This window comes from Pogona vitticeps, chromosome 2, assembly GCF_051106095.1.
Source record: "Pogona vitticeps strain Pit_001003342236 chromosome 2, PviZW2.1, whole genome shotgun sequence".
NCBI lineage: Eukaryota > Metazoa > Chordata > Lepidosauria > Squamata > Agamidae > Pogona > Pogona vitticeps.
Window position 1 is genome coordinate 7,200,878 of NC_135784.1, and position 144,179 is coordinate 7,345,056.

General features: G+C 45.2%; 2 protein-coding genes across 6 annotated transcripts; one reads left to right on the top strand and one right to left on the bottom strand.

Annotated features, from left to right (window-relative positions):
• The first annotated feature begins 536 nt into the window (after positions 1–536).
• Positions 537–18,259, top strand: LOC144587272 (uncharacterized). Of its 5 annotated transcripts, XM_078387332.1 has the most exons (5): positions 624–645; positions 4,849–5,167; positions 11,641–11,744; positions 11,900–11,972; positions 12,577–18,259. In XM_078387332.1, the coding sequence occupies exon 5, from the start codon at positions 12,948–12,950 to the stop codon at positions 13,836–13,838; it is 891 nt and encodes a 296-aa protein (XP_078243458.1). In that variant the 5' UTR covers positions 624–645; positions 4,849–5,167; positions 11,641–11,744; positions 11,900–11,972; positions 12,577–12,947; the 3' UTR covers positions 13,839–18,259. The 5 variants fall into 5 exon arrangements, with proteins under 5 accessions (XP_078243460.1, XP_078243457.1, XP_078243456.1 ...); XM_078387331.1 differs by lacking the exon at positions 11,900–11,972 and having other exon boundaries at positions 539–629; XM_078387330.1 differs by lacking the exon at positions 11,900–11,972 and having other exon boundaries at positions 585–645.
• Positions 18,260–19,636: 1,377 nt separating this feature from the next.
• Positions 19,637–97,700, bottom strand: LOC110070751 (uncharacterized). The gene is made up of 11 exons (XM_078386440.1): positions 94,467–97,700; positions 93,762–93,877; positions 91,718–91,807; positions 71,501–71,664; positions 55,908–57,722; positions 45,347–45,364; positions 44,760–44,886; positions 41,896–41,978; positions 38,505–38,631; positions 36,541–36,636; positions 19,637–33,509 (listed from the first exon to the last, which is right to left on the bottom strand). Exons 5-11 carry the CDS (start codon positions 57,324–57,326, stop codon positions 30,790–30,792), a joined length of 4,590 nt encoding a protein of 1,529 aa, XP_078242566.1. The 5' UTR covers positions 57,327–57,722; positions 71,501–71,664; positions 91,718–91,807; positions 93,762–93,877; positions 94,467–97,700; the 3' UTR covers positions 19,637–30,789.
• Positions 97,701–144,179: the final 46,479 nt, after the last annotated feature.

Genomic DNA, 144,179 nt, shown 5'->3' on the forward strand with positions numbered 1-144,179 from the left:
TTCTGGATTCACAAACAGCCCTGCCTGTCCTGATGAACATGTTATGGTGGGAAGGGAAAAGAGGGTGCACTTTGGAATCAGCGGGGGAGGAGGAGGAGGAGGAAGAAGGAGAGAGACGCTCTAGGAATCAAGATATCACTTCCCTTCTTTCTTTGGTACTCTAGGAACGGAGACTCTATCATTTTATTTCCAAAGAGGCCCCAGAGAATATTAGGCTTTTATTTTCTTGGTTTCAACATCTTTCTCTCTGAAATAGGTTTTTTTTTAAGGCAGAGAGGCTTTTGGAAAAAAAAATAAAAAAATCCTCTTCCTATTCATTCCAAATAGCTGTTCCTCCCTACTCTATTCCTTAATTCATTCCTAGAACGCCCCCATAGGAAGGCTAGAAGAGAGGCAATGACCAGCCCCTCCCTTCATTCCTAGAGAGTCCTCCCCGTAGAAGGATGTCAGGGAGAAAGGCAGCGTCCTTCCTAGAGAGGCATCCCAGGAAAGAGAGGTGGGGCGCTTCCCTCCTAGAGCGTCCCCCTCAGGGAGAAAATGAGCCGTGGAGAGGAAGTGGATCCTAGAGCGTCCTCCCACACACAGGCGGAAATACATTTCTTCTTCCGCTGATGGAGGCTCTTTAGAAGGTGGGAAGCCTCCAAGGTGGGGAGGAAGTAAAAGGGGCTCCTGGTTAGGATTTGGGGGGGGGGTCGGTGTGGGGGAAGTGGGGGGGGGGCGCTAGGAGGGACTTGGGGGCGGGTTGGCGGGTGGGGAGCCCTTGAAAGAGCCTGGGATGGGCAAGAAGAGGGAGGGAAGGGGTCTGGCTAAGGGACGTCTGTCCTCCCCCTCCCCCCCATTATCATCATCATCCTCTCTTCTTGGCAGGGGGGAAAGAGAGGCCCTTGGGGGGGGGGGTCCTTGGGACCTATGTATATTTCATTGTTTTTATTTTACTCCCCCCAACCTCTGGAGCACCCCCAAGTGTGTGTGTGAAGGGGCTTTCCTCCTCTCCCTGCCATTCAAAGATGGTCTTTAAAGCCACCCCTTTCTTCCTCCTCTTGAGGAGACCCTGCCAGGCTCAAAGGGGTGGGGAATCAGGGCTGACGCAGGTCAGACGGAGGACCTGCCCCCCCCACTCCCCATCTTTTAATGCTCTCTGCTCTGAAACCAGGCTTGAGGGAAGAGGCTTTGGCAGGTGGGTCTCCTTGGACAGCCAAGGGGGGGACCTCCTCCCCGCAGGGAGGGTGATGTTCCCGGGGAGCCTTTCAAACTGGCCTGTTCTCTGGAGCAGGAAACCAGTTAGAAAGTCGAGTCTTAACACAATACGCAATATTGACAGTTGGTCAAGATGGCGGCGCAAGCACTTGCAGCGGCTAGGCATTCCAGAGATCGGCCCTTATTACGGACTCTACATGCTCAGGCACAAGTAATTTACAGTCGACAAGAATTATTATCTATTGGCAGAGAAGGTTACAACTTTGAATCGACGGTCTCAACTTACAACATCCCAGCTGAGCTTTTAAGACGGCCTGCATATCCGGGGGTTACTCCCCCTGCTCTCCCTGTCAGGAAGAAAAGAGCACGGAGAAAACGCAAGCAGAAAAGAGGTTGCAGGGCCGGTCTACGAGTGAGGTTAGGCAAAAATCCTCACAAGCCTGCATTGCCAAGTCTTTTTGTCTCAAATGTTAGATCTCTACCCAACAAGATTGAGGAGCTGGAACTTACTATCTCCCTACAGAAAAATATTCGAGACTGTTGCGTTATGATCTTTACAGAGACATGGCTTGACTCTTCCATCCCAGGGGAGGTAATTGAACTACAAGGACGCAGAGTACATCGAGCAGACAGATCTGTTGAATCTGGGAAGAGCAGAGGTGGAGGGGTTTGTGTTTACACAAACGATAATTGGAGCACAGATGTTAAAATACTGGACATTCACTGTTCTCCTGATTTGGAGTATTTGGCAGTGAAATGCCGCCCCTTTTACCTGCCTCGTGAGTTTAATGTTATTATAATAACAGCAGTATATATACCTCCTGATGCTAACACAACCACAGCTTTGAGTTGTTTGTTAACTGCTATCAGCAAACAGCAGCAGGCCTACCCAGATGGAGTGCTGGTGGTAGCAGGTGATTTCAATCAAGCCAATTTAAAGACCGTCCTCCCTAACTTTTATCAGTATGTGGACTGTCCCACTAGAGGGGAAAATACCTTGGATCAGGTATATAGTAACATCATACATGGATATAAGACGAAGCCATTGCCTAGCTTGGGACAGTCAGATCATATATCTCTTTTTTTGATTCCATCATACAGACCTCTTGTTAAAAGAATCAGACCATCAATTAGAGAAATACAAGTGTGGCCAGTGGATGCATCTGAGCAACTTCAAGATTGCTTTAGGAGCACTGATTGGGCACTGTTTGAGGAGGACAATGTTGATACTTATGCCTCGACAGTACTGTTTTATATCAAAAGCTGCATCAATGTTGTTACTACTACCAGACAAGTACGAGTGTTTTCTAATAACAAGCCTTGGCTAAATAGAGAAGTGCGCCTTTTATTAAAAGCCAGAAATGCTGCTTTTCATTCTGGTGATGAACTACAGTACAGAGAGGCTAGAGCTAAACTGAAAAGGGGCATTAAGGATGCCAAAGCTATGTACAGCCAGAGAATTGAACAACACCTTGAAAGTTCTGACACTCGCCGAGTGTGGCACGGCCTAAGACAAATCACTGGTCAGAGTAACAAAAACAGTCTGTGTAGCAGCAGTGATTTTTTGGCTGAGCAGTTAAATCAATTTTTCAGCCGTTTTGAGGTGGAAACAGGAACAACCATTATTCCAGCACCTACTGTCTATAATACATCACTAGAATCTACCATCAACAGACAACCACTAGTACTGCAGATTTCAGATGTGAGACGCGCTTTCCAGAATATTAATGTTCGAAAGGCAGCTGGACCAGATGGAATCATGGGACGAGTTATTAGGGGCTGTGCTGCAGAATTAGCTGGAGTTTTTACGGATATTTTCAATCTATCCTTGTTGCAGTGTTCAGTCCCCACTTGCCTGAAGACATCTATTATAGTGCCAGTCCCCAAGCAGTCAGCTGTGGTATCTCTCAATGATTACAGACCAGTAGCTTTAACATCTGTTGTTATGAAATGTTTTGAGAGATTGGTGCTGGATTACATTAAGGCTAGTCTTCCACCTTCTTTGGACCCATGGCAATTTGCATACAGGAAAAATAGATCTACTGATGATGCTGTGTCCATTGTACTCCATACTGTATTGAGCCACTTAGAACATCAGGGAACTTATGCGAGGCTGTTGTTTGTGGATTATAGCTCTGCTTTTAATACCATTCTACCAAATAGGTTGTTTTTTAAAATGATCAACCTGGGATTACCTCAGGAGATATGCATGTGGATAAAGGATTTTCTGACAGATAGGCCACAGTCAGTAAGGATGGGATCTCACCATTCTTCTACCCTGATACTAAGTACAGGAGCTCCCCAGGGCTGCGTGCTAAGTCCCTTCCTCTATTCCCTGTACACACATGATTGCACCCCACTGTATAACACCAATGCAATTATTAAATTTGCGGATGATACGACAGTGGTGGGGCTCATAAATAAGAACAATGAGTCTGCTTATAGAAAGGAAGTACAAAGGTTGATACTTTGGTGTAAAGAAAATCATCTCACACTTAACATCAAAAAAACTAAAGAACTCATAATTGATTTTAGGAGGAAGAGATATGTACATTTACCACTGTACATAAACGGTGAGGAAGTGGAGAGAGTTGGTAGTTTTAAATTTCTGGGTACTTACATCTCAGAGGACCTCTCATGGACTATAAATGCCAACATGCTAATGAAGAAGGCACAGAAGAGGCTGTATTTCCTGAGAATGCTCGGCAAGTTAAATTTATCTCAGCATTTGCTTCTGTCATACTATCGTAGCACCATTGAGAGTGTCCTAACCTATGGCATTCTGGCATGGTTTGGGAGTAGCTCTGTAGCGGACAAAAAAGCTCTACAGAGAACCATTAAAATTGCCCAGAATATCATCGGGCTCCAGCTACCAACCCTGGATGACATCTTCACATCCCGCTGTCTAAGGAAATCACATAGCATCCTGAGAGACTCTTCCCATCCTGCTTATAACTTTTTTGAACTGTTACCATCTGGCAGAAGATATAGAACAATTAAGACTCGGACCACACGTTTTCTCAATAGTTTTTATCCCAGAGCTATAATTGCAATTAATAATCAGCTTAAAGACCACCAGTAGTGAATAATTAGTTGGACTGTGTAACTTGGCCTGCGGTGTAGATGTTTGTATTTTTAGTGGGGGACTTTTAGTGGGTGGGGAGTGTTTGGGAATTTTATGTGTGTGCATGTGTCTGGTCTCTGGGTGTCTGTGAATTTCGTTGTATGTGTATATACTTACAATGACAATAAATTATTATTATTATTATTATTATTATAAGATGGTTTAGGAAATAGATTTCGAGAGGAAGCCGAGGCATCTCAGCACTGGGGAAACTGCACTGGACGGATTCCCGCCTGTGGTTCCCCATTTGCTGTGCTGCTTTCTGTCATGGGACCGTGGTTAAATGGCCATTCAGCTTTGGCATCTTCAGCCTTTATTTTCAGAAGTTTGGGTGGTTTGATGGCAGGTCACTCATCTTTGCCGTCAGGGCAGCCATCTTCTTCCTGTTGTGATCTAAGGCAACTCCCGTCAAGCACAATTTTTGTAATTCCTGAAGAGATTCGCATCAAAGGTAAGCCTGTAGGATATTCTCACATGTAATCCTTTTGTTTGTTTTTTTTTTTTTTTTTTTTGGTTTGTTTTTACAGAGAGAGTCTCCGGAGTCTCAACTTGTGTCCCCCTCAGATCACCACTGGCAAGAGAGTCCTCAGAACGTCCTCCAGGCATCGCCTCTTCCACTCTGCTGTGGGTCTCGTCGGCTGGGTTGGCTGGTGCCTCCCAAGCTGGAGGGAGGTGAAGGCTGGTGGCCCACCAGATTTTCGATGTGTTGAGGATCCCAACTTCTGAGAGGCGGAAAGAGACGCATGGCCTGCTTTGGATGCCAACGAAGAACACTCCCCTGTCAAGCAGCAGGCTTCTAATGACCTTAACGCATTGGCACCTACTGTTTGGCAGGCCCAGTGGCAGGTAAAAGGTTTCCATCTGAAAGCGTGCTCCTTTTTTTGTCCTAGAATTGGCTTTTCCCCAAACAGCCCACAAAGATTCAAGATAGTATGTGTGTGTGTGTGTGTGTGTGTGTGTGTGTGTGTGTGTGTGAGAGAGAGAGAGAGAGAGAGAGAGAGAGAGAGAGAGAGAGAGAGAGAGATACAAGACAGCTACAGATATTGGTATATATTAGAAGGTTCAGAGGTGTTCTTCTTAAGCAGAGTGGTTGAATCACAGAATTGTTGAGCTGGAGGAGACCCCAAGCTTCATCGAGCCCAGCTCCCTTGGTTGTTCTGGGTTTTTTGGGCTCTTTGGCCGTGTTCTGAAGGTTGTTCTTTCTGACGTTTCGCCAGTCTCTGTAGCCGGCATCTTCAGAGGACAGCCACCTGTACTCTGGTGTAGTTGGCTTGGGAGTTCAGTATTTATGGCTGTGAGATAGGCTTTTGTCTTTTCCTGTAGATGGGTGATTAGTGTGTATTGTTGTGGGTGTATTATGCTAAGGGGAAGAGATTAGCTGTTCCTGTGGTTGATGGGTGTCATTAGCTGGTCTTTTGTGTGTAGTGATCCCCTGTCCTTGTGGGTGGGTAGAGTTTGTTGACCTTTTGCACGTAGTATGTGTGATAGCTGGGAGCCAAGTTTTGTTGAGCAGAAATACTTTATTTGTGGGTGGCTGTTTTTCTTCTTCAGTTCGGTGTTGTTTTCTAGGTTTGATGGCTCTTGTGATTTCATTTTTGGAGTAGCCATTTGCCTGTAGGGCCCAGTTCAGATGATTGAGTTCAGTGCTGAGAAATTGAGCTTCACAGTTCCGATTTGCCTGGTCTACCAGTGTTTTGATTATGCCTCTTTTTTGCTGTGGGTGGTGGTTGGAGTTTTTGTATAGGTGCCGGTCTGTTTGAGTGGGTTTTCTGTAGACCTTGTGTCCCAGTCGGAGGTCAGTTTTGCGTAGGACCATGACATCTAAGAACGGGAGCTGTCCCTCTGTTTCTTTTTCCATGGTGAATTGTATATTTGGATGGATGTTGAGATGGTTGAGAAATTCTTCCAATTTTTCCTCATCGTGATTCCAAATTGCAAAGGTGTCATCCACATATCGGAACCAGACTGTGGGTGCGAGGGGTGCCAAAACCAGGGCAAGTTTTTCAAAATGCAGCTCCCTTGTTGGCCTGGCGTCCTCCAAGCATCGCCTCTTGGCCCCTCTCCTGCCGAAAGAAGAACCGAAAGGCCAGTTGGGGAAATATCAGGAATGGCTTGTCTGCCCCCTTTGAACTCTATGGCTCCTCTTTCTTTCCTGCCCTGATGGTGAGGCTGTTCTCCCTCAGGTTCTCTCCACACCATGAGTATCCCAAAAGCCTGTTTGGTAAAAGGGAAAGGCAGCGTGGTGTAGCGGATGGAGTGTCAGGCTAGGAATCGGGAGACATGGGTTCAAATTCCGGCTTCACCACAGAAGCTCACTGGGGAGGTTTGCAAGGACAAATAACTCTTCACATATTTCCCATAAAGATTCCTGTAAGGTGGATGAGATAGGTTTGCACGTAGCAATAAAGGCCACTCTGGGTAGTTTAGAACAAAAAGCAAGAAAACAATCGAGTAACAAAATAGCAAATAGCGACATTAATACATAGGGGTGAAAATGAAAAAAATAAAGTGAAGTGAGGATAAAATTATAATACAATAAATACAATTAAAAGCATAGAAGAAAATAAAAACATGGAGGTGGTTGTCTTATTGGGCACTATTGTATCAGAGTGTTGTTTGTTCAGGGAAGACCTGTCTAAATAGCCAGGTTTTAAGCAGGTTTGTGAAGGGGCCGGATGGACTTTGGGTAGAAGAGAGTTCCATAACTGTGGCGCTCCCGCCGAGAAGGCCCGGTTTCTAGTGGTTGTTTTCCGGGCCTCTCTCGGGGTCAGAACTCTCAGCCGCCCTGCCTGCGACGGTTTTATAGGATGGGCAGACCTAACTGGGAGGAGGCGCTTGGCCAGATATCAAGGTCCATGTGAAAATGGGGAGACATGGAGAGCCCTATGTTATATGTTATGTTTTATATATATATATACTTGTTTATTCTGTGTGTTGTAAGCCGCCTAGAGTGGTCGTAATTGACCAGATAGGCGGGGTATAAATTGAATAAATAAATAAAATAAAGGAGTTAGCCTACTTGAGACAGCTTTACGTACGTGGTTGGTTCTAGTTTTGTTTTGTTTTTTAAAAAGAAGCCAAAGTGGTTTGTATTTCCAATCTTGCATCACCAGATGTTTTTGAATGACAGCTCTGAAAACTCCTGGATAGCACTGCTTGTGGCGAAGGCTTCCAAGCATTTTTGTCGAAGAGCATCTGGGGACACAAAGTTGGAAACCACTGGGATGATCAGAGGGATTCGTCCTGGAAAGCGGCTGAATCCAGGGATTTCCTGCAGGCCTCTCTCTGTCTCTGTCTCTGTCTCTCTCTCTCTCTCTCTCACACACACACACACACACACACACACACACAGAGAGAGAGAGAGATGGAGCAGCCTGTGGTTCACACAGGCATCCTGTTTTATACTGGAGTGGAAAGAGCGACTGCCTGGCCCTCCAGATGTTTTGAATTTTGGTTCCTGGAAGCCTTAGCCATATGGGAGAGGGTTGGGAAGAATGGGAGTTGTAGTAAAATAAAAAGGACCTGAAGACTCAAGGGCTTCCTAACCCACCTTGGCAGATGTCTGCCGTGACCCTTTGGGGACCTGCATTTATGATTTTTCTATCCTAGGCCTGAGGAAGAGATTTTTATCCATGTCTTGGGAGCATGAAGGCACAAGGACACCCCCCTCACCCCGCCCTTATGATTCTGGTTCCCATTCAAAGAGATCCCTTGGTTCATGCAAGGGGTGAGGGTGGGGGGTGGAAAGAGGCGTTCTGCCTCTTTGTCCCCCTTCCTCTTCCAAGGCTGTGGAAAGACCTTCTTCTTGTTGTTTAGTCGTTAAGTCATGTCCGACTCTTCGTGACCCCATGGACCAGAGCACGCCAGGCCTTCCTGTCTTCCACTGCCTCCCGGAGTTGGGTCAAATTCATATTGGTTGTTTTGATGACAGTGTCCAATACAGTGTTTGTAATACAAACAATCTTCTTTCATTTTTCACTCAAAGGCTATATTTTGACCTTTGCTACTGAAATACTGAATTTGACCCAACTCCGAGAGGCAGTGGAAGACAGGAGGGCCTGACGTGCTCTGGTCCATGGGGTCACGAAGAGTCAGACACGACTAAACAACAACAACTGAAATACTAAAGTCTGTATTTAATAAACCTAAAGTTATTACAAATTCACTCCAAGTTTTTTGACTTAATTTAGCTCATTGAAGATAATTGGTCAGAACACATGTGGAATTCCTTAAATATCATTGAAAGCCCTGTAAGTCAGTTCTGACTTATACACACACACACACATATATACAGTGGTGCCTCCGGAAACATCGCTAAACGGAACAAAAAACCCCATAGGAATGCGTTCCTATGGGGCAAAAACTCACCGTTGAGCGAAGATCCTCCATAGGGGCAGCCATTTTTGGTGCCTCTTAAGCGAGGAATCCGTCCAGAAAACAGCGGGTGGCCATTTTGAAACCGCCGATCAGCTGTTAAAAAAGCATTGCTTTGCCATGATCAGTTCCCCAAGCAGGGAACCGATCATGGCAAAGCACCGCCGGCCAGCTAGCCAGCCCGGGAGACACCAGGTGTCCTTAGGCAGCGGGCGAGTGAGGGCTCGGAGGCAGCCGCCCGGGGCGGGAAGGGGCGGGCCATCCACCCGGCGTGCGCTCGCTCGCCAGCCAGCCAGCCAGCGAGACACCAGGCGTCCTTAGGCAGCGGCCGCGCGACCGCTCGGAGGCAGCCACCTGGGGCGGGCCATCCACCCAGCGTGTGCTTGCTCGCCAGCCAGCCTGGGAGACACTGGAAGTCCTTGGGCGGTGGGCGAGCGAGGGCTCGGGAGGAGAGCACCCCCACCCCCGTCGCCGCTGCAGATGCCGGGAGGAGAGCAGCCGGGGTTTGCTCTTCCTCCTGGCTCTCCCCCACCCCACTCGCCACCGCCACCGGGCCGCAAAGGCAGACCTCCCACCCACCCCTGTGGAGACACACCCCTCACCCCCGTCCCTGCCACCGCTGCTGGGAAGAGGGCTGCCGGAAAACCCGGGCCTTGCCTTGCCTCCTGGCTCTCCCCAGCCACCCCCTCACCCCCGTTGCCTCTGCTGCTGCCAGGAGGAGGGCCGGGAACACCTGCCCCCACTGGTCAGCTGGGGGAAGGTGTGGGGAAAAATCGCAAAGTGTTTTTTCCCCATAGAGAACATCGCAATGCAATCGCAAAAGCGATCGCAAAATCTTCATCGGTATGCGGATTCATCATTAAACGGGGTGCCCGTTAAGCGAGGCACCACTGTATATATAAAAAAGCCGTATATATATAGTCGTCATCGTTTAGTCATGTCCGACTCTTCGTGATCCCGTGGACCAGAGCATGCCAGGCCCTCCTTTCTTCCACTGCCTCCCGTAGTTGTGTCAAATTCATATTGGTTGTTTTGATGACACTATCCAACCATCTCATCCTTTGTCGTCCTCTTCTCCTTTTGCCTTCACACCTTCCCAACATCAAGGTCTTTTCCAGGGAGTCTTCTCTTCTCATGAGATGGCCAAAGTACTGGAGTCTCAGCTTCAGGATCTGTCCTACCAGTGAGCACTCAGGGTTGATTTCTTTTAGAATTGATATGTTAGTTCTTGCCACAGTTTGCTGTGGTCCACACAGTCAAAGGCTTTTGCATAGTCAATGAAGCAGAAGTAGATATTTTTCTGGAACTCTCTAGCTTTCTCCATAATCCATCGCATGTTAGCAATTTGGTCTCTAGTTCCTCTGCCCCTTCGGAATCCAGCTTGTACTTCTGGGAGTTCTCGGTCCACATACTGCTGAAGCCTACCTTGTAGGATTTTGAGCATAACCTTACTAGTGTGTGAAATGAGTGCAATTGTACGGTAGTTGGAGTATTCTTTGGCACTGCCCTTCTTTGGGATTGGAATGTAGACTAATCTTTTCCAGTCCTCTGGCCACTGTTGAGTTTTCCAAACTTGCGGGCATATTGAATGTAGCACCTTAACAGCGTCATCTTTTAAGATTATAAATAGTTCGACTGGAATGCCACCACCTCCACAGGCCTTGTTGTTAGACAAGCTTTATAAGGCCCACTTGACTTCACTCTCCAGGATGTCTGGCTCAAGGCCACCAACCACACTATCTGGGTTGTCCGGGATATCTAAATCTTTCTGATATAATTCCTCTGTGTATTCCTGCCACCCCTTCTTGATGTCTTCTGCTTCTGTTAGGTCCCTCCCATTTTTGTCTTTTATCATGTTCATCTTTGCGCAAAATGTTCCTCTAATATGTCCAATTTTCCTGAACAGATCTCTGGTCTTTCCTTTTCTGTTATCTTCCTCTATTTCTTTGCATTGTTCATTTAAGAAGGCCCTCTTGTCTCTCCTTGCTATTCTTTGGAAGTCTGCATTCAAGTTTCTGTAACTTTCCCTATCTCCCCTGCATTTTGTTTCCCTTCTCCTCTCTGCTATTTGTAAGGCCTCGTTGGACAGCCACTTTGCTTTCTTGCATTTCCTTTTCTTTAGGATGGTTTTTGTTGCTGCCTCCTGTACAATGTTACGAGCCTCTATCCAAAGTTCTTCCAGCACTCTGTCCACCAAATCTAGTTCCTTAAATCTGTTCTTCACTTCCACTGTGTATTCGTAAGGAATTTGGTTTAGATTATACCTGAGTAGCCCAGTGATTTTTCCTACTCTCTAATCTTGAATTTTGCTACGAGAAGCTGATGATCAGAGCCACAATCAGCTCCAGGTCTTGTTTTTGCTGACTGTATAGAGCTTCTCCATTTTTGGCTGCAGAGAATATAATCAATCTGATTTTGATATTGCCTATCTGGTGATTTCCAATATAAATATTCTCGCACTTTGTCATACAAAAGTACTTCACATTACTTATTCCCTTCTTCCACTTCACTCTCTTTACCCAGAAACAGAAGTCTATAATATCATCAGAATATACGCTGAGCATATTAAGAATAATACGATCCGAATATATGATTAAAATTTCCACATGGCTCATGTTGCCCAAAATCATGTTTAAGAGTTCCCAGCAATGGATATTAACATTTCTATTTCTAAAACCTATGCAAGGTTGCCCCATCTCAATAATTAAATATGGGGGAAATTTTCTTTCTTTGACTGCCTGGAATTTCTTCTTTAATTTGTTTTTTTCTCTAGTACCATCTGTCCTGTTTCACTGTATCAAACTGTAGCTGAAACCCCTTGAGGATGCTTCCAAAATTTAGCCATGACTAGTCTGGCTATGTAACAAGTAGCTTTATAAAAGATTTAAAAAGTAAATTTGCATTATTATTATTTACATAAGCTGATCAAAATTCTATCTCTGCAGATTGGATTATGGATGGCCGGTAATCCTTCTTTATTTATTGAATACTGTACCCTCTTAAAACTGGAACATGAGCCTCTTGCTTCAGAAGTTCCTTCAATGAAAAGGTGAGTAAAGGGAATAAAGTCCTCATTTATAAACGCTTTTATTGGTGATATCAAATGACCCTTCTAGAGGTTATTTCAGGCAGATTCTTTAAACCTGGTTGACTTCACTGAATTTTTTTAAACCGTGTTGACCTACTCTCTCTTCCCGATTTTAGGGCCCCAGTTGTGTTCCTACACCACACAGAATCCCAGCAGAGGGGCCTGTTTCTAAATCCAGAAGACAAGAATGTAATTTCGATCATTACTTCCTTGATGCCATGTAACGGATCAGATGCCGGATTCCCCTAGTGCAGCGATGGCAAACCTATGGCACACAGGCCACAGCTGGCGTGCAGAGCCCTCTCTGCAGGCACAAGATCCATAAGTCAATGGATCGCTACTTCCCCCCTAACCAAACCTCAGGAGGATGTTGCAGCCATGGTGCTGGCACCCTGACAGGCGGCGGGCTAGGATCCGGAGCAGCTGGCACTGGCAGCGGATCTGGAATGGTGTCTCGAGGCACCTACATGCCCGGGATTCCTACTTCCACCACCACCACTTCCGCTGGGTTTTTTTTCCAGTTTGGGCACTCGGGCCCAAAAAGGTTCACCATCACTGCCCTAGTGGATTCTTCCAATCATCTTTTGGAGGGGGTCGTGGATTGAGATAGAAATCTGATCACGCCTCCAACCAAACAAAAATGAATGATGTCCCGGATTCTTTCCCTCCTGCTGGTCTTGGTGCAGCCGTGGGGTTCCTCCATTTCTCATGACAGTTGTAAAGAAAACAAATGCCTAACAGTGATTCCCAATGATGTTCTCTTCATTCCTCCTTTTTTTCTCCCCTCAAATAGGTTGAAACAGGACAACAGAATATTACAGAAGTCACTTGTTCTTTCACTGAAGAGAACCGAAAAGGGAGGGAAAGGCAGAGTGGAAGCCAACCAACAACAGGAAAAAAGGCATCTGCAACTTTACAGAGTCCTCCTGTGAAATCCTGAGAGGCAGAAGAAAAGAAAAAGGACAGAAAAACCGTCCCTTTGGTAGAAATACATTGAACAAACAACGTGTAGGCATCCTTCAAGTCTCAAGAGACGATGGTAATGTGAAGAGAGGTCTTGGAACAGCGTCTAGTGTGGCTGAGAAGGCCAATTTGAGTGGGACCATCCCTTCCACACTGAAGACAAACAACAAAGTCCAGCCAAAAGAAAAATCAAACCAATGTATGGAACATGGAAGGAGCATCATTATGAACAGTAATCGTCTTTCACGTGAAAAGTTCCTGAGAGGGGAGAAACAATCACATCAAAGAACTCACACTGGGGAGAAACCATACAAGTGCTTGGAATGTGGATGGAGTTTTAGACACAACTCTAACTTGACTTTGCATCAAAGAACTCATACGGGAGAGAAACCGTATGAATGCATGGAATGTGGGAAGCGATTTGGTCGCAGCAACCACCTAAGTTCACATCAAAGGACTCACACAGGAGAGAAACCCTATAAATGCCTGGAATGTGAAAGGAGCTTCAGTCACAGCAGTCACCTCAGTACGCATCAAAGAACTCATACAGGGGAAAAACCATATGAATGCCTGGCATGTGGGAAGAGCTTCAGTCACAGCAGTAGCCTTAGTTCGCATTATAGAACTCACACTGGAGAGAAACCCTATGAATGCATGGAATGTGGAAAGAGCTTCACCCACAGTAGTAGTTTTAGTTCCCATCAAAGAACTCACACAGGGGAGAAACCGTATGCATGCATGGAATGTGGAAAGACCTTCAGTGAGAACAGTAGCCTTACCAGACATCACAGAACCCACAGAGCTGATAAAGAAGAAAAAGCATTCAATTGCTTGGAATGTGGGAAGAGCTTCCATCATAGCGGTAACCTTATCTTACACCAAAGAACTCACACTGGGGAGAAACCCTATAAATGTATGGAATGTGGAAAGAGCTTTAGTGACAGCAGTACTCTCAGTAGACATCAAAGAACTCACACAGGGGAGAAACCCTATAAATGCATTGAATGTGGAAGGAGTTTCAATCAATGCAGTAACCTCAATAGGCATCAAAGAACACACACAAGGGAGAAACCATACAAATGTGTGAAATGAGAGAAGAGGTTTCCTTTAACATCAGATGCCTTAAGTCATATCAAGAACTCACACTGGGGAGAAATGGATGAATATTTGATATATTGGAAAGCCTTCAATCATAGTACATATTTATGTTCACACCAAACAATTCTCACAAGAGAAGCCATAAAAATGTGGGAACAGTTGTGCTCTTTGTAGTCATCCAGGAACTTATACACAGAGAGAGAGAGAGAGAGAGAGACCGTATTAATATAGATGTACAGAGTAGTGAGGAAGCCAACTCACAGTAGGGAGAAACTATGAAGTGCGTGGATGAAAAGCAGACCCCGGGGTGAAACCACACAAGCTAAATGGAATGCAGAAAAAGCTACAATACTAACAGAAACCTTATTAAATTATTAAATTTCAAAGGAGTAACATATAGAGAGAAGCAAAAGCCAAGTGTGCTACTTAGCACTTAAAGCACTCTTTGGGTGGTTTCCAATTTAATTATGCAAGCTTACACATTGCACCCCCAGTGAGCTGGGTATTCAGTTTAATGATCTTGGAAGGCTGGAAGGCTGAATGAACCTCAAGCCAGCTACCTGGGATTGAGCCCAGGTTGTGAACAGAGTTTTGGCTGCAGTACTGCAGTTTAAGCACTGCATCACAAGGGAAGTGCTAAGATTTTAGGATGTGGAATGAATGAAGGCATTCATTTAAGGGAGAAAATGTATTAGACATCATAGGAAAGGCATTAGAGAAAATATGAATAGATGTATGGGGCATGGGTAGATGTTCAGTAGAAGAAAATTCCATTCCCTTTCCTCTTTCAAGGGAAGAGAAAAATGCTGTTCTAGATAGCAGAACTAGATATTTCGTTGATGAGCTGCCTTTTTCTGATACAGGATTTTATTGACAGAATGAATTTTGAAGGGAAAGGAAGAAATAGAAAACCTGTGTGAAGATCTATTTTTCCAGAGAATGAGCTCCTGTGGCTGGAGTCGTTGTCTTTAAGTGGCTGATAAATCAGTTGAAATTGTTCTAGTGTAAAATTCAACCAGGTTATGCCCAAACAGTTCCATATTCACATTCACTGGACAACCACTTTTGCAAACAACTGTGCAATTTGATTATGGGACGAACCCCACAACCAAATACTCGACTATGTCCACGGATGTGACTTTCCCTTCTTGTGCCAATTTGACAGCAACTTTCACAACTCCCCAAGTTGTTGTTGTTGTTTTTTTGCAGGCAGAGAATGATTTTGTCCCATTGTTCTTGTCACTGTCTCTTCCATTCCTCCAAGCTGCACAAGCCTAGCTGCACAGTGAGGTTTTGAGAAGTAAATGCATGAATCGCATACCGCCACTATAAGGAGAAACCAGAAATTAGGATTTGGTAGCGAGGATACGGAGAATGGCTGATGTAAAATTGATGAACCACCCAGAGGTCTGTCTGGACATGAGCCCAAGACTGAGCTAGATGGAGGAGGTGTGGGGATGTGAGTCCTTATTTAGAACGTAAGGAAGGTTCAAGAGTGACATCCGGGAGTTTCCAAACACATTCTCCTTCTTGACTTTGCTGGGACTGCAATTTATCCATCTCAGCAGACCCCCTATTCTTTACCTATAGCCCCAAACCATGGGTGACATGTCTTATGTGAACCATAGGAAGCTAGCATGCACATCTGCCCCTCACAGGATGGCATCTGGAGAACAAAATGGAGGTACAGTTGAGAAACAGAAGTCCAGTTGGCCTGGGGTCCTCCCAGCATCTCCTCTTAGCACCTGTTGAGTTGAAACGATCAGAACAGGATGGGGGGGGGAGAAGAGCCAGGAGTGGCTTGTTCTGTCCTTTTGATTTTCTGACCTCTTATTTCCGCCTGCGCTGGTTGTTAGGTACTCTGAAAGGGCTGTCTACCAGCAGCAACTTTCTCTAAGAAGGAGCATGGAACACACTACCTAACTCTGTCATACAAAGAGAAATTCTTTTCTCTTTCAGTGTTTTTCTTCTCTTGATCTTATGAATTTTCACCACAGTTTTCCCATTGACCCTGAGACCAGCGAGCTTTTTAAGCGAGATTAGTGGCACAAGGTTTAGTAAATAGCTCTGTTAAGCACATCTGAACTCAAAAGTTAAGAGATTAGGTAAGGTGAAGGTTCCCCTTGACATTTAGTCCAGTCGTGTCCGACTCTAGGGAGCAGTGCTCATCCCTATCTCCCAAGTTGTAGAGCCAGTGTTTGTCCAAAGACAGTTTCCATGGTAATGTGGCCAGCGCAACTAGACACGGAATGCCATTACCTTCCCACTGTGGTGGTACCTATTTATCTACTCGTATTTACATGCTTTCGACTGCTAGGTTGGCAGGAGCTGGGACAAGCGACGGGCGCTCCCTCAGTTGCGTGGATTCGATCTTATGACTGCTGGTCTCTTCCGACCTTGCAGCACAGAGGCTTCTGCGGTTTAACCTGCACCACCACCACGTCCCTTAAGAGATTAGAGTACTAGGCAAATACTGGTAAATGATATATTAACAGATTAAGAGATTTAACATTAGTCTGTTGGGGGGGGGGGATAGCACAAACACTGCTGTTTAAGAGAATATAGTTCATGACTTCAGTTCATCACTTCCATCCAAAACACAGTGAACTTTGAGACATGTAACTTTGGCAGAACTTTCTCTTTATTCTCTCCTTATTTTGCTCTACTTTGCTAATGTTTTCCCTTGACCCCCAAAATCCACTTCCCCTTCTCTTTTTAGACTTCCTCCCTTCTGTCATCCTTTCGGAAGAGAAGATTCTGCCACCCAGAAGGGAAAGCTCTTGGCAGGGAGAGAATAGTGGAAAGGGGAAGGCTGTAGGATAAGAGGAGGACAGAACATGAGTGAGAGTGACTCAAGAAAAGAACCTTGAGCAGGACTATTAAAGAATAGGAGCTGCAGAGGTCCTTCACTCACCGGATCTTGCTGCATCAGAAGCCACTTGTTGAAACAGAAGAACACTCATAATTGATGTTCCCTTCTAAATGTAGGACACTCAAAATAGCATTCAAGTTTTTTTTTCTTTCCCTTCCCCTATATTCAGCCTCATGAGGATCTTCGTACCTTTTCTCCTTTCTGTGTCAGGAACCAAAGCTCACTCATTCAATGCAACCCCACCCCTGCTCCTCCAGATATGTCCAGGTTAAGAGGGTGCATGGATTTGTGGGGCAGACACAGGCAGAGAAAGACACGGATCAGCCACATGGTTAACTCCACCGACAGGTGAAGAGAATGGCATTGATTATATCATTGCAATGGCACCTGTTCAGTTCACGAAACCTGGGGTCCCACTGTTCATGTGGATGTTACCTTGACACATAGCACCTGCCTAGAGAGTGTTGGAGGCCACACACACACCTTCATGGCTATGGTGTTCCTGGAAAGCTGTGACCCCTTCCAACAGGTTTGTGCACCATGCCACACTGCAAAAAAATGCTTCAGGTGTGGTTTTGAGGAACGTGACAATGAGTTCAAGGCGTTGCCTTGGCCTCTAAGCTCTCCAGATCTCAGTCTGATTGAGCATCCATGGGATGTGCTGGGGCACCCAATCGGACCCCCCTCACGACTTGCAGGATTCAAAGGAATGTGCAAATGTCTCAGTGCCACAGGACACGTTCAGAGGTCTTTGTGGAGTCCCATGCCCCACGCGTCAGGGCTGTTTTGGCAGCATGACGGGCACCCACATATTAGGCAGGTGGTTTTAATGTGGCCAATCAGTGTAGACTTCTATCAAAGGCAGTGGCTATTCGGAAGGGATACTGCTATAGTGTTCCTCCAGTGGCCGTCCCGATCAATCCCACAATAGTCCTCCTCTCCCCTCTTGAGATCAGAGAGGAGCTATCTGGGAGTGATGGGTGATGAGAGTGTTTAATGTTTGTTTTCTGCATGTGTTCATAGAATCATCATCATAGGGTTGGAAGGGACCTTAGAGGTCATCTTGGCCAACCTCCTGCCCAAGGCAGAAGACCTCATCCCCTCCTGTACCAGTTGAGAGAGAACTGCCCTTGACTATTCTTGGACTGAGAAAGTTCCCTGCTTTTTCCCCTTCTGTTTTTGTGGGATGGGGGTGTCGAAGCAAATCTGCCTCCCCTTTTTTTGCCTTGCAGAGCTCCAGCCTCACAGCAACAACAAGAGGGACGTCAGATAGGAATGGCCCCCATCTAGACTCACTGTTCAGCGGGCACTCCGGGCATCCCCTTAGATGTTTGTTTCAACATTTTAGTTGGGTGTTTTTTAAAAATAACTTAATGTTATTGTCATTTAATTCTTTCTAATTTGCCATTTTTTTTGGTGCTTTGACTATTACTGGTGTTAACATTGTGAGCTACCTGGGGTCCCCTTAATGTGAGAAAAGAGGCCTGCTAGGATTACTAATTTTCCAACTACCTAACTAAATAAAGCTTTACGTAAACTGGCATGTTAAAGCCCAGTCCTTGCCTTGTGTATGACGAACAACTCAAGAGAACTCAGCTGGAGAAAGGCTTCTAACAATACTGTAGGTGGAACCGGTGGAAAGGGTGAAAAGACACCAGGAGTCTGGGAGAATGATGGTTTCCTTCCCATTGTGGTGTGCTCCAAAGTCACTTCAGACCTACGACAACCCTAACAAGATTTTTTGGGGAAGAGGTTCAAGGAGTGGTTTTCCATGACCATTTCCAAATGGGTTTCCTAGGCTTAGGATTTGAACCCAAGTCTGTCGTGTCCTGCTCCAACATAGCCTCTTGGGTGGGTTAGGGCATTGGTCCAAGGCTACAGGGCCATACACACTTATCGTTTCCTCCTTTTAGGGTGAGTTTCCCCCTCTAGGCTCCTCCCCAGCTGGAAATGTTTATCCCTGTTTGTGACTAGGGACTGGCTTTGCTACACTTTAGTCACCACAACGGTACCTGTGACAACTTGAGAAGGTGTCACCCACACTTTGCACACTCAGTCCCGGCTGCTTACAGGAGATGCTGATTCTTGGGGCTCATGAGACGAATCAGATGCATTTTCTTCATTTCTTTCCTCCTTTCCTGGTCCTTTCTCCACGGTGCCAGTTTCCGTCCATTCCCCCCCCCCCCCGGCTGCACCCCAGGAAAGCAAGAAGCCAAGCCCCCTTATCCCTGCTTAGCATCCTCCTTCATCTAGGCCACGGTGGGTGGCAATGACAAGCTGTTTCTTTTCTCCCAGCAACCTGGAAACTCAATTTACTAACCTCAGGATGGAAGGCTGAGTGAACCTTGAGCCGGAGATCTGAGCCTGTTGGGATTAAACAGGTGGAGATGACAATTGCAGGAATAGCTGGATAGCTCAGTTGTTTAGGTCTCTGGCTGCAGAGCCAGAGGCTGGGAGTTCAATTCTCCCACTAAGCCTCCTTAACAGGGGCTGGACTTGTTGATCCATAGAGTCCTCTGCAGTTCTAAGATGTTGATGATAAAAGACAATATAAAGGCTATTAACAGTGAGTATATAAATAAGCAATACCAAAACACTTTCAAAGCATACTATAGTCTGGACTGCCGTGAAGCATTTTAACCCCACACCACTTGCTACCTGGTCTTTCTTTTTTTTAAAATGGAAATACTATTGAGGAGGGACGTTGCAATTTCTATTACGCACAAGGCCCATGCTCTACCGGTGAATGCTTCTCCCTTAGGATCTCCAGGACCCTGATCTCACCATCGCAAAAACTAATCGTCTTGCGGATTAATCGGCCCACGAGGTAATCGTCTTGCGAGGCACCACTGTACACTATATTTTATTTTATCAATAATTTCTGGCATTATATTCAATAATAACATTTCAGGTTTAAAACTTAATTTTTGCTGAACAATTTATTGTGACATTTCCCAGACATGTAACCAAGGTTTTTTTTTGCTGTCTCACATGACCACCATACATAAGTCCCTGTATTTTTTTTTTACATTTCCAACAAACATTACCGATCCCTTCTGACATTTTTGCCAATCCTACAGGAGTAAAATTTATTTATTTATTTATTTATTTATTTATTTATTTGACTTATATACCGCCCCATAGCGCTACAAGCACTCTCCGGGCGGTTTACAATTTTTAATTATACAGGCTACACATTGCCCCCCCAGCAAGCTGGGTACTCATTTTACCGACCTCGGAAGGATGGAAGGCTGAGTCAACCTTGAGCCGGCTACCTGGGATTTGAACCCCAGGTCGTGAGCACAGTTTTAGCTGCAGTACAGCGTTTTAACCACTGCGCCACAAGGCTCCTTATCTTCCATAGTTTGATCATTAGTTAACGAATCTTTATACCTGAGTAAAACTCCCTCCTGGCTTAACACTTTAAATGTGGAAGCCTCTATTGAGGCTAGCCATATTGGAATTTTCTTATAAGTTTGCATTTGAAATTTTTGCCATACTAGACATAACACTTTCCTCACAATACGTACAGTGGACCCTCGAATTATGCAGAGCTCCACTTATGAAATTTTCGAGCTACGGGCTTCTCTGGCTGCAAAATTTCTCTTCGGCTTGCGGCCGGAGAATTGACCTACGGACCAGAAGGGGGAGGTGGGGAAAGCATCAAATTGAAATGCACGTTGAAATTCAAAGTGCTGATCATGCCTGCGGATGCCTTCCAGGGCTTCTCTGCCGCCATGGGAGGCATCTCAGAGGTCCCCGCCACTGCCGATCGTGCTTTGGAGGCACTATCGGCAACAGAGTGGACACCTCCGAGATGCCTCCCATGGCAGTGGAAAAGCCCTGGAAGGCATCTGGAGGTCCCCCTCCCTCTTTTCTTCCCTGCCGGAGCCTTGCCTTGGCTTGCCTGGATGCCTCTTTGGAACTTTGTGCTCACCTCACACCGCCCGCTGCCAACTTTTCCCTGGCGCAGCGCAGCAACAGCTGCGCCTCCTCCTCCCTCGGCTCCTCAAGGTTTCAGCCACCGCTGTAGTGGTGGAGAGGTGAGACACCACTGGAAGGGCAACAGGGCGCCATGTGGGGAGCAGCGTCATGATCCGAACGCAGCACCCCATCAGCGGTGGGGGGGTTGCTTCTCCGCCATCAGCGGCTGCCACCAGAACAAGGCAAGGCGGCTCTCACTACAGTGAAGCCGATGGATGGGAAGTCCCTGCTTCTCTTCCTCCTCCTTTAGCTGTGCCCGGGGATCCTGCATGGCACTCCTCCTCCCTGCTTTGCCTTTGTCTGTAGTGCTATGAGGAGGTGAGTGGATCTCCCTGCCTCATCAGGAGCTCGTCTTTGCTCGCCGCCTCCTGATTTGGCAGCCTCCCTCCTAATTTGGGCCCCCGAAGGCATCGCCTTTCTCCCTTTACACCTCGGGTGGGGGGGAAAATGCCTGGACTGTGGGGCTGAAGTCTACTCCTGGGGAAGCTCTGGAGGGGGACCTCCAGATGCCTTCCAGGGCTACTCTGCCACCATGGGAGGCCTCTCGGAGGTCCCCCCCACCGATCATGCCGGTTATAGATTACAGGGTTTTCAATGCATTCCTATGGGAAACGGACCCTTGACCTATGGAATTTTCGACCTGCGGCTACCGCTCCAATATGGATTAATTCCATAAGTCGAGGTTCACTCTTAGTTCTGTATGCAACAAATAATGAAAAGAGATTGTTCAAGGCATCAAACATATGTTTTATTTAGGAACTATAAGAAGGGAAAAGTAGGATTTGGAGTGTAGCTGATATGGGTGGAAACAACAGAAAGATCTATTTCTTCAGAAATTAGAGATCAATCGTCCCTACACACAGAGAGAGACACAGACTCCCCTACCTATACAGGCTTTTCTTCATAAACCTTACTCCAAAACACTAGTCTCAAACAAACGTCTAATTTCCTCCAGCTGGATAAATGAGTGGTTTAGACATCGGGCTGCAGAACTAGAGGTTGGGAGTTCGATTCCCCACTGTGACCTTGTTGACAAGGACTGGACTCGATGACCCACAGGGCCTCCTCCAGATCTGCAGTTCTACGATGACGACAACAACATCTCAACTCCTTTCTCAAGAAACTATGCTATTCCCAAAAATCATGCAAAACTGCTACAGTATATACAAACTTGATATAGATACAGTGGTGCCTCGCATAACGACGAATCTGCATAGCGATCTATTTTTTGAGATCGCTAATGAGATTGCATTGCGATGTTTTAATGGGCAAAACATCGCATTGCTATGATCGGTAAGTGTTTCACTTACCGATCTTCGCATTGCGATGTTTCTAAAACAGCTGATTGGCGGTTCCAAAATAGCGCCGGATGCCCAAAATGGCCACTGCAGCCATTTTCGAGCGCTTTCCTCGCTTACTGAGGGCACGAAAATGGTGATGCTATGGAGGACCTTCACTGAACTGTGAGTATGGGCCCCACAGGAATGCATTAAACGAAGTTTAATGCGTTCCTATGGGTTTTTTAGTTCCGTTTAGCGATGTTTCTGCATAGCAACGATTAATCCGGAACGGATTAACATCACTATGCGGGGCACCACTGTAGCTGCAAACATACAGTCTTCAAAATGGTATGGAGTTCCAAAGCCTGGGAGCATTTATTCTCTTCCATATCTGCATGACACTGTTGATGTGACCAAAAAGAAGGTCTTCCCCTGAAGATGCCGTAGAGGACCCAAGTCTATACAAACACTTAATGAACAACATAAAAAATCCAGCATTCTGTTCATATAATGGATAACAAGAGTGCAACACCAAGATACTGCCTCCAATAGAGATAAAACAGCACCTTCACTGTGTTGTGTGCTGTTGTGATGTTCAGTCAATTATGATTTATAGCAACCCTAGCAGGGTTTCAAGGTATGTGAGATATTTGAGGAGCAGTTTTATACATGCCATTCCCCAGTGAACTTCCAAAACCCATCCACGATATATAGCATGGATTGGAACCCAAGTCTTTTGACTTCTAGCCTAATCGGCTATATTATCCTGACCCTCCATCTTCACCACGGCTGGCAGTTCATGACAGCCTTCCATAAATTGGTCCAGTCTCCATCCATCTTGCCTTTGTCTCTCTATCTTGTGGAAACAGAGGAACGGTTTTCTACACAACTCTCAAGCTCTAAATATTAAACCAGAAGAGGGCTTCCGGTTCCGGCTCAGCCAGGCAAGACGCTCATGGCTACACAGCGGTGATTTTATCTTTATTTTATGTAATTTTATATGGTTTTTATAGCTTTTGTTTAGTTGAAGTTCCTATTCTTGGCTGAAGGCATGATTTTAACCTTGGTAAAAGTAAACACAGAGATAATGACCACTGGAGCTGCCGAGAGATATTAGAAATACCTCTGTACGACAGAATTACACAACTGCAGCCTTGGGAAGAAAACAGAAGAAAATAACACCGCTACTGCGGACAGTAAGCACCTGCTTGAATCAAGTCTGCAAGAAAAACATTTACTTTGTTTAAGAAAAGCCATCTGCCTTCGGGGGTTGTTTGGCATACAGCAGGGGCGGATCCGCTGACTCCGTCAATCTACAATTGACTCACAGTGAGTAAAAGTCCTCCAAGGAACGGGTGGAACAACCTGCCCCTTTAATGGTTTATGTTTGAGTGTTTACCGGAGCTAAGAAGTGTTTTTATACAGCTACTACTGACCGTAACTGTGAAACCCACATTCTTCTCCCTTTGAGTGGTAGTTTGCACCTGCAGAAGTAGAAGGGGACACTAAATAAGCTTAATTTGTGGAGTATAACTATGGTCACCACTAGGACCAAAAAAACCTATGGCAAGTTAAAAAAGGCTCCCAAAAAGCGAAATCAGAAATCTATAGCAGACTTCTGTGTGGTCTCAGATCAACGTGAACATGTACCCTCCTATAATCAAAGGCCGCTGAGGGAATTTACATCAAGTACCCCACTTACTACGGACAATGTAGGCATAAGTAATGGAGAGACATACCAGGGGGCTGCAATCGGAACTCCGCACTCCGGAGGAGAAATTGGCAATTGGTCTCTGGACCCAGAACTCCTAGAGAAGGCTCTCTCTGCCTCTATGGAATCATTCTATAAATACTTAAATCTATCAACACCTGGGCCTAAGGAGAACCATATGGAAGGAACAGTAGGCCCCCAAGATGCTCAAGGGCCCGAGAGTGAACAAACTAGGATTATTTACACCCAACTACGTGATCAGTGTCTCCTCTCAGCTAAATCCAACCAGACAATTTTCAATAATCTGCATGATCTAAAGAAAGAAATCGCTGATACTAAAGCAATACTACAATGCATTGCTGACATGATAAAGTTGGGGATTTTAAAAGCAGCACCCCCCTCAAACCCTCAGAATACTGAACAGAGAGGACTTCAGGCAAAAAAGGAGCTGGGTACAAAAGATCAAACACACAAAGATAACTCCCTAGCCTTTAAAGGTCAGAGTTACCCACAGTTATCAGAAAAAGCAACTCAGGACCGAATGCCCATCTCTGGGAAGACCCCAAAGGCCTGGGCTGATCCATATGAGCGAAATGAGGACACAGAGGACACAGAGGGACCTGACCTAACATCCTCTAATCTAGAGCTAATAACCACAGATGAATGGTGGGGAAACACCCCAGAAGAACCCTATCCCCAGCATCCACTTGCTGTGACAACATGCAAGGAAAATATACAGATTAAAAAACCCCAATGGTCAGCAACCTCAGACAGTGAAGGGTCCACCCCTGCTGAAAGCCCATCACTCAAGCCTGTGAACCACATCACCATCTACAACTGGCCACTAAGAAAACCAAATGGCACCTGGGCCTCCAACTCAGAAGTATTGCGGACAATAACAGAAATTCTGGGCAAGGATTGGGATGCTCAAATGAACACAAAATGTTACTGCATCTATCCCAGCAAGCCCGGGCAACTAAGAGGCAGGGTGCACTTGATCTTCGCCAATAGTGAACAGGCCCATCATTTTTGGAGCCTGTTGTACAAGTTTGAAAAAATAGCAGTATCTTTCAAATGGGGAATACATACAACTTACTCAAATATCAACCCAAGACCGATCACAAAATTGGACACCTACAAACTAACAAATACATCCAGAGAAATTCAGGTTCCAGAACAAAGAGATGGCCCCACAGCCGCTTCCATAAGGAAGATAACAGCCGAAAAACCTAGCTATGACCTGTACAGAGATAGGGCTGAAGCCTCCACCATTTACAACAGATCACCTTCCAAAACCAAATCAGATGACAGAGGAAAGGAAACGCAGATCAATGTTGCAACCTTCCCAAACAATATCCCAATTAACAAGCCTCGTGATCTTACAAGCAAAATCAAAAACCAGAGTAATCAGGTGAAAATGCTCTCAAGGCCAAGGCATCTTTCAAAAGGTATTGCATCCTCCAGAAAAAATAGAATATACCATCCATACAAAGAGTTACATCCAGCCTGCTCAATGGGAACTATTTCCGACTCCACCTCTGAGTGGCATATGGGCAATAGATATGCCCCTTTAGTAGCTTATCCCCAGAACTGACTATTGGAAGGCAAAAAATATAAACATCTTAAGAAGCCTTTGTCCAGGAATATTGCATGGGGGGAAAACAAACAAAAAGTCCAACTCCACAAAGATACCACAGTTCCAAACACAACAACGACTACCTACCTGGGTAGAGCTGAAAGATATCCCTTTAGCAGAGAGACACAAAGAAATCAAAACAACAAAGACTGGGCCCGTAAAGATTATCCTTTTCCCACACCAGTGGCTCCCCTCACCTACAGAGGATGTCAGTCATCAGATGTATCCCTGCCTGCTCTGGAGAAGCTAACGTTATACAAGGAAGGGAACCCCATTAAAATGCTCTCTGCCACAAGAGGGGAAATGACCCCAAAGGCAGAACAACTGAACATTCAGGAGCGAAATGAGGCACCAGACACTCAAGAATCACGGTGTGCCCCAGAAAGCAACCAAACATCTGCATCTAAAATTGAACTTTTATCATGGAATGTGGCAGGTTGGACCAGATGTATCTCCCAAACCCACGATACTCCTTTCTTTCGTAGCAAATATGACATCATTCTTTTGCAAGAAACTTGGTCTGACAAAGATATAATTCTAGATGGTTTCAACTCTTTCATGGTAAAGGCAATCCCAGGGCGCGGACCGGGGAGACTGAAGGGAGGACTGAGCATCCTGGTATCAACGGCTCTGAAAGTGAAATCTACGATGAAACCCCCCCTGAGACAGCTGGCCATGGCAGTAGTACTTACAGGAAGTATGAAAACCCTATTGATTATTAACATATACTTACCTCCCACATCCAGAAAAGCTGAAACAGAAGGAAACTGGACAGACCTTGAAAACTATGTAAGAGAGCTTATCATGGAACATCCGGATGCTCTGGTCCTGACTGGTGGGGATCTAAACGCCCGTATGGGACCAGATGATGACTATCTGGGAACCAAATTTAAGATGATAGCCAACATAAGAAATGATAATGTGGGGACCCTGAATCAGGAGAGGGCATCTAAGGACCAACATGCAAATTATGCCGGGGCCTGTCTGTACAAATTTGCCTACAGACTGGGCCTCTCAGTTTTAAATGGCACAATCACAGGTGATACTCCAGGAAAATATACATTTATGGCAGCAACTAAAGCTAGTACAATTGACTACATCCTGGTGTGCAGGGGGCTCCTTTCCATGGTCAAAACTCTCCAAGTACTTCCTTACATGGAGGGGGATCATTTCCCCCTACATCTAAGTTTCCACCTAAACGTCACAGATTTAGACACAGAACCAAGATATCATACTGAAATTACAGCACTAGAAAGAGTGGGTTGCCGAGTAAGATGGTCACCTAAACTGGCACAAAATTTAAAACAACTTTTAACTTCGAAAAATTTGATTGATGCCCTTAATCCAGTAGGAAGCCAGACAGTCCACTGGAATCCCATAGATAAATATGAAACTCTCCTACAACAATTACAGCCACATCTCGTCCACTCATATAGCAGAAACCTTCAGAATTCATATAACCGATCCAAACCTTGGTTCAACCAAAGCTGTAAGGCAGCAAAACAATTAGTTAATCAGACATACCAGGAATACCTGAGAGCAGAAGACCATGTCAAAAAAGAGGTCCTCCTAAAACTACTGGTACATAAGAAAGAATACAAACAGCAGATACATCACAGTAAAAGAGAACACACGAGAGAACTATGGAGGAAGGTGATTGAAGCAGCAAAAGCCAAAAATCCATCCCTTTTCTGGAAACTAATCTCAGGCAGACTATCAGAGCCCAAACACCCATTATCCTCTTGTATTCCACCAGATAAATGGGTATCCCACTTTACAAGTATGTATGAGGATGTTATTGTACCCCCTTCTCCAGTAATGCTTGGAAGCACTCCCAAATGGCCCCCGGTGACCCCAGGCGAAATAATAGCTCATATAGATCAGTTAAAAAATGGAAAAGCCCCAGGCCTTGATGGCATCCCACCAGAACTCCTAAAAGAAAACAAGACATGGTGGGGCTCTTTTCTAGCACCTCTCTTCACCCATATTAATGACACAGGCCAAATCCCGATATCATGGAAAACGGCCACAGTGGTCCCATTTTATAAGAAAGGGAAAAGGGAGGATCCAGCCAACTACAGGCCAATAAGTTTGCTGAATATTATAAGCAAACTATATGCAAGGCACCTCCTAGACAAACTCCTGGAGTGGCTCGAAGTAGAAAATATCATTGGGGCAGAACAAGCAGGCTTTCAGCCAGGGAGATCCACAATAGAACAATGCCTAATTATACAGCATCTTATAGAGAAATACTCAGCCAAAGGAGTAACATCACTCTATGCTGCCTTTGTGGACTTTAAATCAGCATTCGATTCTATATCGAGAACACACCTCTGGGACAATCTATCAAACTCATCTATAGACAAAAGACTTCTATATCTAATCAGGGCCCTACATGAAGAAACATACCTGAGAGTCAGGTGCAGCAGACAGGGACACCTCACGGAATCTGTGCAAACGCACAGAGGTGTTAGGCAAGGCTGCGTGCTGGCACCAGCATTATTCATATTTTACATAAACGACTTATCAAGCTGGCTTAACACCGCCGATCTCCATTCACCTAAACTTACAGATAGAACAGTGCCAGCCTTACTCTATGCTGATGATACAGTAATTCTATCCAGAACCCCCATAGGGCTGAGGAGGGCACTTAAGAAGCTTGCCTCATACTGTGAATATAAATCATTAACGATTAACTATCAGAAGACCAAGATAGTCGCCTTTGGACAGAGACCCAAGAGTAGGTCATGGCAAATAAATGGACACAGTATCGAGCAGGTGAACAGCTTCAAATATCTGGGGGTAGTATTACAGGCCTCAGGATCTAGGCTTCAGCATAGTAAATTTGTGGCTGATCAGGGAGAAAGATCGGCAAATAGTATAGTAAAATTCCATCTCTCCCAAGGAGGGTCCTTCATACCGGCAGCCCTCAAATTGTATAGAGCAAAGGCATTAGCCCAGCTGCTGTACGGCTCATTCATGGGGCCACCCAGTTCTCACTTCGCACCACAAGAAATAGTCCAATCCAAATTCTTAAGAACTATACTCCAGGTCCCAAGATGCGTGTCAAATGCAAGGATAAGGCTAGAAACAGGATGCCTTAAAGTAGAAGCCTGGATTAGAATTCAATCTATATATATGTGGCTAAAGGGACAGTTAAATCCAGAAGGCCTATTTTCCTTATTATTTAAAGATAACTATCAATCTAAGTGGGTTAAATCGGTCCAGGGCTACTTGGGGAAAATTGGCCTCTCACCTCAGGCACTTATATCCTCTGGAATAGAGCAGGCAAAACAAATAGTTAAACAAAGAATAGAGGACAATGAATACCAAACAGACCTTTCTAGCATCCAAAATATGGCAGCACGGAGTTACATCAAAAATTGTATGGTACCGGCCAAATACTTAACATCTTTGGAAATTAAAGGAATTAGAAGAGCCTTTACTCTGGCAAGGTGTTTGGCCCTCCCCTCTGCTGTACTAGAAGGGAAGTATAAAAATACCCCTTTTGCTGAAAGGTTATGCTCCTGCCACCTGAGGGAGATCGAGACCATACAGCACATGTTCTTCACCTGCCCATTGTATGAAGCAGTGCGAAAAGAGACTATAACCCCCTTAATAGATAGATTGCCAGGACGTTCAGAGGGAAATAGGCTAGAGTTCCTTCTCTCAGATGTTGATGTCCAGATCACCTGTCGGGTTGCGAGGTTCTGTGTAGCAATTCTTCGACTGCGGAAGTTAAATACCAATTAGATTGCCGTTCCCAGTTGTATGTATGCCAACATGTTCTAATGGAATACTGTAAGTTAGAAATTTTAAGGTTTTATAAGGTTTTATACTTATGTGACTGGTCTAAGGACTGTAAATAAACTATTGATTGATTGATTGAAACCAGAAGAGGCTAGGCTAAACCTACGGAGAGGGAAAGCAACACAGCTTGTGAAGTGGATAAATGTCAGAGGGTCTCCTCCGCCAGGTCTAGATGGACCATCCGGAAGTCACTTAATAGACTTCCAAGTAAAGTAGGAAGTTCAAAGACGAATCAGATAAAACAGGGTTACTTGTGGATATAGGACAAATTTTCTGTGACTGTTGTTGTAGTTTAGTCGTTAAGTCATGGCCAACTCTTCATGCCCCCATGGACCAGAGCACGCCAGGCCCTCCTGTCTTCCACTGCCTCCCAGAGTTGGGTCAAATTCATGTTGGGCACTTCAATGACACTGTCCGACCATCTTGCCCTCTGTCGTCCCCTTCTCCTCTTGCCTTCACACTTTCCCAACATCAAGGTCTTTTCCAGGGAGTCTTCTCTTCTCATGAGATGGCCAAAGTCTTGGAGCCTCGGCTTCAGGATCTGTCCTTCCAGGGAGGACTCAGGGTTGATTTCCTTCAGAATGGACAGGCTTGTTCTCTTTGCAGTCCAGGGGACTCTCTGTGACTGTAGGGGAATTCAATCAATGCACTACTTATGGGTATGCAGCTTAGGCCCCCATGTGGAAAAAAGATGAGTAGCGTACTTCTGGTCAAAAATAGTCTCATTGTTTTAGCTTTTTAAATATTTTTAAATATTTTGAATATTACTTGTATTGCATTTCTATGATTTTAAATTGTGCAATGCTCATAAACGAAGAAAGGAAGGAAGGCAGTCGATGCCACAACATTGCTTCGTTTTAACTGCACAGGACCTCTCATAATTCAGCTTCCGTCTATGGGCACTTTGGGTTCTAATACGATGAGAGATGAAGGAAACCACTCCATCTTCCTGTTTTCCCATGCATAGCTTTATGCACTGATTGACAGCAAAGTGGCCAAGATCACGTTAATTGAAAGCCACTGCAAAAAATTTTAAAGGAGATTACAAATGTGCTTACTGGAATGAGTTCAATGACAATAAAAAAGAACATATCAACAGGTTTAAACCACCCAGACAGCGTGTTCGTGTGCTCTTCTATAATAACTGCTTACAGTGGTGCCCCGCTAGACGCTTACCCTGGTGGATGATGAAATCGCTTCATGATGAGGTTTTTGCAATCGTATTGCAATCACAAAACGATGTTTCAAAGGGCAAAATCCGCTTTACAATGATCGGTTCCCTGCTTCGGGAACTGATTCTTCGCATTACAACAATAAAAAACTGCTGATCGTCGAGTTTCAAAATGGCCCCCCGCTGTGCAAAATGGCTACCCACTGTTTTCAGGGCTGCTTTTTCACTTTACAGGCACTGGAAAATGGCTGCCCTATGGAGGATCTTCGCTGGACGATTAGGTATTTAGCCCATTGGAATGCATTAACTGGTTTTTAATGCATTTCAATGGGTTCCCCCCCCCCCCACTTGACGATGATTTCACTCTACAGCGATTTCGCTGGAACGGACTAACGTTTTTAAGCGAGGCACCATGTAGTCCTGTTTGTGACATCTCTAAAGGTTCTTACGATTGACTTGACTTATGAATGAAGTAAAATTTTCACAGAGTCTCTCCCGGGTTTGGATCTTCTAAAATGAAGAAATCTGCGCTAATAGACGGTCTCCCCACATTCCACTCTTCCCTAAAATGAATTTTTTGATGTCTTTTCAGGGGTGTGCTGTGACTAAAACACTTCCCGCACTCGGCACATTTGTAGGGTTTCTCCCCCGTGTGGATCCTCTGATGCCTCTTGAGGGGTGCACTCTGAGTGAAACACCTTCCGCACTCAGAACATTTGTAGGGCTTCTCTCCTGTGTGTATTCTGAGATGCACCTTAAGGATTCTGTTGTCGCCGAAACCCTTTCCACATTCGGGGCACTTGTGTGGCTTGTCCCCCGTGTGAGTTCTTTCGTGTCTCTTCAGAAGGGTACTCTGGCTGAAGCTCTTTCCGCACTCTGAGCACGTATAAGGCTTCTCGCCTGTATGGGTTCTTTGGTGCAGCTGAAGGTCGGACCGGTGGGTGAAATGCTTTCCACAGGTGGGACATTCATGAGGTTTCTCTCCGGTGTGAATCTGTTGGTGCCTTTTAAGGTGGGAACTCCGACCAAAGCACCTCCCGCACTCAGCACATTTATACGGCTCCTCTCCCGTGTGGATTCTCTGGTGTATATTAAAATGGGAACTGTGACTGAAGCTTTTCCCGCACTCTAAGCATTTATAAGGCTTCTCCCCTGTGTGGATCCTTTCATGCGACTTAAGATCGGTCCCACGACTGAAACCTTTCCCGCACTCGGCGCATTTATAGGGCTTCTCGCCCGTGTGGATTCTTTGATGCGACTGAAGGGCTGACCTCCGGCTGAACTGATTCCCACAAATGGAGCACTGATGCGGCTTCTCGCCTGTGTGGATTTTCTGGTGCCTTTTAAGGTGGGTGCTCTGGCCAAAGCTCTTCCCGCACTCCGCACACTCGAAGGGCTTCTCCCCCGTATGGATCCTTTGATGGGCTTTGAAGTAGGAGCTCTGGCTGAAACTTTTCCCGCACTCTGAGCAATGATAGGGCTTCAGCCCAGTGTGGATTCTTTTATGGGCGTTGACGTGCGAACTCTGGCTGAAACTTTTTCCGCACTCTGAGCAATGGTACGGCCTTTGTCCGGTGTGGATTCTTTGGTGTGACTTTAGATAAGCTGTCTGAGAGAAGCTTTTCCCGCACACCAAGCATTGGTAGGGCTTCTCCCCTGTGTGGATCCTCTCATGCAAGTTAAGGTCTGACTTGGAACTGAACTGCTTCTCACACTCGGGGCATTTGTAGGGTTTCTCTTTGGCATGATTCATTTCATGTCTTTTAAGGTTTGAGCTCCAACAGAAGCCTTTCCCACACACTGAACATTTATAGGGCTTCTCCCCTGTGTGGATCCTCTGATGCAAGATAAGGCTTAGGCTATGGCTGAAGCTCTTTCCACATTCCATGCATTTATAGGGCTTGTTGCCAGTATGACTTATTTGATGCCATTTAAAGCTTATGCTGTGACGAAAACTCTTTCCACACTGGGAGCACTTATAGGGTTTCTCCCCGGTGTGAGTTCTACGATGCAGTTTAAGATACTGACTGTGGCAAAAGGACTTCCCACACTCCAAACACTTGTAGGGCTTCTCCCCTGTGTGAATTCTCTGGTGCCGTTTAAGCCTTCTTCCGTCACTGAAACTCTTCCCGCACTCGGAGCATTTATAGGGTTTTTCCCCAGTGTGAATTCTTTGGTGCAAGTTAAGGCCCGAACTGCGCCTGAATTGCTTCCCACACTCCGAGCATTTATAGGGCTTCTCGCTGGTATGAATCCTTTGGTGTCTCTTCAGGTTTGAACTCCAGCTGAAGTTTTTCCCACAGTCAGAACATGTGTAAGTCTTCTCCGCCGTGTGCTGCTTTTGATGTAAAATAAGGCTCGTGACTTGATTGAACTGCCTTCGACATATCAAGCACAGGTAGGCTTTCTTTGCAGTGTGAATTCTCTGATGGATTTTAAGGACCGTACTCCGACTGAAGCTCTTTCCACATACCGGACATTCGTAGGGCTTCTCTCCGGTATGGATTCTCCTGTGCAGCCGCAGGTCAGTCTTGCACCTGAATTGCTTCCCACACTCCGAGCATTCGTAGGGCTTCTCCCCCGTGTGGATCCTTTCATGTGACTTAAGGTATTTGCTCTGACTGAAGCATTTCCCACACACTGAGCATTTATAGGGCTTCTCCCCTGTGTGACTTCGTTGATGAGACTTAAGGTACATGTTCTGACGGAAGCTTTTCCCACACACCAGACATACATAGGGCTTCTCCCCTGTGTGGACTCTTCGGTGGGAGTTCAGATGCGACTTGCACACAAATTCTTTCCCACAGTCAGAACATTTATGGGGCTTTCCTTTTGCATGGTTTATCTGATGTCTTCTAAAGCTCGAGCTGGAAGAAAAGCTTTTTCCGCACTCTGAACACGTATAAGGCTTCTCTCCTGGGCAGCATACTGGAGGCACGTGAAGATCTAAGTCGTACCCCCACTGCTTTCCGTGCTCTAAATGCTTTTGGTTGTGAACGCGTTGATGAATAAGGTACATCTTGGGAGTGTAGCTCTTTCCGCACTCCGAGCATATTAACAATTCTTCCCCAGGGTCTTCTTCAAGTGCTGGAAATGTACGGCGATCAGTTCCTTCAAAAGCAGTATACATGTTCCCTTTTGATCCTTCTTTAGTTTCTTTCATTCTCTCCTGTTTTCCTTTCTGGCTCTCCTTCCTTTTACCTGAAACAGTTGAACAAGAAATCTAATCAAGTCATGGGGAGAAACAGAACCCGACACCAACGAAGAAACACAATTAAACAATTGTTTAACAAAAAAGTTAGCCTTTTCCTCCTACCTCTCCTCTTTCTTGGACTGATAAAGGATCTAGTCCATATGAGACTGCTTCCAGACTGCATATCTAATGGCACCGTTGGCCTAATAAGGCCTTGATTTATGGAGGGTCGCTCAATGACATCTGAGAACACTTCTTGCTTCTTTGATTTTGGTACCCGGCTTCCTGGTGTCCTAACATAGCCTGGACTTTGGGCACCAGGGATGTGCCATTTAGATCTTTTGGACTACAAATCCTATTTAGATCTTTTGGACTACAAATCCCATAATCCCACTCTGCGAGTTCCACCCAACAAACTCCTACAGACACCTAAATGTGGCGCACATGGGAGAAAGGCCTAAGTTGAAAGGCAATGTTTATTTATTTGTTTTATTTGTTGCCTGGATAATCCAGGTGCCACCCAAACGTCCTGTTCAGAATGGAAGCTTCCCAGTGCTAGCTGGCAGCTTCCTTTCTGAACAGGAAGTTAGGCTGAGCTAGGCCTAGCTTCCAGCTTAGGCCTTTCTCCTAGCTGAGCCACACTTAAGTGTCTGTGCAGTGGAACTTCTACAAAGGAGAATTATGGGATTTGTAGTGCAAACCATCCAAATGCTATAAATTCCACTGCTTCTGTACAAGGTTCACTAGCACTTGTTGCAAAAATAATGAATTTCACCCAGTTGGATAACATTTTCTTATTAATTAATTTCAATTAAATATTTTACTCCATCTTTCTCCTTAAAAAGGACCTGAGGCAACTTATATTAATTAAATTAAAATTAAAAATTAAGAACAGCAATTACACAAATATTTTCTAATGGCCAAAAAATACAACACGAAATGGTAAACAAAATCAATGTCAACAACGGACGTAAAGCAACAAGGCACAGCCATATATTTAAAAAACCCCAATCTCAGACAGAGACACTCGGGGGGGGGGGGAGCTTGCAGTTTTGCCTGCAAAGCGTTGTGCGAATTCTTCACAGGGAGCTCTAGTGTGGTCTGTGTTCTCTTCCTGCAGGCCGGCATGTCACGGGGCCTTGACCACTTGATAGCGGTCCACCAGGCGACTCTGTGCAGATCCAACCATGGCACAGAAGAAGGACTTCTTTGCTCCCACCGCTGCCATGGATTAGCCTTTCTGAAGGGAAAGGTTTACTTGGATTCACTCTGGTTTTACTGGGTGGTGTGCGATGCTACGGAACTGAAGGCATGGCATTCCATCAATATTTCCCCCTCATTTTAGACACAACGTCTCAGATCTCTATCTCCACGACAAAGGTTCTAGGCACACTAAAACCCCTTCCTGACGATCCCCCACCCTCCACGGAGAGTTCGTCAAAGCTCAACAGATCTTCCTTCCACCAAAAGATGAAGTTGGAGACGGGATTCTAAAACCCTTGTGAGGAGAATCAAAATGGAGTCCTTAGTGCAATACATCACTACTGAAAAAACCATAGTTTTGACCTTTGTCGGCAAGGTGATGTCTCTGCTTTTTAAGGTTTCTCATTAGGGAAATAGGATCACTAGAAGGTCCAATGTGTCATTTGGTGTGATCCTCACATCCAAATGGCGTATGGACCTCAAGTGACCCCATGTTGGTCCACAGCAGCTGGTCCACAATTGAATCAAGCAAGTTCTTGACTGGAACTTCTAAGAGAGAAACACCCCACACTCCTCATGCCTTTTTGTGTGCTCACACTTTGGCTTTTTGTTCAGTGATGCAGCGCATATGCGCTGCCCTGATATACTTTAAAATAAAATCCCCCCCCCCCACTTTCCCTCCACAGAGCCAAGGAAGTGTTTAATTTGGCAATATCCTGAAATGGCTGTCTTCTTAAGATACTTCACGAAATTGGCAATGCAAACCGGAAGCTTCGCTTTGGTTTCTTCCCGGTGGTGAATGAATTTGCAATCCAGGAATTAGTGAATTCCTTTTAACACCAAATCTTTGAATAAAACGTTATTTGCTTTATTCAAGCTGAGCGGTGCTGAGTCTGATACCTGAGGGTGGACCATGCAGAGAATGTTAACAGGGTAAAAGATAAATATATACATAAGTTGGTGTCCATGAAAGCGGAAGAGAAGAAATAAAAATAAGTATTCTTCCTGCGGTTACGTTACTCAAGTGACAAAACAATAAATAATCAAGAAACAAAATAAAGGGCGTTTTGACAATAGTATATGAAAGCTGCAGCAATTAGTTTTGGGTAGCCCGCATTTAGGTTCGATCACCCCCGTAAAGATTTTTAATAATCCAAAGAATAATGGCCCTCTTTTAACTTGTCTTCGAAGGATGAAATGAGGAAGAGGGAAAGGATGCCAGTTACAACCAAAGGAAGATGCATTTGAGTGAATCGGTGGGCTCCAAAATCATAGCTCAAAAGCAATCCCGGGAGAAAGCCTTAGAACACTGTGTGAGTTTGGAGGACTTCTTGTGGGGGAGAGGGACCACTCTGGCCTAGCTTCGTCTTAGAACTCCCAGCAGGCACTGGGGCAGCTTCCTGTTCTAACAGGAAACTAGGCCTAGAAGGTCCTTCCGTTCTAGGCCTTGCAGCTCCCCACTCCAACCTTCCTCCAGGTGAGCACAATTTAGGTGTCTGTAGGGGTGGGTCTGGCAGGCAAAATTCCCGACAAAAAGGATCCTGGGATTTGAAGTCCTAACCAAAAAGGAATGTGTGAGCCCGTAACCCAGGGCTTCTGTGACACGGATCTGGCATTACAAGCTTTGGAGACTGGGTGGATTTAGTCTTCGCTTCCTATTATAGAGGACCTCACACAAGATAATCAGAGACATGTTGGGCTGTAGCATGGACCGTGACCGGTCTCACGGTGCAAGAGAATTCTGCCTAGCTCAACTGCAACAGGATTCCCATCTCCCAAAAATGTCCAGGATCCACCCTCTTCCCACAAGCAAGTGTTCATCCTTTAAGCAGTTACCTGGGAAGTTATTGGCCGCTCTTCTCTCTTTCTTAGGATCCGGGACAAACGGATCTTCCCCTTCTTCCAGACATGTGACGAGGTTAGGTCTGGGCACTTCCAGGGGTCGGAGCAGGGAGGCAAGCAGACACAAAACACAAGTCATCACGCTAGCCACAAAATATGGAGGGTCCCACAGCAACCTATTTCAGAAGCTCTCCCCCAAAAGGCAACTAAGGGGTTTCCCCCACCACCACAACGTGAGCCATCCAAGCTCATTTGGCTCATTCTGAAATACAAGTTGGGAACGAAGTGGCAAAGATGACCCCCAACGGCGATGTTTCCCTCAGAATGGCAAAAAAAGTTACTTTTTCACACTACAAGTCACAGAATTGCCCCAGTAGAGGTTTTATATTCAGAATTATATTCTCAAGAAGCTCCTTATCTGAGCCGGTGGGTTCTTTCACCACATCTCAGCACACGGGAGGGGAAGAGACCCAGCTGAGAAGACAACGACCGGCCAGCTTCCCAATTTATAGAGAACGGTGCCAGGGTGTGGGGAAGGTGCCCGCCGGTGTAAAGCCAGGGTAGCGAGCTAGCATGCACTGAAGGCAGGGAAGGGGTGAAGAAGCCTTTCATCCTCCCTGTGCCCTCAAGCTGTGGTTCGGGGCCTTACCCTGGAAGATTTCCACCCCCTCACTTAGGTTCACTACATGGGGTGGTGGCCACTTTCCTCCAAGAAGAGATAGATAGGAAGAAAGTGCCTCAGCGCTAGATCAGCAGGATATAAATCTAGTGAATGACAGATGGATGGATGGACAGACGGACGGACAGACAGACTGATAGCAATGCAAAATAAATTTAGATAGACAGACAGACAAGATAGACAGACAAGACAGACAGACAGACAGACAGACAGACAGACAGACAGACAGACAGACAGACAGACAGACAGACAGACAGATAGATAGATAGATAGATAGATAGATAGATAGATAGATAGATAGATATGAACATCTATCAAGGAAAAGAGATTCCATCTGAACATTAGGAAGAACTTCCTGACGGTCAGAGCTGTCTGGCAGTGGAAGAGGCTGTCTCAAAAGGTGGTGGAGTCTCCTTCTTTGGAGGTTTTAAAGGAGAGGTTGGATGGCTATCTGTTGGGAGTGCTTTGATGAATGTTCCTGCATGGCAGGGGGTTGGACTGGATGGCCTTAATGTTCTCTTCCAACTCTATGATTAACATGGATGGATGGATGGATGGATGGATGGATGGATGGATGGATGGATGGATGGATGGATGGATGGATGGATGGATGGATGGATGGATGGATGGATGGATGGATGGATGGATGGATGGATGGATGGATGGATGGATGGATGGATGGATGGACACACAGAGAGAGAGAGAGAGAGATGGGGAAGAGAGAATCAAAAGTTGGGCAGAGAATGAAAAAGAAGGTGTATCCTTGGCCTTCTAAAAATTTCCTTAGACCCCAAGTCAGTCATGTTGGAGAAAAGGCTCTTTGGAGGGTCTCCCGTGTATGGTCTGCAGGAACACTCACATACGTCTTGTTTTTATATTCAAAATATTTATATACCAACGTTCTATGAAAAGGGATCGAAGGTGACTTACAGTATTAAACGAGACAATATTCAAAGCTAAAAACAACAGACTGTTACACTATTAAACAAAAGAATCAAGGGAAGGTTGAACAATGCTCTAAGAATTCAAGAGAAACTTAGACCACCATCTGGCAGATCTGCATTGATCGGGATTCCTGCCTTGAGCAGGGGGTTGGACTCAATGGCCCGAGAGGCCCCTTTGAATGCCATGACTCTATGGTTATATGAAACATATGATGGGTCCAAATTCCCACTTGGCCGGGGAAGCTCACTGGAGTTGTCAAGCGGGTAAAAACCACTCCTTAACCATCTCACAATCTTAACTATCCTCAGGATGAAGGAAGGGAACCGGTCCTTACCCAAAGAGGCCACGTTTCCAAAATTCTCCACTGTGACCTCTACGTACGAAGCTCTCTGGCCGGGATCCATCAGTGACCATTCGTCCTTGGTGAAATGCAAGGCCACCTCCTCAAAAGACCACAGACCCTGGACACAACAGAACAGGCTTTCTTTCGAGAAAGATAATTTACACACAAGGAACCAAAACACAAACAAATGTGAACGGGGTGGGGGGTGGAGGGCAGCTCACCCCAAAACTTTAGGGGTGGTGCCTCTTCTGTGTACAGAAACACACTTTTGCCCATTGATTGAAAAACCCAAGATCAGGTAATATGATATTTTCTGTAAGGCTGTTCTTTACTTCATTTTTTAAAGCAGTCCTTTACCTTTACTAGGTAAAGGCCACCTCCTAGGTAAAGGTAAAGGTTCCCCTTGACGTTTAGTCCAGTCGTGTCCGACTCTAGGGGGCGGTGCTCATCCCCGTTTCCAAGCCGTAGAGCGAGAATTTTGGCCGAAGACAGTTTCCATGGTCACATGGCCAGCAGTGACTAGACACAGAACGGCGTAACCTTCCCACCAAGGTGGTACCTATTTATCTGCTCGCATTTTTCAAACTGCTGGATTGGCAGGAGCTGGGACAAGCGACGGGAGCTCACTCCGTTGCATGGCTTCGATCTTATGACTGCTGGTCTTCTGACCTTGCAGCACAGAGGCTTCTGCGGTTTAGCCCACAGTGCCGCCACGTCCCACCTAGTTGGTCTAATACAGAGATACCAGCAGATAGTCAAAAAAATGTAAGCACTGGCTCACCACAAGCACAGGAGGACCATGTTATTGGCATCTATAGATGCCAAAAAATGTACAGAGTGCTCTCCATTGCATGGTCTCTGTTAAATACACCTTGGAAATACATACCTATTTCTGTCTGTTACGTTCTGTCAACCATGCCTCTTTTAAAAAAATGCCACTCCCATAACCCCTTGTGGCACACTTGGAGCTCAAGAGGAACCCATTTTCAATAATTAATGACTTCCCTCTTCTAGTCCAATTCACAAGCAGTCCAATTCATTGCACGGAAGCCATGGGACAGGAGGAGGAAGTCTTTGGTTACCAAAACTCTCCCTTGATGGTGAAGTCTCTTCCACAGGTGGAATATAAAACAACAGAAACCTCATGGCGCAGGGCTTCGGACTGCAAGAATGCACCCAAAACTGGGTTCACGACCTGGGGTTGAATCCCAGGTAGCCGGCTCAAGGTTGACTCAGCCTTCCATCTTTCTGAGGTCAATAAAATGAACTCGCTGGGGGTGGGGGACAACGTGTAACTAATAAACCACCCAAAGAGTGCTTGAAGCACTACGGGAGGGTAGACAAGGAGCACGCTTGGCTTTTTTGCTTTGATTTTGGCCGGCCGCTAACCCCATGATGCCATTGACTGTTGCCATCCCTATCCAATCGTTCAAAAGGAGGTCAAATACTCAAGTGTAAGTAGATCTGTCAGCTTCTTATATATGGGATAGAGTTATTCTACAGAGAGAACAGCTCAGCTGTCTAGGGCAACATTCAAGGGAGACCTCTCATGTGCATTGAGACCCTGATTTTTCAGGGTCTGGCTCCTGACTCACAGTGGAGAGCCACTTTAGAATCCTAGAAAAGTGAAGTTGGAAGGGACCTCTTAAGGCCATCTGGTCCAACCCCCGGCTCAAGGCAGGAATACAAATCAAAGCAGATGTGCCAGGTGAGTGCCTCCAGGGTTGGAGCGCTCACCGCCTCCTGAGGTCGTGGGTTCCTTTGTCGTACTGCTCTAACAATCAGGAAGTTTTTCCTGATATTCAACCGAAATCTGTCTTCCTTTAACTTGAGACCATTGTTGCATGTCCTGCACTCTGGGAGGATCGAGAACAGATCCTGCCCCTCCCCTGAAGGACAGCCTTTCAAATATTTGAAAAGTGCTCTGTTGTCTCCCCTCTTTCTTCTTTTCTCAAGGCTCAACATGCCCAGTTCTTTCAGCCTTTCCTCACAAGACTTGGTTTCCAGCTCCCTGATCATCCTTGTCACCCTCCTCTGAACTTTGTCATCATCCTTCCTGAAGTGGGGTGTCCAGAACTGGACACAATCCTCAAGGTAAGGCCTAACGACTGCTGAATAGAGGGGGACTAGCACCTCACGGGATTTGGAAACTATACTTCTATTAATGCAGCCTAAAATAGCATTGGGCCTTTTTGCAGACACATCACCCTGTTGGCTCATCTTTAGCTTGTGACCTGTAGACCGTACAGGCTGTCCCACTTCAGACTTGTCCCCCTCTAACATGTGACAGGTTTCTGGAAATGACGATGGAAAGAACGGGGGCTACAGCACTCCGCTTTCTGGGTCCCTATTCTACTCAGCTTTGAAAGCATAAACAGAGTGAAACAAGGGGGTATTCTTGACTGTCTATCTGACAATATTTGTATCTTTAAAATAGGTTTAGCCTGCCTTTCTCCTTAAAAAGGACCCGAGGCAGCTTATATTACTAAAAAGGCAGCATTAAAAAAAAGCAAAAACACCAAATGTATAAATGGTCTATTAAAAATGATAAATAAAACCAAGACTAAAAACACATTAAAGCCAACAAGGTACAATAATCCATTAAAAAAAACCTCTCACAGACAATTCAATCACTCAGGGAAAGCCTGCCTGAAGAGAACCGTCTTCGCCTGCTTGAGGAAGGACAGCAAAGATGGGGCCAGGCTGGCCTCTAGTGGGAGGGAGTTCCAGAGTCTTTGGGAGCCGCCACCGAGAAGGTCCTCTTCTGTGCCCCAACCAAACACACCAGTGAGGGTGGTGAGGCCAAGAGAAAGGCCTCTCCTGATGGATAGGGTCCTTGAGATTACTTACGGGAACAGCAGCCACCAAGAATCTACTGCTTGGTGTCAACGTTTGTCTACTAGGCTGCGACGTCCCTGGGGGGGGATTGCTCCTTCTCACCACTATCACACTAGTGAGTGACACACCTTCAAGGTCGCCCGAGTCATCTCTACGGCACCTTCACCCTAAAAAAACAGCCACCTCTTTCTTCTTAGGGGATACGAAGGTGGAAGGGCCGCCCAATCCACCTTCTGCCTCGCACCCAAGCTCTCCCATTCTCCATGCAATTCTCTCATTTTCCAGTGCTGAGTCTCGGCCCCGGAGCACTAGGTGGGGTCACCCCCTCATGCATCATCCACAGGGACACACTGCACGAACCCGCTCTCACCATTCTACGCCCGTCCATCTCTAGCCAGACTGGGTGGAACGGCCGCACCGGCCACCTCGGTGGAAGGTGACTTGGTGGGACAGAGAGAGAAAAGAAGCCGGAGCTCCTTGAGGCAGAAAAGGGAAAGAGGAGGAGGCCGTTTCCTCACCTTCCTGGCGATCTTTTCCCCCCTACCTGTGCGGCTCGGGCAGGCGATCTTTCCACTCCCTCCGAAGGAAGAGGCGACTCAGAACTGGCCTCCAATGCCAGAGCGCAGCCTGCAAAAACGAAACAAAGGGGTGGGTGGGAAGATCTTATTTACCCTTCACGTCATAAAAGCTTGTGGTTTTCAAAGGCACGTCCTCCCTCCGGCTGCGGAATGAATCTAAGGTAAAGCGGGGGCGGGGGGGCGGGGGGGAGGCGTCTGTGACAAACCCAGACCTACTGGGATATGCCACAGTTTCACTAAGCTGCCACCAACCATTCCCTGTAAGGAGTCACACAGACCAGGAATGGATTTTTAACAAATAAAGGAATAAGGTTTATTCAAATAACACACAGGGAAAATAAAATGATCAAGTGAATAAGATACAGTAACGTGGCTTAGTCTCAAGCATACATTCACCAGTTTGGTTCACACAGAACACCTTTAAATAAAGCACAGACCCTGAACCTATCAGTTCTGGCTACCCATACAGACACCTGAACCTATCAGGTAGGTACTGACTGACACACAGTAGTACCCTGTCTGACACACAGACTCCCACTCCAGCTTCTTCTTCCCAGCTTCTCCTCTCAGCTCTAAACTTCTCCACACAAGCTCCACATATATATACAGTACAGCCCCTCCTCCTGATGTCCCGCCTTCCACTCCCCATAGGATGGAACTTTCCCTCCAAACCCATGACAGACAGGTAACATCAGTGCTGTATGTAACAGCGTCTTTAAAGCCACATGCTTTTCGACAGAGAAGCTTATGTGACTTCACCCGTTTTGTTAGGTGTTCACAAATATTTCTCACGGGCTTACATCCAAGGATTTTGAAGCACTGCAGAGCATCAAGAATCATGGGCAAGCTAAAAAAATGAGGCAACAAGACGTCTCTCCTGTGAGGCCGCCATGGAGAGGTCTTCGAACCAACAAACGGCCATCCAGGGGACACAGCTTTGGTGACTCTAAGCTCTGAATCACTTGCGTCATCTGAGGATGAGGGGGTGACTAACACATTTTTATTAAACACCAGATTTCTTGATTTCATAAATAAATAAACAGCCAGCCAGCGAACTAATATTTTTCATTGATATAGCAAGTGAGATAAATAGACAGATAGACACACACACAGACACACACACACACACAGATGGAAGAGTGTGAAAATGGGGAGGGAGGGAGAGAGAGAGAAAAAGAAATAAAGAAAAAGAGGTAGGTAGGTAGGTAGGCAGGCAGGCAGGTATGTAGTAGGTGGGAGGGAAGGAAGGAAGGAAGGAAGGAAGGAAGGAAGGAAGGAAGGAAGGAAGGAAGGAAGGAAGGAAGGAAGGAAGGAAGGAAGGAAGGAAGGAGAGAAAGAGAAGGAAGGAAGTCATATCACTTTGCTGTATCTTAAAAAACTCTGAACAATAATATTAAAAGACTGGTAAAGTTAGAAACTGGATAAAACATGTAGCACCTCCCCCCCCCTGCAGAAAGTTGCATTCTCAGCTTTCCTGTCAGTTACCAAATCCTGAGCGAAGTGACAAGTCTTGGCCTCCTAGTAGAAAATATACCAGGGGGAGGGCTGACGTAACCTCATGTGGAAGGGAGTTCCACAGACTGGAATCAGCCTCCAAAAACACCCTCCCTCCCATGAGCTAACCAAACCTGCCTTGCGAGGGTGGTGAAACCGAGACAACGGCTTCCTCACAGATATTAAAACCAGAGGAGGTTCATACAGCGAGACATTTCCCCTACAGAAGTATTTTAATACTTCTCTCTCCTTAGCTACTGCAATAAAGAGAGAGACAGAATTCTCTCTCTCTCTCTCTCTCTGATTTCCTTTCATTACAGGGTTGCTAATCGAAATAGGGCCTTCATGGCTGTTGCACCCCCCCAACTTTGGAACGCTCTCCCTATAGAGATCTGCCTGGCTCCAACACTTTTGGCTTTTCGGCACCAGGCAAAGAGACCTTTCTGTTTAGCCAGTATTTTAATTAGTATTCTTTCGCTGGCCATACGAGCAGCAGGATTTATTAATATCGATGTTTTAATGACTGTTCCTAATATAGGGTAATATTATAACAGTACCTACTTTTAATGGCTTTAATGTTTTTAAAATTTTAATATTGTTGTACGCCACTCAGAGACCACTGATAATGGCGCGGCTAATAGATCTTGTAAATAAATAATCCATCAACGGAGCCTGTAAAAGCCGGAGGGTTTGCCACTATTGACTGATGGCTGCCCTAAAACCAGCCAATTTTTGGCATGTTTATTTAGGTACTTATGCATTGATTTATTTCTGCCTTTCTACCTCACCCGTCCGCAGCGTTTGACGATCAGGTGAATATAATCACTGCAAGCCAATGTAACGTCTACATACAGTTAAAACCATCACTTGGCATTAAACATAGTTTTGGGGAGCCAGTTAAACCAACCAGCCAACCAACCCAGATCCGTCAGTAAGAGTCAGAAATTGCTCAGGGCTCCCAGAATGGATTGAGGGGGAAAGAAAGAGAGAGAGAGAGAGAGAGAGAGAGAGAGAAGGTGTTTTTTATTTTTATTTATTTAAAATACATTTACCCTGCCTTTCTCCTTAAAAGGATCCAAGGCAGCTTGTAGTGGTTAAAAGACAATATTTAAAAGCTAAAAACATAGAATAGATAAATATTTAAAAAGGAGTAAACAAGTATTCTATTAATAAAAGTCAATAAAAACATCATTTAAGAACATCAGAGCAAAACAATCCTTTCATATTAAAAACAACCCTACTCATATTTTTTTTAAAAAAACAACAACAACTAAACTGCTTGTCTTTCATGAACAAGACAAGCTCTCTTTGACAGAAAAGAGAGACAGTAACTTACCCAGGAAGGCTAAATTCCCATAATTTTCCAGTATGACATCGGTGTACAGATCTCTCTGAGCGACATCCAGCAGAACCCATTCTCCCTTGGTAAAATATACGGCCACCTCCTCAAAAACCACAGGACTCTGGAAAAGAAGAGGAAAAAAAACTTCAGAACACAGCCAAAGAGCCCGAAAAACCCACAACAACCAAAAAAACTTCAGTTCAAACAGATTCCCAAGGAGACTCTGGAAATTCATCTCATTTTTTTTAAATTTTTGCAGCGAAGGTACGGGGAGAGACTTAACTCAGGAAGATGGACATAGCAATTTTCTGCAGCGCTCGGACTTTCAAATGAGAAAACCAGAGCAGCTCCTATTTATCTCATGGCGCAGGGTTTAAACCACTGTCCTGCAGCCAAAACTGTGCTTATAACCCAGGGTTCAATGCCAGGTCGCCGGCTCAACGTTCACTCAGCCCTCTATCCTTCCGAGGCTGGTTCACAGACTGGAATAAACCGGAAGATTTCTTATGATCCTCATAACAAAATGAGAAACCTACCAAAAAAATACCCCTTTCCCCTCTTCCAGATAATATAGTCCATACCTGAGGTGGCTGCATTGGGGTTGTTTCCGACCCACCACGTTGAAAGGTTCAATGGCTCATTCAGCTGGCTGAGAAAGGAGAACCATAAGCTTTACTTTACATTTACTTTTCCATTTTCTTGTGCGAAGACGCCGCCAAAGCTAAGGGTTACAAAGAGGAAAACCTAGATCGGATCCCTGGTTCAATACAAAAAATTTTCGGAGTTCCGGAGTCCATCTCTTCCCCCTCTGAAGTGCTGTGAAAATATAATGGAAAGCAACAGGGGAAAAGACTGAGAAACAGCGAATGTTTTGAAGAGAGGTGATAAGCAGAGCAATCTGGGACTGGAATCAGGTCTGTACTCAGCCTTTAAGCTCAGCTGTTTCGAACAATCCACTAATTTTGTGGAAAGGGCCTAAAACAACAATGTACAACTTAGCTGAACCCACAAATTATACATTGCAAGATAAATTCTAAAATCCACATTCCATGTCACGGTGATAACAATGTTAGTCCAATTTTTAAATTGTTATTATTATTTTAAACTTCTAAACCATCCATCTGGTCAATGGTCACTCTGGGCAAGGTACGACTGTGTGACAATTCAATTAGCAACAAATTGAGAGTTAATTAAAAAAAGAACAGCAAACATTTGAAGCAAGATGTAGTCACTCGTCCTGAGAAAGGGGGTCAGGCCAAGTTGCATTTCAGCCCCTCGTCTATCGAATCTCTACACAGAACACATCATACGGAAAGCCAGACTAGATTCAGAGGAAGGAGGAGCGGAAATGGGCAGAAGAAACATCAGTAACCTAAGACGCACGGATGACACCATCTTTACTGGGAAAAACAGCAAGGACCAGACCAGATGGGCGGGATATAAATCAAATAAATAAATAAATAAATAAATAAATAAATAAATAAATAAATAAATAAATAAATAAATAAATAAATAAATAAATAAATTCTGATGAAAGCTGAATTTAAGAAGGCAATAGATAGACATGCTATCGAAGAATTACCTAACCTCATTATTCATGGAGAAGAAAAAATGTCTATACCTTGAACTTTTAGGTTAAAGGAGAATAAATATATTTTACGGGTGGGAAAACAAATACATTTACTGTAAATATATAATTATAAATAAGACAACCCGTGTGGAGACCGCAGCCAAGAAATTGGAAAAAGACTGACATCTATGTTTTTTAAATCCATTTAAACTTATTTTAAAAATCCTCAAGAGGAACTCATTCTAGAAGTACTTAAACTAAAACTATTATATTTTGAACCCATTGTGAGAAGACAAGATTCGTCAGAAAAGACAATAATGCGGGGAAAAACTGAAGGCAGTGGGAAAAGAGGAAGACTGAAAGAACCCACTTCATTGCACCTCCCGGCCGGATCCTGCTGCATGGCAGCATTTTGCAACCTCAGAGGCAAGTACAGTAATCTGAAAACCCACATCTTCTGTTTTTCCTTCCTTTTCCTCAAAAGTGGGATAGAACGGGACGTGGAGACCTTCAGATCTGCTTTATTTTTCTCCTCTTTTTGTCCATTTCCCTCATTCCTCTCCCCCCCCCCCCCAACCGCCAAAACCTTGTACATCATTTTGGGGCCTTCTCATTTTTCTTAACTTGGCCTAAAGCTGACGATACAGAACGCTTGGATTTTTGGAAATTGGTTCGCCCCGGCTTCTTACCAAACGCGGTAAGCGACCACATCACTTCCTTCTGTCTCTTTCCAGGTCATGAAAATGGCCAGTTTTTTTTTTTTTAAACTTTTTTTGGTCCTGCTTTGAATTAAATTTGTCTGGAAACACACACACACACATTAAGGACACACAGATCTCATTCCGAAAACATTGTTCTCCTCTGTGTGAGACAATAAAAAAAAATACATCTGTTCCAGTCAGATCTATTTCTAAGAAGAAAAAACGCTCACCAAGGTGTTCACTTCCTAAAAATACATTGATTTCGAAGTCCCTTGTGTTTGAGGGTTGTTGTAGGATTTTTGGGCTGTCTGGCCGAGAGTTCTTGAGGTTTTCCCCTTGAGAGCCCAAAAAAACCCACAACAACCATTTTCCCCTTGTGTTTCTCACTCCCCCCCCCCCCCCAGTATTTTCTTTTTGTTTTAATGGGGACTGTTGTTGTCTATTGCTGTCCAGGCAAGTTCCACATTTCAGGGTTCATCTTCCCCAAAGTTTGGAACTTTTTTGGGGGGGGAGGGGGACTACAGCACCCAGAATCCCCAATGCTGCCTGGGGGGTTCTGGGTGCTGTAGTCCAAAAACAACCACACACACACCCTTCCTCTCCCATCCTTCGCATCGAAAATGCAAGATTGGGGGCTGAGGGGGAAGAAAACCCCTCAAATTGATCAGCCTTAAAAGAGCCCCCCCTTTTTTGTTGGTATTTCAAGGGAGGGTTTTCCCCCCATAGACCCCCCTCTTCGGACCCCCCCAAAAGACGCCCCCTTCCCTTGGCGCTCACCTGCGTTCGCCCTTTGGTCCGGGAAGCGGAGGCGTGGGAAAATCCCTGCCCGAATTCCCACGGGTGGAGGGAGGGGCCGGAAGTGGGGAGGAGGAGGAGGAGGAGGAACAGCGCCGGCGGACCTGCCTTTCCTTCCTCTCTACCCCTCCCTCTCTCTGTGCTCCTTCCTTGCCAGCTCTCTCTCTCTCTCTCTCTCTCTCTCTCTAGGAAGCGCGACTCGTTGGCTTTAACTCTTCCGAGGAAGGGAGCCTGGCTAGGCGGGTCTCTCCATCCCCCAGCGCTTCTTTTTCAGAGGCCGAGGCTCTGCGGCTTTGGACTATAAACCCCATCACGCGCCCCAGCGTGTCCATTCCTGAAGAGATCTAATTTGGCCACAGGGACACATGCCTTGGTTGCATACCGGCTGGATTACTATAATGTGCGCTACCTGGGGCTGCCTCTCGGAAATGGTTTGGAAACTTTTAATCAGGTCCAAAATGCTGCAGCCAGAGAGTTAACTGGGGCTGGTTACAGGGATCCCATAACCTGTTACAGCAGCTGCACTGGTTGTTGATCTATATTGTGCATAATCAATTGTGCACATTCTTCACAGTGTGCTACAGTGTGGCCTGCATCCTCTTCCTAATACGCCCGCTTGAAAGCGCTCCACAGGAGAACTCGGTGCAGAGATGCAATGGGGGCAGAAAGGAAGGACTTCTTTGCTGCCCACGGGGTCTAGCCCGTGTTCACTTGGATTCACTCCCACATTTTCTGCTGTTGCCATTCCGATCTCCATCCCATTGGTTTCGCCCCTGCCAGCTGCCCCTTGGACTCCACTTTGCAGGATGTGATGCTGCCACAAGGGTATGGCCAAGGGCCAGGGTAACAGAGGAACGTAAGTCCTGTCTCTTCAGACAGGCCTTCCCTTCTGTCAATATCTATTTTTAAGAGTGTTGTTAGCTGCCCAGAGTAGACTTTGGTCTAAATGGGCGGGATATACATTAAATAAATTTTAAACAGTCAGTCAATCAGTATTTATTTATGGTTGTTAACCCAATCTTTTGCCTCATAATGGAAGGACGACAAGAAGGGGACCAGCTTCTCAGGACAGTTGCAGCCCAAAGACTGGGAGCAAGCCACGGAGAAGACTCTCTCTCGGGTCCTCACCAAGCGAGCTTGGGCAGGTGGTGGAACTTCCCCAGAAGATATGAAAAGCCAAATAAATAAATAAATAATAAATAAATACATGGCTCCCATGGGGTGATATAATGCCTACCCTTACTCCTTTCTCCCGGAAGACAACTTCCCCATATCGTTTGAGCTCATTGATAACCTTGCTATAGTCCTACACCTTTTAAATTAATTACTCCCTCATTTAAGCTGTCCTGTACCCCTTACCCCTCAATCTGAATTGACCACTACACATGAACTGGACCACGCCATGGCTCAGCTTACTTCCCCGGTCCACCAGCTCCATTTTTTTCTTCCCAATCTCACTACCCTGATGGATGGATAGGCTATTATCAGTCATGGTACTGTCTGGTTCTACACGAAATGAATTGGGCCAGCAGCTTCCATGACTGTGCTTCTTCTTTCTGAGCCTCCTTGGCGACAACCTTTACACCACACTTCCTCCCTACCTTGCTGGCTCTAGGCATGGAATTGAGACCCTGATCATTCTGACCCATCCCCTCTGCTTCTGGATTGGCCAGTCCAGACCTCTGGGGGAAAACTTGGTGCTGGACCTTGGCTGATGGTACCCAGCTTAAGGAGCAGGGCCAAGGCCACTGTGCCGACATCAATTCCCAAAGGGTTGAGCAGTTCTAGACATACCTCCCCTAAACAGCTTTGTTTGTAGCAACTCAGTGGTTTCGTTCTCTGGCTGTAGAGCCAGAGGTTGGGAGTTCGAATCCCCCACCGGGCCTCCTTGAGAGGGGCTAGAGGAAACACTTTTTTGACCCCTTCAGGTTGGGAAACTCTTCTCTCAGGAAAAGTTCTGAATTTGTCAAATACATGTCATTTATTTCGGTAACAAAATCTCTGGTGTTTCTCACCCTTTGCTCACTTCCAGAATTGCCCTACCGCTCAAAAGCAAAGGAGGTCTTTCTTTGGCATGGCCAAGCTTTGGCACCAGCGGATCCTTGATGATGCTTCTATCCCAAGCTTCTACTTGCCATGAGATCCCTGGGCCTCTCCAGTGGACTCGTGACACCAAACATCCTTTTCTTGCTCTTTAACAGGTCCAATCCACTGGCCCTTGCCTTAGGTCTCTCCGATTGCACGGAGACCTCTGTTACCCTGTTTTGCCATGAAAGAGATCATGCCACCCAGGGGATTCCCAATCTCTCACCTCGAAGCAATGATCTGTTGCATATTATTCTGTCACTCTGGATCCTGTTGCTCTGCCCTAAGGCGCTAGCAGTGGTTGCCCACCTGACGGAGTCCTCTGTTACCCTTGTTGATGTGGAAGCTTCAAATGCAGTGGCCAGACTTCTTACTGGAGTGAGAAACCATCAACATACAGTGGTGCCTCGCATAGCGACGTTAATCCATGCAGCAAAAATCACTGCTAAGCGATTTCGTCGCTATGCAATTTTAAAAAGCCCATATAAACCCATTAAAACCTGCTTAATGTGTTCCTATGGGCAAAAACTGGCCTTAATGTGAAGATCCTCCATACGGCAACCATTTTCACTGCCTCTTAAGTGAGGAATCCATGTGAAAACACAGCAGGTGGCCATTTTTTTACCCAGCGGCCATTTTGGAACCACCAATCAGCTGTGAAAAAATCATCGCTTTGCAATGATCGTAAGCGAAACAGGGAACCAATCATCGCAAGGCAAAAAAACCCCATGTGATCGCTTTTGTGATCGCAAATAGTTAATCACTATGCGGTTTCGGCGCTAAATGGAGCACCTGTTAAGCGAGGCACCACTGTATCTCTCCCAATCTGGCAGCCTTGGCTACCTGTTTGTTTCCACATTCATTTCAAAGTATTAATAATAATAATAATAATAATAATAATAATAATAATAATAATAATAATAATAATAATAATAATAATAATAATAATTTATTGTCATTGTAAGTATATACACATACAACGAAATTCACAGACACCCAGAGACCAGACACATGCACACACATAAAATTCCCAAACACTCCCCACCCACTAAAAGTCCCCCACTAAAAATACAAACATCTACACCGCAGGCCAAGTTACACAGTCCAACTAATTATTCACTACTGGTGGTCTTTAAGCTCATTATTAATTGCAATTATAGCTCTGGGATAAAAACTATTGAGAAAACGTGTGGTCCGAGTCTTAATTGTTCTATATCTTCTGCCAGATGGTAACAGTTCACTTCAATGATATTGATATTGGTTTAGGTCCTCAATATCCACTCCAACTCAATATTCTCCCACCTAGATCTACCTGTATTGCTTGTTCTAGCCAGGAGGGGTGGCTGAGGGGCCTAACGCCGGGGGAGGCCTGAAGAGAAAGAACAAGAAAGCGGGCCTTCTCAGCACTGGCCCCTCAGCTCTGGAACAATCTCTCCCCAGAAATCTGTCTGTCTCCCTTGCTGGGAGATTGTTCCAGCACCATTTGAACCTTCCGCATCAATCTCAAAGGTAGCCCCATGCACAGTGCATTAATCTAATCTTGAGACTAGAGTGCATGGACCAGAGTGGTGAGTGACCCCACATCAAGATGGGGACCCCCAAGCTGCGATCCTCAGTGTTTGTGGTGAGAGCAACCCCCCCCAACTGAGGGAATTTTCCAAACCACCAATGTCTGGGCCATCCGCCCTCAGGACCTCCATCTTGTCCAGGTTCAGCCTCAGACCATCCATCCCAGTACGGCATCCAAACAACACTGAAGGGATGGAACAGCATCTACTGCTCTAGGAAAAAAGGAGATGTACAGCTGGCCATCAGCATACTGATGACACGAAGCCCCACACCCCCTGATGACCCACCCTGCAGCCTCATGTAGATATTAAACAGCATTGGGGAGATAATCTGAGCCCTGTGGAACCCCACAATTGAGGCTCCACGAGGCCGACACCCTCACCCCAAGCTGTACTCTCTGAGGACGGTCCTCCAAGAAGGATTGGAGCCAAGCAAACACCAGACCACCGATTCCCAACTCAGAGAGCTTCCTCAGGAGGATACCGTGGTTGACGGTATCAAAGGTGGCCGAGATATCGAGGACCAACAGAGACATTTTGCCCCTGTCGGCCTTCCTCAGCAGGTCATCAAACTGGGTGACCGATGCCATTTCTGTACCGTGGTGTGGCCTGAAGCCCAACTGAAACAGATCCAGGGCATTGGTTTCATCCAGAAGAGCCTGGAGCTGGTCAGCCACCACCCTCTCTACCACTTTGCTGAAGAAAGAAAAATTGGAGACAGGCCTATAATTACCAATATCTTCTGCTGCCAAATTTGGTTTCTTCTTATAAGGCAAAGACTACCTCAGGAATTCTGTTTTTTTAACTTACAGGTTTGAAATGTCTTGAAATTGTTTCCATACTTGTTTCAGTCTTAATGTACATTTCATTTTTTTCACTGTGATGTTTGTACAGTGTTTTAACATTTCTTATTTGACCTGTTGCAAGCTGCCTTCAGAGGGGGGAGAGAAACGAGGATGGAGGTCTACTCGCAGGAAAGATGAGGACAACAGTGTATATATAGGCGGCCCTGGTGTATACATAGGGGGCCCCGGTGCCTTAATGAGAAGAGTCATGATAGGATCTCCCTGTCCCTGGGGAGTCAGGGGCCAATTTTCTTGTTTTGGAACTCTTCCCCCCCATCTCTCTCCCCCCCGCATCCTGCACCTGCCTGGCCCCATCTCTTTCCCCAACATGAGAAACTCACAAAGAGACCTCCCTACAAGTGCCTCCTCCTCCTCCACCACCAGGGACCATTGAGGTGGGGAAGGGAGAAAGAAGGGGGGGCAGGCGCACTGCTTCCACTTCCTCCTAGATCTAGAGCTACGAGAGCTCCTCTATCTCTTCGTAGCTCTTTTGTTGTTATTGGTTAGTCCTCAAGTCCTGTTGGATCCAGGTCTATAGAGCCTGGTACTGCAGTGAGTCCTGGACCCTTTGTGCATGGCAGGAGAGGAAGCTGAACACGTCCCATTTGCATTGTCTATGACACATTTTTGGTATCACCTGGCAAGACAAAGTTCCAAATAGAGTAGTCCTAGAATGAGCTGGAATTTTAACATATATACATCACTGAAACAGCGACATCTACATTGGCTCGGGCATGTCGTGAGAATGGCTGATGGTCGGGTTCCAAAAGAACTCCTGTATGTAGAATTAATGCAGGGAAATCACCCCAGAGGGAGACCACAGCTGTGATACAAGGATACCTGCAGGCAGGATCTGAAGGCCTTAGGAATGGACCTCAACAGGTGGGACACCTTGACCTCTGAGCGTTCAGCCTGGAGGCAGGTGGTGCTTCATGGCCTCTCCCAATTTTAAGAGACCCTTGTCCAGCAGGCCGAGGCAAAGATACAGTCACGAAAGCAGCAAAACCAGGGAGCTGGACAGGGGACAGACTGTATTTGTCTTCAGTGTGGAAGGGATTGTCACCTGAATTGGCTTCTCAGCCACACTAGATGCTGTTCCAAGTCATCCATTCAGCGCATGTTACCATAGTCTCTCGAGACTGAAGGATGCCTATACTAATATGAGGCATTGAAGGGTCTGGGAAAGAGAGTGGAAAACACCCCAAGCATGACAAAGGTTTTCACTCAAAACAAGCAGAAGTTGCTCTCTACTCCAGCAGTGGCGATAACTGTGTTGGAGCAAAAGGGAGGGCTCTGGCTCTCGAATGCTCGGCTGAGTAAATATCAGTTCTTTTGGAAAGCCTAGAGATGTGCCTAGTCTTAATCCAGCCACCCTCCTCCCAACACCTCATGTAGGGAACAACCCTATTTTACATGATTCTCTCCAGACTGATACTGAAGTTTTTAGCTGATCTGATTTGGAAGGAGTCACCTTTGAGTCACCCAGAATTTTTTGTGGATGCTAGTAGCTGAATACGAAACATCATGCAAAAAGCCACGTATGATGTGGTAACTGCTACTGCCCCGTAGAGGCTTCACCTCTGGCTGTGAGGGTTCGACTTTAGTCTCCTTCCTTTGTGCAAAGAAATCAGGAGATTTTTGCTGTTTGGAAACAGGTGTGATAATTATTGGGGTACTCAACAAATAACCAGTGTCAATGAAGTGGTTCCATTTTTCTTCTTCTGAGAACAGGTCAGGAAGGGGCTTCCATTCTTCATCCAGGAAGGTGTTCCTTTCACCACAGCCACAGATCTGGCCAATCTACTGATAAGTTTGGGTTCACTGTCTGTCCCGCTTCACCTTCCAGCAGGGGCACGGTCTCGTCATCCCAGCCATCCACCCACATGTGACGTCCGATGGTTGAGAGTTTTCTAGGGTCCTCCCGGTACCCCTTCTTCCTCATTTTGTTCACCCTCCATTCTGGCATCTCCTGCCTTTCTCTACTCTCTCCTTTTCTTCTCTCAGCTTTCTCCTCCACTCTCTAGCTTCTGCTTCTCCTCAATAAGATGGTTGCAGTGTATCTTCCTTCTTGTTGTAGTCTGTCTCCTTCTTAGGCCCTCTCAGCCTCTCCCAGGTCTCTGGAAAGGCCCTCTGGGCACACAGCCAAAGGGCAGGTTGGTGGGATCATGATGGCATGTACATTTTACAGAATTGAACCCCCATATTGTTCGGTGTTTGTACTCTCTTTGACAATGTGGCCAGAAGCCTTCCCCACCCGAACTGGTCAGGCCAAAGAGGCGGTGAAACTGCTGGTAAAAGGGATAATTTCAAGGCGTGGGATTCCCTGGGAGGGGTTCGGCTCAGATAACGGAACCCATTTTGTTGCCAAAATAGTTCAGGTTTCCACCTTCCTGGATATGGATTGGAAGTATTCTGCAGCTCCTCATCGCGTCATCACGACAGGGTGAACTATTGAATCAGATATTGAAATCACACATATGGAAAATGTCACAGGAAATGTGCTTAGGTTGGGTGGATCTGCTCCCCAAGCCCTTTTGAGAATCAGGATTTTACCCAGGGGCAAATTGGCTATCAGTCCCTTTGAGTCCCTTACGGCCGCCCATTGTAGTGACTCCTGACTACCCCATCTTATGTAAAAGCAAAAGGGACTGCTGCCTGGATACATGACAGCAGGCTGAAAGACTCTCCATGGCTGGTTGCAGACCTCCATCGCCTGGATGATGGGAAAGATAAAGGACAGAGAAAAATGAAGGGGGGAAGCTGGACATTAACGGGGTTGAACGATTTGTGTCTCTTATTCAGAAAACAAGGCCCAGACACTCAGAAAGACCAATAAAATGGCAGGTTCTTCTTTTTCTCCTATATATTGGACTGAGTGGACTAGTTCCATGGGCAATGTCACGCATTCAGTTGTGAAGTTTCATGGGTGGATTCGTACGTAATCTAATTCCACAATTGCAGTTGTTGAGTGAGGCAGGCCAACTCCTTCTGCATAAGCCCTCTGAACATACTCTGGTAAAACCATATATTTTTAAATGACTAAGATAGATCTTAACACATATTTTATTTTTTTTAACCCCCAAAATTCATTCCGTCAATTCAATTTTGCAATTTAACTTAGCCCATCTAGTTTGGATTCCCCTCAAAGTGGAAACAGAACATGATACTATAGCTCTTCTAGCAAACCTCTACGTAAACCCGAGGCATCAAGATTGCCATTAATGTTCTTCCTTTGATGTCAAATACGTTTTCTGCCTTGAGTGAATGCTGTTCCGTGTCCCACATGCTTAAATCTTTTTCAAGTTTAATGAGGCTTCAACTAATACTGTACCTCTTTCCACATGTCTTTTAGCTGTGGGATTTCACCCCTGGGTGTATCCCTTCATGTTGAATAAGACCACATCTCTTGGCGAAATTCTTCAAACATTCCATGCCCATGTAAGTTCTTTTGTTTACTGAGGTGACTGCTTTGCTTGAAGCTCTTCCCACATTTATATGGTTTCTCCCCAGTGTGAGTTTTTTGATATAAACTATGCTTACTACTTTCAGTGAAGTTCGTCCCGGATTCCATACATTCATAGGGTTTCTCCTGTGTGAGTTCTTTGATGTTTATTGAGGTTACCACTGCATATAAAGCTCTTTCCACATTCTATGCACTTATGTGGTTTCTCCCCAGTGTGAGTTCTCTCATGTGAACGAAGACTACTGCTTTGACTGAAGCACTTTCCGCATTCCATGCATTTATATGGTTTTTCCCCAGTGTGAGTTCTTAGATGTAAAGTAAGAGTACTGCTCTTACTGAAGGTCTTTCCACATTTAAAGCATTCATAGGGCTTTTCCCCAGTGTGAGTTCTATGATGTGAACTCAGGTGACTGCTATGACTGAAACTCTTTCCACATTGCATGCATGTATATGGTTTTTCCCCTGTGTGAGTTCTGTGATGTAAGATAAGGTGACCACTATGACTGAAGCTCCTTCCACATTCCATGCATGTATATGGTTTCTCCCCTGTGTGAGTTCTGTGATGTAAGATAAGGTGACCACTATGACTGAAACTCTTTCCACATTCCATGCATGTATATGGTTTTTCCCCAGTGTGTGTTCTGTGATGTAAAGTAAGGTGACCGCTGTCACTGAAGCTCCTTCCACATTCCATGCATTTAAATGGTTTCTCCCCTGTGTGAGTTCTTTCATGTTTACTGAGGTTACCACTGTCATTGAAGCTCTTTCCACATTCCATACACGAGTATGGTTTTTTCCCTGTGTGAGTTCTTTGATGTTTATTCAGGTTATCGCTTCGACTAAAGCTCTTTCCACATTCCGTACATGAGTATGGTTTTTCACCTCTGTGTGACCTTTGATGTTTACTCAGGTTATCGCTTCGGCTGAAGCTCTTTCCACATTCCATGCATTTATATGGTTTTTCACCTGTGTGTGATCTTTGATGTGAATTGAGGTGACTGGTTTGGCTGAAGCTCTTTCCACATGCCTTGCATTGATGTGGCTTCTCCCCAGTGTGAGTTTTTTGATGTGAATTCAGGTGACTGCTACGAGTGAAGCTCTTTCCACATTCCATGCATTTATAGGGTTTCTCCCCAGTGTGAGTTCTTAGATGTAAAGCAAGCTTACTGTTCTCACTGAAGGTCTTTCCACATTCCATGCATTCATATGGTTTCTCCCCAGTGTGAGTTCTGTGATGTAAAATAAGGTTACCACTATGACTGAAGCTCCTTCCACATTCCATACATTTATATGGTTTCTCCCCTGTATGAGTTCTGTGATGTAAAATAAGGTTACCACTATGACTGAAGCTCTTTCCACATTCCAGGCATTGATATGGTTTCTCCCCAGTGTGAGTTCTTTGATGTTCACTGAGGATACCGCTTCGGCTGAAACTCTGTCCACATTCTGTACATGTGTACCGTTTTTTCCCTGTGTGTGTTCTTTGATTTTTACTGAGGTTATCGCTTCGGTTGAAGCTCTTTCCACATTCCATTCACTCGTATGGTTTATCCCCTCTCAGGGCTATTTCATGCGAAATACAATTACTGTTCAGAATGATGACCTTTCAAAGTTCCATACATTGGTTTGACATTGCCTGTGACTAGATTCTGCTATGTTTGTTCATATTTGTGATATATTTGAATTTAGTTCTGCTGATGGAGCACCTTTTCCATGCTTCTTCCTGGCGTTTTTTCAAACAGACAGTTGCTGACATACATCATATCCCTGAGAAGCTAGAGATGTATTTCCTTCTGTTCTTGCCTGACTTCCGTTTTACTTTTTCCTTCCTTTAGGGTTTCTCTCTCTCTCTCTCTTCCTGCTTTGGGCTTGCTACTTTTAAGTGGCAAAATAGCTGGCTCCACAGAACTTTGGTTGTCTTATCTGTTGCCTGATGGAGAAAAAAAGAGAAAAAGCAGGAGTGCAGTACATAAGGGAATCTCATTGGGAAACAACTCAAGGTACCATATTTTTCAGTGTATAAAATGACTTTTCCCTAAAATAATTAGCAGAAAAATTGAGAGTTTTATACACGGAAGGAAACGGAGACAAAGGAGCAGTCATATGTGCTCGGGTGCCTCTTGCTGCTGCCTCCCCTGCTCGATCACCACCTCCAGCTCACATCCACTTTGTCCCTTCCCGTGGTGGAGGGAAAGGAGTCACCCTAGAGGAGGTGATCCGGCAGGCAGTGGAGGTAGGAGTGACGGAGGTGGATGAGCAGTTGTCTATTAACTGCTCCTCCGCCTCCAGCAAGGGTCCAAATTAGGGGATCGTTTTATACATTGGGGGGTCACATACATGGGAAAATACAGTATTTGCTTTGTCTTTGACTGTCATGAGCGAGGAAGGCACCTGACATATCTAGGGAGTGAAAAAATGAAAGCATGGGGAATTTCCGAGTCCTTCAGTCTAGACTAGATATTTTCAATTTAATGCGATGCATGCAAGAGAATCAATGGAAGTTATTGGACGTTGCTATCAACTAAGTGTAGTTATGTAAACAAAAATATGAGAATTGTTTAATGTGAATGAGATCGAAGAGAGAAGACTACAAGTGATGTAATAACAGAAAGCATATAAAATGGCTTAGTTATTCATAGCTGAGGACGAGAAGAAATTTGCACTTTGGACTTCATCTTTAGAATGGAATCATTCTAAGGGTAAAATACCCTCATATGATTCTTAGTGATGTGTATCAAAATTAAAAGGTTCCTTTCTTTTAAAAGCTGTTGGAAATATGTATTTATGACTGTAATTGTGTGGGTTTGTTGTTTATTTTTGCTATCCTTTGCCTGAGTCTCTTCCAGAAGCTCTCTTGGTTTCATTTAAATAACTTGGCGGCATGCCCGTTATCATTTTACCAGTTAGAGTCCCCATGTTGTTGTTGCTGCTACAAATGTACATGTTACTACCAATTCAGATGTTTCTCAGAATTCATGGTTTTGGCTCCTTGAAACCCTTTGTTTACTTGAATGCTTCCTTCTTTCCCTCCCCTTACTAGTTTGAGAGGGAATCATCAATAAGCCCCTCTCCGAGTACAATTCTGTATCCACCATGGATGTAGCTGATAGTTGTTCTTACGCCCACTGTGAATAATAGCATATCAAGCAAAGCAAAAGCAAAGCATGCTGCTTATATACTGCCCCATAGCACTTCAAGCACTCTCTGGCGGTTTACAAGTTAATTATGCAGGCTACACATTGCCCCCCCCCCACGAGCTGGGAACTCATTTTACTGACCTCGGAAGGATAGAAGGCTGAGTCAACCTTGAGCTAGCTACCTGGGATTGAACCCCAGGTTGTGAGCACAGTTTTGGCCGCAGTACAGCGGTTTAACCACTCTGTCACGAGGCTCAACTCAAAAGGACACTTTATCTACTGAAGTCAAGGTATATTGCATCCATAGCCTTCCAACCATCTACCAAGCAGATTACTGAATAAAAAATGATGGAAGTTTAGTCTGGAAAGATTGTTCCTGAAAAATCTGTGCTCATTTCACTGCAGTGTCTTCAAGGCGCTTACAGACTGATTGGTCTATAGTTCCCTAGATCCTGCTTTCGGCCTCCATTAATTAAAGAAAAAAAGAGAGTGATTCTCAGAATTCTTTAGCCAGTTCTTTCACTTCTTCTAGATGCAGTTTATTTGGCCCTGGGGATCTGAAGTCATTCAAACTAATAAGTTGTATTCTTGAAGGCTGTCACAGCCCGTATCTGATGGTTGTTGTAGTCTAACATAATGTTGCCTTTGCAACAATATCACCATAATCACCCAATCTCCAGAAAAGGACAAAAAGCTGATCCCACAGCTACAAATACTCAACTATCCTACACACTACACCAGAACAGAGAGAGGCAATTTGTGAATTTGGGGGGGGGGGCGCATAAAGTTCTTATTTCAGTTTTAAGCTTTTAAAATAAAAAAACCACATAAATGTATGCAGAAATTTTGTACACCTTGTCCTTCTACTCCAAAGTAGAACTGGAAGTCCAGAGGGTATTTTTAAAGTTATAGTGAATTGTCTGGCTTCCCCAAGACTTACACCCAGAAAAGAGGGATGATCTGCAGAGATGCTTTGTGTCCTTATTATTTTGTCTAATATTTGATAATTATCACTATCATTTTTAACAAACAGTGACTCCAGATATGTATTATTATCTTGTCCTTTGCTGTGTTACAATCATTCTTCTAACCTTCAATTGTACTGCTGCTCAAGATCTTTCCTTCTGGGTTCTTTTTCTACTATGTTTTCCCTCCTACTTCTCTTCAATAAAGTTTGATATTCTTTCCCCACACCTGTGCTTCTTCTCTCTTGAATCCAAAAGAACCTGCTGCTACCCATACAAGTTTGTGCCTGACAGATGGTGAGCTTCTGAATTATTGACCTCCAAAAGATCTCATTTTTAGTAGCTCTGGCTTAGCCCTTACAAAGTCACAAGCATATGATCCTTCTCATGTTTGACCACTCTTGTGGGAAACTTCTGCTTAAAGGTTGTAGCTGCATTCTGTTCCAGAGACATGCATACACTCCTGGCAGGAAGCGGCAGCTGCCAGCAGGTGGGGTGACCCGTTATTCTGCCGTTTCGCTTAGAGGTAGAGCATAAGATCAAAGGGTTATTTCAGACAATCCTGGTTACGATTAGGCAACTACAATGGTGCATAGCGATTAAGTTTTTGTGATCGCAAAAGCAATCGCATTGCGATGATTTAGATAGTAAAAATCACTTTGCGACGATCGGTAAGCTGTTTTGCTTACCGATTTTCGCATAGCAATGTTTTTAGAACAGCTGATCGGCGGTTCCAAAATGGCCACCAGGTAAAAAAAATGGCCGCACGCTGTGTTTTTGCGCCGATTCCTCGCTTACCGGGCAGCGAAAATGGCAGCCATATGGAGGATTTTCACATAACGGTGAGTTTTTTGCCCATAGGAACACATTAAATGGGTTTTAATGCATTCCTATGGGCTTTTTTCCCCGCATAGCAACAATTTTGGCTGCACGGATTATCGTCGCTATGCAGGGCACCCCTGTAGTATCCTGTCTCTCTCACAACGTACTATGTAAATCATGCTAGGTAAATAAAAGAGCTCTCAGGGCGTTGCCAGTTGGCTCCGCTGGCTCGTACATCCGTTGTCAACGCCTTTGTACTTTCTCTAAGGCAATTAGCCTTCCTTTGTTCTGTGATCACCCACAACTCCTGAAAGGCTTCACCTCTGCTCAGCTTCCTAGCATCAAACTAAGTGATGGGTTCAGGCTTCCATGTCTCCCTTTCCACAAGACCAGGACCAGGTTCTCTTTGGGAGAACCCTGACTATTTTGGCCAAGATTCACTGCGAGGACAGGAAATGATCACCCCCACCCAACCCCCACAATTGGATCAGAACAAAGGTGGAAGCCCATGACTGGCCAGGTTTGAAAAAGCTGCCATGGCTTTTAAAGTAGTGTGTGTGTGTGTGTGTGTGTAGGAAATGGACCTGTGTGCCCCTTTGAGTTTGAAGGTAACGGACCCCCACTATGATCAATTACCAAAAAAGAAAATTCAAAGAAATGAAAAAGATTCACACACAGAAACCTGGAACATTAAAGAGAGAGAACTTCCTACCCACCCAGAGTTCCTTTCTCCATGCAAGGACAGAAGAATTTTTAATGTAAAAATGAAGGACATTGTAAAGTCCAGACATACCACTACCAACAATTTCCTTCCCTATTTCTGAGCTTGGAGGACCACCTCCAAAACAATGGAATTTGCAATTTACCAATGACATCAGCATATAATAAATGAAAACTCCCCAAATATACCTTAAATATTTTTATTTGAAAAAAAACCCTTTAAAATCTTAATAGCACAATTAATAGCAATATTCCGTACGTTGTTACATCAAGTCATTTAACTGAAATCTTTGCTTTACAGTGGTGCCTTGAGTTGCGAACTTAATTCATTCTCGGATGATGGTCATAACTCAAAGCACCATTTCTTACAGGAATACACTGAAACATGATTAATCCATTCCAGCCATTCTTTGGTCGTGTCTCAAGGCGCTGGTTGTATCTCAAAGCATTAGTTCCAATAGGAACTAATGCAAAAGTGGTTAATCCATCCAGTAGGGGGAGACTTATTTTTAAACCTAAGATGGTCTCTAAGGTTAAAAAAAGGACAGGAAAGGAAGGAGGGAACAATGGGGAAAAGAGGAAAGAAAGAAGGTCATTACTGGGGTACACAGACCCCCTCAGACAAAAGTTTGTGCTTTTAGGGACAAAAAGAGAGAGGATAGAGAGAGAGAGAATACAATGGGTCAAAAATACATTTTAAACAAAACACCTTTTAAACAAAAAACCTCACTGGGGGGTGAGATGGTCATCACTGTGAGGTAGAGGTCACCTCCTCTGGGTCATCATCTCCAGGGGTTTCCTGTCTCTGTCTTTTGGCTGCAGGCTCCTTTCTGGTGAAAAATCTGTCCAATGTCACCTGCTTCGTCCTGCGCTGCAGAATCTTTCTGAAATGTCTCACCACGTTGTCGTTCATCATGTCCAAAACTCTGCCTGTCACAGTCCTGTTTGGGTGGTGCCTCTCAAAGAAGTCCTGGCACTCGTTCCATTTCTTGCAGATGGATCTTATCTCCTCACTGCTAACCCGCGCTTCCTCTTCCTCAGTGGAAAGCTCCTCCACAAAAGCCTTCTGCAGTTCAGTTTTCAGTTCTGCAAGTTCTTCTGTGGTCAACTCCTCGTTGTGGTCTTCAACCAGCGTCCTCCTCTACGTCCTCCTCACTGACCTCCAGACCCATGCCTTCACCCATGGAGACGATGTCCCTCACCAACTGTGCATCAGTCCCCTCAGTGCCACTGTTGGTGACACATTCTGGCCACAGTTTCCTCCAGGCTGAGTTCAAGGTCCGAGTTGTGACATCTTGCCAGGCCTTGTCGATGAGTCTGATGCAATGGAGGACATTGAAATGTGACCTCCAGAACTCTTTCAGGGTCAAGGACGTCTCCTCGGTGATATTGAAACACCTGGTGAAGAGTGCCTTCGTGTAGAGCTTCTTGAAGTTGCTGATCACTCGCTGGTCCATGGGCTGCAGAAGAGGTGTTGTGTTGGGGGGGAGTAACTTGACCTTGATGAAATCATACTTGTTGTCAATATCATCCACCAAGGTTGGTGTGTGCGCCGGGGTGTTGTCCATCAGCAGAACGCACCTTTCAGGAAGCTGGTTGTTGGAAAGATATTTCTTGACAGTTGGTGCAAACACTGCATAGAGCCATTCCAGAAACAGCTGCCTTGTCACCCGAGCTCTTGCGTTGGCCCTCCACATGACAGGCAGTTTGGCCTTGTTAACGTTCTCTTGGTGGAATGGGCGAGGAGTCTTGGAGTGGTACACCAGAAGAGGCTTGATCTTCAGATCGCTGGTGGCGTTGGCACAGAGCAAAAGGGTCAATCTGTCCTTCATGGGTTTGTGGCCTGGCATTTTCTGTTCCTCCTGAGTGATGAAGGTTCTCCTGGGCATCTTCTTCCAGAACAGACCTGTCTCATCGCAGTTGAAGACTTGCTGGGGGAGGTAGTCTTCTTCTTTGATGAATTTGGCAAAGTCCAATTCGAAGGCTTCTGCAGTGGCATGGTCAGAACTTGCAGCCTCCCCATGTCTTATCACACTGTGGATGCCACTTCTCTTTTGGAAGTTTTGAAAACACTCCGTTTTGGCTTTGAATTCTTCTTGCGGTGCACTTCCGGAGGGGTTTCTTTCCGTTAAATCACTGTGCAGCTTGTTCCAGAAGAGCCCTGTCTCATCACAGTTGAAGGCTTGCTCGGGGAGGTAGTCTTCTTCCTTGATGAATTTGACAAAGTCCAATTCGAAGGCTTCTGCAGCGGCAGGGTCACAACTTGCAGCCTCCCCATGTCTTCTAATGCCATGGATGCCACTTCTCCTTTGGAAGTTTTGAAAGCACCCCTTGCTGGCCTTGAATTCTTCTTGCGCTGCACTTCCGGAGGGGTTTCTTTCCATGAAATCACTGTGCAGCTTCTTGGCTTTCTCATGAATCATGGCTTCACTGATGCTTTCCCCTTTCAGCTGTTTCTCGTTGATCCACACTAGTAAAATTTTTTCCACCTCTTCCATTAGGGGTGACCTGTTCTTTGTCAGGATTGTGACTCCTTTTGCCACATCAATGTCTTTCAAGACATCTTTCTTCTGCAATATGGTGGAGATGGTTGACTTTGCCATCTTGTATTCAGAGGCCAGTTGAGTCACACACAGGCCATGTTCATGCTTTTTGATGATGACCTTCTTCACTTCAATTAAGATGGTCCTCTTCTTCCCTTTGCTCTGCTCTTTCTTTGGAGCCATGGGTACTATTCAGCACACCACACATTACAGTACACAAACCCTAGGAGCCACAGAATAAATTTAAAAAGACCCATTCAAGCAGGGACTACACTACCCACTGCAAGACCCATCAGAGCACAGAAACATAACACACACACACACACACACACACACACACACACACACACACACACACACACACACACACACACACACACACAGCCCAAACCATGCACAATACTCACCCGGAAGAGGCAGTCTCTCTATTTCAAAAAAGAACCTAACAGTCAATGAGCTATAGAGAAGCAGCCTCTTCGCTGACCAACGGTTAATGGAAGGACAATAGGAGGGAAAGCAGTTCAAATTCCCCAGTCGTATCTCAAAGCTCCGTCTGCAAGTCAAAGCAAAATTTTGTGACCGGAGCTGGTCGTAACTCGAACTGATCGCAAGTCAAGACGTTCGTAAGTCGAGGCACCAGTGTAATTTTCAATTTTTTGATACAAATAATTTTGCTACTGATACTAAATTTGTAATCTGTTCTTTTACTGTCCAGTTCCATTATTATTTTAGGACTTTACTCTCCATTCCATTATAATGTTTAATTATTTTCTTTAAATATAACCCACCAAAGTTTCATTATATTTTTACATTCCCACCACATATATCCCCCATATATCTCATTTGACTGGCTACAGAATAACACTTTATATCAGGAAGTCCTAATACTCCTAATTTTTCCATTTTTTAAAATGCAAAATTAATTTAATTTAATTAGCCATTTTAAAAAATTAATCCGTGCTTTTCATTCACCATTACAAAACTTATTCATCATATTTTTCCAGTCTTTCAATTAACATCATAAAGCAAAAATTTAAGTAAAATCATCATTTTAACAACTGTCACCTCAATCTGTTAAACCTTTATTAGATTTTGGGATTACTCCTATTAATGAATACTTCCAGGATGATGGAATCCCGCCCTCCCCATTTCTACTATATTATTAAATAGAATCTTCAGTTTTGGCTTCAACATCTTTAAAAAGAAATCTGTAATATTCTGGTCACAATCTATCGATCCCTGGAGTCTTCCCATTTTTTAAAATTTATCAACGTGCTTTTCTGTCTTTTCACCTGTGATCCACTGTCCCATCAATTGTCTCTCCTGCAAATGATAGCTTAAAACAAAACTCCTGATGTTCATGTTACATGATTGCATTTTTTACCATTTTGATCCTTAACTAGACCTATTAAATTCTTAGCCTTTTTCTGACTTTGGCCAGCAGTTTTGAATTTTTATTGTTAAATTCAAATTACTCTTTCTCCAAATATATTAATTTCCTGTTTTCCCCCCGCATTTCAGTATTTTGAAGATCTTTTTTCTTAATTTCCATTTCTAATATTTTTATACAGTGGTGCCTCGCATAATGAGTGCACCGTTTAATGATGAATCCGCATAGCGATGCGGATTTTGCGATCGCTAATGCGATTGCATACCGATGTTTAGATAGGGCAAAAATCGCTTTGCGACGATCGGTAAGCGTTTCACTTACCGATCTTCGCATAGCAATTTTTTTAATCAGCTGTTCGGCGGTTCCAAAATGGCCGCCGGACACCCAAAATGGCCACGCACAGCGTTTTCGCACCCTTCCCTCGCTTACCGAGGGCGCGAAAATGGCAGTGCTATGGGGAAACTTCGCACAACGGTGAGTTTAGGAGCCACAGGAACGCAGTAAACTAAGTTTAATGCGTTTCTATGGCGTTTTTGGTTCCGTATAGCGATGTTTCCCCATAGTGACGGTTAATCCGGAACGGATTAACCTCGCTATGCGGGGCACCACTGTATTCTTTTCATTTATGTATATCCTTCCATCTTTATTTCACCCAAATATTCCATTTTTAGCCTTCTGTTTTTTTAACATAGTGGTCCCCAACCCCTGGTCCGTGGCCTGGTGGCTGGTCTGTGACCTGGGCCAGACCGGGCAGTGCAGACAGACCTCCCACCCACCCACCCCGCACACACTCCCCCCTGCACAGCCCCTTTGTGCATGCATTGTGCATGCCAGCGCCAGCACTCCCCCACCCTTTTGCACATGCGCACGAGTGCCCCCAAGCACCACCCCATCACTCACGCATGCGCACGAACATGCCCGCAGAAGCGCCACACCATCCTTCGTGCATGCGCACAAGGGCTCGCCCATCCGCACGAGCACCCTCTCGCTCTGCTGTGCTCCTTCATGCATGCACGCGAGTGCGGGGAGTTCCCCACCTTTCCCAATCAGTCTGCAGGGTTAAAAAGGTTTGGGACCCCTGCTTTAACAGATGATTACACATAATCCTCCTCTTACATACTACTGTATCTCATATCACTCTTATTACTGCCCTCCCTATCATCAATTTTCCATATTTCCAAAACGTCTTTATTAATTTTATTATATTTTTGTGTTGTAAAATACTTGTGTCTAATCTCCACCTTTTCGCTCTTATATAATTAATAATCTTGTGCCATCAAATCAATTTTGGCTTATGGTGACCCTTTTTTAGGGTTTTCCAGGGAGAGAGTACGCAGAAGAGTTTCCCCCTTCCCTTCTGCCTGGGGTGCCCTCAAACTACCCTGCAGCTGGCCCAAGGCCACCCAGGGCTCTCCTCCCAGGAGGCACATGGTGGGAATCGAACTCCCAACCTCTGGCGCTGCACCTAGAGACCTAACTTACCCCGAGCTCACCAGCCTGTTATTTATAATCTTAAATTCTATATTTACCAAGCATGGTCCATTATCTTTATTTTACCTATTTCAGACTCTTGAAAGCAAATCATTAGATATAAAAATATAACCTATCTGAGAATAACTTTTCTGAATCAATGTGTAATAAGTCAACTGTTTTTGATCTACTTTTAATTCTCTCCAAACCTCTTTTAAATCAGTTTTTAATATTTTATCCAAAATCATATCATTCTTTCATTCGTGTATAATTCAATTTCTTTGCCTTTTTATTCATTACGATATTAAAACCTCCTGTCAAAATTACAAAACCTTCCATAATGCGATGGGATACGTAGTCCTTTGGTCTCAGGACTATCAACAGGTGGGTTTTTTGTCTATGGCCAGCCAGTCAAGGCCATCCCATCTATGAGCGGATGATGCCACACGTTTTAGCTGGTATCGTGGAGTTACCAGATAGAATCCCGAGAGAAGGAGAGGCGGAACTGAAGAAATGACATTCTGGGATTGAAGCTACTAAACAAAGGACTCGAATCTGATTGGTTAAGGAGATGCCTAGCAAAAGGAAATATTACTTAGAGTGGTCGTTCGACTAGATAGGTGGGGTATAAATAAATAAATAAATAAATAAATAAATAAATAAATAAATAAATAAATAAATAAATAAATAAATAAATAAATAAATGTAAGACCTAGCTAAGAGAATGCAGGATGACCTCCCTTCCTGGCTTGTCAGCCGATTGGGGGAGGGAGAGAAGGACACTTGCTGGTTAGAAAGCTACGTAAAGAAATCAGAAAGCCTTACTTAATTACAGCTTTTCTTGTCTTAATTGGGGATGGTTTATTTTCTTAATTCTAAATAAATCTTCTCCATTTTACACAAATGTAGGAAAGAGGGAGGGAGTGGCTCTACCAGAAACAGTAGCCTTCAGCTAAGTTTGGCTCTTTTGATGTTTGGGTGACCCACCTTGTCTGGTTGGCGTTAGTCTTAAAAGAATAATCAACCAGAAATATTTCTGTCCCAGGAAAGGTGACCGGTGGAAACGTAGCTACAGGAGCTTGCCTATGGCGGCCAGGACACACACACTCGAGGTGTTCACCCCATCTGGGATCAATGGGTGGGGGTCTTTGGGATCAGGGAGGTCCCTTCTAAGGGGAACCTCCTTCTTCGGGTGAGATGAGGAGGGGCCGATTCCTTTACACTTCAGGTATCTCCAATTCTTTAAATATCTCCTTGCAAAAAAAAGAGTCTTCATCGTTATGCAGCAAATATGTAAAGTCATTTTTTTCTCCTCTCATTAAACCTTGCAGAAATAATATCTGCCCATTTCCTTGTTTTATTCATCCTGAATTCACATTCTGGGGATACGTATTATTACAGCCACTCCTCTTGATTTTGAGTTCCCGTACTAAATACTAAATAATTTAAGATCATTGACACCATCTTTTTTAAAAAAATGTGTTTCTTGTAGAAATATAGTACCTGCTTTATCTTTATTTCGTATTGCTTCAGTTACAGTGGTGCTTCGCACAACGAGTGCCTCACACAACGATAAATTCACACAACGATGGCTTTTTCTGAAAAATTTGCCGCCTCACACGATGTTTCCTATGGGGAATTTTCACACAACGTAAGTGCCTTAAACTGTTTGAAAAGTGTTTTAAATGCTTGCAATCGTTAGCCCACCTCCTGAAACCTACGCAAACTTAATGTGGTGTTGTTCTGAGTCTTTGTTAATTTTTGGTGATTTTTTGTTTTCTCCATTGAAAGCCATTGGACAGTCCGTCCAATGCATTAACCGGTTTTCAATGCATTCCTGTGGGAAATGGTGTTTCACAGAACTATGTTTCACAGAACGGTTTTTTTTTGGAACCAATTAACATCGTTGTGCGAGGCACCACTGTATTTTCCTTTTTATAAACCGTCCCTAGGATCCTGGACTGCTGGTAAGACAAAGAGAGGAGTCCTAGATCAAGTCAAGCCTGAACTATCTCTGAGGGCAAAAACGATGAAATGGGGGCTTTCTTCACCTTGGGCACCTCATGAGAAGGCAGGATTCTCTGGAAAAGACCAAAGTGGGGGAAATGCTGGGAGAAGTAGAATGCAGCAGGAAAAGAGGAAGACCAAATATGAGAAGGAATGACTCCCTCAAGGAAGCCACAGGCTTGAGTTTATACAAGAGCTGAAGACGGGACATTTTGGAGATTGGATCGCCGTACGTCGGACGCCACTTAAGGCACAGGACAACAACAGGCCCTTCACAATCAAAGTTCAGACCCTTAAAGTTGTAGCCATACATGGTTAAATTGTTACAGTGGTGCCTCACTTAGCGACGTTAACCTGTTCCGGAAAAAACATTGCTAAGTGATTTGATTGCTAAGCGAAATTAAAAAGCCCATAGAAACGCATTAAAACACAATTAATGCATTCCTGTGGGCTTAAAAACACACCTTTAAGCAAAAATCCTCCATAGCGGCGCCATTTTCGCTGGCTCTTAAGCGAGGAAAAACAGCTGGTGGCCATTTTGTTTTCCCGGCAGCCATTTTGAAACTGCTGATCAGCTGTTAAAAAAGGGTCGCTTTGCCTTGATCGCTTCCCTGCAATCATCGCAAAGCGAAAAAAACCCATAGGGACCATCGCAAAGCAATCGCTTTTGCGATCTCAAAAACCCCATCGCTAAGCGATTTTGTCACTCAAGGGAGCGATCGCTATGCGAGGCGCCACTGTATTTTATGCTTGTTATAGTTATAAAAATTAAAATTAAAAAAAGTTTTAACCATACCAAATCACCATTGTATCTTTTGATCCCATGTGATCTCTACACCATAAATTACCCAATTCCGCCTCCCACACACACCCTGATGAGTCACAAAGATCTTCCTCCTTTACCTTGGTTGCTTTTCCCACATTCTAACTTAACTTGTTGGGAAAATCATGCACACACAGACCCTGGAGAAAAAGTAATGAATATGGGAAAGTTTGGAGAGAAAAAACAAACATAGATCTACACACACACACACACACACACACACACACACACACACACACACACACAAATTGTACGGATTCCTTCTCCTCCGTCTGTCCCCTTACAAGGGCATCCGAGCCTCAGTGCCTGGCCGCAGTCTCTCGCTGGGAGAAACAGCACCCACGGCCTATGTAAGCCATTTGCTCTGTAGGAGAAGCTCATGGTGGAAAACTAAGCAAAGCGATGTTTCCTATCAGAACATCTTTCCCCAAAGGACCACGACCCATGCCACAAGAGCCACCAAGGCGATGCTCCTACGAGAAAACCCTCTCACATGTTTCCTTTTATTGGAATTCTACCCTCTTCTGCTGTAGCAGGGCAGAATATAAATCTAATAAATAAACAGCTATTACGTAATGCTGTGCTTTAAGCACTATGGGGTGTTACATAAGCAGCAGACTCTTTTGCACGGGGATGTTCGGGAGCCCCACACCAGACTGAACGAGGTTTGCATCCATCTTTAGTGAGTGCAGGGTTGGACCAAGCAGGACTGGTAGCAAAAAAATCCAGAAAACCCACAAAGCTTTAAAGATTGTTACTCCTGCAACACGGGTGAAAATCCACACATGGCAGGATGCTGGAGAGGCTACTGAGTGTTTTAATACTGCTGTTTCTAGCTTTTATGACTTGTTATGTGAAGTCAGGACCATCTTAAGAGTGACCTTAACAGTAAGCAAGATATTTAAGTTAAGTGAGCTATTTAAGGAGTGCCTTTAGCAGTTCTACAGTCCCAATGAACTTTCCATGGCTGACTGGACACTCGAACTCAGGTCTCCTGAGTCCTAGTTTGTCCACTCTCGCCACTACGCCAAACCGGATATCTGCTTCCTAGCTTTAACTATCGTTGTTTTTAAATGATGTAAGCTATCTTAGATCCATGTTTAATGAAAAAGTTGGGGTGAAACTCTTTTGAATAAATAAATAACCCACTCCTTGGACCTATCACCCTACATTGGCGCTTCTGGGTGTGTGTGTGTCACAGGTTACATCCTTTTCAAAAAGATATCAGGAACCAGTCTTGGTTCTTTGCAAACTCTGTAGGCGAAGCCTCCGGCTGAGTGCGGAAGAGTCCAGCCAGTGCAGAGAAAGGCAGACTGCGGACTCGAGGAAAGAGGCGCCATCGTTCCTGGGGGCCAGAAGCCCATTCCTGTTGAGAAGGGGTAATTTCCTGGCAGGCGTTACACCCCCTGAGCTAGGGAGAAGGGTGGCCGCCAGCAGAGAAAGGCTCAACACCTCTAAATTTTACATCCACCCTCGGAATCCTCTCCTGCCTCTTTCCCAGATTGAAAATCCAGGATTTGAAAGGAAAGCAGGGAATGCCAGAACTCTAATGTGGGAGGGAAAGAATTGCCCACCCTGAGACATGGAGAACTGGGTTGCTCGGGAGTCACTCCCGTCAGCTACGGAGAGGGGCTGGAAGGAGAGAACCACAGGGAGCCTCGGAATTTGGGGGTTTCTCACCGACTCAAGTCTTTCGAGAGGGTGGAGAGGAACAGGTCTCCATGTCCTCTCCGTCCCTCATGGAAGAACTGGGGGTGGTGGGTCCCCCCCCCAAAGACTCTGGATGTTGCCAGCAATGGAGCAAAAGGGATCTCACATAAATTTGTCTAACCTTGATGGCAGTTTGTCTCCTGTCGGGTGTACGGAGGGCTTCTGATCCCAAGGAAGAAAATCTCACCTGCCTTGCGAAGGCTGGAGGGATTGATCAGAAGTTTGCTTCTCCCCTCTGGGTGCTGAGCAAATCCAAGAGAGCCTCGGCTCGGCCTCAGGTCCTGCCTGGGAGAAAAGAAAAAGGAGGGAGGTTTCTTTGGATAAGAGCCTTCCAGCATGTGTTTGTCCTTTTCCTATCTTGTGCGGGTGACACCTCCGTGTGTCTCTCTCTGTTCTTGCAAGGGCAGAAAAAGGAGAACGGAAAGGTTGCCAAGGAAGGAACAGCCGGGGGGGGGGGGGGGGAGAGGAAGGCAGGAAAGAAAGAGGAGGATGCAGCGCACGGGGGGTATCACAAACTTTTGAACCCAAACCTTTCCCATTCAAGTGAAGTTGTGGGTAGGAAGCTTTTCCCCCCTTCCCCAGGAAACCCTTTCAGGAGAGCCAGTGCTGTGGAGTGGGTGGAATGTCAGAGGAGGACCCGGCAGTCCTGGGTTCAAGTCCCTCCTGAGCCACGGGAACAGAGAGCGGGCCTCCCTTGACAAACACTTCAGGATTGGCTCCATGTAAAGTCCAATGCAAGAATCAGCCTGGTCCTTTGACTTGGCTCCCCACCACCACACCAACACCCACACGGCTGGGGTCTTTTGTGTGTTCTGTGTCAAATCTTACCCACCCCATCTCTGCACCCCGCCACCCCCTCCCCGTCATTTTCCTGTTTCAACGCTGCCTCCCTTCCAGGGAAGAAGAAAGGAAGAAACGAAGAGGGGGTTTGAAGGCAGTCCCTGCCCGTTTCCCACCCACCCCATACAGGCAGGATTTGGGGGAACGAGGGAGGTCTCCTCGCAGGAAAGCCATGCGATCACCCCACCCTGGCATGCACATAGGGCGCCTTGATGGGAAGGGGCATGTGGGGAGGGGATCTCGGTCCCTCAGTGCAGACATCTCATCTCTTCCCCGCCCCCTTCCTAGGTCCCCAAGGAGAAAGAAAAAGGCCACCCTTCCAAGGTTGTTGTTTCCTGCAAGGCAGACCGAGGGGGTTTCCCTCTTTCCCCTCCCCCCCTTCCAAGGAGCTGAGATTTAATTTCTCCTCTTTTTTTGGAAATCTTCCTCCCTCTCCCCCCCCCGCCTGCCACCTCTTTTCCACACCCCACGTCCTGCCCTCCGGATCGCCCACCTCCTCCCAGGAGGTCCCGGGGGGGGGGCAGAGAAACGCACCCCGAGCGCCTCCCTCCCGGCGACAGCACCGAGAACCATAGAGATGGGGGGGAGGGAGGAGAGGCCGGCGCACGGCACTCCACATCCGCTTCCTGTTGTTGTACCTAGAGCTACGTCGATAAGGGCTCCTCCACACACCCTCCTAGCTCTAGTTTTCCCTCCTCCTATTCCCCCCCCCAAAATAAAGGATTGCATGACTACAGAGAGAGAGAAAGAGGCTGGGAGCGAAATGAAATTTCAGGAGGAATGGGGGGGGGAGGAAGGCCATAACAAAAAGGCTCCCCATAATTTATTTGCCCCCCAAAAAAGATGGAAGGAGGCGTGGGGGCTGGCCCCATGCATCGAGAGAGCAGTTTGGGGGGGGGGGGGTTCTAGTGAGTTGGTGGGCCTCGCGCCCAGGTTGGGCCCCAGGTAGAGGAAAAAACCAACAACGGCCCGCCTTCCGTTCCGAGAAAGACCTCCCAGGTTCGGAAGCCACAAGGCCCCGAAGCAGGCAGGCAGGCAGGCAGAGAGGGAGGACATCATCCCACCCACTACCCACCCTGCCTTTCCTGCCGTGGGATCTCCTCCAGGCTGCGAGCCGGTCGAGGGGGTGACTCTGGTTCACGACTAGACCCTCGAGGGAAGGCCTCCTTAGGAAGCCCCTAAAGAGAGAGGGGGGGGGAGAGAGACAGAAGAAGCCTGGCTTGGTTTGTGAGCACCTCCCCCTCGCACACATCCCTTTGCCATTCCTCCTCCTTCTCCTTCCCGTCTCTCTCTCTCTCTCTCTCACACACACACACACACACAATCATCCCCCCCTCCTCCCGCCATCGCCCACCTCCTTCCAGGGTCCTGAAGCGGGGAAACTGACCAGGAGGCCTCCGGGCAAGCGGTATCAATTGGGAGACCATAGAGGCGAGGGGGAAGGAAGGACAGGCGCACCCCCTTCCGTGTTCCGGTTTGAGAAGCGCCAAGGGAGCGGGAGGAGCTCTTCTGCTCTTTCCCTCCCTTTTCCCCCTAACGAAGGATTGCGTGAATCAATGGGGAAATGCAGACACAAAGAGGGGGGAGAGGAGGAGATAATATTGAAGAGCTGCCCCCCCCTCAGAAGGGCCGCGCGGCCCCTCCCCCTCCTTCTTCCTAAGGCCCGGTGGGGGGGTCTCCCTCCCTCCCTCTGAATGGGAGCCGGAAGTGCAAGCGCGGAGGGGGAGGGGTGCCTCCCCTGCAGGCCCTTTGGGGGGGGAAGGGCGGAGCTGGGGGGGAGGGCGAGCTCTCTCTATAGGACGGGGGAGGGGGGAGGGTGTGGAGAAAGGAGCGGGGGTCGCTTCGGGCCTCAGGCGGCTGAAGGAGTGGGGTCGGCCCTCCCCCCTGGGTCGAAAGGGGTGGGGGAGGCCCCAAACTCGCTCTCCCCCTCCTCCCTGTAGGGGAGGGGGCCCTCTCCCTGCCGAGGGAGGTCTTGGCCGCAGAGGCTTCTGAGGAGTAGGGCGGGATTGATCTCTTCCTGAGTGTACCTGAACCCCCTCCCCACCCTGGAAGGAAGGAGGGAGTGGGTAGGAGCCAACATGGGTCCAAAATGGGGTGGGGGTGTGAAGCAAAAGGATTATTGAGGGGAAAAAACATAAGAGGAATGGCCAGGGGAAAAAATTGACCTTACAGGTTCCTTCCACCATGTTGAGTATCTTCCATCAACTCTTTTTTTGCTTCCTCCTCCTGGGCCTGAGCACCACCTCCCCAGCTTATTTTCGGACTCTTGCAAGAATATCCTTTTGCATGGTCCGGAGGTTTTTGTGCCCTCAGGAGGGAACACTCTGACTTAACTCTTTGCACATCCACCCCAGCAAAGCAGGCCTTAAAGACCTGACCTTTTGGGAGCTGTTTGGTATGGGAAAGATCCAGAAAAGTGACATGCTTAGTTTCTGGACTTAAAAAGATGTTTCTGAACCTGATCAACTCAAGAAATAAGATTAACCTCACCTTCTGCATGCTAACTTCCACAGATAAAAGAAACAGAAAAAAGGGAACATGAAAAAGGAGATTTGCTTAGGTAATTAACCAGATGAAAAACATTCTGGAAAAGCAAAGTAATCTATGAATTTGCCACTGCAGTGTAATTCCTGTCCTGGTGGCATGAAAGGAATTGCTTAAGCCCTCTAAAAGGAGAAGAATTTATGTGTACCTTTGAATGTTGTTATAAACATATGAAGAAAATTCAAAGAACTCATGGCAGTGGCTGCATGAAAAATATGGTGATAGTGGGGAAGAGGTTCACATGCACAGAACTATATTGCAGCAAATAAGTAGACAGACTGTGAAGGAGTTGTAGAGGAAAAGGAAAGAGAACAGAGTGAGCTGTCCTCTCAAACCAAGACAACTGAGAGAAAAGGAGAAACAGTAGGGATAATGGAAAATAAAGAGTTAAACATGGAAGAGGAGAAGGAGGTGGAATCAAATGGAAAGAAGGAGAAAGTTGAGATTTGTCAGGTAGAAGAGAGAGGGAGAGGAGTTACTTCTACCAGTCGGGGGAGGAAATGGGAGGAAGAAAAGAGAAGAGAGTTTAGAGTTCAGTGGCTGAAGGAAAGAAGGATGTAGAAAGAGATAAAGGAAAGGAGAAAGAATTGAAATACAATAGAATGTGGGGGCTGTTGGAAGATTTCCCTAATTTAAAGGTAGGAGGACTACTACCTAATCCAGAGAAACCTAAAGAGAGTTGGTGGATCCACTAGAATGGACTATCGTGGTCTTTCCGCAGGGACAAGGTCCCTCAAAGAAGCGGGCTTTCTCGGCAGTGGCCCCATGCCTCTGGAACAATTCCCCCCCCCCCAGAAATTTGTCTGACTCCCTCGCTGGGTGTAAGAGCCAACTCAAGACCTGGCTCTTTAGAAAGGCTTTCCCTCCTGTCAATACCTAACTTGTCTGTTATCTTCAATTGCATTAATGCTGTTGTTTTATTTTGTTTTATTTTATTATTCTTGAGTGTTGTTAGCCGCTCAGAGTAGACTTCGGTGTAGATGGGTAGGATATAAATAAAACAAATAAAATAAAATTAAGGTAACTGACCTTCAGAAACACAGAGTGTCTCTCAATAGGTTCAGTATAAAAAAGGGCGGTGTCTGGCTAGAGGCAGCAACAATAGAAAGAATATACTGTGAGAATGACTGCCTGATGTTGTAAAAGGATTCAGTGTGGATGTTTCCTTGAGGGTAAGAAAACAGCTAAATACTCTTGAGAGAGTTATAAGTTCTGAAATTCCAGAGACTTCAAATAACTAATTTAATGTGAACTGGAACAAGCAATGACAAGCAGTTGTACTTAGGGATTTTGTGTGTGTGTGTGTGTGTGTGTGTGTGTTTGTGTGTGTGTGTGTATAAAATATTTGTGTATACACACACACACAGACACACACATATCAATGGTATTCCTTGATAAATAATTGATTCACATGAATATAATGCAAATTGTGTTTTTGCAAATAAATAACTATTCAAGGCAAGATTCTGCTGTGCCATTCTGCACATATTTTAAAAAGAGGAGAAAAAACCCTCCTCAGGGTCATGAGCCCAGTCTAGGTTAATCTAGGCCAGAGCCTTGCCTTGAAAAACAAAAACACAAGTAAATTTAAATTAAATTAAATTTTAAAAAGAAAAAAAGGAAAGTCTTCTTCAGAAGGGAAGACAGAAATCCAATGATGCCAATGTCTCTGAGCTCCAGTATGGCACTGGAAAGGCTGAATGAAAGGTACTATGCCAGTTGGAGTGTGATAATGGAAATGGTGCTCAGGGTAGGGTTATATTTGGGAACCTGTGATAAATGACTCACCCACAAACTCTCCTTCTCCTCTACGGCTACATAGAGAAGAAAAAGTCAGAACTACAATAATTCTTGGCTTGGAGGACAGGCAGTTATTAACTGTTAGAAGTATGTCAAAGGCAAAAAAAGGTTTTGCTTTAAAAAAACTGCATGTAAGGAAAACAGCAGGAAGTAAAGTTTATCTGGCAAGATAGTTATATCAAAGTTCAGTAAAGAAGGTTCACTGCATGAAACATTTACAAACAATTAAATGACTCAATTAAAGAAATATATGATGTACACGGACTTATACAAGGTTTATGTAACCATATCCTCTCTTGATAGGGTTGCCAGATGTCCGGCAAAAGGAGGACATGCCCTACTTTTCAGGATCATGTCCTCCGTCTGGAAGGCAAAACTAAAAAACTTCAAAATGTCCAGCTTTTGTATCTCCACTCCCACCCCCTCCCCCACCCACTGCAGCCGAACCTCTCCCTGTTACTTCCTAGGTTGAGGCCCTTGTAAATCCTCTGGTTCTTTCAAAGAGATCCGATTGGAGATAAAGTGGCTTGATTGTTTAGGGCTGTTCCAGCCCTGAGCAATCAATCCCCAGCTTGTGGATGGCTGCTCCTGCCCATAGCTGACTAAGGCAGGAAGGAGTGAGTGAGTGAGCGAGGGATGGATGGAAATGGACAGGAGTGAAGTGAGTGCACTTGCTTGCCTGCTGGAGGGGAGGCTGTTCTGGGGTTTGGGAGGGGGTGGCCGTTCAAAGCCAGGGAAATAGGGGCTAGTCCGGTCCCTCCTTCCTCCTAAAGCCAGGGAACAGGAAGCACTTTTATCCCCCCCTTCTGCCCTGACACACACACACACGACCCTGGGGCTTGTGCAGAGTGTGTTTCCAGGTCCAGGAGCATATGCAGAGTTATCCCCTATGCTTGTGGGAGCTGGAACACATACATACACACACACAAGCGGATTTCTCTCAGCTTGAGAAATGCAAAGGGTGGAGAAAATGGCTTTGTGTGTATGTGTGTGCAAATCCATTTCCCCCCCCCCTTTGCATTCTCAAACTGAGAGAAATCCACGCCTTCTGTTTCCTTTCCTGTTTTTTATAAAGTGTTTCAAATCTGTCACACAACTTTTTAAACTTTTTATTTCACTTTATTATGGTTTTATTAAAATAAAAAAATCAATAAAACAAGGGGCACGGATCTCCTTCCTATTCCTTCCTTCAATGGACGATGATGTGGAAAGACTGTTATAAAATGATCAAGCCAGTAAATTTAAGAGAAAATATCCTCAAAATGTTTTATAGATGGCATTATACTCCCATAAAACTGGCAAAAATGTCAGAAGGAAGCAGTAATATCTGTTGGAAATGTAAAAAAAAAAAAGTTGGACCTTATTATCATATGTGGTGGTCATGTGAAAAAGCCAGGGCTTATTGGTCACAGTTGTGGGAAATGATAAAGGGAATTATTCAAAGGAAATTAAATTTTAAGCCTGAAATAGCATTATTAAACATTATGCCAGAAATTACCGATAAGAAAATTAAATATTGCTTGATGTATATACTGATAGCAGCTAGGATACTCTGGGCCCAAAAATGGAAAAGTGAAGATGTACCTACAATGGAGGAGTTCCTGAAGAAGCTGTTGGACATTATAGAACTGGATACACTATCAGAAGCGCTACGAGAGCAACCAAGAGACTATGCAAAACAAAGCTGGAACTTAATACATGTTTGGGCCCAGGGTCAGACTTGAAGATAGGGCAAAATGATTGGTGAGCTTTGTTTTTTTTTCCTTTTTTTCTTTTTTTTCTTTTAGCTGTTTTCAATGCTCTCTGAAATTTGGGAAAGCTGGTTTGTAACGAGGTGTGAATCCCTGTCCTCAAAGGGGGGAGGGTGTGGGGAAGTCTGTATTGTATTGTATTTTAGATATGTGCTTGTAGTAGAAATAAAACTTTTAAAAAAAGAAGAAGGAAGGAATAGATTGTCTCCATTGGTCCTGGGAGCCCAGTACGTGTATATGTAGATTTGTTTTGTTTTTATTTTTAAACATTTTTTAAAACATGAAAATACAGCAGCCAGTGGATTCTGAGTTTTGTAGTCCAAAAAATGACATTTCAAGACTGAGTACGTTGAATTGTTATGGTATTGCCCCATGATCAAAGAGCTATTTTCCCCAATACCTAATTCCAAAAGTGACATGCGCCCCACCCTGTGCACAGAGCCCCCCAATATGTCCTCCTTTGTCCTTTTTTGCTTTCTATGTCCTCCTTTTTGTACACATGTTTCTGGCAACCTTATCCCTTGATGAGTCCTGGGATGGATTAATTTGTGCCATGGAAGCAATGGCTGAAACAGATTTAACTTTGGAATTTGTTACTGGAAAACTGTTACAGGCATGGGAGGCGACAGGAACAAGAAATAAAATGAAAAAAATAAACACTGATATACAGAAGAGAGAAGGTGTAATATGTTAAGGGTACATGAAATTGCTACAGTTGATCTGACGAACCTCGTATTCTTCCTTGTCATTGACCAAAACGGGTGGAGGTGGAGCCAGAGGTGGAGGTCGGACAGGGTCCAGTGCCGCAACAGGGACAAGGAGAGACCGATGGAAAACCAGGTAAATACGGAGAGTGGCTGGGAGTTGTATCTGAAAAGCGACAGGGCTGATTTGATCTGTGATTAGATAAGACCCTAGAAACCAAGGGTCCAACTTGCACGGCTGGCCAGGTCAGTGTAAATAACAGGTGGAGAGCCAGACCTGGTCCCCTGATTTCAAAGGTGGCCCTTCTTGTCGTTTTCTGTTGGCCGCTGAATTGTAAGCATCCTTAGCTTGCTGAAGGTGCTCTCAAGCAAATCTTGGAGACCCTGCAACTTGTGTATGAGAGTGTCAGGAGCAAGAACTGCGATCAATGACAGGACAGCTCAGAAAAAATGAGGGTAGTATCCATAAGTGGCTGCAAATGGGGTCTGTTTTGTGGATGAATGTATGACGTTGTTGTAGGTGAACTCTGCCAGGGGTAGCAAGGTAGCCCAATTATCCTGCTGATAGGAGGTATAGCAACATAGGTACTGTTCAAGGGTGGTGTTAGTATGCTCGGTCTGTCCATCTGTTTGAGGATGGTATGCAGATGATAAGTGTACCTGGCTACCTAGACTGGTGTGCAAGGCTTACCGGAATTGGGAGGTGAATTGGGAGTCATGATCTGAAATTTAAGTGCTTTGGGAGCCCGTGTAGATGAAAAATGTGTTGAAGGTAGAGCTGAGCTGTTTCAGGAACTGTGGGAGGCTTGGGACATAGGACAAAATGAGGCATTTTGGTGAACAGGTCCACCATTAACAGAATGCAGGTATGCTGTTGTGACGGCGGGAGGTCAGTGATGAAGTCCAGAGATACTGTGTCCCAAGGGCCGGCTGGTATGAGTAGCAGATGTAGCAGCCCTGGAGGTTTGTCTGGTATGCCTTTGGCTTGACAACAAACCTCACAGGAATCAACGTAACGAACGTCAATGCAAACCCGGGGCTACCAGAACTGCCATGTGAGTAGATGCAGAGTCTTATACTGACCAAAGTGTCCTGCAGGAGGGGAATTGTGGGTCTAGTAGAGTACGTTGGCTCGGAGGGACCCTGGAGGGACACACAGGGGCCCTCAGTGCAAAAGGAGACCCTGGAGGTTAGCAAAGTCTCCAGCAGGGGCCTCTTGGAGTTCCTGCTTGGCCCAGGGATCATGGGCTTGGCTGGCCTGAACTTCATCAGCCAGGGACAAGCGGGATGTAGTCGCTGCGAAGACGGAGGGTGATAAGATAGATGTGGCCGAAGCTCTTCAGAGGGTGTTACCGCATATTCTTTATGGTTCCAGGGCTTCTGCCAGGTCAGAACCTCTTCTATTTGGGTCCATCTGGATCCCGTGGGGTGACACAATGTGGCCTAGGAACTAACTTCCTGCAGGTTTAACTCACACTTCTCCAGCTTGTTGATCTCGTAGTCATTGTTAAGACCTGGTGAACGCGTTCTGTGTGCTGAGCGGGGTTTCGGGAGTAAATCAAAATGTCATTGAAATAGATGATCACAAAGCGATCAAGCAGGTCTCGGAAGATGACATTCATGAACCACTGGAATACGGCCAGAGTATTGGTCAAGCCGAAAGGCATGATTAGGTATTCGTGCTGGCCATAACGAGTCCCAAAAACCATCTTCCACTCGTCGCCTGCACAAATTCTCACCAAATTGTAGGTGCCACAGAAGTCCAACTTGGTATAAACCTGGACACCCTTAAGGCAATTCAGGAGTTTCTGTGATCAATGGCAGGGGGTAGGAGTTCCAAATGGTTATTTTATTCAAGGCCCAGTAATTATTGTAGGGGCAAAACTCTCTGCCCTGTTTTTTGACAAAGATAACAGGTGCAGACAGGGATGAGGTCGATGGCCGGATGAATCCCCATTTCAGGTTTTTGTCAAGAAAGGCCCGCAAGTCCACTAGTTCTGGTTCAGACATAGAGTAGATCCGTGCCACAGGGAAGAGTGCCCCACACACCAAATTAATGGCGCAATCATAGGGTCGATGTGGGGGTAGTTGGTCAACCCCCTTTTCCTCCAAGACGTCAGCAAAGTCCCTGTATGCCGAGGGAATCATGGGACTAACAGTCGAAATTGCTGCAGCCGAGGTGGCTGGTGGAACAAGATGCCGACATGGATCCTTGAAGCTCGACTCCCCTTGTGCCCAGTCCACTAGGGGGTTATGTGTCCGGAGCCAGGAAAGTCCCAGAATGAGGGGGAAATGAGGCATACGTGCAACACTTAATTATAGTGGCTCCTAATGGTGCTGGATCTGGAGAATAACTGGACAGGTCTCCTAGGCTACCAGGCCAGAGCGGAGGAGACACACGTCTATGGACTCAAGTAGGGTTGGGGTCTCTCCATGCTCTGTTACCACAGAGCTGGAGTTCCTACTCCAGTCCTCGGAAGATGCCGGCCACAGAGACTGGCGAAACATCAGGAAGAACAACCTTCAGAACACAGCCAAAGAGCCCAAAAAAACCACAAAAACCATTAGATCCTTGCCATGAAAGCCTTTGAGAATACAATCATCTAATTCCTAGAAACATCCCATCCTGTTAAAACTCAGGGCTGGCCGACCTGATGTTCCTGTGAGAAGCATTCCTGCGAGCCTCAGACCTCCATGTTGTGAGTCTCTGCAGAAACTTATCTCTCATTCGGGATAGTGGGGGAGGAGAGTCTGGCGGTGATTAAGCTGTCTGTGATACTAATTGCCAAGCATTTTCCTCAGCTGTAATTAACCCTTCTGGTTCCAGATCTTCGGCTGAACTCATGACATATACAGAGTGCCTGAAGAACTATGGATGGAGGCTCGTAACATTGTACAGGAGACAGCAACGAAAACCAACCCAAAGAAAAGGAAATGCAAGAAAGCAAAATGGCTGTCCAATGAGGCCTTACAAATAGGAGGGAAGAGAAGGGAAACAAATGCAAGGGAGATAGGGAAAGTTACAGAAAATTGAATGCAGACATCCAAAGAATAGCAAGGAGAGACAAGAGGGCCTTCTTAAATGAACGGTGCAAAGAGAGGGAAATAATAGAAAGGGGAAAAACAGATATCTGTTCAAGGAAATTGGAGATATTAAAGGAACATTTTCTGCAAGGGTGGACATGCTAAAGGACAAAAATGGAGGGACCTAACAGAAGCAGAAGACATCAAGAAGAGGTGGCAAGAATACACAGAGGAATTATAACAGAAAGATCTGGATATCCCGGACAACCCAGAGAGTGTGGTTGCTGACCTTGAGCCAGACATCATGGAGAGTGAAGCCAAGTGGGCCTTAGAAAGCATGGCTAACAACAAGGCCAGTGGAGCTAATGGCATACCAGTCAAACTATTAAAAATCTTAAAAGATGACGGTGTTAAGGTGCTACACTCACCATGCCAGCAAGTTTGGAAAACTCAGCAGTGGCCAGAGGACTGGAAAAGATCAGTCTACATCCCAATCCCAAAGAAGGGCAGTGCCAAAGAATGCTCCAAATACCATACAATTGCACTCATTTCACACGCTAGCAAGGTTATGGTCAAAATCCTACAAGGTAGGCTTCAGCAGTATGTGGACTGAGAACTCCCAGAAGTACAAGCTGGATTTCAAAGGGGCAGAGGCACTAGAGACTGAATTGCTAACATGCGCTGTAATATGGAGAAAACCAGAGAGTTCCAGAAAAACATCTACTTCTGCTTCATTGGCTACGTAAAAGCCTTTGACTGTGTGGACGACAGCAAACTATGGCAAGTCCTTAAAAAATGAGAGTGCCTGATCACCTTATCTATCTCCTGAGAAATCTATGTGTGGGACAGAAAGCAACAGTCAGAACTGGATATGGAACAATTTTGGTTCAAAATTGGGAAAGGAGTACGACAAGGCTGTATATTGTCTCCCTGTTTATTTAACTCATATGCATAATACACCTCTTAATGAGGGTGAAAGAGGAGAGCACAAAAATGGTCTGAAGCTCAACATAAAAAAACTAAGATCATGGCCACTGGTCGCATCACCTCCTGAGAAATAGAAGGGGAAGATATGGAGGCAGTGACAGATTTTACTTTCTTGGGCTCTATGATCACTGCAGATGGTGACAGCAGCCATGAAATTAAAAGACACCTGTTTCTTGGGAGGAAAGCGATGACAAACCTAGACAGCATCTTAAAAATCAGATACATTACCTTGCCAACAAAGGTCTGCATAGTGAAAGCTATGGTTTTTCCAGTAGTGATGTACGGAAGTGAGAGCTGGACCATAAAGAAGGCTGACTATCAAAGAACAGATGCTTTTGAATTGTGGTGCTGGAGGAGACTCTCTTTTTTTGAATAATTTTTTTATTCGAACATATAAATCTACAAACTACAATAGAATACAGTATAGAAAAACAAAAAAAAAACCCCATCCCCTCTTTTGGGGACAGATTCCAATCTCATTTAAGTCCCGAATTTCCCAAATTTCCAGAGTGCATTTTAAAAAGCCAGGGCAGTTAAAAACTTCGCTGTTCAAGCAGTCCTTCCCTCCAGTCAATTAAGTGATCTCTCTCTATATATATATATCTATGTACATATTTTTTTTCTCTCTTTTTAAGTCATGCCATCCTGGTAATATCTCGTTTGGAATTTAATTGCTATAATTGTATTTTTTGTGATTTTTATGTATGTTATATTGATGTTTTTTTTCCGAGTAGACATAGTCTAGAGGGGCGGGGTAAAAACCTAATAAATAAATAAATAAATAAAAACACATAAATCATTTTGTCCTAAGCTTTGATCTGTCCGTTTGATCTGTGCTGGAGGAGACTCCTGAGAGTACCCAGGACTGCAAGGAGAACAAACCTATCCATTCTGAAGGAAATCAACCCCGAGTGCTCACTGGAAGGACAGATCCTGAAGCTGAGGCTCCAGTACTTTGGCCATCTCATGAGAAGAGAAGACTCCCTGGAAAAGACCCTGATATTGGGAAAGTGTGAAGGCAAGAGGAGAAGGGGATGACAGAGGATGAGATGGCTGGACAGGGTCATTGAAGTGACCAACATGAATTTGACCAAACTCCGGGAGGCAGTGGAAGACAGGAGGGCCTGGCATGCTCTGGTCCATGGGGTCACAAAGAGTGAGACACAACGATTAAACAACAAGATTTCATTGTCCATGGGGTAGCTTGAAACCAATCCCCAGCAGATATGGGAGTCCTACTGTATAATGTAAAAGCAAAGTGTGCTGCTTGTATACCAATCCACAGCATTCAAAGCGCTATCTCGGTGGTCTGCAATTTAGTTACACAGACTACACAATTTGCTCCTCCAAGTGTGCCAGGGTCTCAATTTAGCAACCTTAAAAGGATGGATTGCTGAGTCAACCTTGAACCAGATACCTAAGCTGTCAGAATTTAACTCAGATCAGGAGCAGATGGCTTCTGTTGTGACTGAATCTGTTTCCATATTGCATGTATACAGTTGTGCCCTGCTTAACGATTGCCCCGCATTACAACGAATCCGGTTTACGATGTTTTTGTGATTGCAATTTTGTGATTGCAATTGTTTTTGTGATTGTAATTTTGCTTAGCGATGATCATTCCCTGCTTCGGGAATCGATTTTTGCTTTACAACGATCAAAAACAGCTGATTGGCAGGTTTTCAAAATGGCCACCAGGTGCTTAAAATGGCTCCCCGTTGGGCTTAGAGACGGATTCCTCGCTATACAGGCACCGAAAATGGCAGCCATATGGAGGATCTTCGCTGGACGGTGAGTTTTTAGCCCATTGGAATGCACTGAAAGGTTTTCAATGCGTTTCAATTGGCTTTTTAATTTCGCTTTACGATGTTTTCACTTAACTGCGATTTTCCTGGAACCGATTATCGTCGTTAAGCGAGGCACCACTGTATATGGTTTTTCCCCTCTGAGTTCTTCATGACTACTGACCCCTGAGGATGAACCTCTTTCCTCATTGAATTTATTTATATGGTTTCTCCCCTGTGTGAGTTCTTTGGTGTGAACTGAGGTTACTGAAGTCACAGAAGCTCTTTCCACATTCCACACATTCATATGGTTTCTCCCCTGTGTGAGTTCTTTGATGTGTACTGAGGTGACTGCTCTGCCTGAAACTCTTTCCACATTCCTTGCATTTATAGGGCTTCTCCCCTGTGTGAGTTCTTTCATGGGAACTGAGGTTACTGCTGTCACTGAAGCTCTTTCCACATTTCATGCATTCATATGGTTTATCTCCAGTGTGAGTTCTTTGATGTGTACTGAGGTGACTCCTGTGACTGAAGCTCTTTCCACAGTCCTTGCATATGTAAGGTTTCTCCCCTGTGTGAGTTATCTCATGGGAACTGAGGTTACTGCTGTCACTGAAGCTCTTTCCACATTCCATGCATTTGTATGGTTTGTCCCCAGTGTGGGTTCTTTGATGCCTACTGAGGATACTGCTGGAAGTAAAGCTCTTTTCACATTCCATGCATTTATAGGGTTTCTCCCCTGTATGAGTTCTTTGATGTGAACTGAGGCTACTGCTGTCACAGAAGCTCTTTCCACATTCCATGCATTTATATGGTTTTTCTCTAGTGTGAGTTCTTTGATGCCTACTGAAGTTACTGCTGTCACAGAAGCTCTTTCCACATTCCATGCATTTATATGGTTTCTCCCCAGTGTGGATTCTGTGATGTTTACTGAGGGTCCTTCTGGAACTAAAGTTCTTTTCACATTCTATGCATTTATATGATTCCTTCCCAGTCATTCCAAGCATTTATGTGGTTTCTCCTGAGTATAATTAGTTAGATTTTTCATGTGGCTACTCTAGTTTTGTACAAATATGAGGTATATTTGAATGGATTGATTCTGATGAGAGACTTTCTCCTTTCTTTGTCTTGTTTTTTTCTTTCTTTTTGGAAACCCAGGTGGTCAAAAACATCAGGAGTCAGAGAACATGGAGATATATTTCCCCCTGTTGTTGGCTGGCTTCCCTTGCCTTTTTCCTCTTTTGGGGTGTCTAATCTTTCTTTTCCTGCTTTACTCTTGCTGTTTTTCCACTGACAATATAGGTGGCTCCATGGAATTCTGATTCTCCTGCTTGCTACCTGATGGAGAAGGAGTGTAGGACAGATGTGAATCTCACTGGGATTCAAACCAAGGCATTTGTTTTTTAAAAATTCTGTTTGGTTTGCAAGGTCAGGGGAAAAGTAAGTAAGATCAGAAGGTACAGATCATTTTGTGAAAATCACAAAATAACCATTTTCCTATTCTTTTCTTTTATACAGTGGTGCCTCGCATAGCGATCGCTCCGTATAGCAACGAAATCGCTCTGCGACGGAGTTTTTGCGCTCGCAAAAGCGATTGCTTTGCAATGGTCCCTATGGGTAAATTTTGCTTTGCGATGATCGCAGGGAAGCGATCATCGCAAAGCCCCCATTTTCGGACAGCTTGATTGGCAGTTTCAAAATGGCCACCGGGTAAACAAAATGGCCGCCCGCTGTTTTCAGGCATTGATTCCTCGCTTTAGAGGCACCGAAAATGGCGGCACTATGGAGGATCTTTGCTCAGCCGTGAGTTTTAAGCCCATAGGAACACATTAATGCGTTTCTAGGGCTTTTTTATTTCGCTTAGCGATGTTATCACTTAGCAGCGATTTTTTTTTCCGGATGAATTAACATCGCTAAGTGAGGCACCACTGTATTACTGATTTTTGTTAAGTTTTAGAACAAAAGGAAATGACAACACAGATACAAAATACTACAAAAATCAACTTTTAAAATAAACAATATCACAATAATCAACCCTATGCAATCCCCTGCACCCTCAGAAAATCATTTTTCATTTTTATTTTTCGTAATATTTCATACCACCCCATTTCTCTCCAGAAATGTAGTGATTCATCTCCAGGTGTATACCCTTTCCATTTTTGAAACACATATATGAAAAATAAATTCCATATTTCATTAAAATCATTACATTCTATTTTTCTTATTCTAATATTAGTTTCACAGGTTGTTTTATCATTAATGGCCATGTTTCACATTTCTTTAAACCTTTATTGAATTGGTGATTTTTTCCAGTTCTTTTCAAATATTAGCTTTCCCAAAGCCACCCTAATAATAATTCCTTTTCTTCTCCCTTTAATTAGCTGTTATCAACTGAGGTAATTTTTACTGGATTTACTGTCGTCCCACACTTTACTACCAGATATTACCTCAGAAAATCGAGGACCTCTGATTCCACTAAGAGAATCAGTATATTCAGATGCTTGTAGCACATGTTTAGAATCCTTGTCCTTGACCAGATAATGCAACTCCCCTGGTAAAATTGAATAAAATTGTTCTAGTCCAAACACATTTTTATCTGGTCTAAGAAAGTGACATGATTTTGTTCCAAACATTTATTAAGATTTAGTAAGATACAGAGTGAAACATGTCCCAAATTGAGCAAATGACTCCTCAGGTTTATTTGAAATTGATCTAAATATTCTCCTTAGATGCTCTGATTTAATCCCAACTCGGGAATATGCCATCCTTCTGTAAGCTTCAAAACCTCTAGCTTGTTCCAGAGGCATCTGTGAATAGATTTCAGATAAAACTCCCCTTAAAATTATCATCCTCTCATCATCTTTAACTCCCAAGTCCCAATAAGCTCTCTCATAAGAAATCAGGAAAGATTCAGGACAATCTCCATTCCGATATTGGGGAAATTTCTTTAGATTAATTTTTGAGGGATTTACCTCACTGGAATATTATTTTGGACAGCTAATTTCAATTTCTTCATCTCGATTTGGAACTGCATTTCTCTTTCTCTTTGCCTTTCAAGTTCTCTTATTTTTTTCAATTCTAATTCATTTTTAGAGCTCGCTCTTTCAGTTTAAATTCTTGTTCTAGCTTCCATTTCTCAAAATCTTGGGAGCTTTAAATATTTTCTGGCAAACAGAAGGGGAAGATATGGAGGCAATGACAGATTTTACTTTCTTAGGCTCCATGATCACTGCAGATGGTGACAGCAGCCATGAAATTAAAAGACACCTGCTTTTTGGGAGGAAAGTGATGACAAACTTAGACAGCATCTTAAAAAGCAGAGACATCATCTTGCCGACAACGGTCTGCAGAGTCAAAGCTATGTTTTTTTCCTGTAGCGATGTATGGAAGTGAGAGTTGGACCATAAAGAAGGCTGACTGCCAAAGAATTGATGCTTTTGAATTGTGGTGCTGGAGGAGACTCTTGAGAGTCCCCTGGACTGCAAGGAGAACAAACCTACCCATTTTGAAGGAAATCAACCCTGAGTGCTTACTGGAAGGACAGATTCTGAAGCTGAGGCTGTAATACTTTGGCCATCTTATGAGAAATCTCCCTGGAAAAGACCCTGAAGTTGGGAAAGTGTGAAGGCAAGAGAAGGGGACGTCAGAGGACAAGATGGTTGGACAGTGTCATCAAAGCTACCAACATGAATTTGACCAAATCCCGGGAGGCAGTGGAAGACAGGAGGGCCTGGCATTCTCTGGTCCATGGGGTCACGAAGAGTCGGATACGACTTAATGACTAAACGACAACAAAGTTTCCTGACTATAGGAAGCTAAGCCTCCTGATTGGAGGCGGCTAACCCTTGGGATTGGACACAGCCTGTTTGCAGAGGCAAGGTATGGGCTGTTTTGTTTTCTCCTTGGCTTACTTCCATGTATAAGACCACCCTCAGTTTTTAGTCTAACAATTTTAAGAAAATGTAGTGTCTTATACACAGAAAAATATGGTATTTGCACATCAATGCCGATTATTTCCATAATATCCCCCTTTTAAAAAAACATCTCCAGCACAAAGATGGTACATTTTTGTTTAATAAACTCAATTTCACTGGTGTTAGGCACCATCCCCACACAACTTTATACCTATTTTCTTTAACCCATACGGACATACTTTTCATTATTCTTTTGTTCCACAGTTTATTCCAGTCTTCCCTTCCCTTAATTTCCTTAGCCAAAACTCCATGCAACACATCTTTTAAAACTGATGCTTTACATTCTGCCAGTATTAACATCCTCTATATTACACTTATTGTCCCTTTCCTATTTTTAGTAGTTTCTGCTTTCTGTCTGGTTTCAATAATTTTCTGAAATGTATTCGCGAAGGCTTTCATGGGCGGGATCTAATGGTTGTTGTGGGTTTTTCGGGCTCTTTTTCAGAGTCCTCTGAAGATGCCGGCCACAGAGACTGGCGAAATGTTAGGAAGAAAAACCCTCAGAACACGGCCAAAGAGCCTGAAAAACCCACAACAACCAATTTTCTGAAATGTCATCATCTGTCTACCCTCTCCTTCCTTTGTTTTCTAATCCTTTGTCCAGTTATCCAAGTATATTTAGCCGTGAAATCTACTCTTCTTCCAATATCTCTTATTCGCTCCTTTTCATTCATCTTCTTTACCCATTCTTTCATTCTAATAATTTCCTTCCCAATTAATATCATCGTTAAGATTTTCCATTATAGTCATACAACATAGTTTGCTTGAAGGAGGCAGTAGTAAGACCATTATTGAAAAAATACCTCCTTGGATTCCATAGTACTGAATAATTACCAGCCAGTCTCTAATATCTCATTATTGTGCAAATTCCCGGAGTGGGTTGTGGCTTTTCAGTTCTGGGGGGGTGGGGTGGATGAGATGAATCGTCCTGGATGAGATGAATTATCTAGATCCACTTTAATCTGGGTTCAGGCCTGGAAATGGGACAGACACTGCTTTGGTCACCTTGGTGGATGATCTATGACAGGAACTAAACAGAGGGAGTGTGTCTCTGGTGGTTCTGCTGGACCTTTCAACACCAACCATCATATCCTTCTGGGCCCTCTCACTGGGATGGGACTTGGAGGCACTGTTTTACAATGGCTCCGGTCCTTCCTGGAAGGGATAACCCAGCAGGTGGTGCTGGGGGACTCCTGTTCAATGCCCTGGCATTTGGCCTATGGTGTCATTAGGAATCTGTTTTGTCCCCTATGCTATTTAAGAAACCACTGTGAGATGTTTTCCAGAGATTTGGGGTTCAGTGTCACCAGTATGCTGATGACACCCAACTCTCTCCTTTCCATCTAAATCCAAGGAAGCTGTTTCAGATCTTGATCCATGCCTGGTGTCAGTCATGGACTGGATGAGGGCAAATCAACTGACAATCCAGGCAAGACTGAGGTGCTCCTGGTCAGTCGGAAAGCAGATCAAGGAATAGTGTTGCAGCCTGTGCTGAATGAGGTTACACTCCCTCTGAAAATCACAGCTTGGGGATGCTCCTGGATTCATCTCTGAGCCTGGATGTCCAGGTTTCAGTGATGGCCAGGAGTGCCTCTGTTCTTTGACAGGTCCAATTTGGCCACAGTGACGTTTCCAGGCACAATTCAAACTGCTGGTTTTAACCTATAAACAGCTTGGTTCCAAGCTATCTAGAAGACCACATATCCCTCTATGAGCCTTGCATTTAAGATCATCAGGTGACGTCTTTCCTTGAGTCCCACCACCCTCATAGGAGTGTTTGGTGGGGACATGGGAGAGGGCCTTCTCTATTGTTACCATTTTTAATCTACTTGTTTAATTCTTTTTAAAATACTTGTACAGTGGTGCCTCGCTTAGCGATGTTAATCCATGCAGAAAAATCGCTGCTAAGCACTAACATCGGTAAGCGAAAATAAAAAGCCCACAGAAATGCATTAAAACGCAATTAATGCGTTCCTATGGACTAAAAGCTCACCTTTAAGCGAAGATCCTCCATAGGGGCAGCCATTTTCAGTGCCTCTTAAGCGAGAAAACACAGTGGGCGGCCATTTTGTTTACCCAGCGGCCATTTTGAAACCGCCAATCAGCTGGCCGAAAATGAAGGCTTTGCGATGATCGCTTCCCTGCGATCATCACAAAGCGAAATTCACCCATAGGGACCATTGCAAAGCAATCGCTTTTGCGAGCGCAAAAACTCTGTCGCAAAGCGATTTCATCGCTATACGGAGCGATCGCTATGCGAGGCACCACTGTATAAAAGAAAAGATTTTAGCTTTTTAATATTGTTTTTAATGATGTAAGGTGCCTTGGGTTCTTTTTAAGGAGAAAGGTGGGATAAAAATATTTTAAATAAATAAAATAAATAAACAAAGCACAATGTGCCCTTTGTTTGGCGCAGGCTTGGATTCCCTTGGGTACTGTGTACATGTCTCCTCTTTAATAAGAAGGCAGGAAAACTGGAAGTGGCTCAGAGGATGGAGACAAAGAGGCACGGAGGACTGAAAACGAAGCCCTAGGAGGAAAGGCTGAAGGGACTGGGCATGATAGCCTAGAGATAGGTTCGCACTCTTGCAATACTTCAAAGACTGTCATACAGAGTGGAGGCAGCATCTGTCACCCCAAAGTGAAGAATACGTAAGAAAGAACTTCGGATCCGGGAAATCAGATTTTGGCCAAATATCAGGGAAAAAACTTCTTAACCATTGGAAAAGTACAGCAACGGAACCAATGACCTCAGAGTTAGGTGGAAAATGCTCTGACACTAGAGGCATTCAAGAAAACATTGGGCAACCCTCGGTCAGATCTGCTTTAATTTGGATGCCTGCCTTTAGCTGGAGGCTGGACGCATTGGTCTTAAGGGCGCCTTCCAACTCCATGATTTTATGATATGAATAAAGAGTGACAATTCCACCTACCTTGGAAATGTTGGAGCAATTTGGAATTGGCTTATTCCCTTGTGTTCCAAAGGAAAGTGAGGAGAGATCAGTTCTGTCTCCCCTCCTGTTCTGGAGAAAAGAAAAGAAGGATCAGTCTGGAGGCTTCTTTTCCTTACAGGGCATGTTTCTGTCTTTACTTCACGTGAGGCTACATAGATAGAATCATAGACTAGGAAACCTCTCTATGTCTCTCTTCTTTGGAGAGCAGAAATAGGAGAGGGGACACATAGTTAATAAAAGAGCGCCAGGGAGGAAGGAAAGAACAACTAACAGGAAGGGGAGGAAGGAGGGGCATCTCACAGACTCTGGCAAAGACCATGGGGCTCATCCTGCTGCTCCCTAGGGAGGAATTGAGGGGAAAAGGGGGAATTACTACCCCTTCACCTCTTCTAAGATCTTCCTAAGGTCAGGCCAAGCAGGTGGGCAGGGGGAAACGAGGGAATGACCACCCAGAAAGGAGGAGGAGGTGACGGCAGAGCTGGGAAGAGTTCCTTTCATTGACTACAATCACAGAATCCCCACAGACACAGGATTTGGGGATTTGTAGTTTGAGAAAAAAACATGTTCCTAAATATAGAGAAAGGCTGTCTCACAACCACTGATCCTAATTCATTCCCTAGGGTGCTGGGTTCCCCCCCACAATCCATGCAGCTGAACCCCCCCTGAATCTCAGCTGTTGTTGTTAAACCTAAGTATCTGTTAACTATATCGGCACAGTGAGATGTGCAACTGTGTGAAATTTATTGATTGATATTGTTCCCAAAGCCGCATAAGCCATTTGTAATTCTATTATTATTATTATTATTATTATTATTATTATTATTATTATTATTATTATTATTATTATTATTATTATTATTATTATTATTATTATTATTATTATTAATAATAATAATAATAATAATAATAATAATAATAATAATAATAATAATAATAATAATAATAATAATAATAATTTGATTTATACCCTGCCCATCTGGTCTAAAAGACCACTATAAGTACTTGTAGAAGTACAAATATAATTACAGGGTCTCCTCCTTCTGCAATCCTCTCTGCCTGGAAGCACAGACGCAGACCATCGACCCATGCCACTTTCTCACCCAAAACTGGCACCAACAAATATCACACAGAATCTCTCCCACCCCCATTTCACTGCCTGGTAGATTTCCATGGGTGGCATCCTTCTATTGTAACAAGGCCATTAAAAAATCCATTTCACTGTCTTGGATTATGAAAGATACCAATGCACAACCCACTTGCCCGGGTGGTTTTCAGCCTCAGTACCCTGTGTGCCCAAAGGAATGTGGTAGTTCAGTGGAACCCCGGGTAGACTCAATGCATGTCTCAAGACATTTCTCACTTGCAGGGACATCATCATCTCCTACTCGCTTCCAACCCCGACCTTGCTCGGTCTGCCTTCTTCCCTCCGAGCCCACCGACCAACCTTCACAGAAGAAACACAGACTGCAGGGACCTGCTGCTAACTTCCCTTGCTGCCTTTGCAATGGATGTCGGGACGCTTTGGTCAAGAATGGACACTTCAGAGCCGTTCACTTTACAAAAAGACCTCCTGGGAGAGGGAAACACCCCAACCCACCCCAGCCCTTGATTAAAAAAAAAAAGGGTGAGGGTGGAGTTTGGAAAGCCAAAAGTTGGAAGCAGTTGTGGGGAGACTTCTTGGCAGAGCAGGCTCTTCAAGGAGAGTCCAAAAATGAAGGAGATCTGTCCTGGCAAATGAGGAGCTGGCCTTTTGTAAAGTGGATGGTCCAGAACTGGACCTCTGGGACCAAATCACGAGAAAAATATTCTGCACGGAAGCTTGCCAAGCTTGTCACAAGATCCTGTTTTTGAGAGGATTCGTTTTGCCTCCGCTGAAAAACATCCCGCGAAGGAAAGTCGGTCAGCTTCTCGGCCTGTTTCATCACTGCCTTCCTCTCAGAGAAAGAAAGAAAAAAGACCTTTCCTGCTCGGAAGGAGACAAGGAAGCCCTCACGCCAGGCAGGGAGGAAAGAAACACACAAACCTCTCAGCTCTCCTGTCATGGATCCCCAGCCTCAGATCTGGTCTTGAGCTGGATCCGCTCTCCTCTCCGCCAGATCAGGCAGCTGAGAGCAACTGGATCAGGAACGCTTCGAGTCCCTAAAGGGCAATTGGACGGGGAGGAGAAGATGATGACATGCAGAAGACATTCACAATCCTTCTTTGCAGCAACTCCTTCTTCTCTAACCCTGCAACACCTGCCCAGGCCAGCTCCCCCCCCCCGGGACTTGGAGGTCCTTCCAAGCTGTGGCCAAGGAGTGGCTGGGATGGAGTTTCTTCCAGAGAGCCGCCTCCCCCTTTGAGATCTTACCTTTGCAAGGAAGAGCCAAAGGACTCCCCCCCCTTTTTTTTTTTTGTTTTTACACACACCAGGTGCAGGCAGGATGGGGGGGAGGAAATGGAGAGCGACCTTCCCTTCCCACTGCCCTTAAGGGCGGAACCCCGATCCTTGGCCAACCCTCTCGATCCCCCCCTGAATCGCTCCCCCTCTCTTCTCCCAGCAAGAGACCCACAGGGATACATACCTGCCTTGCAAGGCGCGGGTGCAACGCCAGCCCCACACCTGGGAGATTTCCCCCCCCCGCCGCCGTCTCCCTCTCTTTCCTTTTCCTTCCACAACAGCATAGCAAAGCTATACATACACACACACACACACACCACGTCCTGCGCCCCCCCCCCCACGACCCACCTCCTCCCAGGGTCTTGATGCGCGGAAATCCCGGGGAGGCCTCCCAGCAAGAGGTTTGACCGGGGACCATAGAGACGGAGGGAAGGAGGGGAAGGCGCACTCCTTCCGCTTCCGGTTGGACGTGGAGCTAAGGAGAGCTCGTCTCGCGCCTTTGTAGCTCTGTTTTCCTCTCCTTTATGGAGAGAAAGAGGTGATGGACCTCCTGATCTTCTTGCAATAAAAAGGAGGAAACGGGGTGTAAAGGGGGGGGACTGATGCGTGGGCAGAGAGAGAGAGATATGGGGGGAATTCTAGTGGGGGGGAAGGAGGAATCCCCCCTTCCCCCAATCAGCTGAAGATCAGAGCCCGAGGAAGGAGGGGGGACCGAAAGCGATAGAGATGCGGGATCTCTCTTTCACACACACCCTCGAATTGAACCCAAGGGTGACCCTCTGAAGGGGATCCATAAATGGACGGGGGGGGGGAGAGAGAGGCTTTCGTACACCTGCTCTCCCCCCCATCCTCCGAGGTGGTTGTTGGAAGAGGAGATGGGGGTGCAAAGCGCACCCCCAAAAAAAAACAGGTCCGGGGAAAGTCAGGCTGAGAGGTTTTTGTTATCTTAACCCCCCCCCCGGCCACTTGCTGCCCCCAAGGTTTGCAGTGCTTTGCACATCACTGTCCAACCTCACCGCCACCCCGCGCGCAGACTTCCTCTATGGCCTTCGGAGGGGGAGGGATGGATATGAGGGGATGGGGAAAAGGAGGGGTGAGAAAGCCCCCCCAATAAGCACTCGTTGGCAGGCTCCTCTTAAGAGCCCCCCCATTCCATAGGCTGGTGGGGCAACAGAGCCTTCCAAGCCCCCCCTTAGCCTTCCTGCTCTGCTCTTTTGTTTAAACCCCCCCCCGTCACTTCATCTCCCCAGCCCCCCTTCTTTCTCTTTCTTCCTCAGGCGTCCCTTTCTCTGCGCAGGCGCCTTGCCTTCTCCCTTCTGGGCGACAGGGAAGGGCGCGTGCGCAGTTTGGAGGGCGGGGCCTCTGACAGGATTTGCCGCCGTTTTTCTCTCAGAAGGGAATTTTCCGGGGGGGGGGGGAGGGAGGGGCGGATCTTCTTCTTCCCCTTAGGCTGAACTTGAGTTGTCTACCTTTTGGGCCTCTGAGAAGATTTGACCGCCTTTTTTCTTTCTTTTCTTTTTGCGCTCGGGCAGGACTGTTCTTACCTCATGGTTTCTGTTTTAAGTTAATTGTGTGATTTGCCTTCTGAGTCCCCTCCCCCATGGAGAGAGGAGCTTCTGTTCCCTTTTAACGGCTTCCTGACTGGCAGAAGTTCAACAGGTCATAATGAAAGCAGAGGGGACCCTTCACTCGCACTCCTGTTCCCTCCTAACCTTGGATCCCTGGATATTCTTGAACTCCCATGAGCCTTCACTGCTAGGTGTGATAGGGGGCAAGAATGAGGTTCTGATATAACATATACGAAGTACCGGCTTTACGATTTAAGACAACACATGCTATTTGATTCACATGTACTTAACATTCATAATCAGTATTTTACACAAGTAATCATACCTTGTACCTGTAATTGAAATATGACTTCTTACTATTTCCCTACTATAATATTCTATATGTATTTTGTAGGAGGAGCCTCGTGGCGCAGTGGTTAAAACGCTGTACTGCAGCTAAAACTGTGCTCACGACCTGGGGTTCAAATCCCAGGTAGCCGGCTCAAGGTTGACTCAGCCTTCCATCCTTCCGAGGTCGGTAAAATGAGTACCCAGCTTGCTGGGGGGGCAATGTGTAGCCTGTATAATTAAAAATTGTAAACCGCGCGGAGAGTGCTTGTAGCGCTATGGGGGTGGTATATAAGTCCAATAAATAAACAAATTGTATCTGTACTTTATATGCACGTTCTATAGTCAATGTATTTTGTATCCTCATTCCTGACCCCTCCCACTTGGTGCTCACAGAAACATTCCTACATTATCACACCGCTGTTAAACTGACACAGCCTTAAACTGACAGCTTTGTGAGAAACCCCCCCCCCCCCATTCAAGGCCAACTCACAGCGCTTTAGGCAAAGACTGTAATATTTAAAGATAAGCTGCACAATGGGTCACACAAATTCACAAACTTGGCAGCCACTAACCCACAGGTCCAAAGGGGGGGGGGGACAAATTGGATATTTTCTTACATCTATCACATCCAATAGGATGACCCAACAGGTACCCATAGGGTTCAGGAGAACTGTGCTTTATTGTCCTTTGTAAGAAACTTACAAAATGCTTTACCAATGTATGATGAGGGCTCCCGGTCCACTTTTTAGGAACAGAGTCCAGCTATATGTTTTTAATAAATTGGCTTACATATAGACCGATCGATGCACTGTCTTATCTGTTATTCCTGCCAGAGAATCGGGACCGAAATTGGGTAGTAACAGGTGTGCTAGCCTGGATTTCTAGGAGTTGTCCTCTAAGAACCCATTCATGGAATGCTGCCTTGTCCTGGTGAAGGGGCCTGAGTAATTCAGAGAAGCTATGGGCTATGCCATGCAGGGCCACCCAAGATGGACAGATCATAGTGCAGAGTTCTGACTAAACGAGATTCATTGTCAACAAGAGTGGGGAAAGCTCTACTGGGATACAATCTCAAAAATGATAGAATGATTTCAATATGAATCCAAGGCAGACCTTTTAACATCACAGTCATCCAGGTTGATGCACCAACCACCGATGCTGAAGAGGCTGAAATTGACCAATTCTATTAAGACTTACAACACTTTCTAGAATTGCCACCAAAGAAAGATGTTCTTGTCATTATAGGGGACTGGAATGCTAAAGTAGGGCATCAACAGATAAAAGGAACAACAGGTATGTTTGGCCTTAGAGTTCAAAACGAAGGAGGGCAAAGGCTAATAGAGATTTGTCAAGAGAAGAAGTTAGTCATCACACCCTTTTCCAACAACACAAGAGGTGACTCTACACATGGAGAGCACCAGATGGGCAATACCGAAATCAGACTGATTATATTCTCTGCAGCCAAAAATGGAGAAACTCTATACAGTCAGCAAAAACAAGACCTGCAGCAAGTTTGGAAAACTCAGCAGTGGCCAGAAGATTGGAAAAGATCAGTCTACATCCCAATACCAAAGAAGGGCAGTGCCAAAGAATGCTCCAGCTACTGTACAATTGCACTCATTTCACACGCTAGCAAGGTTATGCTCAAAATCCTACAAGGCAGGCTTCAGCAATATGTGGACTGAGAACTCCCAGAAGTACAAGCTGGATTTCAAAGGGGCAGAGGAACTCGAGACCAAATTGCTAACATGCGTTGGATTATTTATTTATTTATTTATTTATTTATTTATTTATTTATTTATTTATTTATTTATTTAACTTATATGCCGCCCACACTACCCAAAGGTCTCTGGGTGGCTTACAGCATTTAAAATACAATAAAAAGGCAAAATAAAAGAGCAAAGTAACTAAAATGCAATTAAAATATATATTCTAAAAATTGCCATCAGACCTACAGCTGATATTATTTCAGTTAAAAGCCATTTGGAATAGGAAGGTTTTGACCTGGCACCAAAATGTCATTAGTGTCGGCGCCAGACAAATCTCAGTCGGGAGGGCATTCCATAGTCTGGGGGCAGCTGCCGAAAAGGCCCTTTCTCTACAAGCCCTCCCTCTTATCTCTTTAAGGGATGGCTCTTTGAAAAGTCCCCCCTGGTTAGATCTTATTTTATTTTTTAACATAAAGGGTGACAAAGGAAAAGGGGAGTTGGGATTTGTAAGGGAAAGGGATTTGTGAGGGAGAGGGGAAACCATAACATACTAATATCCAATCTATACCTATTGCCATATCAAATCTAAAATCATTCTAAAATCATTCTATTTGCTCTTTTCTGCCTTGTGTATAAAGTTCTCATTTCACTATATATATTCAGCTACTACCTGTTAATTCAGTCCATTTATAAAATAAGTCCCATCTTTCTGTTGCCCTTTGCAAGGGTTGATCTTTCATAACTTCTCCATTTCGGCTATTTCCCGTATATTTTCAATAAGATCTTCTTGTTCCAGCAGCACCGTGCTTTTCCAATTTCTAGCATACATAATTCTGGCTGCTGTGATAGTGTAAATAACTATATGTTCCTTTGACTTATCTATGTTATCGGGTATCATACTTAATAGGAACAATTCTGGGGTTAGTGGTACTTTACAAAGCAAAATTTGTTGTAACATAACATGTACTCTTTTCCAATATTTTTTCGCTACCCCACACGACCACTACATATATTAGTAACTTCCCATTTGTGTTTCACATTTCCAGCACTTATTTGACCCTACATTTAAGGAAGCATTTTGTCCTGCTGCTGCACCCGACTGGAGAGTTGGGATCCAGTGCAGGTTTTTGGATTTAACTTTATGTTTTAATAGTCAGTTGTCTAGTATTATATAAAGCAATAGCCATTCTCATTACTTACGCCCCCCTCACACCCCACTTTCTGTCCCATTGCAGATGTGGGATATGAGAGGTTCGAAACATGCCCTTAAAATGTTCACATTTCAACCTGATTCACGATGCCCCCAAATGTAAGAGCCTCAGAGGCTGAGATTAGCTTTTCTACTGATAAATATCTATGAAAGTTTCTCCTTCCTCAATAAATAAATTAATAGGGGGGGATTTAATTCCTTTGACTGCCTGAAGCTTCCTTGTTAATTTTTCCTGTACTGCCGTCTGCCCTCTTTCACTGTGTCCAGTTATACCCGAAACCCCTTGACGATTCCTCCAAAACGGATCAGTGGCTATTTTGTCCATCTAACACGTGGCTTAGAAAAGGCTTGTAAACCAAATTTTCCTGATCTCCCCCCCCCCTCACGCACATATGGGCAGACACACACACTCATGCTGTTGTATACAATGACATTTCCAAGAAGTGAAATATGGATCCCCAGAGGATTGGAAAAGGTGCAAAAGGGAGGCAGAGGGATGCAGCAGAGAAGAGCCGGCCGGGGGAAAGGGAGGTCAAGTCCCTCAACCGCCCCCCCTTTGAACCTTTTCTTGCTGGCTGCCTGGGCCCATCTCTGTGGGTATCTGCACATGCAGAGGTCCCTTGAAGCACATCTCAGCTGTGTGCTGTGTGTGTGTGTGTGCACCTCCCTTCGCCTCGGGGGCTTCTCTCTCTCTCTCAAGCCACTGGGGTGCAGGCGGTCCTGTTTCCCTCTCCTTCCCCTCCGAGTGCCGAGCAAAAAAGGGGGGAAGGCCTGGGGGGGTCACTGTGCATGCGCAGCTGAGAGGGGCAATGGGAGGGCTCACTTGGAAGCCATTTTCTTAAGGAGAGGAAAAGAGGCTACTCTGGGCAACGGCGGCACTTCAGGTGGTTCTCCCTCTGGAGGGGGGATCTTTCAGGTTTTCTTTCTAAGTGCAGGCAAGGAGGGCTTTTTTGTGCCTTTTTCAAGGCTTTGGGGGCAGGCAAAAGTTCAACAGGATGGGCCGTACCCCGGATCTCCACTTTGACCACAAAATCTCTTTGCGTATCACTTAAGCTGAGCAGAAACATCTTTCCTTTGCAAACCCCCCCCCCCATTCCCAACCTCTCTCTGGTCCTCTGCTTTTTTCCTTTTCTTGTCTCTTTTTATTTTCCTCTCCCCCCCCCCATTCCTTTCCTTTTAATCATTTTTTCAAGAATTGATGTCAGGCTGACTGGGCGGTAATTATTTGGGTCTTCTTTTTTCCAAGGAGAGCCTTTAGGTCCATTACAAATATCTTGACAGCCCTCCTAAATAAAGGATCGAACATTCCCGTTCAACTTGACAAAACTACACATCTTCTTTCTGGAACTGGAATTGTAAATAGGTCAGCAATATTGTCTTTACCAGGGCAAAATTCAACTTTAGTTTCCCCTCTTTTACAACCTGCCTTTCATCGTAGTATTTTGTACATATGTGTTGGCTTTTGCCTTTTACACTTGTATTCTTAGATAAACGGATACATGCAGTGTTATCCGTAAAAATGGGCACAGGCTCAGTTACAATGAAATCTTGAAGTAACTGTTTGGTCCACACTCCTTCTTTAGTTAACTCATGCAAAGAACACATTTCTGCTTCTGTGTCACTAGTGGAAATTCCTGATTGTTTCCTGGACTTCCACATCACACAAGCCTCCCCCCGATAGACTGCTAAACCAGAAATTGCCTTTCTATCTGCAGAATCAGTCGCCCAGTCAGCATCTGCAGATGCTTTTAATTAAGACTGCTTCCAACATTTCATTTTAGCTTGTGATCCACAGTGCCCTTTAAATACCTTAATAACCTTTTTCCTCCATTCCAATGGTTGATTTGTGGCTTCACACACTTCTGACTTAAGATGTTAACACTGGCAGTGATATCAGGTCTTGTCCATACTGATAAATACAACAAAGACCCTATCACTGATTGATACAAGGGAATGTTTTCAAAATCTCCTCTCAACTTATAGAAGTTGATCACCACAGGAGTAGAAACTTTGTTTGCTCCAGACTTGTTACATTGCTTAAGCAAATTCTCTATTTTATATTTTTGACTTAGAACAAAATGGCCTTGTTCATCCTTGGTCACATGAACCTCTGGGTAATTTTGAATTTCTCCTAGATACTTCATTTTAAAGTGTTTATTCATGTTTTCCTGAAACCACTCTACCTGGCTTTTGTTCTCCACAATTAGACACAGATCGTCTACAAAAGCTAGCAGATACATTACTTGGTTTCTTTTTCCTTTAACCTAGACGTAAGAATCAGTAATGCTGTTAACAAAACCTAGCTGTTTTACGGTGGTGCCTCACTTCTGACTGTTCCGACTTGCAACCAAATTGAGTTACGGCCAACTCCAGTCACAAAATTTTGCTTTTAGTTGCGATTGGGGCTTTGAGATATGACTGGGAAAAAAAGGCGGGGAAATTTGAACTGCTTTCCCTCCTTTTCTCCTTCAGTTAACAGTTGATTGGCAAAGAGGCTGCTTCTTGTAGCTCCTTCACCCCAGTGACTAGAGTGAGTTCTGAGAGAGCCTTTGGACTGCCTGTTACTGCTTTTATTTTTGCTTTTTGACTTTTTTTTTAACGGAGGGACTGCCTATTCTGGGTGAATACTGGGGTTTTGCAGCGTGGGATTGGGCTGGGTGGGGGCTTGCTGGAATGTTTTTTTTTTAATTCCATGGCTTCTTGGGTTTGGGCTGGGCGGGGGGGATTATGTTTCTTTGCTTTGTTGGGTCTTGGGTTTTTAAGTGTGTATTTTGGTGGGGGGGTGGTTTGGCTGGAACAAATTATCTATCTATCTATCTATCTATCTATCTATCTATCTATCTATCTATCTATCTATCTATCTATCTATCTATCTATCTATCTATCTATCTATCTATCTATCTATCTATCTATCTAGGGTTTGGTTCAAAATTGGGCTTATTCAACTTATATGCAGAATACATCATGCGAAAGGCTGGACTGGAGGAATTCCAAGCAGGAATTAAGATTGCCGGAAGAAATATCAGCAACCTCCGATATGCAGATGATACCACTCTGATGGCAGAAAGTGAGGAGGAATTAAAGAACCTTGTAATGAGAGTGAAAGAGGAGAGTGCAAAAAACGGTCTGAAACTCAACATCAAAAAAACTAAGATCATGGCCACTGGTCCCATCACCTCCTGGGAAATAGAAGGGGAAGATATGGAGGCAGTGTCAGATTTTATCTTCTCAGATATGCAGATGATACCACTCTGATGGCAGAAAGTGAGGAGGAATTAAGGAACCTTGTAATGAGGGTGAAAGAGGAGAGTGCAAAAAATGGTCTGAAGCTTAACATCATAAAAACTAAGATCATGGCCACTGGTCCCATCACCTGCTGGGAAATAGAAGGGGAAGACATGGAGGCAGTGACAAATGTTACTTTCTTGGCCTCCATGATCACTGCAGATGGAGACAGCAGCCACAAAATTAAAAGACGCCTGCTTCTTGGGAGGAAAGCAATGACAAACCTTGGCAGCATCTTAAAAAGCAGAGACATCACCTTGCCAACAAAAGTCCGAATAGTCAAAGCTATGGTTTTTCCTGTAGTGTTGTATGGAAGTGAGAGCTGGACCATAAAGAAAGCTGACCGCCGAAGAATTGATGCCTTTGAATTGTGGTGCTGGAGGAGACTCTTGAGAGTTCCCTGGACTGCAAAGAGAACAAACCTATCAATTCTAAAGGAAATCAACCCCGAGTGCTCATTGGAAGTACAGATCCTGAAGCTGAGGCTCCAGTACTTTGGCCATCTCGTGAGAAGAAAAGACTCCTTGGAAAAGACTTTGATGTTGGGAAAGTGTGAAGGCAAGAGGAAAAGGGGACAACCGAGGATAAGATGGTTGGACAGTGTCATCGAAGCAACCAACATGAATTTGACACAACTCCGGGAAGCGGTGGAAGATAGGAGGGCCTGGCATGCTCTGGTCCATGGGGTCACGAAGAGTCGGACACGACTAAACGACTGAACACACAAACACACCCCTCCAGGAGGAGACAAGGCTGAAATGGGAAGGCAGCTCACAAAGGGGACTAAAGGGAAATGAAAAAAGGGAGGATGATGCCTGGGGAGGAAGAGGAAGGAGGGCGAGAAAGAGAACTAATGGGTGGAGTTGGGGGGGGAGAAGACACTGCAAGAGAGGAAGAAACTTCAGCTGGAGGAGAAGCCCAACTGCCAGATGAGCATCTCGGGAGAAATGGGAAATGGAGAGGAAGGGGAGACCCTTGGCCTCAGGAGAGGTTCCCCCTCCAAAAAGGGGCCATCACCTCTTTTCCCTTCTCATATCTTCCCCCCCTTTCCTTGCTATGGGAGTCCTTTCAGCGAATCCCCTGACGACCTGCATCAAGACCCAGAGGGAGGACCACGGTGGGGCTTTGCAGCGGGGATGAAATTTCAGGGGGAGGGTCCTTCATTTTAGTGGGGGGGATTAGGGGGGACAAGGCATTTTGTTATGACTCCTCTCCCCCCTCCCCCCAATTCCTGATCCCATGGATTCTATGCCTCCACCCATCATCTCCTCTCCTGCACAGAGGAAGAATTCTAGAGAGCTCCAAAGCTGGCAGGTGGGAGGCAGAGGGCGGTCAGACTGGGAGGCTTTTCCTTTCCCGATCCTGGACTCGGAAGAAAATCCTGGCTTTGGCCTTCGGGTGTCCAGGCCTTCATGGTGGTGGAGGGAGCAGGAGGGGGGAGCCCGGTCCCTGGAAGCCCTAGAGCAGTGATGGCTAACCTTTTTGAGCCTGAGTGCCCAAATGGCGACACAAAACCAAATTATTTCTTTTGAAGTGCCAACACTGCAATTAAATCTGAATACAGACGATTTAGTTTAGAAAAAACAACTCATACAGTTGTCTGAATTAATCATCACCTTTTGTCTTCAAAACATAACAGAATTTTCAATGATACAAACACTTTTTATTGAAAAATAACCATTAACTCTAGTAAATGGAAACAAATATTAAAGTAATACAAGCCAGGTAATTTATACAAACTTTAAAAATAATTATATGCATGTATTTTTTAGATAAGGGATACTCAACTTGGCATGCTTTTGCACAATGTGATTTTTTATGTTGTATGCATGCTGATAATTTGTCAAACCTTGGCCCATAGGCTGTTAGTTTGAGAGCAACACATGCAGCAGCCAAACAACCCAGATAGTGTGGTTCCTGAACTTGAGCCAGACATTCTGGAGAGTGAAGTCAAGTGGGCCTTAGAAAGCCTGGCTAACAACAAGGCCAATGGAGGTGATGGCATTCGAGTGGAATTATTTAAAATCTTAAAAGATGACGCTGTTAAGGTGCTACACTCCATATGCCAGCAAGTTGGGAAAACTCAGCAGTGGCCAGAGGACTGGAAAAGATCAGCCTACATCCCAATCCCAAAGAAGGGCAGTGCCAAAGAATGCTCCAACTACTGTGCAAATTGCACTCATTTCACACGCTAGCAAGGTTATGCTCAAAATCACACAAGGCAGGCTTCAGCAGTATGTGGACCGAGAACTCTCAGAAGTGCAAGCTGGATTTCGAAGGGGCAGAGGAACTCGAGACCAAATTGCTAACATGCGCTGGATTATGGAGAAAGCCAGAGAGTTCCAGAAAAACATCTACTTCTCCTTCATTGACTACGCTAAAGCCTTTGACTGTGTGGACCACAGCAAACTATGACAAGTCCTTAAAGAAATGGGAGTGCCTGACGACCTTATTTATCTCCTGAGAAACCTATACATGGGACAGGGAGCAACAGTTAGAACTGGATATGGAACAACTGATTGGTTCAAAATTGGGAAAGGAGTACGACAAGGCTGTATATTGTCCCCCTGCTTGTTTAACATATATGCAGAATACCTCATGCGAAAGGCTGGACTGGAGGAATCCCAAACCGGAATTAAGATTAAATGTAATGAGAGGAAATGCACATACTGGAAGAAATATCAACCACAGATATGCATTTGAAACCACTCTGATGGCAGAAACTGACACGACGTAATGACTAAACATTTTTAAGTACATTAAAATTCTGGACTTGTTTCCTCCAAAGTAAACCACCCTCAGAAAAGCAGCTATATATAGGAGGCATGGCTACTACCCATTCTTCCTCTTTCTCATAGCAATAGGGAGCTAACTTCAAAGCTTTTATTTTGGCCAGTCCTAATGGGATTATGTAACCACTGTCCTATCTGAACTCTGTCAATAATCTGTATACTTTCAACTATCTGTGAGCTTGCTAAAGTAATAAAAGAGAGTCCTCCTGGGGGCATAGCATGACTAGTCGCCCATCAGGAGCACTGCTGGCAGACATCCTTGTGTATGTGGCTGACTTCTTTAACTTCTCTCTATAAGACTATTTCCTATCCTAATTACTTGTGATCACATAAACTATCAGCCTTCTCATTTTGTGGATGTGACAGACTATTCTTGAGATTACGAGTGTATGAATCAGCGTTGTGAGTGCCCCTCCGCATCTAGATAGGGAGGCAGCTGGGCAATCCTCCAAAGATGGCCACGGGCTGCCCAGACCACAGACACCACCTAGGTTTCCATGGTGAGATCTGCGCCCAGGCAGATGCCCAAGCTGCGAACCTCACTATTCGTGGGAAGAGTCACTCCCCCGAAGGAGAGGGAGTTTCCCAACCTACTGATGCTACGGCCGCCCATTTGCAAGATTTCCGTCTTGTCCGGGTTCAACCTCAGTCCATTTGCCCTCATCCACCCCAGGATTGCGATCGCAAATGCGATCGCAAAACGATCGTCGTAAAGTGGATTCATCGTAATGTGGGGCAATCATTAAGCGAGGCACCACTGTACACTAAAGATACTTCTAGAGTATCTTTTTGCATATTCCATGCATTTACAGTGGGCCCTCGACTTAAGAACGGCCCTAGTTGCGAACATTTCGCGGATTCCAGTTATGAACCAAAGAAAAAAAGAAAAATCTGCCCCTAGTGGTAGGAATGGATTAGTTCTATGGGAACTAATGATTCGAGCTACAAACCGCCCCTCGATTTAAGAACCAAAAACAGCCAGAATGGATTAAATGGTTTTCAATGCATTCCTATGGGGAAATTTGTTTCGAATTAAGAACTTTTTGAGTTACGAACAGACTTCCAGAACGGATTAAGTTCATAACTCGAGGGCCCACTATATACGGTTTCTCCCGTGTGAGTTCTTTAATGTCCAGTATATGACCTCCTATCACTGAAGCTCTTTCCACATTCTGCACACTTTTAGGGTTTCTCCCCAGTGTGAGTTCTTCGATGGGAACTCAGGGTAAACCTCTGACTGAAGCTCTTTCCATATTCAATGCATTCACTTATATGGTTTCTCTCCTGTGTGAGTTCTTAGATGCAAACTAAAGTTACAGCTCTGAAGGAAGGTCTTTCCACACTCCATACATTTATATGGTTTCTCCCCTGTGTGAATTCTATGATGTTTAGTATATGATCCCCTGTCACTGAAGCTCTTTCCACATTCCATGCATTTATACGGTTTTTCCCCTGTGTGAGTTCGTTGATGGGAATTCAGGTTACTGCTATGACTGAAACTCTTTCCACATTCCATGCATTTATATGGTTTCTCCCATGTGTGAGTGCTATGATGTTTAGTATATGATCCCCTGTCAGTGAAGCTCTTTCCACATTCCATGCATTTATACGGTTTTAACCCTGTGTGAGTTCGTTGATGGGAATTCAAGTTACTGCTATGACTGAAACTCTTTCCACATTCCATGCATTTATATGGTTTCTCCCCTGTGTGAGTTCTATGATGTTTAGTATATGATCCCCTGTCACTGAAGCTCTTTCCACATTCCATGCATTTATACGGTTTTTCCCCTGTGTGAGTTCGTTGATGGGAATTCAGGTTACTGATATGAATGAAACTCTTTCCACATTCAATGCATTTATATGGTTTCTCCCCTGTGTGAGTTCTTTGATGACATCTCAGGGAACTGCTGTAAATGAAGCTCTTCCCACATTCAATGCATTTATATGGTGTCTCCCCTTTGTGAGTTATTTGATGTTTAGTATATGATCCACTGTCACTGAAGCTTTTTTCACATTCCATACATTTAAATGGGTTCTCCCCATTGTGAGTTCTTTGATGGGAACTCAGATTACAGCCCCGAGTGAAGCTCTTTCCACATTCCATACATTTATAAGGTTTCTCCCCAGTGTGAGTTCTTTGATGGGAACTCAGGTGGCAGTTCCAACTGAAACTCTTTCCACATTCCGCACACTTATATGGATTCTCTCCTGTGTGAGTTCTTTGATGGGAACTAAGGTGACAGTTCCGACTGAAGCTCTTTCCACATTCCATACATTTATATGGTTTCTCCCCTGTGTGAGTTCTTTGATGTTGAGTATATGATCCATTGTCACTGAAGCTTTTTTCACATTCCATACATTTAAATGGTTTCTCCCCAGTGTGAGTTTGTAGATGGGAATTCAGGTGACTGCTCTTAATGAAGCTCTTTCCACATTCCATACATTTATATGGTTTCTCCCCTGTGTGAGCTCTTTTATGGGAACTCAGGGTACTTCTGTGACTGAAGCTCTTTCCACATTCCATGCATTTATATGGTTTCTCCCCTGTGTGAGCTCTTTGATGTGAACTGAGACCACTGCTATCAGTGAAACTCTTTCCACATTCCATGCATTTATATGGTTTCTCCCCAGTGTGAGTTCTTTGATGGTAACTGAGACCACTGCTGGCAGTGAAACTCTTTCCACATTCCATGCATTTATATGGTTTCTCCCCAGTGTGAGTTCTTTGATGGGAACTCAGGTGACTGCTGACTTGGAAGCTCTTTCTACAATCCATGTTTTTATAGTCTTCCTACTGTGTGAGTTCTTTGACATCTACTGACACTAGTCAGTAAGGCTGAAGTTCCATCCACGTTCTGTTTATTTATATTCCTTTTTTATGTGAGTTGTTTCATGTAAATTCAGGTGAGGTTTTTCCTCTCTTTTCAGTGGCAGAAGAAGTAGATAATATAATTCTGGTTTCCCTGTTTCTTACCCTGATGGAGAGAAAAAGAGAAAATGCCATGAGGAGTGCAGAACAGAAGGAAATCTCACTGGGAATCAAGACAAGGGTTTGGCTCTGTCCACGACTGTCATGAGAGAGGAACAACACAGCTACATCAAGGCCAGCAGAAGGAGAGGGTCAAGTTGCTTGTGGCTTCATTTCTTTGGTTAAGAAACTCCTAACATTGGTTCCCCCCCTTTTCTGAATAAAATACAAGGGGAAGAAAAGCCTTCAGAATTGCTTTGCTCTTTTTAAAGCAGTGGTAGGGGAACATGGGTAAATTACCCCAAATGGGGTAAAAGTGAAAATTCTGGGGGTAATAAGCAAAGCGCTACCCCCTCCCTCCCAACCCCACCCCTGCAGCCAAACCTCAAATTATAAGCCACCTCTCCCTGTAACTTCCTGGTTGCAGCAGGCACTGATTCTGTGGCCAGAGTACTTGACCGCTGCCGAGCCACCATCTCCTCCTTGGACCCTTGCCCGGCCTGGCTAATCAAAGCAGCCAGGCCGATAACAACAGAATGGGCCACTGCAATAATAAATGGGTCTTTCCTTGAGGGCAGGTTTCCCTCTGCCCTCAAGGAGACACTCATTAGGTCCATAAGAAAGAAACCTAATTTGGCAGCGGACGAAATTGGCAATTATAGGCCCGTCGCCAATATTTCTTTCATGAGCAAAGTAGTCGAGAGGGTGGTGGCTGACCAGCTTCAGGCACATCTGGATGAAACAGATGCCCTGGATCATTTTCAGTCGGGCTTCAGGCCATGCCACGGTACAGAGACGGCATTGGTCGCCCTGTACGATGACTTGTTGAGGGAGGCCGACAGCGGTAAAATTTCTTTGTTGGTCCTCCTCGACATCTCAGTGGCCTTCGATACCGTCGACCACATTGTCCTCCTGGGGAGGCTCTCTGAGTTGGGTATCGGTGGCTTGGCTCTAGCCTGGCTCTGTTCCTTCTTGGAGGACCGTCCCCAGAGAATGCAGCTTGGGGAGAGTATTTCGGCCCCATGGAGTCTCAATTGTGGGGTTCCACAGGGGTCGATCATCTCCCCAATGCTGTTTAACATCTATATGAGGCTGCTGGGTGGGGTCATCAGGAGATGTGGAGCATCGTGCCATCAATATGCTGATGACACCCAGCTCTATATTTCCTTTTCACCAGCTGCAGTGATGCCGTCCTGTCCCTCCAGCACTGCCTGGGGGCCGTACAGCAGTGGATGCAGGAGAATGGGCTGAGGCTGAACCCGGAGAAGATGGAAGTTCTGAGGGTGGGTGGCCCTGTGGATGGTGGCTTGGGAAACTCCCTCATGTTTGGGGGGGTGGCCCTGGCTGTGAAGAGTGGGGTCCGCAGCCTGGGGGTACACCTGGACCCGATGCTCACCATTGAAACACAGGTGGCATCGGTAGTCTGCACCGCCTTTTTCCACCTTTTGTGGATTGCCTGGCTGCGAGCTTACCTAGACACGGGGGCGCTCACTACCTTAGTACTTGCTTGCATAATTTCTAGATTAGACTACTGTAGCACGCTCTATGCGGGGTTTCCTTTGAAGCTGATGCGGAAACTTCAAGTGGTGCAGAATGCGAATGCGGCGGCCAGACTCCTTACTGGAGTGAGAAAATACCAACATATCTCTCCTACTCTGGCCATGCTGCACTGGCTGCCCATCCGTTTCCGCATTGACTTCAAAGTGTTGATGCTTACATATAAAGCCCTAAATGGTTTAGGACTTCGATACTTGGTGGAAAGCTTACTCCCAACGAGTTCTACCCGTGTCACCCACGTGAGCCAGGAGGTGAGGCTGAGGAGCCTGACGCTGAGGGAGGCCCGGAAAGAAAGAACTATAAACCAGGCTTTCTCGGCGGTGGCTCCTTGTCTCTGGAATAACCTACCTCCAGAGATTCGCGCTGCACCCTCGCTGGGTACTTTTAGGAACCAACTATAAACATGAATGTATAGGCAGGCCTTCCCTTCCAGTTAATTCCTGTCCTCTTTCCTTTTTTCTCTCTTTATTTGATTTATTTTTATTTTCCCATCTTATAGAGTCATTTAATTAATTAATTGTTATAAATTTTTTTAGAACTTGTTATCCTTATGTTGTAAGCCGCCTAGAGTGGTCGAAATGACTAGATAGGCGGTGTATAAATACAATAAATAAATAAATAAATAAATAAATAAATAAATAAATAAATAAATAAATAAATAAATAAATCCTCCATTCGTTCAGAGATCAGAGATAAGCCTGCTTAATTGGCTACAGCTGTGGAATAGCCCCAAGCAATCAATCAATCCAGGGCTTTGAATGACTGCTTCCTCTGAAAATGAATGCAAACAAGCAGGAGGCGGGAAAGGATCAAGTTAACGAGGGGAAGGAAGGTGCGAGAGACCAAGGGCTTCATCAAGCTTATTTAAATGTATGGAGAAAATGAATGGAGAAAATGGATGGATGGCGGGTGGGTGGGTGGACGTGTGTGTATGTGTGTGTGAGAGAGACTGACTCAAAACTATGAAAAAAGGAACGGGCAAGGCTTGAATTAAGGCAGGAAAAAAGGGTGGAGGGAGGGAGGGAGGGTGGACGTGTGTGTGTGAGAAAGACTGACTCCAAACTATAAAAAAAGGCACAGGCAAGACTCGAATTAAGGCAGGAGAAAAGGGTGGAGGGAGGGTGGGTGGATGTGTGTTTGTGTGTGAGAGAGAGACTGACTCAAAACTATGAAAAAAGGAACAGGCAAGGCTTGAATTAAGGCAGGAAAACAGGGTGGAGGGAGGGTGGATGTGTGTGTGTGTGTGTGTGTGTGTGTGTGTGTGTGTGTGAGAGAGAGAGAGAGAGACTGACTCAAATCTATGAAAAAAACAGGCAAGGCTTGAATTAAGGTGGGGAAAAAAGGGTGGCTTCATCAAATACTGTATCATTTTCCTCCTTTCAAATCCAGGGGGTAATGTTGGCTTATATAGTTTTTCTTGAGGGGTAAAAGGTAAAAAAGTTCCCTGACCCTTGTTCTAAAGCAGGCAGACACTGCTATGGAAGTGAAAAGTTTTAGCGTGAGAATTTCTTGGATCCTTATATCTACACTACATTATCCCAATTTTAGGCTATGCTTGGAAAAGAAAAATACTAAAAGTAAAGACAAGAAGATGATAAATTGTTGTTGTTTTGTATGAACTAAACGAAGGAAAGCATCAGACTACCTGCAGTGTTTTGGCCAAAATTTGGGGCATTTGAAGCTAATTCACCCCTTGTCCCACCCCAAGAACCCGCTTTTAGTAATGCACCAGGTTCTAGTGAACCTGAAGCAATGAACAATGAGATAAATAGAAGTAATTACAAAAGAAAGGAGGATACTGATATTACAGTTATTGAATCATGTCCCCTTCAGGAAGTAGTGATGGGGCCTAATCAGGTAAGATTTGTGAATGCCCCCCAAGTAGTGAGGAAATAAGGAGTTTTAAGAAGGAGATGAAGTTATTGATAGAAGACCCAGTAGAACTAGCAGAGCAGATAGATCAGTTCCTAGAGCCAAATGTATATACCTGGGGGGGGGGGGGGATGATGTCAATCATGAGCTTTTTATTTATTTGGGAAGAGGTAGCAGATGATTCGTAGGGCTAAATGGGAGGAGGAACATCCACCCGGGGCAAACCAGGCACCAGCAGACCAGAAATATCCTAATCAAGACCCCCAATGGGATCATCAGAATGCTGGCCAGAGAACTAACATGCATCATCTAAGGCATTTAATAATAGGGGGTGTGACGTGTGCCATGACGTCACCTGCCTGTCTTGGCTAAGGCTGGAGTTTCCTGGCCTATGGCAAGGCAGGAGGTGGGTCTTATAGGGGTGGAGCTTGTGTATATAAGGGGGGTGTACAAGGAGGGAGCAGGTTGTTGTTGGGGAATTAGAGAGTGAGAGGGTTAGATATAGGTTAGGTGATTAAGTAACTGTGTGTTAAGTAACTAAGAACTGTGCAGGGTTAAGGTCTGAGAAATATAGTTTAATAAGTGATTCTTTTACCAGTGATTTCCTTTTTATTTCTGTATTCAATAAATCATTATTTTTATTTTTAAATCCATACTAAGTCTGAAGTGTCAGGTTTATGTGTGGTTGGTGGCAGCGAAGTGTGTGTGTGTGTGAAGGATCGTGGCCTGTCATCTCTTGTGGTGACGTAGGAGGAGGTGGCAGTCGCGACAGGGGGAATAAAAGTGGCCACCCCTAAGTCACAAAATTTCACAAAGGCTTTTGAAATACAAGGGCAAGGATGAAAGCCCATCAGGATTTCTCCAGAGGCTGAAAGAGAGCATGAGAAAATACTCTGGGCTGAACACGGAGGATAAAGTGTCACAAGCCCTCCTAAAAATCAATTTTGTGACTAAATCATGGCCAGATACTGACAAATCTATGGAGGACTTACTAAGGGAAGCACAGAGAGTATATGTAAAAAGGGAGGATGAGAAACAGGAGCAGAAGGTGAAGCTTATGCTTAATACAGTAGAACAAGTGAATAATAATAATAATAATAATAATAATAATAATAATAATAATAATAATAATAATAATAATAATAATAATAATAATAATAATTATTATTATTATTATTATTATTATTATTATTATTATTATTATTATTTAACAGCAGAGGAAAGGAGTTGGTCCCTGAAGAATTGAACAAACCAGATGTGTTAGATTGGACTAGAGAAGAAAAATCCTTAGTGGAATTGGTCAAGAAAGATCTTGTGACAGGACCAGTCTTGGTCTTGTCACCACTAGATATAAGCCATTCGAACTTTTTGTGAATGCACAGGAAGGGACAGCTTTGGGAATGCTAACCCAAAAGTGGGGATGAAAGAACCCACCTGTAGCTTCTCTCTCGAAGCTTTTAGACCCAGTGTGCAGAGGGCGGCCAGAGTGAGTCCAGGGAGTAGCAGCTACAGCTATTCTAGTGGAAAAAAGCAAGAAGCTGATTTTTGGAGGAACAATTGGTCAGCACAGGCTTGCGAATCATGTGCTCTTAATCGGGCCTTACATTTATTAAAGTCAAGAGACGGAACAATATACACAGATTCAAAATATGCTTATGGAGTGGTAGATATATTTGGAAAAATTTGGAGGGAAAGAGGCCTGATTAACAGCAGAGGAAATGAGTTGGTGCCTGAAGAATTAATAAGGCGGGTATGGCAGAAGAAATAGCAGTAGTACCTATGAATGGGCACCAAACAGGGAGTACATTTGAGGTGAGAGGGAATAGGCTTGGGACAATCAAAAGACACTTGATCGCAGTGTCTGCAGTAGTAGAGGGGACTAGCATTCATTAAACTCAATTTTGACAGCTACAACTGCCCTGTAAGGTGGGATTTCTGGGTCAAGAATCAACTTCCGGGTCAAGGGTCGACCCTGGCCCCTTTCGGTGGAAGGGGGTGGGGTTGAGGGTGACATAAGGGGTTGTGGAGGTCACTGTGGACCTATAGGAGGCTTTGATAGGTGCGTGAGTCCCCCGTGACCCGAGAGCAGCCTGAGGATTGCCCCCGAAGGACATATCACCCCTCTGCGGTCCTGTCTCAGAAAGGCCCCAACAGTGTTTTTAGAGAGTTCTGTGTGCTTGCCGCTCTTTGCAGAGACTGGGACGGTTTGGAGACTCTGGCGGACAAGGAAAACCTGCAATTTTGAAGAGTACAAAAAATAAAAGCCCACATTTTAGTAAAACTGCTTTAAGATTGTCCAAAATAAAATATTTCCCACATTTTTATACTCATGACCTTTTCCTAGAATCTCTCTCTGTGTGTCTGTTAAAACCCTTTTAAATTTTCCAGGAATCACGTCATACAGTGGTGCCCCGCATAGCGACGTTAATCCATTCCGGATTAATCGTCGCTATGTGGAAACGGAACGGAAAAGCCCATAGGAATGCATTAATGCATTTATGGGGAATAAACTCACCATTCAGCGATGTTCCTCCATAGCACCGCCATTTTCGCGCCCTCGGTAAGCGAGGTCAGGGCGCGAAAATGGTTGCGGCAACCATTTTGGGCGCGCGGTGGCCATTTTGGAATGCCGATCAGCTGTTTAAAAAAACATTGCAATGCGAATATCGGTAAGCGAAACGCTTACCGATCGTCGCAATGCGATATTTTACCCACTAAAACATGGCAATGTGATCGCATTAGCGATCTGAAAAAACAGATCGCTATGCGGATTCATTGTTAAACGGTGCGCTCGTTAAGCGAGGCACCACTGTAGTTTTAAGCCATAGGCTTCAGATAAGAGGTTGATCAGACCTTAATAGTAAGCCACAAAATAGACAGCTATCGTAAGTCCTATAGACTTTTGAAAAAAGTTTGCAACTTAAAGACAATGTGTAACTATCAAAAACATCAGGCGGCCCCTATAGGTCAATGGGAAGCGATTGGAGGGGTGGGGTGGGGTGGTTTGGTTAGAAAAGGGGCAGCCGTAGGGCAAGCCTGGCCATGCCCTTAGGCTGCCTGGGGTTGAAAGTCCACAGCATTTGCTGAAACGCCACAGCAGTGATTTTGAGGCCCTTCTGTGTGTGCCTGTAGCTCTTTGCAGACATCGGTGTGTCTTGGAGGAGATGGAGGACAAAGAAAACTTGACCCCCGAGACAAGCCAAAAGGATAGAGAAACCCAAAAGGCGTTTGCGACCCCTAGGTTACTACTATGGAATTGTGGGTTTTTCCAAGCCCCTGTGCCCCTTAGGACCCCCTACAAGGCTCAGGGGAAAGCTGCCTGAAGACCCAGAAAACCTAAGAAGAAAATGCATGACTGCGGAAGACCTATACATATTTACCGCAAAGCCAAAGCAGAAAAGCACAAGAAAGCCAGCCTGCACCCTTATGTGGGGTGATGATGAAGATGCTGATCTTGAGTGCGATGGTGGACAAGGGTCAAAAAGAGATTTACAGAAGTCAACCGGAGATGCCCTGAAATCAGCAGATGATGTGGATGGCTGTGTGCTAGCGAAACCAGATTTTGTGGGGGATGTGTACGGCCCTGAGGATCTGACCGTGGAAGAGGTTTCAGATGAAGGCTTTGAGAGTGATGCAGAGGGCCAAGGCAGCCCAGTACAGTGGGGTCTTGACTTAAGAACGGCTCGAGTTAAGAACATTTTGACTTAAGAACCACTCTCAAAGGAAAATATTGACTTGACTTACATACTTAGATTTGAGTTAAGAACTGAAAAAAAACCACGTGGGAGGCAGGGAAAGTGCAAAATTTGAACTTTCAGTTAACTGTTGGCCAGTGAAAAGGGTGCCTGTCTGCTTCCTCACTCCTCCCAGCGTTTAGAGAGCGGATTAGGAGACAGTCTTCAGACTGCCTGGTACTGTACTGCCTGGACTGTATTTTCCCTGCCTTCCCTGAACCTTTCTTGACCTAAGAAAAAAAGAAACAAAATATCCGCTTCTAGTGGTCGAAGGCAGAATAGCAGCTTCCCATTAGTTTCTATGGACGGAAAAGAGCAGATACGGATCAAATGGTTTTCAATGCATTCCTATGGGAAATGCAGATTTGACCTGAGAACTTTTTGACTTGAGAACCGCCTTCCAATACGGATTAAGTTCTCAAGTCAAGACCCCACTGTACAAGCAAAGTTCTAAAAGGCATAGTTATGGGGGATGTTGGGGTGTTGTTGTGGTGGTCTTTAAAAAGCTTACTAAAATTTTGTCTCATGTTCACCCACAGAATGCTCCACATAATGATGATGATGAGAAATCGCCCTGCAGGAATATACAGTCTGTAAATCTGTTTCTATAACCCCTGAGGTTTAGATGTATGTTTTACAATACCCTTGTAATATACTGGTTTTAATAAAGTCTTTATTGTACCATACCTTGTGCATATTTGTATATATTTATAATAGGTTAAATAAAACAATTATTTATTGCAAGGATTCAGTGCAGTTTGGCAGTAAGGTGAAAAGAAAATAAGTCATTCCTGTTTCCCTGTGAAAATCAAGATTTCAGGCGTTTGAACTCACATCAGAATCAGGTCAGCTCAGGACCAAGTAGGTCCAAAACCGAACTGCCAAAAGAAGTGTTAAGAAAGTCAAAAGTGTTGAGATTTCTGGTCATGTCCTGCCTGTCCAGCATAGTTAGTCCACTTTCCTGCAACACAGAAAGGAAAAATAGGGTTTATTCCTTTGCAGATGCACAGCAAGTATAAGTGAAACTCCAACAATGGCACATGTAAAGCAAAGCAAAAGGCTGTTGGAATGATTGATTAAATGGGGTAGCGATAATAACTTACTTCTAATTACTTCAAAAACTAAGGATCTTGTAATACACTATAAGAAGAAGGGCTGGATATTCCACCATTACTCATCAGTGGAGACTGGTTAGAAGGTGTAAGGGTTTTATGTTTTTTCGTGTCCATATTGAGGAGAACAGGACTTGAGAGCATAAATAAGTCAGGGGTGCTGAAAAGGCTCAACAGAGATTGTACTTTCTGTGAGGAGAAAATTACTGCAGTTTTTTTTTTCTGAACACAGTCAGAGGTCTAGAGTAGCTCAATAGGCAGCTATTATACACCCTCATCAGTGGGGAGTTTCGGCAGTCTGAACCCAACCCTCTCTTTAGGGAGGCAAAAAATCAGATCAAAACATTGAAGGTAGGGGATGTTTCTCAATGGCTTTCTGATCAGGACGCCTATACATAATTTTACCCCACATTTTAGTAAAATTAATTTAAGACTATTCAAAGTAAAATTTTTGCCACCTTTTTATACTTAAGGAAGATTCCTAGAATCTCTGGGTGCGTGTTAAAGGAAAAGGCATTCAAAATATGTCTTTTGCACTCATCTCTGGTTGTCGGATCTTGGTTGCCCCTCTTGCTTACCGATTCTAGGAAGCTGATCCTAACGTCTATATAATAGTAGCAGTAATAGCAATAGCAGCAGCAGCAACTTGGAATTTCCTTTTGGGGATTACAGATCCCAGAGTCCCCAAACCAGCATGGCTGCCGTTCTGTGAGATGTAGTCTAACTTCTGAATGAATATAAATAATAGTAATACCTGAAAACATCAGCAGCAATTTATGTTGGAGTTATTTCAGCCTCATATGCTGCCTTTAGTAGATTTGATTGGGAGGTACCTTTCTGGGGTGAGGTGACTATCAGTCAGTCCAGCAGTAACCAATGGTTCCTTCCCTGTCTCCAATGTCAAAGAGAGCATCTCTCTGTTTAAGTGACTTTTCCCCTCTCTTTTTAGTCAGTAAGCAGTTAGTTTGCAGTTAAAGAATGTAGTATGTTCCTGTCAGTGTTGAAATGGAGTTAGTCTGTTGAGGCCTGTTGCTTAAAGCACTCTTGTTTTTAGTTTTCTGTTATCTGTTCAACTGTAAGTAAATGCAGATCAGCCCCCCCCTCTTTCGCCTGCAGGGGATCCTTCAGGGTATCTCGGATGGAGGCCAATCCCTGGAGGTCTGTGTTCCCTTTCCAGAACTAGAGCTCTTATGACCACGAAAGGATCCTCAGCAAGTCAGCTCATCCAGCTCCAATATCACTGCTCCTCAGCCACTGGAAAAGCTTTGCCACAGTGCAGGTTGACCACCAAACCTCTATGACTAATGGGACTCTGCAGCCCCTTCTATTCACTCCAGTGGTAGAGCTCTTGGCGGCTCAAATCAGGACAAATGTTAATATTCAGGAGGCATGTGTTATTTTATCTATTATTTGTTGGATTTCTATCCTGCCCATCTAGACCAAAGGTCTACTCTGGGTTCATGCTTTCAGCCTGTATGTGGATGACATGATCCGAATGCTGAGGAATCCTATAACACCAGAGCCTCATGTATTACAGGAATGGGTGAAATTTTTTTGATAATTCAGACAATGGACCATAATAAGTGGCCTACGTGCCAACTCTTTCTTCCAGCCCCCTAACTAAGAAAAGTTGTTGCTATTTAGTGGTATTTAATACTAAAACTTCCAATAAATTACACCATCTCCAGTGTCTCTATGCAAACACCAGGAGTATGGGAAACAAAGAAGAACTGGAAATCTTAGTCCAGATGGGTTGAGGCATTTTGTGATATTTAATGAAACCTGAATGATTGCTAGGCAATCCCTAATCAAATCTCCAGCGTTAGCCTTACAAATCACTTTACGGAAGGGCTCAGGCAAATCTACTTTATACACTATTTTCTAGGCTATGTGTTAGATGGCCAGAATATCACACTAGAGAAAAAATTAACAAAGAAATGCCAGGCATCCAAAGGAATAAAGTCTACCCACGCCACCCCGTTAATTTATTTATTGAGGAGGGAGAACCTTTCATAGATATTTATGAGTAGCAAAGCTAATATCAGCCTTTGAGTCCCTTGCATTTGGGGACGTTGTGAGCCAGGTTGAAATGTGAACATTTTAAGGGCATCTTTCAAAGTTCTTATATCCCACGTCTGCAATGGGACAGACAGTGGGGTGGGAGGGGGGAGTAAGTAATGAAATTGACTATTGCATTGGATATATACAGTGGTGCCCTGTATAGTGAGGTTAATCCGTTCCGGATTAACCTTCGCTATGCGAAAACATCGCTGTACGGGCAAGGAAAGCCTATTGGAACGCATTAAACTTAGTTTAATGCGTTCCAATAAGCGACCAAACTTACCCCTCCAGCGATGTTTTCGCCTCCGGCAGCCATTTTGGAGCCGCCAATTAGCTGATCGGCGGCTCCAAAATGGCCGCCGGACGTCCCAATCGTCGCAAAGCGAGTGCGGCGGTTGGGGCAGATCCGTATAGCGATCCCCAAAAAGGGATCGCTATACGGATTCTTCGTTAAACGGTGCGCTCGTTAAGCGAGGCACCACTGTACTAGACAATTGATTTTTAAAAATCAAGTTAAATTCAACACATGCACTGGATCCCAACTATTCATTTGTGTGCAGCAGCAGAACAAAATGCTTTCTTAAATGTAGGGTCACATTTTTGACTTTGGCACAGGAGCGTTGGGATCCCGACACACACTTCAGGGCGTTTCTGTTCACAGGGGCATCTTGGCGAGGCAACCAACCATCATCCTTCACAGTCTCAGCCTGAAGAGGCAACGGGACCCTTACCTGGAGAAACTTTGCTCCCAGAAATCATTTCCAGCAGGAGGTCCTCGTGCAGAGATCTTGAGCCTCGATCCAGACGATCCCACCCTCTGAGTTGGGGGCAATACGGGGTCACCTCCTCAAAGGACACTGGAAGCAGGAAGGAGAAAAGATGACACACGTTTAATCCTCCACCCCTTTCCCAACGTGCAGGGAGACTTTCCTGCCCTCCGTCCCCCAAACACTCCCAGACAGGACAGAGGAAGCGGCTGACTCCATGAGCCCTTGCCTGGATTGAACAGGTACATCATGGGTATGAAAGAAGGAATGAATGTGTTGATTTCAGGGATTTATTGACAGCTTGTCTTAGCGCTTCTATTCTAAGGGGTTTCCAAGAAAGAGTGGCCCTAAACCCCCAAGACCAACATTCACCCCCAAAATAGGAAAAACAATGCATTGCAAGCAAAACAAATGGCAAAAAAGGGAACAAAACTTAACTTTTAAAAAAGGATGCCCCTCATGTCCCCCCCAAGGGAACCCAAAAGGTCCCATGGGCAAGCCTGGGGGCAAATCTCTTGATGGGAGGGTGGGGGTCTGGATAAAGAAGAAAAAAGGGAGGGGGCAGGGAAGTGGGGAGAGAATAAAGGGGGGGAAGAGACCAAGTCACCATCTCTCCTCTTTGGAACCCACCCCAAGGAAGGAAGGAAAGCAATTAAGGGGGGTTGTCTCAATTGCAGGAAAGCCACCACACCCGAGGATGAGTCCCTGCACAAGCACATGGCACGGAGGGGTTCCGGAGAGGTTCTTCCTCGTGAGCTGCCCCCTCCCCCTGAAGGAAACCTCCCCCCTCCCGAGGAGGAGGAAAAGCTCCCCCTCCCCACCTTTCCCCAAAATCCCCATTTCTGGTCCCCTCCTCCTCCAAGTCACTGTCCCAACCTTTGGACCAGTGGGGGAGGAGGGGATGCTCAGCTTGGGGGGGGGGGAAGTTCCTCCCTTGGGGGGGCCCTTTGAGGGGGGAGGGGCAGAAGGGGGGAGGAGACCATGTTGAGCTTCAGAGGAGGGCAGGGTTAGGGTCTCTTCCCCCTTCTCCCACCCCCTGAAACAACCCCCCAAGAAAGAGGAAGAGAAAGGGGAGGCTGAAGGTCCTTCTTCCTTCCCTCCAGGCGGAGCAACCACGGGGGGGCATTTGGGTTTGCTGCCCCCAAACCACAAATCTCTCTTACAAACAAACCCCCTCCAACCCCCCCCCCAACACACACAAACACACACGCTCTCCCTCCTACTGACCTGGCGCGCCTCCTTTCAAGTCCTCTGGCAGGAAAAGGGAGGGGATGACCATAGAGCTGGGGGAGAGAGAGAGAGGACGGCAGGCGCTTCCGGTCCCCCTGGGAGAGGCGACAAGGAAGCTGGGGCCCCTCTACCTCCTTCCCAGCTCTATGGTCCCTTCCCTTTTAGCCGCTTCCGGAGGTTTTATTGAATGGAGGAAAAAAGGAAAAAAAGAAGAAGGGGGGGGGGTCTCTATTCAGGAGGGGAAAAAACAAACCACCACTACCACCTCCCTGAGGATGATTCCCTGCACAAGAACATCGCATGGAGGGGATCCCAGAGAGCTTCCTTGTTCCATGGGAACGGGAACCCCAAGAAGGGGGGAGGAGGAAAAGGGGGCCCTTCTTGCCTTCCATGGGGAATAATGGGGGGAGGGAGTTTGATGCGCTTCCCCCCCCACCGGATGGCCATGCCAAGGTACCCTTCCTGGGGAGTGGGGCTAAAGTTCCTGTTTGGAAATCTCCGCAACACTCTCTTACACGCACACACACACACGCAAAAAGGGAAGGCAAAGAGGGGGGGAGGAAGAGAATAAAGGGGGGGGAAGAGACCAAGGGGCCGCTTCTCCTTCCTTTTGCAACCCTCCCCCCCCCGAAGGAAGGAAGGAAAGCAAAAAAAAAAAAAAAAAAAGGGAAAAGGGGGAGTCTCTAGGCACGGGGAAAATCCATCTCCCCAAGGATGATTCCCTATATGGCATGGGGGGAGGATCCTGGCCACCTTCCTTGTCCCCCGGCCCTTGTGGATGACCCCCCCTAGGAAGAGGAGGAGGAAAAGGGAATTGGGGGTTGAAACGAGGCTCCTTCTTTCCTTCCCTCCAGGCGAAGGGAGTTTGATTTGCTGCACTTTTCCCACCGGATAACCCTAACCCCTCCCCCCCCCCGCGGAGTTCCTGGGGAGCTTGGGGGGAGTCTGCTAATTTTCATTTTTGGAAATACACACACCGACTGACCTCGCGCATCTCCTTCCAAGTCCTCTGGCAGGAAATGGGAGAGGAAGACCATAGAGGTGGGAGGGAGAGAGAGGATGGCAGGCGCCTGGCTTCCGCTTCCGGTCCTTGTTGGAGAGGCGTTAAGGAGAAGCCCCTCTACTTCACTCCTAGTTCTATGGTCCCTCCTATTTGGCCTCCCCTCCCCCATGGTTTGGAAATCTCCGCAACACTGTTAAGGGACGTGGTGACGCTGTGAGCTAAACCGCAGAAGCCTGTGCTGCAGGGTCAGAAGACCAAGCAGTCATAAGATCGAATCCACGCTACAGAGTGAGTGCCTGTCGCTTGTCCCAGCTCCTGCCAACCTAACGATTCGAAAGCATGCAAATGCAAGTACAGTGGGGTCTCGACTTACGAACGGCTCGACATACGAACGTTTCGACTTACGAACCGCCCTCATAGGAATATATGGACTCAACTTGCGAACTTAGATTCGACTTACGAACTCTTTTTCCCCCTATTTTTAAAAGCTAAGTCATCTTAGGTTAAAAGGAAAAAAAGAAAAATATCCCCCTCTAGTGGCAGAAGGCGGAATAGCAGCTTCCCATTAGCTTCTATGGACGAAAAGAGCAGATACGGATTAAATGGTTTTCAATGCATTCCTATGGGAAATGAAGATTCGACTTATGAACTTTTCGACCTGAGAACTGCCTTCCAATACGGATTAAGTTTGTAAGCCGAGACCCCACTTGTAGATAAATAGGGACCACTTCGGTGGGAAGGTAACAGCGTTCCGTGTCTAAGTCGCACTGGCCATGTGACCACGATAGATTGTATTCAGACAAACGCTGGCTCTATGGCTTGGAAACAGGGATGAGCACCGCCCCCTAGAGTTGAACACAACTGGACAAAAATTGTCAAGGGGAACCTTTACCTTTACCCCCATGGTTGCCTGAATAGAGGCGAGGAGGTGGGGAATTGTGTAGGCATCCTTCAGTCTCCAGAGACTATGGTAACGTGCTCTGTATGGAGGTCTTGGAACAGTGTCTTGTGTGGCTGAGAAGGCCAATTCGAGAGTGACAATCTCTTCCACATTGAAGACAAATACAATCTGTCCCCTGTCCAGCTCCTTGGTTTTGCTTGTTTCGGGACTGCCTCTTTGCCTGCTGTACAAGTGTCTCTTCAAATTGGGAGAGGCCATGATGCAACCGCCTGCCTCCAGGCTGAATGCTCAGACATCAAGGATTCCCATCTGTTGAGGTCCATTCTTAAGGCCTTCAGATCCCGCTTGCAGATGTCCTTGTAACGCAGCTGTGGTCTCCCTCGGGGGCGGCTTCCCTGCACTAATTCTCCATACAGGAGATGTTTTGGAATCCGACCATCAACCATTCTCACGATGTGCCCAAGCCAACGTAGACGGCGCTGTTTCAATAATGTATACATGCTGAAAATTTCAGCTCGTTCTAGGACTACTCTATTTGGAACTTTGTCCTGCCAGGTGATACCAAAAATGCGTCGGAGACAACTCATATGGAAGGTGTTCAGCTTCCTCTCCTGCTGTGCACAAAGTGTCCAGGACTCGCTGCAGTATAGGAGTGTGCTCAAGACACAGGCTCTATAGAACTGGATTTTGGCTATCCTATTTAGCCGATGGTAGTATGGTAAGAAAAGGAGGTGGGGCTAACCCTCCTTAACTTAGCTTTTTTATGTTTATTGTTTTAATGGGAAGTAGTTGTATTTAACTATGGTAATCCTTTGAAGATGCCATTTGTTGATGATTTCATTCCCATTGTTAGCTATTGCCCTGTGTGTGTACGTGTGTGTGTACGTGTGTGTGTGTGTGTGTGTGTGTGTGTGTGAGAGAGAGAGAGAGAGAGAGAGAGAGAGAGAGAAAGAGAGAGATTGTGCATTGGTCAGTCACCATGGAGGGGAGGAACCCTGTGCAGCCCACAGACAAGGGAGAGTGCCTTGGCTCTCGCATACTCTCCACGACATGGACTTCCTTCACAACTGAACCAGATGTACACTTTGCACCATCAGCCACAGTTAAGAGCCTCTGGGCAGAATTACCAAGGTGGGGGTAGGGCCAGGGCCCTGGGGGCCGAATATTCTCATAATGGCATCTCAATCCCGTCCTTTTGTAGATGGCTCTGCTGAGGCACAAACCGAGCTTGGATGCTCTTTAGAACCCCAGGCAACAAAAACTCCTTTGGGGCTCATCGTGAGAAAGCAGGGAAAGACCCTCAGGCTGGGAAAGGAGGAAAGGCAGCAGGAGAAGAGGAGGACCCAATACGAGATGGACCAACTGCCTAAAAGAAGCCCAAGCCTGGAGTTGATGCATGAGCTCAGCAGGACTGTTAAGGACCGGGCAATTTGGAGAGTGCTCCTTCACAGAGTCATCAGAGCCTAAGGAGAGCCCCATGGTGGATCAGGCCCATGGCCCCTCTTGGTCCTGCTTCCTAGGTATCTCTCCCCTGTGGCCCCACCAGATGCCCCCCTGGGGAGCCCACAAGGCCCCCAGATCCCAGTCCCCTGATGGGAACCCTCCCCTGCATCCGGCCTTTTTGGGTCGACACAAGGCGTTGACAACTTGGTGGCCCCGAACAAGGAGCAAATCTTCCGTGGCTCTCAAGGGCCTTCAGCTCATACCCTGGTTTTTATTTCATGACTCATTTCGTCTCTTTTTTCTTTATTTTGTAATTTGAGTTTTGTTTTGGTCCCTCTCCCCCGGGGAGATCAGGAAAGGCCCCTTCCCTTTCACCCTCCCGAAAAAAGGCTAAAGACACCCGTCTCTTCAGGCAGGCTTTTGACAATTACAAGTGACTCCGTGAACCCCATTTTACCAGATAATTTTAATCTTTTCCATGTTTTCATGTTTTAACCTATTTAAAATTATATTTGAAATAGGTATTTCAAATTATATACTGTTTAATTTAACTTATTGTGCCCTTATATGGTCCTCCTTCCCCCAAGAAGACAATGGGCAGGGGGTGCTAAAGAGATATGAAGGGGATAGAAAGGCCCCCACCTTCCTTGATCAGAAGAGGATGCTGGGATAGATCCTTCGAGGGCACCCGCCAACTCCTTCCACAGATCTTGGAAAGCAAGGTGGTGCAGGGGGGGTCCCCCTGGTCTTCTCTTCCCCCCACATTCTCAAGTCCAAACCTGGCTCCCCCCACTCTTCAAAGGGCCCCTCTTCTGTCTCTCCTCCTGCTGCCCTTATGGTCCCCCTTTACCCAAGAAGACAAAGGGGGAGGGGCTCTTAATTATTCTTAATAATTATTACCTCTCCCCCCCATAGCCTCCCTGGACTTTCACTCTCCCTCTTCCCCACCTTTCCTGAAGAGGAAGCAGAGGCAGGAGGGAGCTGTGCTTGTGGGACATTTTAATTGGTGAGATCTTTTCTGGTAGGCTGACCCTTTGACCGCATGGTCTGAGGTGGCGGGGCTTTGCCTAACGGCGGGTGAGAGCTGAACCACCTGTTTCCCACCCCCCACATTGCATTGCATTTTTGCTTTATTTATTTATTTAACTTATATGCCACACACACTACCCAAGGGTTTCTAGGTGGCTTACAACAATTAAAATACAATAAAAGATAAAACAATTAAAATACAATTAAAATATATACTCTAAAAATTGCTATCAGGACCCACAGTTGATATTATTTCAATTAAAAGCTTCTTGAACAGGAAGCTTTTGACCTGGTGCCGAAATGTCATCAGCATTGGTGCCAGATGAATCTCAAGCTGTGAACCTCACTTTTCGCAGTGAGAGTCACCCCCCCAAAGGAGAGGGAGTTTCTCTAACCACCAATGGAGGGGCCACCCATACTCAGGACCTCCGTCTTGTCTGGGCTCAACCTCAACCCCTTCTCCTGCATCTATTGCAGTACAGCCTCCAGACAGCACTGAAGGTACAGAATGGCATCCACCGAAGCAGGTGAAAAAGTAGGTGAAAAGGAGACATAGAGCTGGGTGTCATCAGCATACTGATGGCACAAAGACCCACACCCCCTGATGACCCCACCCAGTAGCCTCATGTAGATATTAAACAGCATTAGGGAGATAATCAAACCCTGCAGAACCCCACAATTGAGACTCCACGGGGCCGAAACACTCTCACCAAGCTGAACTCTGTGAGGACGGTCCTCCAAGGAGGATCGGAGCCAGGGAACTTCCAGACCACCAATTCCCAGCTCCGAGAGCCTTCCCAGGAGGATACCATGGGTGACGGTATCGAAGGCTGCTGAGATATTGAGGACCAAGGACATTTTGCCCCTGTCGGCCTCCCTCAACAGGTCATCCATCAGTGCCACCAATGCCGTTTCTGTGCCATGGCACAGCCTGAAGCCCGACTGGAATAGATCCAGTGCATTGGTTTCATCCAAAAGAGCCTGAAGCTGATCAGCCACTACCCTCTCCACCACTTTGCTAAGGAAAGAAACATTGGTGATGGGCCTGTAATTGCCAATGTCATCCACCGCCAAATTTGGTTTCTTCCTGATGGGCCTAATGAGTGTCTTCTTGAGGGCAAGGGGGACCTTGCCCTCCTGAAGAGACCCATTAATTATTGGTGTGGCCCAATCCATTGTTATAGGCCTGGTTGCTTTGATTAGCCAGGCTGGGCAAGGGTCAAGGGAGGAGGTGGTGGCCTGACAGTGATCAAGTGCTTTGTCCACCATATCTGGCATCACAGGCTGAAAGAATTCAAGTATCTTTGGGCAAGGCGGAGCATTTGGACATCTCTGCTCGATCCATTGTATTAAAAAAAAGGAGAGAGTTGGACCAGAAACTTCTGCCTCTGCATGGATTTTGAAGTCACCCAAAATTAAATGCCTCGGGGACTCCAACAGTGCCACGGAGACATAGTCCACCAGTTCCGGTAAGGAAGTGGCTGGGTCGCAGGGAGCGTGGTAACCCAGCAAGATCCCAATACCATCCCTGGCCCCAATCGACACATGATGGGCCTCCAGACCCAGCTTCACCACTGTAGAGCGCCTAATAACCTCCAGAGTATTTCTATAAACAATGGCTACTCCCTCCCACCCCTCCAGTCTACCCTGGTGTTGGACAGCATAACCAGGAGGCCAAGCAAGGGTCAGGAGAACTCCCCCTTCTCCACCCATCCAAATTTTGGTTAAGCAAGCCAGGTCTGCATCCTCCTCCAGAATAAGATCTTGAATAATCTGAGATTTATTGGACACAGACCTGGCATTCAACAGCACCAGATTTAGAGTGGAGGGCTGGCTGATCTGACTACCTCAAGACTGGCAGGTGGTCACAGTACCAGAACAGTGAACAGCCTTCAAACATCTGTTCATATGGTTCATATGGAAGGAGGCGGTCCTTCAGGTATCCAGGGTCCAAGCCATTTAGGGCTTTATATGTCAAAATAAGCACTTTGAATTGGGCCCAGGCAGCAACTGGTAGCCAATGTAGCTTAAACAGAAGCAGCTTGATGTGTTCCCTAGCGGCCCCACTACTCAGCAGCTGCACAGCTCAATTCCAGACCAGTTGCAGTCACCAGACCATCTTCAAAGGCAGCCCCACATACATTGCATTGCAGTAATCTATGTGAGATGTTACCACTGTGTGTGTAACTGTCATGAGACTCTGCTCGTCCAGATAGGGCCGTAGCTGGTATAATTTCCGCAGTATAATGGTATAATGACCACCGAGTCTGCCTGGGCTTCCAGAGTTAGATTGGGATCCAGGAGCACCCCCAGGTTGTGGACACTATCCCTTAGGAGAAGTGCAACCCCATTCAGGGCAGGAAAATAGCCCTCCAGCCTGTCCGGCAAAGCACTCACTAACAACAGTTCCGTCTTGTCTAGATTGAGTTTCAATTTATTAAACCTCAACGAGTTCAGCACAGAAACTGCCTCACCTGGATTGGTGGAAAACGAGAGGTAGAGCTGAGTGTCGTCAGCATATTGCTGACTACTCAGTCCAAACAAGGTTTCAACTTACATTTACATCTCAGTTTAAATCTGTTATTCAAACACTATCTGGTGAGGACACAGAGTGCTGTCCTCTGAAGATGCCGGCTACAGAGACTGGCGAAATGTTAAGAAGAACAACCTTCAGAACATGGCCAAAGAGCCCGAAAAACCCACAACAACTATCTGGTGACTCAAGCCATTTACAGTGGTGCCTTGCTTGATGAAGATAATCCGTTCCAGGAAAATCACTGTTAAGCGAAATTTTCGTCAAGGAGGAAAAAAACCCCATTAGAATGCAAAACCGGTTAATGCGTTCCAATGGGGGAAATGCCTCATCGTCCAGCGAAGTTCTTCCATAGGGGAAGCCATTTTCAATCCCTGTCTTGCGAACAATAGGTCCTGAGAACAGCAGGGAGCCATTTTGCAAACTGCCGATCAGCTGTTTTTAAACATTGTCCAGCGAAAAACTGGTTCCCGAATCGACGTAAAGCGAAAAACCCCATAGGAATCATTTTGCAATTGCAAAAAAACTCATCGTCAAGCGATTCGTCATCAAGCGGGGTCATTGTCAAGCAAGGCACGACTGTATTTAATAAATCCCATCATTCAGTTGCCTTTTGTATTGAACAAGCTTTCAACACTTCTGATCAAATACAGTGGACCCTCGACTTCCAGACGGCTCTACTTACAGACTTTTCGAGTTACAGACTTCTCTAGCCGCAAAATTTAGGTTCGACTTGCAGCCGAAGAATCCACCTACAGACCAGAAAAAAAACAAAATGGAACAAAAACGGAACAAAAACGGCCGGTTACGGATTAATCAGTTTTCAATGCATTGTAGGTCAATGGAGCCTCGACCTACAGACTTTTCGACCTGCAGCCACCGTTCCAATACGGATTAATTCCGTAAGTAGAGGGTCCACTCTATCCATTTCTGCCACTTCTCGTATCTTCTCAGTAAGTTCCTCTTGTTTCAGTATCACCAATTTCTTCCAATTCTTGGCATAAAGAATTCTGCGGTTAGTGGAACTTTACAGAGCAATATTTTTTTGTAACAGAGTATCTACTCCTATGCAGTATTGTTTTGCTACTCTGCAAGTCATCCCTTATCTTAAAAATAAAATTGTTAAAAAAGAAAAACATCCCAGGGATTTATGGAAATACCTGCTTTATGGGATATGGGTGCAGACCTGAGTTCTCTAGCAGCCCATCTTGTCCATCCTTCCCAAATCGTACCTCATGCCAGATTCCCTATCTATAGCTATCACCCAACTGGAAAAGAGCTGATATACAGTGGGGTCTCGATTTACGAACTTAATCCGTATTGGAAGGTGGTTCTTAGGTTGAAAGGTTTGTAGGTCGAATCTGAAAACCATTTAATCTGTATCTGCTCTTTTCTGTCCATAGAAACTAATGGGAAACTGCTATTCTGCCTTCTGCCACTAGAGGGGGATATTTTTTTCTTTTTTTCGCTTAGGTTCAGGAAACAAGGAGGAAGGCAGGGAACAGGTTGCAAAGCACTTTAGAAATCTTTTTTTTCAACGAAGCCAATTTAAAATCATATTTTAAAGCATGTTGTGCTGATTTTTTCAGCACAAAGACACACAGGCAAGCTTTTTAGGTGCTGAGCAAGCCTCCCCAAGCCTCTTCAGAGCCAGTCGATCAGCTGATAGGTGGGGAGAGGAGGGTGCAGGAGCGGGGGGGGGGAGCACAAAATGGCTGCCAGGCTCCCTTCTGGTGTGGGCTTTTAGCTGTTTCCTGCTCTTTTTTCTACTGTTTGGGGGCTACCAAGGCCTGGTAAGTGACTTTTTAAATTTATTTTAAAGTTTCTGACCCTTTTTTCCCCTCCAGAAGCCTCTAAGGGGAGGGAGGGGGCACCTTTTTTCCTGTTCGTAACTCGAGGGAAGTTCGTATGTCGGGTCCTTATTTCCCCTATAAGGCAGGTTCGTAAGTTGAATTGTTCGCAAGTAGGGTCGTTCATAAGTCGAGACCCCACTGTATGCTCCTATAGCTCCTGTCATCCTAAATTACAAGAATTGGGTTTCAGAATGGTATGTCTTGGTGCATCAGAGACCTTCCCCAGCTTTTCTTTTGGAGAAGGACAAAATTTTTCAACATTATAAAATGAACCAAGAGTCTCGTATGCAAGCCATAACTCACGCACAAGCGAACAGGCTCCCACAACCTCTGAGTGAGGTACCAGAGAGTCAAATGAAAAAACAGCTGAGAAGATCTCAGAGCCTGCCCCACCTGGCTCAAGAAGAGGAAGCTGTAACACAGAAGCTAATTCTGTTACCTCCGAAATTGTAAAAGCCTCACCGCTAGAGTTATACCTTAGAAGTTACAATGCTTACTTAGCTTAGTTTTTAGTATTTCTTATTTAAATAAGGAATAGCAGCTTTATTTAACCATTGTAATTTTTGGATACGTTTTATGCTAATGCTTTTCCAAAACAACTGTTTCTATGAATCTCTATTTTCTTATACAGTGGTGTATAAGAAAATAGAGATGGCTTGATGACGTTAATCCATTCCAGCGAAATCGCTGTAGAGCGAAATCATTGTCAAGCGGGGAAAAAACCCATTGAAACACATTTAAAAACAGTTAATATATTCCAATGGGCTAAATACCTAATCATCCAGCAAAGATCCTCCATAGGGCTGCCATTTTCCAGTGCCTGTACAGCAAAAATTAAGTCCTGAAAACAGCGGGGAGCCATTTTGCACAACGGACGGCCATTTTGAGAGCCGCCGATCAGCTGTTTTTAGATCATCATAATGCGAAGAATCGGTTCCAGAAGCAGAGAACCGATCGTCGTAAAGCAATTTTTCCCCATTGAAACATCATTTTGCGATCGCAAAAACCTCATTGTCAAGCGGGTTCATCATGGAGCGGGCTAATCGTTAAGGGGGGCACCACTGTACTGTATTTACTTCTCCAGATTTTGACTTTTCAGGGTCTTTGGATGTTACCTCCTCTAATATCTTGGTTAGTTATTCTTTACAGACTGTGAGGTTGAAAAAATGATGGACCCAGGAGACAGACGTGTGCCGTCCATAAGAAAAGGAAAATGTGAAGAAACAGACCTGATAAGACTTGACAGAATGGCTGGGAAAGATGACTGTGGAGAGCACCGAAGCAAAAGACCCAGGAGAAACTCTACTTAAGGAGCCGTGTGCTCAGTAGAACCGGAAGGGGTGTGTCCTTAACAGGAAGAGCCGTGTGGTTGGCCTAACAGAAAGGGGAATGTCCTGATTACTTCTTAGGGCTACAAGTAGCAGCCGTGAGTTCTGGGATGGCCCTTTAATTCCTGATCCTGGGCAGACCCAGGGAGCTTGCAAACAGGAGCTTGCCCCAACTATGATGGAAGTGTAAGATAGCCTGTGCTGAAAGTTTTGCTGACTCAATCGCTGTCTCCCGGTGAGTTCACCAAGTGTGTCTGTAATGAAAAAAGACACCAAAATGCTTAAACTCTCTGACCTTGCAATAACTACTGTGGTATCTCTCAGTGTTGTAGGCAAGCTGCTTACCCATGTTGGGCTGAAGAGACTCCAGCTGCTTGCAGACAAAGTCTATCCAGAATCGCAGTGTGGATTTTGAGCTAATAGATCCACCACTGACATGGTATTTTCCCTTGAACAGTAGCAGAAGAAACAGAGCGAGCAATGACAGACACTCTTTGTGGCCTTCATAGATCTTACAAAGGCCTTTGATTTGACTGGATGTCCATCTCGACTCCTTAACGATATCAGGTCCTTTCATGAGAAAAAGAAGGGCATTGTAGTTTTTGATGGCTCAACATCAGATCCCTTTGACATCTGAAGTGGAGTGAAACAGGGGCTGTGTCCTCCCACCGAACCTGTTTGGAATCTTTTTTGCTGTCATGTTGAAGCATGCCTTTGGAACTGCAACAGAATGTGACTATCTCCAGACTAGATCAGACGGAAAGCTCTTTAGTATGTCTAGATTGGGAATGAAGACCAAAGTCCAGTTGAAATGCATGTGGGATTTCCTCTTTGCCGATGATGCAGCTGTTATTGCCCATTCTGCTGAAGACCTCGAACAACTCATAAATTGTTTTAGAAAGGCTTGGGTCAGGGTGTGGTCTCACCTCCCTCTATTACCATCTCCACACAAGAATTGGAGGTTGTTCATGACTTTGTGTACCTCAGCTCAACGATCTCTGACAGTCTCTCCCTAGATGTCGAGCTGGATAAACACACTGACAAAGCAGCTACAATGTTCTCTAGATTGCCTCGGGCATGTCGTGAGAATGGCTGATGGTCAGATTCTAAAAGGTCTCCTGTATGGAGAATGAGTGCAGGGAAATCGTCCCAGACAGAGACAACAGTTGTGATACAAGGATATCTGGAAGTGGGATCTGTAGGCCTTAGGAATGGACTTCGACAGATCAGAAACTTTGACATCTGAGCTTTCAGCTTGGAGGCAGGCGGTGCATCACGGTCTCTCCCATTTTGAAGAGAGCCGTGTCCAGGAGGCCAAGGCAAAGAGGCTGTCCCCAAACCAGCAAAATCTGGGAGCTGGACAGGACAGACTGTATTTTTCTTCAGTGTCAAAGGGATTGTGACTCTCAAATTGGCCTCCTCAGCCACACTAGATGCTGTTCCAAGTCCTCTATTCAGAGCATGTTAACACAGTCTCTTGAGATTAAAGGATGCCTACACACTAACCTGCTGGATAGAGTTCCCACTGAAACACCAAGAAAAGAGTTTCCATGCTTTTCCAAAGATTATAATTTTAGATTTACTTGCAGCTTGTTGCATGTCAAGCTGCAACTAGTCATGGCAACCACCAACTAGCCACTTTAGGCCGATGCCTGTGCCAGACAGGAGAACCATGTCATCCACGTATGGTAGGATTGGATTCTGTATACCGTATTTTTTGCGGTATTAAATTATGCGGTATTAAATTGTGCTTGGGTGAAAAGGTGCTCCGTTTGAGTTGAAACCTGCTTGTGCAGAAACGTGCATCCTTGCCTTTAAAATCTGCTAGTTTCACTTTAAAAGCTGTTTGTTTTGGGTTAAATTGTACTTGGGGGAAAAGGTGCTCCGTTTGAGTTGAAACCTGCTTGTGTAGAAACGTGCATTCTTGTCTTTAAAATCTGCTAGTTTTACTTTAAAAGCTGTTTGTTTTGGGTTAAATTGTGCTTGGGGGAAAAGGTGCTCCGTTTGAGTTGAAACCTGCTTGTGTAGAACCTGCATAGGGGTACTTGCTTTAAAAGCTCTCTGCCAAGCCTTTCAGACCAGCGCCGATCAGCTGTTAGGTGGGGAGAGGGGAGGGGGAAGGAGCTGAGAAGAGCACGGAGAAGAGCACAAAATGGCTGCCAGCTGCCTGCTGGCTTTTAGCTGTTTAGGGCTCTTTTTTGGCTGTTCTGGGGTCTACCAAGGCACTGTGAAGAGCAAGGCTCAGTCTACAGTACCTGGTAAGTGACTTTCTTTTAAGTTTTTTAATGTTTCTGACCTTCCCCCCCCCCATAAAAATGCATTAATTAATTTTCAATGCATTTCTCTGAGAAATTTGGATTCAACTTGCAAACTTTTCAACTAGTTCTGGGCATCTAATAGAGAATGTATTTCCAAAGGGTGTTGCAGCAAGGAAACTAACTGTGCCTCCTGACTTCTAACTGGATTACAGTACCTGCTTCCTGATTTCAGCTACTATAGTTTGTATTCAGTTTTTTTGGCTTTGTGTGGCCTAACCTGTTGTGCCTTGTATGCTATAAATGTTTAATTATGTCAGAAACACAAGATTTGGTCTTATGCTGAGCATGTGCTACTGCTGGTGAATGGGTTAAGCTTTGTGTTGCTGTTCTTTTGCATAACCTAAAGTAAATAAGGAAAACCAGCTGTTAAACAGTTTCATTCCACTATTTATCCTCTACACAACTAAAAGGGACCTCTCAATGCAATGCCAAATCAGACAAACCATTTCTAACTTAAAATAGGCTTGAGCTGTAGATGGGCAGAGTTGCACAACAATCTCATTTGTCATTGAGACATTTCTATAAGCATGGGGAGGAGGTGGATGAAAGGAAATATAAAATATAGGTAGAGTGGTATAGGTCTTATCACTGGTTGATAATGGTCTACATTAATGCCACTGTTGACTGCTGTTCACTTTACATGGTTCAAATGTTATTCTGTTATAGTTTATTAAATATTTTATTACACTATTTGGTTCAGAATATATTTTCCCTGTGTTCCTCCTCTAAAAATTAAGTCCGTCTTAATGTCCGGTGCGTCTTATGGAGCAAAAAATACGGTAGGTGCTAATTTGGGGAGTGAATTTTTTCATGGCATTTTAGGGGGCGACTGCCACTAAAACTCCTCCCACATTCCATGCATTTATATGGTTTCTCCCCAGTGTGAGTTCTTAGATGTGAACTCAGATGACTGCTGTGAGTGAAGTTCTTCCCACATTCCATGCATTTATATGGTTTCTCCCCAGTGTGAATTCTTTGATGTGAACTAAGGTTACTGCTGAAACTGAAGCGCTTTCCACATTCCATGCATTCATACGGCTTCTCCCCAGTGTGAGTTCTTCGATGTGAACTGAGGCTACTGCTTCGATTGAAGCACTTTCCACATTCAATGCATTTATATGGTTTCTTTCCAGTGTGAGTTCTTCTATGACGGTTTAGGGCACCGCTGTTGATGAAGCTTCTCTCACATTCCATGCATTTATAGGGCTGCTCCCCAGTATGTGTTCTTTGATGTAAACTAAGGCTGCTGCTGACACTGAAGCACTTTCCACATTCCATGCACTTATATGGCTGCTCCCCAGTGTGAGTTCTTTGATGTGACCTAAGACTACTGCTGACGCTGAAGCACTTTCCACATTCCTTGCACTTATATGGCTTCTCTCCAGTGTGAGTTCTTTGATGTGACCTAAGACTACTACTGACGCTGAAGCACTTTCCACATTCCTTGCACTTATATGGCTTCTCTCCAGTGTGAGTTCTTAGATGGGATCTAAGATGACTACTGACGCTGAAGCACTTTCCACATTCCATGCATTTAAAGGGCTTCTCTCCAGTGTGTGTTCTTTGATGTATACTGAGGCTACTGATTCGATTTAAGCTCTTTCCACATTCCATGCATTCATATGGCTTCTCCCCAGTGTGAGTTCTTCTTTGACTTATTAGGGCACCAGTGTCGCTGAATCCCTTTCCCCTTTCCATGCCCCTTTATGGATTCTTCCCAGTGTGAGTTCCTTGATGGGTACTCAGTTGACTGACCCGATTGAAGTGCTTTCCACAGTTCATGCATTTATATGGTCTCTTGCCTGCTTCAGTTTATTGATGTCTACTGAGGGTGCTGGTTAGGCTGAAGCTCTCTCCACCTTCCATGCAGTTATATAGCTTTTCTCCCTCTTTTATTTCATGTGAATGAAGGAGATTGCATTGGCTGAACATCTCTCCATGCTGTAAGTCTTTATACTCTTTCTCTCCTCTAAAAGGTTTTCCACATGGAACCCAATCGTGAGTGGATTCTCCTATTTTTGTTCAAATGGGAGGTATATGTTTCTACAGATGGAAAACATTTGCTTTCCCCCCCCTTTTTAAAGCAGTCCAGAAACATCAACACCCTGAGAAGCTGATCTAGTTTTTTCTGTCCGCTGGTTTTTCTATTTCCTTTTTCCTGCTTCACATGTTGTTTTCAGTGGCAGAAGACGTGGATGTGCAAAATTCTGATTCTTACCTGATTAAAAAGAGAGAGAAAGAAAGGAGGGCAGTACAGGAGGGAATCTTACTGGGGAAGAAGGCAAGGGTTTGGCTTTTGACAACTGTCATGAGAAAGGGAGGAACCCCATAGCTGCAGCAAGCCCCCCCAGAAGGAGAGAGAAAAGATCCTTGTGGCCCCATTCCCTTCCATCTGCATGATCAAACAGAAAGTAGGGTCAGGAAGCAATAAACTTTGGTTGCAAATAGCATAAAATAGCCTCTTGTTTTTTCTCTCTTCTGAATAATTTAAAAGGAGCAAAATAAGTCTTTAGAATGCTTTTGCTTTTCTTTTTTTCCCTCCTATTATCTATTTTATTATTATCAGGGCTTGAAATTTTTTAGAATGTCTCAGCAGTCAGTCAAAATTTACACCAGTCAGCATGACTGGACTACAGTCTTGCAATTTACTTAGATTCGGACTCACTGATTTATACCCTCAAACTTGGGTTGCTTTATTTATTACCTACATGCCTATGGGGTCATGAAGCCTGGCCTCTTAAGGAGCCACAGTTCCCTCCCCGCCCAGGATGTATCCTTGTTCGGTTGAAATTGGGATCTAGAAATTTCCATATTCTCCAGCATAGGACTACTCTACATTCTCCTGCAGAGCTGTATCTCTATGTACCGCTCAAACTCTCTTCTTGCTAGAAGAGGGCAGTTTTCCTTATGCAATGGAAGGGGGAGGGGAGGACTGCAGGATTAGAGAGAGAGAGTTGGAGGGGAAGGAGGCAGGGAGGGAGCTGTGACTTCTCAAGCAACATTTTATTTATTTATTTATTTATTTATTTATTTATTTATTTATTTATTTATTTATTTATTTATTTATTTATTTATTTATTTATTTATTTATTGCATTTATATGCCGCCCATCTAGACATAGTCTACTCTGGGCGGCTCATCACACACGAGTGGACTAGTGCATTTTTCAAGCCATGATTATTATTCTTACATATACAAAACAGCAAAGTAAAACAAAACAGAAACAATAGAAACAAGAAAAACAAAACCTCCATATAATATATCTGAGATTTCACTGTCATCTAGGTAATCTAATATCATCAACGGGTTACTGTAAGTACTGGTTCACCACAATCTTTTCTTCTCCTAATTTCCTGTCTCTTTCTGGGCCCAAATATATATCCGTTTCCACAATCTTGGTTGGTCGCATAATGCCTCTGAAAACATTTCTAGTTGTGCAATGTCCCATAGTTTCTTTAATAGCTCCTCCATCGTTGGTATTTCTCCATTCTTCCATTTTGGCTCAGAACAACCTAGCTACTGTAGATATATATAGTACACTATATTTTAATTTTTTATCAATGATCTCTGGCATTATAGCCGGTAAAAAAATTCAGTTTGTTTGTTTGTTTGTTTGTTTGTTTATTTATTTATTTATTTATTTATTTATTTATTTATTTATTACTATTACTATTACTTCTACTACTACTACTACTACTACTATTATTATTATTATTATTATCATTATTATTATTATCATTATTATTATTTATTTATTTATTATTATTGTTGTTGTTGTTGTTGTTGTTATTGTTATTAATTAATTAATTAATTAATTAATTGTATTTATACCCCACCTATCTAGTCATTTCGACCACTCTAGGCGGCTTACAGCATAAAACATGACAAGTTCAAGAAAAATTTATAACAATTAATTAATTAAATGATTTTGCAATGGGAAAAATACAAAATAAATCAAATAAAGAGAAAAAAAGGAAAGAGGACAGGAATTAACTGGAAGGGAAGGCCTGCCTATACATCCATGTTTTTAGTTGGTTTTTAAAAGTACCCAGCGAGGGTGCCACACGAATCTCAGGAGGTGTGTTGTTTCAGAGGCGAGGAGCCACCGCCGAGAAGGCCCGATTTCTTGTCTTTACCCTCCGGGCCTCCCTCGGCGTCAGGCTCCTCAGCCTCACCTCCTGGCTCGCGCGGGTGACACGGGTAGAGCTACTTGGGAGTAAGCGTTCCGCCAAGTATCGAGGTCCTAAACCGTTTAGGGCTTTATATGTAAGCATTAACACTTTGAAGTCAATGCGGAAACAGATGGGCAGCCAGTGCAGCATGGCCAGAGTAGGAGAGATATGTTGATATTTTCACATTCCAGTAAGGAGTCTGGCCGCCGCATTCTGCACCACTTGAAGTTTCCGCATCAGCTTCAAAGGAAGCCCCACGTAGAACGCATTACAGTAGTCTAATCTAGAAATTACGAGCGCATGTACTAAAGTAGTGAGCGCCCCCGTGTCTAGGTAAGGTCGCAGCTGGGCAATCCGCCAAAGCTGGAAAAAGGCGGTGCGGACTACCGACGCCACTTGCGTTTCCATGATGAGCATTGCGTTCAGGTATACCCCCAGGCTGCGGACCCCACTCTTCGCGGCCAGGGCCACCCCCCCAAACATGAGGGAGTTTCCCAAGCCACCATCCACAGGGTCACCCACCCTCAGAACTTCCGTCTTGTCCGGGTTCAGCTTCAGCCGGTTCTCCTGCATCCATTTCTGTATGGCCCCCAGGCAGCGCTGGAGGGACAGCACGGCATCACCTGCAGTTGGTGAAAAGGAAATGTAGAGCTGGGTGTCATCAGCATATTGATGACACGATGCTCCACACCCCCTGATGACCCCACCCAGTGGCCTCATATAGATGTTAAACAACATTGGGGAAATGATCGACCCCTGTGGAACCCTACAATTGAGACTCCATGGGGCCAAAATACTCTCCTCAAGCTGCACTCTCTGGGGGCGGTCCTCCAAGAAGGAACAGAGCCAGGCCAGAGCCAAGCCACCGATACCCAACTCAGAGAGCCTCCCCAGGAGGATACCGTGGCCGACGGTATCGAAGGCCGCCGAGATGTTGAGGAGGACCAACAAAGATATTTTACTGCTGTCTGCCTTCCTCAACAAGTCATCGTACAGGGCGACCAATGCCGTCTCTGTACCGTGGCATGGCCTGAAGCCCGACTGAAAAGGATCCAGGGCATCTGTTTCATCCAGATGTGCCTGAAGCTGGTCAGCCACCACCCTCTCGACCATTTTGCTCGTGAAAGAAATATTGGCGACGGGCCTATAATTGCCAATTTCGTCCACCTCCGAATTAGGTTTCTTCCTTATGGGCCTAATGAGTGTCTCCTTGAGGGAAGAGGGAAACCTGCCCTCAAGGAAAGACCCATTTATTATTGCAGTGGCTCATTCTGTTGTTACTGACCTGGCTGCTTTAAAGATTTAAAGTTTAGTTTTTGCTGAACAATTTCTTGTGACATTTCCCAAACCTGTATGCATTTTTTTGCCTTTTCACATGACCACCATACATGATAGTATGTGACTCGGATTTTCCTGCATTTCCAACAAGCATTACTGATCTTTTCTGACATTTCTGGCAATCTTACCAGCGTGAGATGCCATCTGTAAAACATTCTAAGGATATTTTCTCTAAGATTAACTGGTTTAATCAAGTTATAATTACTTTTCCACATTCTCTTCCACTCATCTATGTCAGTGGTCCCCAACCTTTTCAGAGCCATGGACCAGTTGGGGGGGGGAGCAGGGTCCATGTGGGTGTGTACGGGAGTGTTGAGATTTTGATATGAAAATGTTTTAAATATTAAAATGGCTGATATTACCTGAGTCACTGTAATGATTGTATTCAGGTGTGGGTATCAAGGATTACTACTTAATGTTGTACAGCTGTGGTACGTGATGAAAATGAAGTAATCTATTTTCTGATTGGTCACAGAACTGTACATAAGTGATGTGTAAAATGAATGTCTTCATCTGCTGTAAATCAGATCACTTTTTCCTATGCCATGTGTTGCTTCATGCCATGTTATGCTGCCAGAGGAATTTATTTATTTATTTATTTATTTATTTATTTATTTATTTATTTATTTATTTATTTATTTATTTATATCCCGCCTATCTAATCAATTAAGACTACTCTAGGCGGCTTACACCAGCATAAACAACAATATGATTAAAAGCAATTTACATAAAGAGGACTCTCAGAAGATGGGACAAACACTGGGAGAAGAAGGAAAAGGGGTCAGGAGCTGACAAAGGGGAAGGCCTGCCGAAACATCAATGTTTTTAGTTGTTTTTTGAAAATGCCCAGCGAGGGACCCGCACGAATGTTAGGAGGAAGGTTATTCCAGGGGCGAGGAGCCACTACCGAGAAGGCCCGGTTTCTTGTCTTTTCTTTCCGGGCCTCCCTCGGCGTTAGGCTCCTCAGCCTCACCTCCTGGCTCGCGCGGGTGACACGGGTAGATCTTGGTGGGGGTAGGCGTTACGCCAAGTATAGAGGCCCTAAACCGTTTAGGGCTTTATATGTAAGCATCAACACTTTGAAGTCGATGCGGAAGTGGATGGGCAGCCAATGCAATGTGGCCAGAGTGGGTGAAATGTGTTGGTATTTTTTCACACCGCTAAGAAGTCTGGCCGCCGCATTCTGCACCACCTGTAGTTTCCGCAGCAACCTCAAAGGTAGCCCCACGTAGAGCGCATTACAGTGGTCTAATTTTGAGATTACGAGCGCATGCACCAAGGTAGTGAGCGCCCCCACCTCAAGATAGGGCCGCAGCTGGGCTATCCGCCTAAGATGGTAAAAGGCGGTTCGGACCACTGATGCCACCTGGGATTCCATGGTGAGCGCCGGGCCCATTCTCTATGTATATATGTAAATAGACTAAGTAGTTGGTTTTACTCTCTCAGTGTCAGTGTCATAAGTATCTCTGCATTGGATTTCAATGAGGGGAAAAACAAAAAATCACCAAAAATTAACGAAGACTCAGAAGAAAGCCAAACTAAGTGTGCATAGGTTTCACAAGGTGGACTAACTATTCCAGCCATTTAAAACATGTTCCAAACATTGTAAGACACTTAAAAATGAGCAAACACGGACATCATTAAGTGAAATTCCCCCATAGAGAACATCGTTAAACGATGCTGAAAATTCCTCAAAGAAACCCATCGCAAAGCGAATACATCGTTAAGCGAAGCAATCGCTAAGCGAGGCACCACTGTATTACGTATAAAGCTAATAAAGAAAAAAAGAAGATAGCAATACTCTCACTGGCTGCCTTTAAGGCATTTTATCAAGTGAAATGGAGATTTATGTTTGTCACTCTCAAATTGGCCTTCTCAGCCACACGAGACGCTGTTCCAAGTCCTCTATTCAGTGTACGTTACCAGAGTCTCTCAAGACTGAAGGATGCCTACACAAGATGATAGATTATGTTGTTAAGCCTTGTATTTATTACTTCTAACATTATTGATTGTCAAAAATAAGTTTTTTTAAAAAAATCTTACACCCAGGAAAGAAAACTGATTAGCAGGCTTCTTCATATCCTCATTCATAATTTTTAATTTAATACAGTGGTGCCTCGCAAGACAAAAATAATTCATTCTGCGAGTCCTGTCATTTTGCGAAATGTTCATCTTGCGAGGTGCGTTTTCCTATAGGAATGCATTGAAATTTAATTAATGCATTCTTATAACAAAAAAAACTCTGAAAAAGTCACTTATCAAGTAGGGAGCTGGGGAAGAACCATTGGAGGATTGGTGGGGTTCCCCCCCGCCGCAATCTGCGCTTTCAGAGGCCTTCAGAGGCTTCCCCTGCACCATTTTTGAATTTCTTGCCCTTTTCCCCTGCCTTTTTCCATTAGGAGGCTTGCCAAGCACCATCGGAGGACGGGTGTGGGTTCCCAACAACCGCGATTGCTGCTTTCAGAGGTCCCTTGGCAGTCCTCTATTGGTGCAGGGAAAGACTCTGAAGGCCTCTGAAGGTGCTGATTGCGGGGAGAGGACCCCTGCCAGTCCTACGATGGTATTTCCCCAGCTCCCTACCTGGTGACTTTTTCAGGTTTTTTGGCCCATAGGAAGACATTAATTAAAATTCAATCCATTCCTATGGGAAAACGCGCCTCACAAGACGAAAATATCTTCATTTTGCGGGGCAACTAAAAACTTGCAAGACGCTTTCGTCTTGTAAAAAAAAAAGCAAAGCAAAGTTTTTCGTTGCCCAAGGCATTCATCTTGCGAGCGTTCCATTGATTTACACAACCCTTAGTGTTTACTGTATTTAATGTAATACAGTGGTGCCTTGCATAGCGAGGTTAATCCGTTCCGGATTAACCTTCGCTATGCTGAAGCATCGTTGAACGGGGCAGGGATTTCCATTGGAACGCATTAAACATGGTTTAATGCGTTCCAAATGGGCCAAATATTCACCGTTCAGCGAAGCTTCTTAATGGCCAGCAGCCATTTTCGCGCCCTCGCCTCGCTTAACGAGGGCACGAAAACGCTGCGCGCGGCCATTTTGGGCCATTTCCGGGCTTCCGGCAAACAGCTGATCGTCGGGCTTCGTTTTGCGAAGATTGATAAGCGAAACGCTTACCGGTCTTCGCAAAGCGAATTTAGCCCTATTTAAAAAACGTTAAGTGATCGCATTAGCGATCCGAAAAACGGATCGCTATGCGATTTCGTCGTTATGCGATGCGCTCATTAAGCGAGGCACCACTGTAACTGGCTTTTTAATGTAATAACTCTTTTTTACATTTATTGTTGTCTTATGTGTTTGTAAGCCGCCTAGAGTGGTCCTGAGTTGACTAGATAGGTGGGATATAAATAAAATAAATAAATAAATAAAAACATAAACATAAATATAAATATAAATATAAATAAAATAAATAAAATAAAATAAATTAAAATAAAATAAAATAAAATAAAATAAATAAATAAATAAATAAATAAATACTGGAAGGATAAGACAACCTGAGAGGATTCACTGGGGAGGAAGGCAAACCAGAGTGAGCCGGGTCCCTTTGAGAGGGCAGAGAGGGGGTCACTCTTCTGGGCCCAACAAAAACATCGGGAAAAATGGCCTGGCTGGGGGAGCAGAAACCTCTGCCTGAGCAGACAGCACTCCCTCCCCCCACCCCCACCCCCACTTTCGGAGTTTAAACCCCCAGTGTTAATTAATTGTTCATACGGCTCTGGCTGCCCATCAGCCACTTCATCATGTTTTGAAGGCAAGGAACTCAACTTCTCCAGGTCAGCAATCTTCCTGTTTTTAAACATTCTGTGCAGCCTTGGGCCCTTGATCTCTTTGTCGTCCCTAATCAACCAGGCTAAGCAAACATACTGGTTTCTTTCTTCAGAATTCAGGAAGTCTCATTGGTAGCCACTTTTTCTCCTGGTCAGAGGGCCTCAGGCTGCCAAGAATGTTAAAAACAGTCTTATGGTTTTAAAAGGCAAACGGGCAGAGTGTATGGAAGTGTTGGTTTAAAAAACGAGAATCAGCACTTCCCATGTGAGATGGCGGTTGTTGCAAAAGAGCCACAGAGCAAATGGGCATTCGAGAAATCAGCTTTCCCGAGGTTGACCTCCCTTTCCTTCATCCGGCTTAAAGGCTGACAGAAACAGGCAGCGACTTGGGTTTAGAAACAAATGACAGCAGCTTCCCTTTAGCTACAATAATCGTCCTCTTAGAATGCAAAATGAACAACTCTGGCAACATGGAACAGTATCTCTTCACCTGAATTGCTGTGTTTTATCATTTCTCCCCCCAAACGTGCTAGCCAGTTGCAGAAAGAGTTACCACCCGAAATGCACTAACTCTCACAGGTGCCAAAGCCTGGAAGATCCTGGCGGAGGTTGAAAGAACTCCCACCCCAACACGAAAAGGCTTGTTTTAAAGAGCCTTTCCTGACACATCTCGCCTGCCTAGTTCCTCGTATGTCCTGTCATGATCTCAACTCCTCCCCAAGGCTGGACACTGGCTGGCCCGCTCCCTAAGGGATGTTGACCCTCTTCACCCACCTGCCTGGGATCAGGGCCCCAGAGGTCCAGCCCTCCCTCGTTTGCCCTGTCTTGTCTTTGGGACAAATTCCCTGCTCGTTCCCCACCATCACCTCAAATCCCTGCCACCTCCCCAAGTCGAATCCTGCAGGAGTCGATGTATTGAAAAAAGTCTGTGTTAGGAGAGAGGTGAGAAGAGGAAGGCTCTCTTCCACTGTTCTCTCTCCAAAAGAACCCCAAACACAGGGGTCGCCCTCCTGGACCTCATAAGAGGAAAGGAAACATTCGGGAGGGCCCTATGACAGGCTGAACCAGGGCTGGCATCTCAGCACCTGCCCTCAGTGAGAGTGGGGTTGGACCCAGCAGGAATGGAAGCCAAAGGGAAAACAGTTACTCAAGCAGGTGAGCCTCGGAATATGGGGGTTTCTCACCGACTCAAGTCTTTCAAGAGGGTGGAGAGGTACAGGTCTTTTGATCCTCTCGGTCCCTCATGGAAGATCTGGGGGTGGCTATCCCCCCCCCCCCATAAAGACTCTGGATGTTGCCAGCAATGGGGCAAAAGGGTTCTCACATAAACTTGTCTAACCTTGACGGCAGTTTGTCTCCTGTCGGGTGTATGGAGGGGCTTCTGATCCCAAGGAAGAAAAACATCTCACCTGCCTTGCAACGGTTGGAGGGATCGATCGGGAGTTCGCTTCTCTCTGGGTCCTGAGCAAATCCAGGGGAGCCTCAGCTCAGTCTCAGGTCCTGCCTGGGAGAAAAGAAAAAGGAGGTTTCTTTGGATAAAGCAAAACAAGAGCTCTTCCTTCCAGCATGTGGAGTTTGTCCTTTTCCTCTCTTGTGCAGGCGAAACCTCCGTGTGTGTCTCTCTCTGTTCTTGCAAGGGCAGGAAAAGGAGAACGGAAAGATTGCTAAGGAAGGAACAGCCGGGGGTGTGGAGAAAATAGGAAAGAAAGAGGATGATGAATGGGAAGGGGGGGGTCTCACCGACTCTTGAACCCAAACCTTTCCCATTCAAGTTAAGTTGTGGGTAGGAAGTGTTTATTTTGTCCCCCAGGAAACCCTTTCAGTAGAACCTGTGCAATGGAGTGGGTGAATGTCAAATGTTCAAATCCCTCTTCAGCTATGGGAACGTAGGGCCGGACTATCTCAACAAACATTTCAGGATTTGCTACAGAAATATAAGGGTATAACATGAGGGGTTTGGTTTTTTGTTTGCTTGTTTTTGGTATCAATCACACCACGTCCATCCCAGTGGAAATGAGCCTGTCCTTTGGATTTGGAGTTTCTCCCTCCCCACACCACATCTCTTGGGGCTCTTTGGTACAGTGGTGCCTCACTTAGCGATGTTAATCCGTGCAGCAAAAATCGTTGCAATGCGATTTCATCGCTAAGCAATTTTTAAAAGCCCATAG

Excerpts from the sequence above, each read along its gene's own strand:
- LOC110070751 (XM_078386440.1), bottom strand. The coding sequence starts at position 57,326 with ATGGAATGTGGAAAGAGCTTCAACCGAAGCGATAACCTCAGTAAAAAT. Across the intron at positions 36,637-38,504 it reads TGGAAACGTGGCCTCTTTGG|TGCCCAGACCTAACCTCGTC; the intron begins GTAAGGACCGGT and ends GACCCCTGGAAG. Across the intron at positions 33,510-36,540 it reads AGCGGCCAATAACTTCCCAG|GTAAAAGGAAGGAGAGCCAG; the intron begins GTAACTGCTTAA and ends CAACTGTTTCAG.
- LOC144587272 (XM_078387334.1), top strand. The coding sequence starts at position 12,948 with ATGGAACATGGAAGGAGCATCATTATGAACAGTAATCGTCTTTCACGT.